This window comes from Xenopus laevis, chromosome 3S (assembly GCF_017654675.1).
Source record: "Xenopus laevis strain J_2021 chromosome 3S, Xenopus_laevis_v10.1, whole genome shotgun sequence".
NCBI classification, from domain to species: Eukaryota; Metazoa; Chordata; class Amphibia; order Anura; family Pipidae; genus Xenopus; species Xenopus laevis.
Window position 1 is genome coordinate 73,815,180 of NC_054376.1, and position 126,642 is coordinate 73,941,821.

General features: G+C 37.4%; 3 protein-coding genes across 6 annotated transcripts; 1 reads left to right on the top strand and 2 right to left on the bottom strand.

Annotated features, from left to right (window-relative positions):
- Window positions 1-7,504: 7,504 nt before the first annotated feature.
- On the top strand, window positions 7,505-16,782 carry cbll1.S (Cbl proto-oncogene-like 1, E3 ubiquitin protein ligase S homeolog). 4 transcript variants are annotated; one of them, XM_018254440.2, is made up of 7 exons: window positions 7,505-7,658; window positions 8,564-8,731; window positions 8,950-9,047; window positions 10,970-11,053; window positions 13,367-13,440; window positions 13,790-13,831; window positions 15,299-16,782. In XM_018254440.2, the coding sequence occupies exons 1-7, from the start codon at window positions 7,646-7,648 to the stop codon at window positions 16,320-16,322; spliced, it is 1,503 nt and encodes a 500-aa protein (XP_018109929.1). In that variant the 5' UTR covers window positions 7,505-7,645; the 3' UTR covers window positions 16,323-16,782.
- Window positions 16,783-23,968: 7,186 nt separating this feature from the next.
- On the bottom strand, window positions 23,969-47,356 carry slc26a3.3.S (solute carrier family 26 member 3 gene 3 S homeolog). Its single transcript, XM_041588499.1, has 21 exons — window positions 47,226-47,356; window positions 43,940-44,079; window positions 43,147-43,257; window positions 42,670-42,830; window positions 42,422-42,586; window positions 39,276-39,428; window positions 38,586-38,668; window positions 37,874-38,021; window positions 36,576-36,689; window positions 35,896-35,973; window positions 34,129-34,224; window positions 32,743-32,849; window positions 31,325-31,394; window positions 31,148-31,240; window positions 30,978-31,073; window positions 30,331-30,564; window positions 29,839-29,893; window positions 29,278-29,414; window positions 29,122-29,181; window positions 26,053-26,118; window positions 23,969-24,055 (listed from the first exon to the last, which is right to left on the bottom strand). The coding sequence occupies exons 1-21, from the start codon at window positions 47,354-47,356 to the stop codon at window positions 24,032-24,034; spliced, it is 2,322 nt and encodes a 773-aa protein (XP_041444433.1). The 3' UTR covers window positions 23,969-24,031.
- Window positions 47,357-69,113: 21,757 nt separating this feature from the next.
- Window positions 69,114-95,157, bottom strand: slc26a3.1.S (solute carrier family 26, member 3, gene 1 S homeolog). Its single transcript, XM_041588500.1, has 20 exons — window positions 94,964-95,157; window positions 90,614-90,753; window positions 89,665-89,775; window positions 88,504-88,661; window positions 87,866-88,030; window positions 86,375-86,527; window positions 85,611-85,693; window positions 83,908-84,055; window positions 82,663-82,776; window positions 81,469-81,546; window positions 80,879-80,974; window positions 79,161-79,267; window positions 76,949-77,018; window positions 76,781-76,873; window positions 76,604-76,699; window positions 74,843-75,076; window positions 72,170-72,224; window positions 71,376-71,521; window positions 71,220-71,285; window positions 69,114-70,034 (listed from the first exon to the last, which is right to left on the bottom strand). Exons 1-20 carry the CDS (start codon window positions 95,092-95,094, stop codon window positions 70,011-70,013), a joined length of 2,268 nt encoding a protein of 755 aa, XP_041444434.1. The 5' UTR covers window positions 95,095-95,157; the 3' UTR covers window positions 69,114-70,010.
- Window positions 95,158-126,642: the final 31,485 nt, after the last annotated feature.

The window sequence follows — 126,642 nt, forward strand, 5'->3', positions numbered from 1 at the left end:
GGATTAGAGGGCCCTACAAATTAGAGTTTACAAACTAAAGGTTAAAGCACAATTCAACCTTTTGGCAAAAAACCCTGTACCCCCCACCCCACGTAGACCCTTCCTTCCTCCTCCCCCCAGGCTAACTACCCCCCCAGGGTAATGCCGATACTCCATACTTACCTCTCGTCGCAGATTCTTCCAGCGAAGTTCCACGCATCCATCTTCTGCGCCCTCGGTAAGTTGACTGGGAGATCGGTATTTCTGCGCATGCACAACTGGAACAGTTTGCCGGTTTGCGACAACTGTGCATGCGCGGAATTACACGGAAATTTCCGATCTCCCAGTCAGCTTACCGAGGACGCAGAAGATGGATACGTGGAACTTTGATTGAAGAATCTGCGACGAAGGGTAAGTATGGAGTATGGGCCATTTCCCCCGTGGGGTAGTTAGCCTGGGGGGAGAAGGGACTATGTTGGGTGGGGGTACGGGTTTTTTTGCCCACAGGTTGAATATTCCTTTAAGGTACATTTGAGACATTAGGATTTTAGAAACAATTTTGTGATTTACGATACAGCAATGATTGATTAATTAAGGTACATTCAATAAGCTTCTTTAAACAGGTGGGTCTTTAAGGAGCATTTAAACGTTTGGAAAGAAGGAGAAAGTCTGACAGCTCGAGGCAGAGAGTTTCAGAGAAAATCAAAAGCCCGAGAGAAGTCTTGTAGACGAGAATGGGAGTGATGAGAGGAGAAGTGAGGCGAAGGTCAGAAGCATCAGAGATGAAATATAGGGAAAGGCTTCACTGTTAAGCCTTAAAGTGTGTGTAGTTTGGACTTGATTCTAGTGGAGATTGGGAGACAGTGAAGGGACATGCATATGGGAGCAGCTGATGTTGAGCGGTAAAATAGATGAATGAGTCTAGCAGCAGCATTTAAAACAGATTGGAGTTGTGAAAGGCGACTTGTTGGAATACCTGCAAGGAGTAGGTTGCAGTAATCAAGGTGGGAGATGATATGTTATCCTTCTTCACGTGGCTGCGCATGCGCAGTAGAGCAAAAAGCTGAACTTTAACTAAAAAGTCGGCTATTTCGTTCAACTTCGCATGCGTTTGCCCTGGGAAATTTGAGGACAGAAGACCGAAGTGGATCACTCCGTGGTGCTCACTGGTATAAACCCAGTTCAGTGCGTTTTTTTGCTGATAGGAGCACCGGCCCAGGGTTTTAGGTACAGTGTCGGACTGGGACACCAGGGGCCCAGCCAAAAACCTTAGACCAGGGGCCCACCATAAAACCTTAGACCAGGGCCCCACACTCAGTACAAATATTCTTCATCTCCTCAATCAACCTCTATTCTGCTAGTTCGTTTTCTTTACACACTGTAATCTATTATTCCATCTATTTAGCCTCTTTGTTCTCATATAATAGGGAATGGCCATGAAATAGGCCAAAAGTTTAGCAGCATGAGGGCCCACTGACACTTTGGCCCACTGGGAGTTTTCCTGGTATCCCGGTGGGCCAGTCCGACACTGTTTCGGTAAGTAAGTACAATCACTTAAGGTGCCTAACATTTAGGCACCCCCAAGTGCTGCAAGCGTTTCCTTTTTCTTTAACTTGCATATCTTACTGACACAAATTAGGGAGCAGGAGGGGGGACACTTGCCTTCCTCCTCCCGCACCTCACCATTACATTGCTGACTAATGCGGTCAGCTTTTTATTTGTGGCACAAGCGGTAGGTCTGTGTGCACACATTTCCTTGAACAATGGAATAACTGTAATACAGCAGGAGTAATTTACATGGTCACATACCCTTGTGAATATTGTGAAAACAAAAAGAACTTTAAAGAAAAGAATTTCTGAACATCCTATATAATAGAGTTGAAGTGTCTCTGCGTCCAGTCCCTGTGTCCGTGGGATTGCGCTACTGCGCATGTGCCCCCCTTATATAATCCTTTAAGGCCAAGAAACAGAACATACGTGAACTTATTTCCTTCCCTTTGAGTTTGAGTCAAATAATTGCCCCCAGACTCAGAGTCTGTACTGAGGAATCAGGTACAAAACACAGGGTTGAAGCAAAATGGTGTATTACTGGGCCGCACGGGGACACACCTGTACTACAGTCCCAAGGCAGGGTCGGCTAGAGCAGCGCAACCTTCCTGCAAGGGCTCAAGTCATAACCAGCAAAGATCCAAGCAAAATACTCTGAAACCAACAGTTCCCCCTTTACTACCCCCAATAAACCTATACCTTCTGCCCATATGCACCTCCTCCCCAAAACCCACGTGTCATGCTCTCTCGCCTTAATACACCTTCTGCACCTCAGGAGTAGCACTTTCTCCCAGACTCACCCGCACCGGAAGCTCAGAAGAAAGCGGCGCTGCTTCCCAGGCAACAGAAAGAATAAGCAGTGACACTCGCAGGGAAACCCGCTGGGACCTACTGGCCAATCAGAGCTAGGAACAGGCCTGCTGCTGTAACACTATTCGCTAATAAAAAAAAGATTGGTGGAATGTGGTCGCTGTTAGGTTGAGCGATAGGTTGCCATGGTGATCCTTGGCTTAATAGGTGGGACACTATTCAGGCATTGAAACACTCACACACACCGTTACCTGTTACCAATACCAACCGGGAATATTAAAAAAGTTAATGCAACTGTCTTTCTTTGCAGTTTATCATTTATTTAGCCTGTTTTGCCACAAGAACAACATTTGGGGGGAGTCTACACCTTCTAGGTTATCTAATAATTGGTCCCAGACCACCCTGCCCACATATCCTATCCTATCCTATATAATAAAGCTGAAGTGTCTCTGCGTCCAGTCCCTGTGTCCGTGGGATTGCGCTACTGCGCATGTGCCCCACGGATATAATTGCGCTACTGCGCATGTGCCCCACGGATATGAGTTGAAGCATACAGCTCCATGTTAACCTGCCGATTAATGGCAGCCTCGCACTCCTGGTGGAAGTTCTGTCGGATCTGGAATTCATGGTCAGTTCCGTTCAATCACTGTTGAAGCAGGAACCTTAAAATAACTCAAAGTTCTATCTCGAAGCGCTGCGTCTGTCTAATGCTAAAGCGCCGCTCCGCCTCTTATATACCAGCATAAACCACGCCCTACTACGCAATGACACGTGTAACGACAATAAGCAGCCTTTTATATTACGGGCAGCGACATCCGCTATCTGGGGAAAAAATCATTCAACAACTGTGGTAGCGAAAAAGTAATTATGTTTAATCCGACGGAGGTAGATGTGCAAACTGAAATTCTGGTTTCATCAGCCTTCCTGTCACTTGGCTTTGATTTAATTGCCAGAACAAAAGATGGCCGGCAGGCGGGCCTAGAACATGCGTGGGCGTGGTCAAATGAATATTGGGGAAAATGTGCTGTGTGGTTGTTTCATAAACATGTTTACGTAATAGTGTGTCTCCTGGATATTCCGTGTTTCTGTGCTGGCTTGCATAATTGTATCTGTGGGACGTTAGAGAAATAGGAATAACCTTATCCTATATAATCCTATCCTATATAATAAAGTTGAAGTGTCTCTGCGTCCAGTCCCTGTGTCCGTGGGATTGCGCTACTGCGCATGTGCCCCACGGATATAATTGCGCTACTGCACATGTGCCCCACGGATATAATAAAGTTGAAGTGTCTCTGCGTCCAGTCCCTGTGTCCGTGGGATTGCGCTACTGCGCATGTGCCCCACGGACCGTCTCTGGCGAATTTTTTTTATACTAGAACAATTCTGTTTTTATAAATGTTTGACTACATATGTTCTAGCGCCTGTTAATTTAAACGGGCTTAATGTCTAGTCTAACATAAAATCCACATACTATACCTTAAGTAAAATGCAATCTCAGTGACAATCCAATACTGGAATAGATCAAAAATAAATTGAAAAGAGTGACTCTTTTAGGGAAACATTTTTATTTACATCATGAAGGAAAACCTGATGGAATAACAGTGACAATCCTAGAACACATTTCCCTAAGTATTAGAAAAGGCAATTTAGATCGAACACTCTTGTCTAAGGAATGCCGATGGATCTATGAACTTAAAGGGGTGGTTCGCCTTCAGTTTAACTCTTAGTATGTTATAGAATGGCCAATTCTAAGCAACTTTTAAATTGGTCTTCGTTATTTTTTGTTCATAGTTTATGAATAATTTGCCTTCTTATCCTGACTCTTTCTAGCTTTCAAAAGGGGGTCACTGACCCCTCTAAAAACAAATGCCCTCTAAAACTACACATGTATTGCTATTGCTACTTTTTATTACTCATCTTTCTGTTTCGACCCTCCCCTATTAATATTTCATATTCTCATTCAAATCGATGTATGGTTGCTAGGGTAAATTTGACCCTAGCAACCAGATTGCTGACACTGTAAACTGGAAATAACTCAAAAACTACAAATAATAAAAAATGAAGACCAATTGCATATTTTCCCAGAATATCACTCTCTACATCATACTAAAAGTTAACTTAAAGGTGAACAACCCCTTTAATACTTTGACTCCAATTATATCAGAGTATGGGAATCACACGCTGTAGGCAGAATAACTGCATACAGTATTTATTGTGCATCCACAAAAAAATAGTGTGGATTTACAATAAATACTATTTGCAGTTATTCTGCCTACAGCGTGTGATTACCATACTCTGATATAATTGTGATTACTAAGAGGAGGCCAGGGACTGAGCTTCCAGGGAAACACAAAGTCTGACTATATCCAAAGTGCGGCTAATGAGCGCAAATCTATTATTGAGACAAATACTTTGACTCCATGTGGATTGAATGAAAGTTTATCATTACATACCTATATTGGTAGATAACAAAAGTTTTTCACCCAGATATGTAATAATAAATGTAATATGGTTATGGCTTTAGAGGTTTAATAATCTTCTGTTTATAGCTAAAGCCCCTTGATTAATGTGACTAATTCGCTCTAGGCATAGAGTAATGATTGTGCTTAATGTTGCTATAAAAATAAGGACACAGCAACAAAATCACGGCAGCACAACAGAAATCCGTGACGTTGGTAGGCTGGAAAGTCGTGATTCCCTGTAACCAATTGGCGTTAAGGCAACCACATGAAGATCATGAGATTTCGTCGCCATCTTGCCTTTGACAAAGCCCATGTTCTCTCTTTGACTTTTATCCAAGTTTATATATTTATAGAGGGTGTACAGGTCTGATGTAAGATCGCGGTGGGACCAGTGTGATATTTGTTTTTCACATTGAGTATCCTAATTACTTTTTATACCGGATCGCTATACATCAAATATTTTTAATTGTTTTTAACCTAATCAATTTTGCCCCCATGGTACATTTTTAACAGAGCTACTAAATGTTATGTGTTATTTAAGTCCAAATTTTTGGTATCAGTGGATTGAGAACTGCCTACCACATGCACTTTAATCACTCTAAGCACTTTATATTTATGAATTTTTTAATTAATTTGCACAGTTGATTCAATGATCACAAACACAAGTGTTTCTTATCACATGAACATGTGAATTAAATTGATTAATTTTCCAGTTCTGTTTTCTCCTTTTGTTCACACTAATTACTTTCGATTTACTAATATTGGATTGTGCGACTATAATAACTCTTCTGGTGGTTCCTTTCCTTTGGATTTTTGTAACAAATTATTATTTATAAAGTTGTCAGCACATCCATAATTATTGGGCTTACTAATGGCATTGGTGTTTTGTTAGGAGGTGCGGATGTGAAAAATAATATGTACTATAGTTGGGAAAGGTGGTAGTTAGGGAGGCTGGCAGCAGTCCCGGCCGCAGGGGGGAGCGTCTGCATCCGACAGTCATGTCGCATCGGATCAACGCTGCAACACCATCCGACATTTGTATATCTTACCTTACTTCCGTCGCAACTGACTTGACGCCTGCGTTTTTGCGCAGCGTGACGGATCGCACAGAAATGCCCGTGTAGTGCTACCCTAAAATATTGAGAAAACTGGAAAAGTGCTATTACCCCACACTGGTGTCATAGACTCATAACTCCACCAACATCACTGTGTCTCCTAGGGTTGCCACCTGTCCGGTTTTGAACCGGACAGCCCGGTATTTTGAAGGGCTGCCGGGTTCAATGCTTCCTGCCCGGTTTTCTAAATATGGAAAACCGGGCGGGATTAGCTTGATTGACGCCGCGATCGGCCAATCGGCGATCGCGACGTCATAGCTCCGCCCCGTGACGTCACGGGACCGCCCACTGACATCACGGGAACGCCCACTGACGTCACAGGAACGCCCACTGACGTCACGGGACCACCCCCTGTCCGGCTGGAGCCACAGGGAAAGGTGGCAACCCTAGTGTCTCCCTCTGATGTCATCATGCCTCCTGCAAAGGTGGCAATCCTAACTTGCCTCTATAGAATGAAGGGCTGCTTAATGCAGGCAGTATTCCATTCAGGGCACAGTCCACAAGGCCCACTTTACTCCACTGATGTCAGTGAAATGTTCTGCATATACACACACCGGATTCATGCAGCAAATCCTTAGAGATCGTCAGAAATTGGGGGAATGCACCAAAGTAATGGGAGATGGGGGGAACAAAGCTGAAAATCTGTTAAAGAAATTGTTCAGTGTAAAAATAAAAACTGGGTAAATAGATAGGCTGTGCAAAATAAAACATGTTTCTAATATAGTTAGTTAGCCAAAAATGTAATGTATAAAGGCTGGAGTGACTGGATGTCCAATATATCAGTCAGAACACTACTTCATGCTTTTCAGCTCTCTTGGTTACACCAACAGATATGCCCCATGTGCCCCCCTTCAAGTCGCTGACTAACTCAGAGTTATAGGACTGAAAAGCAGGAAGTAGTGTTCTGGCTATTCTGTTAGACATCCAGTCACTCCAGCCTTTATACATTACATTTTTGGCTAACTAACTATATTAGAAACATTTTTTATTTTGCACAGCCTATTTATCTAGTTTTTATTTTCACGCTGAACTGTTCCTTTAACTTCAGATGAAATTGGGGAAGTTGACAGCTATGCAAAGATGGTGTGTTTTTTCGCTGTGCAAAAACAAATGATAAACAGACCAGTACACTTGCCATTACTCAGATCTACGGATTTACATTTTACCTAAAAATTACACCAATTGAACCTAATTAGCGACTGGTTGCTACGTGCGGAGCAAGAGTGGGGCGGGGTCGGGGGTCGGTATTACAAATTTACCGGCAATGTAGCTGCAGGTAATTTGTAATATCATTTACAAAATCGCTTGCTTGCTGGTGAAAACTTACATTTTCTTCGGCTCCTGCCAATATGGCCCGCCCCTTTTTGCGACACTACCCATTGGTCCCGCCCCCTTTTGCGGCACGCTCCGCCCCTTTAGCTCCCGCCCCCACCACTGGCCAGCAATATTTTTTTAAAAAGGTGGCAGCCCCGCGCAATCCAAACTCTATTCTCTCATGTGGCCCTAATATCCTACATAGGATAGTAGTCTAAGAATGACTTTAAAACCGCGACTATTTAAACATTTACATAAATAAATAAAATCTCAGTCACGTGACCGAGCGAGACTTCATCACGAAAGCGCTCGGCAGTTGCGTCACACAGTACGCGCCCTATGCGTGATCACAATTTTACTTCCTGTTCCTGAGCTCCGCCTAATAATTTCCGTTCCCGGAGTGTCCCGCGTTGAATCATGGACCATAATGGTAAGGAGAAATGTTCTGTATTGGCGTTAGACCTGGTGTAGTTTTTTTTTTTAATGTCGGGCCGCGTAGTCAGTGCGCATATCTGAATACAGAGAGCGGCACTGCATCATCGACTTCGCGCTCATCTGAGCCTGGTGGGGCCTTCTTCCTGCCTTCCTACAGGGAAAGGAATTTCCTGTGAAGGGGAAGTTGTTAACAGCGCTGTCACCTGGAATGTGTGTGTGTTTTCGCTTGAATAAAAGCTTCTAAATTCCCTGATTTGTTATATGTAAAGTAATTGGGCTCTACTTGGCGTCTTCACTTTTTTACGGCAATTACGGTAATTTTACATGGAGTAGTGACAGAAAGTGGCGCCGAAAGTTTGGCCCTTGATTACACTGGGTGTATAAGCACTTGTTGGCCTCCTAAATATATACACACAGACACTGCCCTTTATATGTCCGCAACACTTGCCCATCTTCAAAATGTGACATATTTTCAATAAAAGTCGATATTGTTGAGTACAAGTATATGGTATGTATTACCCAGAATGCGCAAAACTTGGGATTTTATGGATACAAGGTCTTTCTGTTGTTTGGATCTCCTAAGAAAAATCATTTAAACCTTAAATATAACCAAAAGGAGTCTTTTACTACCTTTATGGATTCATGCAGATTAGTTACCATGAAGTGCAAAGTGAAAAAAGAAATAAAAAATAAAATTAAAATGGACTTTATGGGATTTGACTTTGCTATAGTTCTGAGGTTTCTGGACTAGTGGTTTCCATATTATGGATCCCATAACCTGTACTTAAATTTAAAATGATATTCAGAGGAGATGAATAAAATGCAGTCGATAGAATTATTCCATGCATAGCAGGGGCTTCTTTTCTGCTGTAATCTGTGAAATATCTGATTTTATTTTAGATAATGATCTACAAGGCACTAACAGTATGGGGTCCCTGAGTGGCCTGGATGTCCGTCGTCGAATACCTATAAAACTCATTTCAAAGCATCCAAACAAAATTAAACCCTCTCCTCGACCCCAAAGGAACATGAACCGAATCCCAACAAAGCCTCAGCCAGGTGAAGAAGGTATAGTGTATTGAAATGCAGAAGAGAGAAGTTGAATCAGGCTTTTGCCATTGAGCCACTCCTTGAGACCGTTAAAACATTTTGAAATCATTCATTTCTGTAAATAATTGAATGTTATATACTTCATTTATACATGATATTGCAGAGGTCATATGCAGCAATAACTGTGTCACTCCTTCAAATGCTTGTAACTGATACATGTGCATTTTCTTTCCAAGAAGGTTTTGATTATAATGAAGAAGAGAGGTATGAAAATAAAGGAGATGTTTTTAATAATCAGAGGAGATTTTCTGCTCACCTATTTTGGGACTTTAAGGTAGGATTGCAATTTGTAATTGCAGTGATTTGTTTTTGATTTCTGTGACTAAAATGTGTTTTTTTTAGCATTTATACACAGTGTATTTACAGTATTTTTTTTTATAATGATAGGCCTATCCTTCAGCATATATTATCACAGATATGAAATGGTGCACCATCACATAACCTGCGTGCAGTGAATTAGGAAAATTAGAAAACAGTTTACCTTTTAAATAAATGTTTAGTAGTTTATACGTTGACCTAACCTTTCACCTTTATTTTTTTATTCTTTTTAAATTATTTCTTTGCTATTTCTGCCTCTTTGCAGATTTCAGTTTTAAATGCTATGTAGTTGTCAGCTGCCACTGACCCTGGTTAACAATTACACTGATTCTTTCTCAGCCTATATTTTTATAGTTATTTTTCTTTTCTACAACGTCTTTGTATTATTGATGTTTCAGTCTAATGTCCAAATTGTTCCTAAAATAAGTAGATCACTAGCAACTATAGCATTTGAAATATGAAACTGGAGTACTGTACAACAAAAAGTTCAGGCACAAAAAAAATCAAATTCTATTGTCTTTATTATATGAAAGGTTAATTGTAAGGTGACTAGAATAGAGGAGGGTCCAAAAAGTATAAAAACTCAACACATGAAGGTCGAGGTCCAGCTACACCGCCCTGAGCCTTCAGCTAGGGGAGCAGTTTAAACCAACAATCTGTTGAGCAGGCACTAAAATAAGGCAAACCTTGCAGCAGGAAAAATCAAAATATAGTCTATATTAATGTCACAAATGAGCAGCCTTATGAATTTCGTGTTGCTTACACGTCGTCAATAAGGATTGCCTTATTTGAGTGCCTGCTCAATAGATTTTGTTTAATTTTAAGGTGTTCTTAATGTTATATATGTATGTATGAAAAAGCTTCTGTGATTTTAAGTCTTGTATGTATAATGGTTACTCACCACATCAAGGAAGTGGCCCAGGTGCACCGCCCTGAGCCCTCAGCACAGGGGGGCGGACAAACCTACGAACAAATGTGGAGCAGGCACTCAAAAAGGCAAGACTTCCACCAGGCAAATGTTCAAGTGAAGAATTTATTGTGTCAAACAGCCTGACGCGTTTCGTGTTCCAAACACTAATCATGGGCCTATGATTAAGTGTTTGGAACACAAAACGCGTCCGGCTGTTTGACAATAAATTCTTCACTTGAACATTTGCCTTTTTGAGTGCCTGCTCCATATATGTATGTATGTATGTATGTATGTTTGTAAAGAAATAAAATGTAAGGAAATAAAATGACAATAGAGGTACCATTTCTTTTTTCAAATTGCCCCAAAATTGTTATGAAATTTCACACAACAGATAAGCAGCTACAAAATCTTCGTATGTTTTTCTAGTTATAGTAAAGTTACTTTTCATTGCTTATCTGTTTTTTTTAAGTATTCATGTTAATGACAAATGTTTTTCCTTGTACACATGTTAAAGGAGAAGGAAAGCTACGGAGGCATTTTATTGCCAATAAATTAGCTGCAATAGTGCAAGCTAGAATGCTATATTTATTCTGTAGAATGTTTTACCAAACCTGAGTAAAAAGCTCTAGAAACTCTGTTTGTTTAGAATAGGAGCTGCAGTATTAATGTGGTGTGACATCACTTCCTGCCTGAGTCTCTCCCTGCTCTGGGCTCAGATTACAGTAGAGAAGGGAGGGGTGGGGGGAGAGGAGCAAACTGAGCATGCTCTTGCCCAGGGCAATGAGGTTTAAGCTGAAGGCAGGAAGTCTGATACAGAAGCCCATGTGTACACAATAGAAGGAAAGAAATGCAGTGTTTCTTTTGACAGAGGGCTCAGAGCAGCATTACTTTGGTGGTTTACTGGTATATTTAGATGGACCTTTCTGATAAGGCTTACTTAGTTTTAACCTTTCCTTCTCCTTTAACAGCTTAATCTCATTGGAGAAAAAGAAGACACCCCTGTTCATTTTTGTGACAAATGTGGCCTGCCTATCAAAATCTATGGGCGCATGGTAGGTAACTTGCCGTGTTAGTAAAGTGATAGATGCTTCATAAAATAATTGCACTTCTAAATTTTATGGCTATTGTTTCTAAACGAAACATTTTTTATGAACATATATTCATCTGCGTTTAAGGTACAAAGTTATCTTTGATTATACAACTTGTAGTAAATAGGGGTATATATGCATACAATATTGATCAGTTATCCCTCATGTAAAGGTGTTTAGATAACTCAAATATTGCAAATATTGATCTGAATAATCCAAAGTTTATAGGCTAAACAGTGTTGTAAATAATCAATGACATTCTAGTTTGAATATATAAACAGGAACTTTTAAAGGAATTTAACAGATTAAAAAAAATAAACATCAAAATGGTTGGAGAAAGAGATTGAAAGCAAAAAATATTTTTGCCCAAAGGTGCGGGCTAATAGAGCCTTGAGGGTAACAGCCAGCGCTAGGCCACCCGCACCGGGAGGGATCAACTTGTATGAGTAGCCATGTTAGGGAACACTCACGCATAATGAGACAATGCCACATCTTCATATGTGTGACTTCAGAAGCGCACTATGTGCATGCACAGTGCACGACATGGCCAGCGAGTGTCCTAGCACTGGCAGGGGGAAATTAAAAATGCTGCTACCCCCACCTTTGGATGTGGATAATATTTTTGGCCAACATGTGCCCTTTAAGTCCTCTGTTATGCAAGATGCTGTGAAAGCATTCTAAAGGTATTCATACGAGTGATTATAATGGATGGGTTATTTTTATTGGTTTTTTTTATACTCAAAGGATCATTGATTTCTTGTCAGACCGACACACCAAAAATTCATGGCCACCTTAAATTCACCAGAATAAGTAGCAAACTTCATCTAGTATTATAAACCAAACCATATAAACAAGCATTTTGTGGAGCATGTAAAAATTCTATATTCTATATAAAAGTCTATATTGAAACCAGTGATTCTATAATATGCAAATATCCTGTACCAATTGAATGTGTCTGCATCTTATGCAAACAATATATGTATGGAGAATTAGTGGAATTATGAAACTTGCTTTGCAGTGACAATTATTGGCCACTACTAATGAGTACCATGTATATATAAAATTGATTACTGGTGTCTTTATTACATGTAGCATCAAGTGACATTGTAAAGTTCATACATTACCGTCCCACCATAGATGGCACACTCCTCAAGTGTTTCTCTGTTTAACCTTCCAGCGCTTTCAAATTCTCATGAGCTGGACATAGTTTTACTTTACCTGGCTCCAAACAATTCCATTGACGCGTGATTCACTCGGCAATCCTGGAGCTCCTCTCCCACTCCACGCTTCAAACATCCGCATTGGAGTGGGTCAAAGGGTTGGGCCACATTGCTAGTGGATAGCGCTCTTTGCACTAGCTGAGCCGAATTTTCCGGTTAAAGTCTGGCTTTTTCCACCCCTTTTTACTGGATGCTTGCTGCCGTCTGATGCAGGGTTCTCGCCTTGCATGAGTGGCCCTGGTTTCACTGAATCATTGATACCTAAGTGTGTTCTTGTGTAAATTCTTAGTATCCTTTATACTACAAAAAAGGGGGGGGGGTTGTGGGTGCACTCCAAGGCTAAGCTAAAATGAGTTTAAATGCAATGGAATCGGTGCTACTCATTTGGCCGATTAATCAATGCACATTCCCTGGTCCCCTGTCTCATAAGTAATTCAGTATATATGCAAGTGCAGGTGTTTACAAAAACAGGGGTTTTTAGTTACAAAGTTATGATCATAAAGTTGATAAGCCACCATACCATGTCAAGGTAAACCCCGTACAGTGGTCCCTAACTTGTTTACCTCTGGTCATAGTATAAACACTTTTAAACATTGCAGTTGGTAAAAGGCAAACATTGTCACAGCAATGCTGTGAAACTTCAGTTGTAGATATATTGAAAATGCTTTGATTTAAGATTAGCTGTATAATGACAAAGGTTATTCATATCCAGCTGACAGAAGGTGAGTATCCCCATAAATACTAACCCTTATTACCCTCCATTTGATCATTGATCCAGACACACATTGGCAAAATGATTATTAATATATATGGCTTAAAGGCATAGTAAATGTGTTTCCACAGCATAGCAGTGACAACACTGTCCAGTTGGACAGCCCTGTCTTATATTTTAACTTCATTGTTTAATACTGTTTTTTTATGGAATAGTACTTTCTCTTTACATACATGGACAATTAGGGTGACTTTAACTTTTGCTCATAGAAGATGACACACCCACTATTGCTTTATAAAATGAATTTTATTGAACTATAAATGTAAAAGCATACTTCTTTTCCAGATTCCTTGTAAGCATGTTTTCTGCTATGACTGTGCTTTAATGCATGAGAAAAAGGCAGATAAACTGTGCCCAGGGTAAGTCTACATTTATTCTTTTTTACATACAGTAGAAAAAAATGTTTGAGGCCAAGTAGTATTGTACAATATATTCCTCAAAACAAGCTACTAGACAAGTACAATATATGTGTCAATATATTGCTTGTATTTATTTGATAGTTTATTAACAAGAAAAAAACAAGAATATTTATAAAGATGCATTAATCCAGGTTTTTGTTACTTAGGGTGGGTACAATTCTCTTTATGAATGCTTTGTTATACATATTGTTATTCTTATTCTAGTTGTGTTTATTCAATTCATAATAAATACCTTACAAGTTGGAACTTAATGAAATGTGTAATTTTTTTTTCTTCCCCCTCCCAAAAGAACACTTGTTGAAGATAGTACTGACACCTTTAAACGTATGAGGTAGGTAGCACAGCAATTTCTTAAGTAACTGCAAAGATATGGTGAGGAATGCTTTTCTGATGCTTATTTTTTTATCAGAACTCTTTAGATCAGAGGTGAATGTGTTTTAAAATCCACATGATTTTTTTATGCATAAGACATGTTTCATATTGGGAAAACATTTGAAATCATTAAAATATCTCGTACTACACATTTATTGAAATCTGATGTTCAAAGATAGCTTAAAGTACATCTTTTATTGTTGATTACACTTCTGTATATGAGTTGAGACTGTGAAACTGATATATTGTAAAAGTTTTGTTGAGCAAGAAATAGGTATAGGTATTGAACCTATTATCCAGAATGCTCAGAACTGCATCAGTACTGCAAGGAAATAATGTAAACATGGAGTGTAAATTGCTGAGGAAAATAACGTAATTTTCCCTTGCTGGAGGATTACTGTGTTTTACACTGCATTTTTAAGCAGCTGCTGCTTTTTACATGGAAATGTTGATGCTGAAAATTTTTACACATCCTGCTACCCTTACTGGCGCTCCTCATCTTCAAAAAATGCACCAGCCTTAGATATGGTTTAATAAGCACGAGTTGCCATTTTCTTTTCCCAGATGCTCCATTTGAAGGAGGAGGGACAAGTACTGTGCATGTTCTCTCCCAAGCTTAGTGAGGGACACTTTTAAGACCAGGAAAATAAAGCCCAGCATATCTTGTCGTCGCTATATAAATAAATGATAACGATGCACCGAATCCAGGATTCGGTTCTGGATTTGGCCTTTTTCAGTAGGATTCAGATTCGGCCGAATCCTCCTGCCCGGCCGAACCGAATCCTAATTTGCATTTGCATATTAGGGATGGGGAGGGAAATCGCGTGACTTTTCGTCACAAAACAAGGAAGTAAACAATTTTTTGCCCGAATCTTTCACAAAGGATTTAGGGGTTTGGCCGAATCCAAAATAGTGGATTCGGTGCATCCCTAATACATGATGGAGGTGTACACTAGGCAAGCCATGCTCTAGGTTGGTACATTTTTTTTGAAGGGAAGTGCTAGACAGATTTGAACTGCACAGAGCAGCTTAAAGGAAAACTATACCCCCGAACAATGTAGGTCTCTATAAAAAGATATAGCTTAAAACAGCTCACTTGTAAAACACTGCTTCATATAAATAAACCATTTTCAGAATAAATCTACTTTTTTGTATAAACTATCTGTTTCTTAAATATTTTTGGATAAAGTTTTCCTTTAAGAATTTGGTAACCTCTGTAATTTTAATGTTCCTTCTCTTTTAATTATACTGTCTTTTATTTAAAGTTCTGGTTAGTTTTTTTCAATAATTTGTATGAGATTCATTCATTAATTAAGAAAGTGTTCCTTATGATATCCATTTAATGATGTGTTGGTCCCCCACATTTTATGTGAATTTCAGCTTGTTTGCAAGAAGCATTAAGAAACTATTTTTTTTTCTCTTTTAGTTGCAATGATCCCGTTCAACGCATTGAGCAGTGTGCACGTGGCTCTCTCTTCATGTGTAGCATTGTGCAAGGTTGCAAGAGAACATATTTATCTCAAAGAGATCTACAGGCACACATTAACCACCGCCACATGAGAGCTAGCAAGCCGACTGCCCGACCTCAGCCCGAGCCAATCCATCCTCCCTTGGCCCCACCCCCAGCAGAAATCCCAGATCGCTTTATAATGCCCCCAGATAAGCACCATCTGAGTCATATGCCACCGAAACAACATATATTGATGCCCCCACCCCCAATGCAACACGTTCCTCATGAGCATTTCAGTCAACAACATGATGATATTCGGCCCTCTCCGGCAGATATTTCCTTAGCCCCGCCTCCACCTCGCTCTGTTAATCAGGATGCTTTCAGGATATCTACTAGACAACATAGCAACTTAATCACAGTCCCAATTCAGGATGATTCTAATTCGGGGGCCAGAGAAACTCCTCAGGCACCTGGTCCTACTCTACATCATCCAGAGTATCCAGGCCAACCAGTGGTGGCTCATCCCCATCATATAATGCCTCCACAGCAGCACTATGCACCACCCCCTCCACCACCACCACCAATCAGTCATCCAATGCAACACCCACCTCAGGCAGCTGGGACACCTCACATGGTTTACAGCCAAGGTCCTCCACCACCAATGACAACTGCTCCACCGCCAATCACACCCCCACCTGGACATATAATTGCTCAAATCCCACCATACATGAATCATCCTCCTCCAGGACCTCCACCACAACATGGTGGACCACCAGTTAATGCTCCTCCTCCCCATCATTATAATCCTAGCTCTATGCCACAGTTCAATGAAGATCAAGGAACTCTAAGCCCTCCCTTCACACAACCTGGGGGAATGAGCCCTGGGATGTGGCCTGCTCCAAGAGGGCCACCTCCTCGAATGCAAGGGCCTCCTTCTCAGGCCCCCATGCCAGGACCTCATCATCCAGATCAGGCCAGATACAGGCCATATTATCAATGATGTTTATATTCTGAACTTGCTAGATGTATTTTTTTGTTTCAGCTTGAAATTTACAGTAGTGTATACAGTATCTTTACAGTTGTGGCTTTCCCTTTTTGGTGGTGTTTTGAGCAAAAAACACAATTTCACCTGAAACTTTTACTTCTACTATCATACAGTCAGATTTGTATTTTTTAGATTCTGACAAACCATGAGTTTGAAATTAAAACTTTCGTCTTCTGCATTTTTTGGCAGTACCAAGTGTCTCGTCCTAAAGATATGTTGCACCTAATGGTGATCAGGGTAGTTTTATTTTGATATGTAATATAAATGTAAGTAGGTGTACAGTTGTAGTTGTATCCCTGAGTTGCAAAATATAACCATAACTGCGGTATCACATTCTGGAATTTTAACAGCCAGTAAAATATAATTTGTAAGATTAAATGTTTTGTCTTATTAATAAAACATTTTCATAGTCTGATTTATAAGCAAACATACTTTATAACTGACAATGGCACTTAAATTGATTAAAAAGTAGGCTTTCTGTCAACTGTTTTCTGCCTCCTTGAAAATGGACATTTTAGTGTGTAAATAGGGTTTTAGCAAATCAGTGCAATGGCTTTTCTCTTCATGTTTTATTGCTGTTAATACCAGTAGCTCTTAGGTTAATTGCAAAACAGCAGTATTTATCATTTTGCTCTGAATATGGATATTTGTACCATTTTTGCCTCAGGATGCTGATTTAAAGGACCAGTAACATAATTCTTTTTTTTTTTTGAAAATTCGTTAATATACAACAACAAAAAAAAACACCAACACAAATTAAATTAAAATAGCAAAGCCTTTATTAAAAAATAACTTACAGAAAGTCCACTTCCTGCCCTCTTCAGAAACGGCGAAAAGGCGACCATCCATCCTGCAGCAATCAATTTCTCCTCCCTGGCTTTTCTAGTGACAGCATGCAGCTTCTTCTCCTTGATTCGGGGCCCAGCAGATTCTCGATGAAGAAAGAAGACACCCTGGCTTCCATGGGTTTGCTGTTGTGCAGGAGCAAGGCTGTCTGCTCAGGGGCAGCCATATGCGGGAACGGAATCTCTGAAGACACAAGGGAAATCCCCAGCCCTCCCCTCTGTCCTCTTCCCCAGCTCTGACGAGGAGCCGCCGCTGGGGAAGACTCTGTTCCTGTTGGGTTTGAGACGTTTGTATATCCAATCTACCAAATTGTGCCTGGAATACCTGCCTAAGTTGGAAATATCTAAACTGCAATAAATTAGGTTCAGAAATTTTCTCTTTGAAGAATTCGTAAGATCCAAATGAGGTTCCATCGAGTACATCTTGTAATTGCCTGATCTTTTTTTTTTTTTTTTTTTTTGGGCCAGTATAGAAAATCAGGGAACTTCTGAAATTGGGAGAGGCAGGAATTTGCCCATAAGGGTGCGTTAGGAGATAGATTTGAAGTGTTGGAGGTAGAGCTTCAGTGCTAGGTTCCAGGCCTTTCTTGGAGTAGCCATAACTGCTGGTAGACTCTCGTAGTCTGCTGGTGCTCTATATGGGAGGTGTCTGAGGCCTTCTAGTGATCCCACAGCCAATGCTTGGAGATTTGTATTTGGGTTGTAAGGGTCTGAGTCGAACCACCATTTAACACAGTGCAGTTGACTGGCTAGGTAGTAGAGGTATAAATCTGGCAATCCCAAACCCCTGTCTTTAGTATTGGGGACTAGTTTCACGGTTTTAAAGAAACTTGGATATATTAATGGGTGAACTATAAAATATGTACAGAGATCGTGGGAGATGCACCATTTTGAATATGTTAATTTTCCCCCAGAGAGTTAGCGAAGTTTGGACCATACAGGAAGTGTAGTATTCAGGGCTGATAGCACTGGATCAAGGTTACGTGATGGAAAGGTGTGTAAGTTAGGGTGGATGTTAATTCCTAGGTATTTAAAGCTCTCCACTGTCAATAGGGGGATGTGGTAGCTCAGGGAGAGGTGCAGGGTCTATGCGTAATAAAGCAGATTTATCCCAATAAAGAAAGTCCAGAAAGTTTTCCAAAATGTGTTATAATTGTAGCTAATGTGTTTAGTGATGGTCCTGTGTCTGCTAAGTATACTAATAGGTCATCTGCGTATAAAGAGATTTTCCTCAACTGGTCCCAGGTGTCAACCCTCAAGTGAGGGAGCCTGTTGTATCATGATTGCAAGAGGCTCAATGGCTAGTGCAAACAGCAGGGGTGAGAGGGGGCATCCCTGCCTTGTGCCCCTAGCAAGTAAAAAAGTTTTTAGATGTTGTGCCATTTGCCCTAACTCATGCTGTGGGGGTAAAGTACAGAAATTGAGTCCAGTTTACAAAATTGGGCCCAAAGCCAAATTTAGAAAGTACTGTCCATAGATACCTCCACTCTGAGTCGAGTAATAACACTACACTGGCACCTGTATTGTCATGTACCTTTTGCAGGTTGAAGAATAGTCTCCTTAAATTAATATTTGTTGTTTTGCCAGCCATAAAACCAGTTTGGTCTGGGTGGATCAGGTCTGGCATGACCTTAACCAACTTGTTGGCTATAATCTTGGCCAATATCTTAGCATCTGTGTTGAGCAAAGATATTGGTCTGTAGGAGTTACAAGATTGGGGATTTTTTTGAGGTTTTAGTATCAAGACTGGCAGGCAGTAAGGCTAGGTTTTGAGTTGCCATTGAGAGGGTGTGTAGCAAGTGTGTGCTAGTTCCTCAGATAAATTCTTATATAGGTCTGCCGGTATCCCTTTAGGACCTGGGTTCTTACCGGGAGCCAGGGCATTAATAGACTTGCAGTTCTTGTTTAGTAATAAGTGAGTCTAGTATGTCTTTTTGGACTATTCTCAGTATGGGAGTATTGACTTGACTGAGGTGGTGTAGCTCTGTTTTTGTATAGGTGATTTAGGTGGCATATAACTCTCTGAAGTATTCTGCAAAGGTGTCTGTTCAGTTGTCTATTGTTATTATAGTTTCTGACATTTCAGGAAAAAGGAGTTAGCAACATGTGAAGAGATACAATACAACAGGTGTTTGTACTTTGCTGCCTTCATTTAAATGTGATGTGTAGTATTTCAGATTCAAATAACAAGAGAAGCTCCAGATGCATTCATACATAAATGAGTGCAGCTTACACACCAGTAACACTGATAATAAATTGTAGACACTGCACTCGCCTACAGATTTTTTTTTAAAGCATTTGTTATATACATTTGTGTTCAGAATAATAGCTGTCCTACATCACTAACCTCATCACTCACTGTTTTTGGTAGAAATTATATTTCAACATGGCAAGTAATGTACTAGTTGGTGTAGTAGAAACCCAACAGTCATGACATGCTGCTGCTTGTGTAACTGAATCATTAGTTGAGGCTTGATCAAAATAATAGCTTGTTCCAAATAACAGCAGTGTTGAAGTTCAATTAGTGGGGTTATTTATTCTGTAAAAAAGGGATTCATTATGGCCCTTTTTTAAGCAAGGAAGGCAGCAAATGTTTAGTGCATTTCTCTCTGAAAATCTGAATAAAATGGGTCATTCCAGACATAGTTCAGAAGAACAGTGTACTTTGATTAAAAAGTTGATTGGAGAGGGGAAAACGTATAAAGAAGTGCAGAAAATGATAGGCTGCTCAGCTAAAATGATCTGAAATGCTTTAAAATGGCAACCAAAACCTGAAAGAAAACTAAAACTAATTTTCGAATGGATAGAATAGCCAAAAGACCTGGCCAATGATCAACTCCATGAAGATCAGAGAAGGTCTAAAGTTACCTCTGAATAATAATACAATTGGAAGAAGCCTATTTGAAGCCAAGGCATTGGCAGAAAGCCCGTGAAAAGTCTCATTGTTGAAAAAAAAAAAAAATGTGCTGAAGAGGTTACAATTTGCACAACTTGAAAAATTGAGAAATGGCTCAACAATTTGTGGACTGATGAAAGCAAGATTTTTCTTTTTGGGTCTAGGGGCTACAGTCAGTTTGTCAGAGACCCCAAACATTGAATTCAAGCCACAGTACACTGTGGAGACAGTGAAGCATGGTGGCGCAAGCATTATATGGTGGTTTCTCATACTAACTCAAAACACTTGGATGTCATGTTGCCTTATGTTTAAGAGGAAATGCCTTTGAAATGGGTGTTTCAACAAGACAATGCCCCAAACACACCAGTAAATGAGCAACATCTTGGTTCCAGACCAACAAGATTGACATTATGGGTAGGACTACATGGACGTTTTCGGCGCGTTCCGACGCGCTGCGACAAAATGCAGACGAAAATAAGGTAAGAGATAGAAATGTCGGATGAAGTCGCATCGTTCATCCGACACGACGCTGCGTCTGCATCCGACAGTTGTGCCATGTCAGATCGAAAACGTCCGTGTAGTCCTACCCTATTGCGTGGCCAGCCCAATTCCCAGACCTTAATTCAATAGAAAAGTTGTGGTGTGACATCAAAAATGCTGTTTCTGAGGCAAAGATAAGAAATGCAGAAGAATTGTGGAATGTAACAGGTGGAGGAAGTTGGTGGACTCCATGCAACACAGATGTGCAGCAGTTATCAGAAATAGTGGTTATACAACTAAATATTTGTTTAGTGAATCAGTAAATATCAGTCACTTTACATCTTTAATCTTAAGCAACCATTATGTGCTGCTGTGTGTAGAGGTGGCTGCATCCCTAGTGCGAAGAGCGCACTAGCAAAGCTGAAATTTCGATTTAAAAATCTGAAATTTGGCTCTTTAAAGTTACAAGAAGCAGCTTTTTTTTGCAGCCCCTGGTAACTTATGGGTTGCTGCTGCCTGAGGAGAGTTTCTCAACTCGCCTCATGGCAGCAGTGCCCGTGCTTAGAGATCACCGGACCAGAAAAGCATTGAACCAAAAGACAGACCTTTGTCCATTAAAGTGGACCTGTCACCTAGACATAAAAAACTGTATAATAAAAGTCCTTTTCAAATTAAACATGAAATCCAAATTCTATTTTTTATTAACGTATACATAGCTGTTGTAAACACATTTAAAAATCTCAGCTGTCAATCAAATATTGCCTGTCCCTGCTTTATGCCTTAGACATAGAGGCAGGCAATTACTTTCACTTTCCATTCAGCACTTTCTAGATGTCATTGCTCTTCCCACGATCCCCTCAATCTCTTAACCATTTAATTGTGTAGCCAGGGCATGGGGTTGGGCATCAGCCCCCCATTCTGGTGCACAAACAAGTTTCTGAGATGATGCAAGGCTTGTCTTAATAACAGTGTGCACAAAATGGATGCTGCCTGCTTGCTATAATTTTGAAATCCAAGACTGAAGGAAACAGAATTCAAATATACAGAGTAATTAAAATTAATTTTGCTTGACTAATGTGATAAAATAGGATTTGAAATATTTTTTTCGGCAATGATTCAGAACTTCAAACATGTCACAGGGGGTCACCATCTTGGAAAGTGTCTGTGACACTCACATGTTCAGTGGGCTCTGAGCAGCTGTTGAGAAGCTAAGCTTAGGGGTCTTCGCAGAAAATGTCTGTAATATAAGCTGATGGAACAAGACTGATTATCACATTCTGATGCTAGTTGCACTGGTTTCTGTGCTGTCATGTAGTAATTATCTGTATTAATTACTAATCAGCCTTATCCTGTGACATTTATATTCTATGTGTACTGTATATTGAGTCAATCCCTAAACCCAGTAAGTGACAGTAGCGCAGAGCATGTGCAGTGAATCCGCAGAAAAGAAGATGGGGAGCTGTGGTTGCCTTGGGCTGGTACAGAAACCCACATGATGTGCAGCATTTCTAGGCTACTTCTTTACTTAAGTTTTAGTTTTCTTTTAATCCGGTCGTGTGATAGGTGCCCGCTTACTCTCTTAGCTTAACTACTGCTCAGTACCTGGTAGCTTTTGTTACACAATATTTCTGCAACCACTATCTCCTTGTTAATTATTATTTCGGAGAGGCTTAGATTTTTTAGTTTTATTTATTATTAAAGGGGAACTCCACACAAACATAACTTAAGTTTTTGAAAAGTAAACATAATTTCAAGCAACTTTGCTATATACATCAATTAAAAAATAATTGGTGGACATCAGGTCCCACATTCTGGTGCACAAACAAGATTCTGAGATGATGCAAGACTTGCCTTAATAACAGTGTCCACAAAATGGCTGCTGCCTGCTTGCTATAATTTTGAAATCCCAGACTGAAGGAAACAGGATTCAAATAATTTAAATAGTGTAATTAAAGTTCATTTTGCTTGACTGATGTGATAAAATAGGATTTTGAATAATTTTTTTGGGTGACGGGTCCCCTTTAAACCCTAATTTTCCTATCCCAAATTGCTCCTTGCTAAAGTAATCTAATTGTGTTCATAATACTTCTCAAGAAGCGTAGTGCATATGGCATTGTAGCCAATTGCATTGGACTTGGATGAAAAATAAAATTTGTAAAATCATTTCGATCAATTCCTAGGCAAATTCAAGCTGACCTTCAGCCACAAGGTTCAACCTGATTATCCATCACAAATGAATTGAATTATACTTTTGTTGGATTAAATATTGGGTTTTGACCACAGAGCCTCCATTTTCCAATTCTGAATTAAAAGGAAAATAAGACAATCAGATTTTCATGTATACATTTTATATAAAACTCTTTCTACATATCTACAATAGTTTTTTTTAAGTACAAAGCTTTTCCCAACATATTTACCTCATTCTATCTATAGAACAAAGCTAAGCTAAGATGTTGCATTTGTGAGGTACAGTAGGTACACGGGTTAAGTGTTGCAAAATTTGTTATTTTGTTCAATTAATGATTTTGCATTTTGTTATTATGTTACTCCCTTTATTCGTTTGATACTATTTCTGTATTTGATGGCATTATAATTGCAGCAGCAACCTCAAAAATGATTATAAAAGTCAATTTGAGTAACAATACACAACCACACATTAAAAAATGCGTGTGTGTGTATATATATATCTATATATAGATATATATAGATATATATAGATATAATGTCCATATAGTGAGTGCACTCTTTCTGGATTTAGGATATAGAGATGGGTGCGTTGCTCAAATCTTGTAATACATCGTAGTAAATGGACCCGCACTCCTTATATATATATATATATATATATATTTCTTTTTTAGACGCTGTATGAGTTAGGGCTCCATTTTCTATGCCAGAGGCAGTTATGGTATAGACAATTGTGGTGCACCCCTATAGGTTTGTATCTAGAAGGATATATGTTAAAAAAGTAATCATTTGTGTATAACCTATGATATGATAGAAGGTAACATAGCTTATGTAACATACACACATTCCTTGCATTCCTAACATCTTGGGGGGGGGGTGTAGCAAATTGCATAAGACACACTCCTAACAATTTCATGTAATGCGATTTACAACAGCAAATTAGAGTTTCTTACACCTGCAACAAAGTTGCTTTAACTACATCGTATTTTAATTAGTATAATGCCCAAGATGCCATAATATATGACACACAAGAGCATTTTACATAAAATTACGCATTAGTGGTCAGATTGTTTGAAATACAATCTGTCTACTATGTGCAAACATTTTAATGGTTAATAGTACTACAGCAGCATTGTAAATATCAACACCCTTCGGATTCAGTAGATTTACTTCATTACAGTTGTGGAAATACAGTAGGTGATTGCATATTGGCATATTTTTGGAAATCATCAGGCCAATTTATTCTTCAGTTCTTATGACTAAATTGCAGAGGTGACTGTTGCCTATAAGAAAAAAAAATCATGTTTAGCTTAATAAAATATGAACCAAAGTATATAGTATTGCAAACAATGATTAAAAATCAAGTTCTGTCCAACAGAAACTAAAATATTTGGAAAAATGCATGATGGCAAAACATCAATCACACAGTGCACTGCTCGAGTCATTGAGTGAGGTAGTGAGCAGAATGGATTAGCAAGAAAGTGGCTCAGTCAAAGCATGTTTGCACCTATTCATACCTGTGTTGATTTGAGTTCATCTGTAGGTATATTTTACTGATCTGATTTCCTAATGCAAATTTAACTTTAGATAAGTATACAGCAGAAATGGCAGGGATCACTTTCAAGTATTATAAGTGAGAAGTGAATTGGACATGTTCATCATATCTTCTCTGCACATGTGGCTGTTACATACAGTCCTCCTTTTGCTGTGTCCTCTTTCCTGTCTTACTTTGAAATCTAACAGAGTTAATCCTGCAGTTATCCAGATAATATCAACTGCCACATTAGGACCCTTTTAATCTTGGCCTTTTTTGTTTTCTACATCTAATCTCCTTTGTTAAACTCCAACAGTGGACTGACGCATCAACTCCTTGTTACCTTTTCTGTTTTGCATGGTTCTGCTTGCTAACCTTCAATTCCAGTGTCTCCTCCATTAGCCTTAGTTCTGCCCTCTCTAAGACCAAGCAGCCAAAAATAACAAATTCAATAATTTCTTTCTCCTTATTCATTCTAATCATATCAATACCAGCTTTTTCTACACAATACTGCCAAAGCTCTCAAAATTACCACCCGCTTCAACTGCAGTATACTGCCTTAAACCATCTCTTTGTCATGCTGCTCCTTTACTCTGGAACTCCATCCCTGAATTCCTCCAATGCAAATCTGCTCTCAAGCTCTTTAAATGGTTAATTGACCTAAAGTTCACTTTAAGTTAAAAAATTACTTTTCTTGGCAACTTTTCAACTGGTCTCCGTTACTTTATTTTTTATAGTTTTTGAATGATGTGCTTTTCTGACTCTATCCAGCTTTCAAATTTGGATTATTGACCCCAGCAGCCACAAATCTATTGCTCTGAGAGGCTACAATTTTATTGTTATTGTTTCTTTTTATTACTTCTGATTCTATTCAGGCTGTCTCCTATTCACCCACTGTCGGACTGGCCCGGCGGGACACCGGGAAAAAACCCGGTGGGCCCCGACCCTCGTGGGCCCCCGCCAGGCGCATGCTGCTCGCGCATGGCTGTGTTCGAGCGGCCAAACTCAGTGTGGCGCAGTTTGGGGGCGGGGGGCCCTGGACCAGCAGTCCCGGTGGGCCCTGGGCCCCCCAGTCCGACCCTGTATTCACCTCTCATTGAAATCACTGCCTGGTTGCTAGGGTAATTTGGACCCAGTAAACCAGATAGTTGCTTAAATTCCTACTGGATTGCTGCTGAACATAAAACTAAATATTTAAAGAAAACACAAATAAAAAAATTAAGAACAACTGCAAATTGTGTCAGAATTGCAGGCTTTACATCACACTATAGGTTAATTTAAAGGTGAACAACCCATTTAAACACCAAAACTACCACTTAACTTAAAGCACTAGTTAAATATCATATCTAAAGCAACAGTAACCCCAAAAAAAGAAATAGTTTGAAAGGATTGACAATATAATTTAGGGTTGCCCTGTAATGGTAAAACTGATGTGTTTGCTATAGAAACACAACTATAGTTTTAACAAACAAGTTGCTGTGTAGCCATGGGGGCAGCCATTCAAGCATAGGACACAATAGATAACAGATTGTCATTACTTTAAAAGACTTCCATTTTTTGGTGTTATTGTTCCTTTAATTTAGGCTTTTACAAGGCTATGCCAGCACTTACCACCTTTTTATTTATGCCTGTAACTTAGCATTTTACTTATATTTTAAGCTCTGTATGAGAGGGGGTCTCCATCTTGTATCTCTTAACAGTTAATTTTGAGTATATAAACAGATATACGTTTTAAATGTAACTCACAGAATTTGCTCTGTTTCGAAGACTTCCATTTTTATCTTCATTTACAAGTAGTTTTGTTTCTTTTTCCTGTTGTAGAGAAAAACAAAATCTAAATAAAATGTAGAGAAACAAATGAACTGCTTTTCTATAGTAAACGTTTTCTTAGTGAAAATTTTGCTTTAAATTCTGCTTTTCCAGTTCTGTTTTTGTATAGTTTGGCTAGAGTGATTTCAGGTACCGTATAAACTCGAGTATAACCCGAGTTTTTCAGCATCCAAAATGTGCTGAAAAAGTCTACCTCGGCTTATACTCGGGTCAGAGGGCAGTAGCTGAGGTTGCAGTCACTTTTAATCATTCCTATACCAACAGTTCACTTGGGTAGAGACTGCAATATCACACAGCGCCCTCTGTTGGTTATATGAAAGAATAACAGTGACTGCAATATCCCACAGCACCCCCTGTTGGTTAAATCAAAGAATAACAGTGCGCTCTCTGTTGGTTATACGAAAGAATAACAGTGACTGCAATATCACACAGCGCCCTCTGTTGGTTATATGAAAGAATAACAGTGCGCCCTCTGTTGGTTATATGAAAGAATAACAGTGACTGCAATATCACACAGCACCCTCTGTTGGTTATATGAAAGAATAACAGTGACTGCAATATCACACAGTGCCCTCTGTTGGTTATATGAAAGAATAACAGTGACTGCAATATCACACAGTGCCCTCTGTTGGTTGTATGAAGGATTAACAGTGATGGCAATATCACACAGCACCCTCTGTTGGTTATACGAAAGATTAACAGTGATGGCAATATCACACAGCACTCTCTGCACATGATAGTGGGACAGTGGGACAATGCACACAGTAATCCGTTTGGCAATTCTCTGTCACCATCAACTTTGCAAAGAAGTTGATCGCTGGGGGAGTCTCTTTGGCAGAATGTGCGCTGCTGGGAGACAGGGCTGTAGTTGTGTCTAGGCTTATACTAGAGTCAATAAGTTTTCCCAGTTTTCGTAGGTAAAATTAGGTACCTCGGCTTATACTCGGATCGGCTTATACTCGAGTATATACGGTAAGCAGAGAAGGGCCAGGAGAAAAGACCAAAGGACCACAAATTGCTGCTTAGTAATTATGGAAAAGATAATCTTTACTATTGCTTTGAAAACTTAAACATCAAGCTTCTTAATTTAATATTTGCTGCTGACACTCATTGTTTATAGTAGGCTGCTTAATAACTGCCTTCATTTTAGCAGGTCTATTATAGTGTAAAAGCCACCCAGAAATGCCCTGGCCTAAGAGTCAAAACTGACTTCAGAAAGTTTTTGACTTTCGAATTCAGTAATGTTGAATGGGACTGTACTGATCAGAGTACTCCAAATTTTACTAGTTACAACTGGCACAAAGTTAGTAGTGAGGGAAATAAAATGATTAAAGAATATATACCATATGTAATGCCATACATTAAAGGGATACTGTCATGGGAATTTAAAAAAACAAAAAAAAACATAGTTAATAGTGCTGCTCCAGCAGAATTCTGCACTGAAATCTGTTTCTGAAAAGACCAAACTGATTTTTTTATATTTAATTTTGAAATCTGACATGTAGCTAGACATGTTGTCAGTTTTCCAGCTGCCCCCAGTCATGCGACTTCACATTGAGTACGAGAAATAAAAGCCTGCCAGAAAGCAGTTCCATCCTAAAGTGCTGGCTCTTTCTGAAAGCACATGACCAGGCAAAATGACCTGAGATGGCTTCCTACGCACCAATATTACAACAAAAAAATACACTTGCTGGTTCAAGAATAAAATTTTATATGGTAGAGTAAATTATTCGCAGTGTAAACCGTAATTTAGAAATAAAAACAACATCATAAAAATCTTGATAGAATCCCTTTAAAGGGACAGTATGGGGTCTCTGTACAGACTATGGGAAACCTTAAGTAAGTTATGCCTGATCTGGAGTGTTACAGTTACTGAACATATAAAAATATAAGGCCAAGACCCGTTTATATAGTGAATAAAGTACCCTCTCTTGTAAAATTTAAGATATTATAAGTTAAGATACTGAGGAGTTTCATGACCATATAAAAGCACGAGACCGAAGGCAGAGTGTTTTTATACAGGTCATGGAACTCTGAGGTAACTTCTAATATCCTCATATTTTGCGACTGGGGGTACTTTATTTATTATAATACACAAGTTTCAGTGAGTCATGTGACAGAAATGACATCAGAACTCACCGTTTATAAATGATGACATCAGAACTCACTGTTTATAAGGATATAATTTACAAGATATTCATGGCTTTTGTGTATCATAAGGATATAAATATCCTGTCTATCTGTCACTCCTAGAGTGACCTATGAAGGTGATAACCTATGCTGACTAAACCCTATTCAGGTTTAGGTTCCACAGGGGTCCTGTCTGCCTGTTCAGACCAGGACTAATACAAAATGGACACTGAAAGCATGGCTTCAAAGGTTTTTATACTTTGCCACAATGCCATCTACTGATCACTGTGAGAAATAACAAGGGGCATAGCTTAAAGCAGGAATAGGAAACAGTTACCCCTCCTAACTGTATTTTAGGACCCAGTTAGGTGGCTATAACACTAGGGGACTGCCTGCTAAATAATACTGGGGAACTAATTTACCAGTCCCCTACACAAGTAATCAGGTAAGTGCCCTAATATTTGGCATCCTCCATCAATTGGACTTTTCCTTTAAAGAGAATTTGATGGACTTGGGTTATTGTATTTCTTCCAAAGTGGTTAAAAAAAATGTGTGATTGCTAAACGCCAACAATGCTCACTGCTTAACCTTGAATGACTGCAATTCAATTATAGCTCAAATTTTTTATTGCCTTTGTTCTGATTAGATAAAGAAGGCAGCCATCATATTAAAATAAATAACAGAAGATAGACTTTGTGAAACAGCTGTTAATGTGCATACTTAGAGTGATATGGTGTAATGTTAATAATCCGCAGTTTAAGAATACATTTAATTGATAGTTACCAAGGAATATGTAAGCTTGAGATCTCATGCAATCTTATCATAGATTAGAGTCTATAAGAAGGTGTAACTCACAGCCTTAGAACTGATGCCCAGATTTGTGTATTCATTTGCAAAAAATCGTGTTTCCTTCACCTGTTTTAATGAGAAATACAATGAGCAGCCATTTCCAACAACTTTATAGTATGAATTAATGTAAAATGTTTACATGTAAACATTTTGGGAGTTTACCTTTAAATTAAGGTTGGATATATTATCCTTTTTAGCAAGTATATGTAACAGAGCATCATGAATGCTGATGAAAATCATTGAAGTTGTAATTTCGTCATCAAAAAATCCACATCGATCAAGCTTTTCCAAAAGGTTATCTAAAAAGGTTATCATAAAAATAGGAAATTATAAAGTCTGTATCAGTACCACCCCCCCATTATTATTTAGTCTGTAAATTAGTAAAATGGATCATGCCATGCCTTGTAAACTGATGCAGCCATAGGTTAACATAGGGTGGGGGGGGGGCATTTACAATCCTGTGGTGAACTGTCCAATTAGGAAGACAAAATCCCTTATTTTGTCAGTAACTTCACATAAAATAGTTCATATAAGAATAAAATATTTTACTGCCTTATATTCGCATTGCTACATTGAAAAAATCCTTCCTTTCAAAGGGCATTCATTTTATTTAACAAGCAATTTTGGAAGCTTTATATAAACAGTCCAACAGAAAGTTGCTTCAGAATATGTAATGGTGAATTGATTACTGCATCAAAAAATAACAAAACAAAACCAACTCACCATCTATGCCAGCAATGTAAATATCAACTTCAATTTTCAGAAATTCTTTTAAAGCCTGTGAAGGGTAGAATAGAGGGTAGAAGTTTGACTTATAATAATAATTCTTGAAATACCCGCCACAAACAAAGGCATGCCTGGTGTTTATTAGTTATAAATACTGCAGATAAGTAGGCTGTGCCCCTGGCTTGGAAGGGAGGTTTATTCTACCTTTAAAATAACAGAATAAAAGAATATTGGGTTTAGGTTGATGAGGCATTGTGGCCTGTATAATCATTAACTTGCTACTGGAAATCCTTGATTATGTAAATGTATGCACTTGCAAAGAATTAAGTACTAATAAATCACAGGGCCCTGGAACTGTGCATTGATCTCTCCTTGCAACAAGTAATTGTCAACAGATCATTCTCATTCGCTCTAAAATTGAAACATTATTTTGTATAAGCATGCTGTGTGCTCACAGTATGTATTAGGGTTACTAGCCATATCACATACCCCTTTTAAGCCTTTCATTCCAGACATATCAAGGAAAGACACCGCTCCAAAATCAAGTATCAAGCTGTGAATGTCAATTTTTGGAACACTGATATTGTTTGGTAGATCTTCATTCCAGTTTATTATAATGGGAAGATCAGCAGTGTAGGTTGGTTGGTCGAGCTCTTCTATGTGATTATTATCTAGTTCTTCTTCAGAATCAATGTTGTAGCTTGAAGTATTGATCATACCTTTCTGGAGAGGCAATAAATATAAAAAATGTCATTTTACATTGCACTGAAATTGGCAATACATTGGGAGGCATGTTTTATGGAACATTATCGAAAGTGACTTCCTCTGTTCTCACCTTCTGTTTGAGTAATGCCTTAGCATCTACAATGGCATGTTTGTGCTCTATAGCCATTTGTTTTTGTGTCAGTGTTGAGATCCTTGATTTGCACCAGTTACAGAATGCTGTATAATTTGGAAAGGTGGAATCTAACAGCTCTTAAGTGTCCTGTCTATATCATATTTGTCTATTAAAATGACCAGAAGTGAAAGTGAGTTACTCCTTGTTGATGTTGCTTTGATAAAAAAAAAAGAACAAGTTCCGATGGAGTTGTTTGCTTGAATATGATATAGTTCATAACTAGTATTTGAAAACTTACTGGTGTCCACTGAAGTTCTCCTTTACTCAGGAGCTTCCTGATTTTTCTCAGTGCTTTGTTCCGCTTACGTAGGATTCTCAGTGGGTTAAAGCCAACCTGTCAAAATGTAATTTATTAGTATTTTGTCCTAAGCTTTTCAATTTGAATATCTAACAAAAGTTTGCACTTACAGCAGCTATGAGTTTGTCTTTAAAAAAATCTATATTGGCAAAGAATATTGGTGATGGGCATCTGAAAATCTTCACTCCCTGAGGCTCATATATCTGAGAAGGAAAAACACTGTTACAAGACCTGCTGTGAAGCTCTATTACAGCTGGTAAAGTATAATTAATGATTTTAATACTTACGTTTTTATAATCTTTCCTGTTCTTGTAAATGTTACTTCCTCCAACATTAGCAATCTGAGAGCATTTGGGGCTGCAAGTAAAATAATTTAGTGGTTACATTTCCCCCACCATGTAAGATTATCCCTTAAAATATTGTTTGTGCAATATTTTCACTGATAAATGTACAATAGGACGAAGAAAGTTTTTTGTGTAATCAGTCGCTTCGTCGCTGTTTGTTATAGTATCTATATATTTTTGGGTCATTGCTGCATTGTTTTGCACTGCATAATTTACATTCAGTATATTCTAGAATTTTTTTATCTTGCAATTTGCATGCTCTAAGGATAATTTTAGTTTTTCCCTCAGAGAAAGATAATAATATCATTGTTTGGTATGGAACACTAAAATCTAAGTTAGGGTGGATGGTGAATATTAGGGGCCTATTTATTAAACCTAAAATTTTTGCGGTCAAGTTTTTAAAGGAGAAAAACTTGAATTTTTAGAGGGGAAAACCCTCAAAATTTTGAGATTTATTGTGCTCCGGAGCTGCTAAGTATTTGAATTCAAAAATACACCATCTAAAACCTGTCAATCAAGTAGAAGTCAATGGCAGATGGTCCCTTTAACAATTGTTTGAAAATGTGAAATTAGCGTTCACAACAAAAAAACTAACCTTCTTTCTATTCATTCCTGTGGGAGTTTTAGAGGAGTATTTATCAATGGGTGAAAGTTAATGTCCACTATTTGATATATACGGTTCTAGAAATCCCATAGGCATTTATAGGAAGTAGATGAGCTCTCTATGCTGAGCTCTAATCTAACATTTTATAAATCTTGCCCTTAGTATGTTATAGAATTACCATTTATTTAGTAATTATTCATTTTTAATTTTTTTTATAATTTATGTAAATATTTGACGACTTCTGATTCTTTCCAGCTTTCAAATGTGGTTCGCTGACCCCACTATTGTTCTGTGAGGCTGCCTGGTTGCTAAGGTAATCTGGTCCCTAGCAACCAGATGAGCTGTTGAAATTGCAAACCAGAGAGCTGATGGAAAAAAAAGTTAAATAATTCAAAACCACAAATAAAAAAAAATGAAGACCGACTCATACTTCATATTAAATTTAACAATTCATCTTCCACACTGAAATGAGTGACTGAACAGAGTACTATCACCCCACTGAAAATAAATGTGTTTGGGTGTTTGGCTTTTTAGATCAGTTACATTAGGATATATAAATAAAATATATTTTCATAAATATCGGGAACATTTTTCTGTCAGTAAAGTGTTGGTAAAACTAGAATAAAGATCAAATTGCAGCTACAGTATGTTTTTGGGGAGGTAATGTGATAAAGCTGAACAATAATAACCATGTGTGATATTAACGCATGGTATCAGTCTTGGCAGAACAGTCAAACAAACTGAATACATTACTTACAACTGGGCACGGAATACAACAGTCAGCAACTCAAAGCCCACTCCTACTGCTAGTCCAAGGTCAAGTCCAAGTAGAACAGCAGCTAAGAAGGTCACAATCCATACTAACTGGGAATGGTCAAAAATAAATATTTAGTCATTATTGAATTGTAGTACTTAACCTCTATTCATTTGATTTATTGTATTTAATTTCTAATATTGCTAAGGCTGTGTAAACATTATTAATATTGTTTGCATATCTATAAACTAGGATGTGTACAACCACTTATAATCAATATGAACATCGATAAGTATTTCTAGACTACTTTTTAAATAAAACTGCTAGTGAACTGTTAATCTATGTTCTGAAAGAATGCAGTTTTTAGGGTGGGCCCAAAGAAGAGAATAGATAAGTGAAATGACAAGCCAAGTACATTAGGGGATCATATAGTAGACTGCATACTAGGGTTAAACATATAGCCTTTACAACTGGAGCCGTTTTGGTTGTGGCACCAGCCTTTCTCAAAGTTTTGAGAAAGGCTGGTGCCACAGCCAAAACATTAGTTTTTTGTGCCCACAATAAAAGATTCTTTGTTTTTTTGCAAGACCTGAGAGTGCTCCTTTCATGGACTATGAGGATTGCACCCAGGTGCCTGTTTATACTTTTTTCTCTGTAAATATATTTCTAATGAGGCTATTGAGATGAAATTTACAACAGATGTTGGTAACAACCCAAGTAATCCACACATACAAAGCACTCAAAGCAAATAAGTCCATAAATGAAGTTGTGTGTAATAAAGTGGAATGACACAAGGAATAAGTATTGAGCACTCTTACTGAAATGTATTTAATACTTGGTAGAAAAGCCTTTGTTGGTAATGACGCCTCCTGTATAGAGAAACTAGTCATATGCATTACTCAGCGGTGATTTTGGCCTATTCTTCCACACAAACTGTCTTTAAATATCAAAGGTTCTGGGGGCCACTTCTGTGAATTCTGGTCTTCAGTTCTTTCCATAGATTTTCAATTGGATTTAAGTCGGGTGATTGTCTGGGCCATTCTAGCAGCTTTATTTTCTTTCTATGAAACTAATTGAGAGTTTCCTTGGCTGTGTGTTTGAGATTGTTGTTTTGCTGAAATGTCCACCCTTGTTTCATCTTCAGCATCCTGGTAGATGGCAGCAGATTTCTTACTTGCTTTCTTACTACTGACAGATTTTAGCAGATTTGTTGGCTTTCCATGCCTTTTTTCACCTATTCTTCATGTGTTCAATAATAGTTATGAATCCAGATAAACTCATGAAGAGCATGTGCGTGATATAAATGATTTTGTGCTAATGCTTCCGATTTTGGAAAAAAGTTCCCAAACTGCATGTTGTTGAACATTTTTCTTCAGATGCTTTACTTACCGAATCATATTTATCTTTCCGGAACAAAACAGGAAGTTCATTAAATTGCATGAGCATTCCTTTCAGATTGATAATCACCAAGGCTCCAAGTACAGACTGAAAAATGAAGTATTAAATAATACATGCGTATCAATACAAGCTTTCATTTAATCTCTTTTAAACTTTAACAAAAAATTCTGCAAAACTTATACTTTTCTTATGAAGTACTGTTACTGCAATACTTCAGTACTTCTTTCTTTGGCCAGCATGTGCGCACTGTTTCCAAATCCAGTGTGCTAGGCCCTAGTATAAACACTAGTTTGAGTTACATGGATATATGTCAGTTGATTCAATTAATGGTTTTGAATTATATCCAATGAGATATATTTATGTAGGCCAAACCATCTAAAATAGTTTACTCCTGTGGATTCTAAGTACGCTGTTGCCAAGACCAATCTGAATTATGTTTACTTGTTTGACAGTTAGGAAGTGATTGGCAGCTACTGATGAGGGTACAATCTCATTTAAGTTGAGGCTTGTGTTTGCTGGACCTGAGAAGACACATGGTACTATGTTTCCTGGTTATTGCTAGATATACGGCATACCATGAGAAGGGATGCAATTGTTACTTTTATCCATGATAGATAGACAGGAGATTAAGGATTAAATAACATATGTTAAGATTAGGTCAGTGCTTTGACAAAACCTTCACTAGCGAGGGGCAAACACACGTTGCTGCACTAGCTGCATCTTTTAAATTTAAAGTATAGTATGGGGACTGTCTTCCAAGTGCCAAAGAAACGTAAAGAGTAGAAAGTTTTCTAATGGAAACACACGACATATAACCATAAGCAGCACCCTAAATGAGACCATATACCCCCTTTTTCAACACAAGTTCAACAAATTGTGCTTGTTTTGAATTAGCTTTTGAATTGTTTTTTTTTCTTTGTTATTTGGGCTAAATATATAACAGGGAGACTGAAGCTACTCAGTACACAGTGAATCAACTATATAATGGACTCCTGCTAACAAAACACAACAAATGACAAAGGGAGGGGGTTGTATACTTTGTAATTTAATTATCTTTCTTGCATGAACCAAACATGGAGCACCACCAATATCTCTGTTTGGCCTATATAGCTATAGAAATATTAATCATCATTGATTAAACCAACAGTCAAAAAGTATGTTCATCACAAGCCCTACTAACTGAATGAATGTTGAACAAGAGGTATACTGCACATTTAATGAATTATAGCTATCTAGGTAGTTATTTGTATGCTTTCTGCCCTATACACTTTGGAAACGATTTCATTCATTCATTTCTACTATTCATTTTCTATTAGTTATTACCGATTCTATGGTTGAGGCTAGATTTTATATGTGTGGGGTAACAACATTTCTGACCCGCTTGGTGCCTCCCTATACATGTTTCCCTCCAGGCAATTGTTTGAGCAATTAAGATTTCTCTAGATACCGTACAATGCAGCTATATCACAGCTATTTTTTAGGAGTTAGAGGATTGTTTATGGCATGGCACTGCACTTAATATTTCTTATACAAAATCTGCTGTAACCTGCACACTGTGGCCACTCAATATACTTTTCTTTGGATGCATTAAACTGCTACATTAGATAAAACTGCTTAACATTGGGTTGACAATTAACATTACCCCTTTGCTATTGGTTTATAGTAATAAGATCAGCATATTAAGCATATATCTAATTGTAATTTTTCCATCAACTGCAAAATGATTAAAATCACTTAAAAACATGAAAATGTCAGTACCGTCTGTAGTGGTTCAAAGAGAAATCCTATAGCCAAGATGACAATCATAACGATTATAGCTGATAATAATCCGGCAATCTAAAAACAAGTAAATACAATTATGCACAACTCATAAACCATATGAGAAAGTATTTCCAAGTATTTATTAATTAATAAAATTATGGAGTTTATCTGTTAACTAATATGTAATCAGTGAAAGATGGACTCACTATCTAGCACACCTTCTGCTACTAATGATGCACCTGAGAGTCATCACTTACTCTCTGTGCCATCCCTGCTGTTGAAGCGCCTTTAATAAGAAGCTTCATCTGATTACAATTCAGGCCTAAATTGCCTGGCAGTGGCGGAACTACCGGGGGAGCAGGGGGTGCGAGCGGGCCAGGGCCCGCACCCCCTCAGGGCCCCCCGGCAGTTTGCGCGCCGCTTTGCGCCGCTTATTCCCGGCCAGTTCCGGGTGTATGGAGGGGGGCGGGGGCCCGGCTGGGCGTCCTGCGCCAGGGCCCGCCCCCCTCTAGTTACGTTTCTGTTGCCTGGCCAGAGAAAACTTCAAGAGGAAAGTGCAATGCTATGAGGGATTTCTGTTAAAAACTAACATCACATTTCTTGAGGACGTCAAGGCAGACCATTAGTCATTAAAGTGCATTAAATGTATTTATTTTTGTTCTTTTTAAAGTTGTTACCTGAGTTTTGCCTCCTGTGCTTTCTTGCACAGCTGACCTTGATAGTGCAGTGCTTGCTGCAAATCCCTTGAAACAGCCACCAAATATGTTGCTTAATCCAAATGCCACTAATTCCTGCAAAAGACCAACAGAGAGAATTGTTAGCATAATATAATTTTCTTCTTGCTAGACAATGTCAAAGCAAGACACACAAATGTAGTTAAAATTAGATTATTTTTACATTTCAAAAGACTTACAAGCTAGTGGGAAAGGAAATGGATCTTGGTAACATTGAGGAATGATCGTTTACATTAAAATTGAAATGGAAGTAGAAAACTATAGTGAGAAAGAACACCCACAATGTGCCAATCTCTACCTAACTAGACTGTACCCAACACAGGGCTAGCAATTGTCATGTATAGTTGCCATCACTGATCTCATTTGCACTTTTAATGCAATTGATTAAAGGACAAGGAAAGTCTAAAATAGAATAAGGCTAGAAATACTGTATTTTGTATACTAAACATAAGCATGAACTTACTGCACCACAAAGCCTAATCAAACAAATGATTTATGCTTTCAAAGTTGGCCACAGGGGGCTGTCATCTTGTAACTTTGCTAAACATCTTTGCCTGACCCTGACCCTGCACATGCTCAGTGTGGTCTGGGTTGCTTAGGGATCGTCATAAACAAAGCTGCTTGAAATCTGCATGGCTGAGAAGTAAGGCGGGGGCTCCCCCTGCTGTTCATAAGTATAATTGTTTCCCTGCCCAGCAGTTAGGGACCGTCTGACAATTCCTATCCACAGCAGTAAATGAAGGGAGAATTTCACTGCATACAGTCAGGTTTCTTATAAAAATGGTACACATTTTTTAATTAAAGTATATTGGAGATAGGTTTATTTTTCATTAAAGAAAGTAAAAATAGGATTTTATTTTTTTGCCTTTCCTTGTCCTTTAACTAAATCAGCTAAACTTTTAACTTAATCAGTTAAATCCTAGAACAATGGTTGTCAAAAACTTTAAATTCAAGCCCCACTTGAATGTCCAACTTTTTGCCAGGGCTCCCCTGGAAGGCTGTCTTTGATCAGGCACATGTGAAATGTGTACAGAAATTGTAAATGATATAGTTTTGCACCCCTTAGCACTTGCGGCAGAGACAGTGATACCCTTATGAGACTCCTTATGTCACATCATTTTTGAAAGAACCTAATAAGTAGCAGAATTAGAATATGTGAGAAAGTAATAAACTACTATACATACATTTTATGTGTATTAAATGGGATACAGATGTTAGTTTAAAGGAGCTTGAAAGTGTACCTGATTTCCATTTATAATATAGTCATGCTTGATAGAATATACTTTTGCAACAGAAAAGGCAACAGCAAATCCAACAATTGCAATGGAGAAACCGTCTGCTATACAATCCTGAAAAACGGAGAGGCTTGGTGCTATTGGAGGCTGAAATCTAAGTAAAATATAAATAGCAGCATCAACATAAGTTTTATTGGAAAACATTTATACTAGTTAGATAAAACCTAGGAACCAAATGTTTTTGCTCATGTTCGTTAGGAGGTAAAATGAGCCCTCTATATAATGCCCTGTATAATATGACTTCACTTGATTCATTACCAAAAGGTCTCTGGTAATGTTGTACTCTATGTTTTATACAGCATTATTAATAGACCCCCAAAAGTTGGGAAAATACCACTGCATTGGCTGATTTGGGCAGACTAAACTCTCAAAATCTGGCAATGTTTGAACTATTCATATCTTATTAGCATTATTAGTCTCTCTGAAAGCAATATCCAGCAGTCCTTTCATTTTTAAATATCCCAAAGTTACCTCCCCTTTAAAAAAATAAAAGGAACACAACATGTATATTTAATTAGGGGTATATTTATCAGAATGTGAGAGAGAAAAAAACAACACATTTTTTTAAAATTTGAGGAAAAAATTGCCATTTGCACCTTCGTGGTCAGTCAATAAAGCTAGATTGCTTATCTTAGTATTAGCATAAATATTTACCTACCCTTTTTCTAACTTTCCAACAATATCCACTTTATATTTATCCTTGAAGTTAAATGCATAGGATACACCCGTAGCAATAATTGTCTGCAAATTGCAAAACGATCAGTTAGAAATAAAGGAAACTTTAAAAAATTCAAATATGAGATAGCGACCGTTTACAAGAAATCCCAGTCGGTTGCAGAATATATATACTGTATTGATTTGTACTTAAAAGGCTTAATTTATATTTTATTTCTCATAGTGTGCAACAGGGTTAATGCACTAACTACCTGTCTGTGGCATTCACATCACAGGGTAAAATATATGTTTCTTGAGTCCTAAAAGTACCCCTTCTTTGCTCTTACAAGTGACAATGGTGGGATTTCATAAATGCAGTAATCATTATCAGCAATATCAACAGGTTTGTCACACTCACTTTAACTAGTAAAGTAGATTTTGGACTGTTGTTTCTAATTAACTATGATTGTACAATATCTTTTTGATTCATTAAAATATACTAATTTGCATTCCTAATATTACCAAAAAAGCCTGCTGGCATTTTTGTGGCTTAAAAGCAGAGAAAGCTTAAAAGCTAAATACGTTATTTTTTATACATGAACATGTACTTATTACTCAACATCCCATCATTCTCTTCAGTGAGTGCCAACCCACCCTACATTATATGTTGACATAATGCAAGATCATTGCTTACCATAATAACTTCAATGGGGATCGGTACAGGAATCTTTGCTTTGAAACGGTCATTGATTTCTTTTACAACAAAGACTACAACCATTATGATTATGGAAGTTACAAGATCTGCAATGTTTGTGTCTGTAATCTGGATAAATATGCCTTTCAAAGTCTGTAAAACAAATCAATAGACATTTATGCCCACATGTAAAAGTATTCCTTTGTTTTCTAAGAAAGATATAAATGATCTGATTAAGTAGGATAACAAGTTCACATTAAGTTCAAGGCACACTTGAATCAGACTCCCTAAAGAAGCATGGTTTAATTAAATAAATGTGGTTAAAGGGCAGTTTTAGAATGCACGCTGCAAATTTCTGTGAATATAATTCCAATAAAGTATTCAAAAATCTATTTTCACATTAACAGAACAGCAAACAATATGTTGGATATGAATCAGTTCTGTACCACTTTCCTCTGAACCTACGATCAAAGATGATATATATATTTTAACAATCCTGTTTTTACTCCCCCTGTTTGATTTATGTGCCATTTTTCCAAATACAAATTATTACAAAATTTAATTTTTTACATCACACTGATCTATACCAACCTAGTGTAGGGACTCTGAAATAATGGACCACTTTCTGTACAATCAGGAAAATGTATGTTCGGGATTATAACATATTAATTAATTAATGTTTTTTTTGTATTTGCTTAAGGTATTCCATGGGGAGATATTGAAATTAATCTTTTTTTGCACTTGTTTTAGACAGTAATCCCCAACCAGTAGCTCGCGAGCAACATGTTGCTCCCAGTGGCCTCAAAGCAGATGCTTATTTTTGAATTCCTGCCTTGAAGGCAAGTTTTAGTTGCACAAAAACCAGGAGTACTGCTAAACAGAGCCTCAATGTAGGTTGACAATTCACATAGGGGCTTCTAAATGGCCAATCACAGCCCTTATTTGGCCCCCATGAATATTTTCCATGCTAGTGTTGCTCCCCAACTCCTTTTATTTCTGAATGTTGCTCACGGGTTGTAAAGGTTGGAGATCCTTGGCTTAAGGTATACTTAAAGGGAATATATGTATCTTAAATGTATATAATAATGAATAATTTGAGTTTAATTTTCATTTATCTATCTTTGCATGAATGCATGGATATATAAACCCATCATAGTAACATAGTAAGTAAGGTTGAAAAAAGACACACGTCCATCAAGTTCAACCTTTTACTTTTTTTTTTAATATGCCTAACTGCTAGTTGATCCAGAGGAAGGCAAAAAAAAACATCTGAAGCCTCTCCAATTTGCCTCAGAGGGGGAAAAAATTCATTCCTGACTCCAAAATGGCGGACTAGTCCCTGGATCAACTTGTACTATGAGCTATCTCCCATAACCATTTACCCCCTCCCATAACCCTGTATTCCCTCACTTGCTAAAAAGCAATCCAATCCCTTCTTAAAGCTATCTAATGTATCAGCCTGTATAACTTATTCAGGTAGAGAATTCCAAATCTTCACAACTCCCCCAAAAAACCCCTTCTGAATATTTAGGTGGAACCTCTTTTCTTCTAATCGGAATGGGTGACCTTGTGTCAGCTGGAAAGACCTACTGGTAAATAAAGCATTAGAGAGATTATTATATGATCCCCTTATATATTTATACATAGTTATCATATCTCCCCTTAAGCACCTCTTCTCCAGCGTGAACATCCCCAATTTGGCCAGTCTTTCCTCATAGCTAAGATTTTCCATACCTTTTACCAGCTTAGTTGCCCTTCTCTGTACCCTTTCTAATACAATAATGTCCTGTTTGAGTGATGGAGACCAAAACTGTATGCCATATTCTAGATGGGGCCTTACAAGTGCTCTATACAGTGGAAGAATGACCCCCTTCTCCTGTGACTCTATGCCCCTTTTAATACAGCTCAAGACCTTATTTGCCCTTGATGCTGCTGACTGACATTGCTTGCTACAGCCAAGTTTATCATCTACAAGGACTCCAAGGTCCTTTTGAATTTGCCTAGTGCAGTCCCATTAAGGGTATAAGTGGCTTGGATATTTTTACATCCCAGGTGCATGACTTTACATTTATCAACATTGAATCTCATTTGCCACTTAGCTGCCCAGATTGCCAGTTTGTCAAGATCCTGTTGCAAGGATGCCACATCCTGGATGGAATTAATTGGGCTGGATAGTTTTCTGTCATCTGCAAACACTGATACATTACTTACAACACCCTCCCCTAAGTCATTAATGAACAATTTAAATAAAAGTGGACCCAATACTGAGCCCTGGGGGACCCCACTAAGAACCTTACTCCAAGTAGAGAATGTACCATTAACAACCACCCTCTGTACCCGATCCTGTAGCCAGTTTCCTATCCACGTGCAAACGACTTCATTAAGCACCACAGACCTTAGTTTAGAAAGCAGTCATTTGGTATAATCCAAATACATCACATCTACTGCCCTCCCAATGTCCAGCATCTTACTTACCTCATCATAAAAAGCATCAAATTTTTCTGACATGACCTATCCTTCATAAAGCCATGCTGATTGCTGCTCATAACGCCATTCACTAGGACAACATTTTGAATGTGATCCCTTAACAAGCCTTCAAATAATTTGTTATTGGAATTAATTACTTCATTACATAATTTTTTGGTGTTTAAAGTTGAGGGTGTCTCCTTTCACTGAGGGCCCTTGTATAAGATTGATAACAAGCGGATTCTTAGACTTACAATCTATAGCATGCAAGTGGATACTATAACCAATTATTTCATATTGGTGATTTTTCTTGAACTAAATGCATTCCTTTTTCTTTGTCAATTATTTAAAATAAACAAGTAGTATACAATGGCTGAAGTGTTTCTCTTCAGTCCTAGAGCATCTGTAATCTATTTATCACATTACTCCCAAAATTGGATGTGCTGCTTAGTACTCTTCTATTAAAATCATTGATTTGCAATGTTTTCTACTGGGACCTTTTGTTTAATAAGCTCTAACTAGCTTATGTAATGCTATACTTTCCCAAAATGTGTTTACTTTCTTGTACCCTGAAATGGCGGTGGTTTGATATTGGTTACTTTTTGTTATAAGTAGTGCATTTATAACATACATTATGAACATGTAATTAAATATTTTACAAACATGGTACTTATACTTACATAAAACAAGGACAGTGGTCCACTAAATGGCTCTACTTTTAATCCAAAAACAAACTTTAGTTGTGACACCAAAACATGTATTGCAGCAGCAGTTGTAAAGCCACTTATAAGGGAGTCCGATAAATAAATCACTATGAATCCAATTTGCAGTAGTCCCATAGCCAACTAGAAGAAAAATAAATCAGTTGTTAATTCTATGTATTTCTGCTCAGTCATATCCAAAGCATGAATTATATGTCACAGCCAACCTGAAAGATGCCAGCAAGCACGGTTACAGATGCAGCCACAGCAACTCGTTTTTCATTCAGCAACGTTATTGCTTCTGTGTTATTAGCATTGATAGTTGGATCATCAGGAGCCAACCTGAGTACTGCTGTACCAATCATCAAACTCAGCACTGGAAAGGGACCTGTGTTGTAAAGGACAAAGACTAGATTTAATTTATTTATACCACTTAATTACTCTGCAGCACTATACTATACACTCATACACAAAATGTTTTACTAGTTCTTCAGGTGTTATGGTAGAGGTGTTTTCATAACATTAATAAAGATCTATTTTTTTTTAAAATTCATAGCCTTTTCTTGGCTGATACAACATTTGACTTTGGACTCTGTATTACTCAATATTACTTTTACAATTGTTTAATTGTATATTTATTCATGGCCTATAATTGGATCATGCGGTGCTCTCTAGTGAGTTATGATGCAACGTAGCAAACTTACCCACAGATATATGCTTGGAAGTGCCAAAGAAAAAATAGATGATGACTGGAAAAAAAGCTGCATACAGACCATACCCAGGAGAAACATTTACCAGGAGAGCATATGCCAGGCCTGAAAAAGTAAAATTATTTAATGATTATAATTAGAGATTTAAAATCTTACATCTCATATCTATTCTATTTGAAAGTTTCCCTAATCAGGGACAAATAACCTTCATCAGTTGTAAGATAACTAAAACTCTTGTCACTACAGCTAATGTATTTGTAAACTGTAGTTCTAAAACAGCAGTTATGCCAAACTATGGTTCATTAGGAAATAGATCTAGATATTGGCTAGATAAATAATAAATATTTTATGCATATATTAACTTAATTTCAGAATATGTATAAGATATAGGATCTATTAAATGGAATGCATTGGGCCTGTGGTTTTCTGGATAGGGATCTTTCTAGATTTTGGATCACCATACCTTAATATAAACCAAATATTTAGGGGCAGATTTACTAAGCTCGAGTGAATTTTTGAAGTTAAAAAAGTTTGAATTTCGAAGTAATTTTTTGAATACTTCGACCATCGAATAGGATACTACGACTTTGAATTTACTTCGATTCGAGGTAAAAATCGTTTGAATATTCGACCATTCGATAATCAAAGTACTATCTCGTTAAAAAAAACTTCGACTTCATACTTCGCCAAATTAAAGCTACCAAAGTACAATGTTAGCCTATGGGGACCTTCCACAGCACTTTTCTAAGTTTTTTTTGATCAAATATATATATAATGAGAGGTTTACCCTGTAGGACTGCTACCAGACCGGTACTGATCCCAGAAACAATATCACCTAGAATCCACTCTTTAACTCGATATATTGGAAGCCAGGAAGCAATTGGGAAGAATGTGTAGGCAATTCTCTTGGCTTTCTCTCCAGAACATCTGAAATTAGATTACATTTTCATTGTTACATAAAATATTTGAATTTAGTCCTTTATAGCTAAGATTATATAAATCATGCACAACAGTTTTAAAACCTCATTCCTTTTAATGTTATAAGTAGTGCAGTTTAAACAGATGTGTTTGTGGGAAGTTTTTCTTTATGCTAACTTTTAATTGTAAACACAGCAATTCTCAATTTTCAATTGGTTTGTATTTCTTCTTTTGTTTAGATCTTGAATTATTAGCATAATTTATTCTGCTTTCCAACCTGCAATTGATAATCATGTCTAGTTGTCAGGGTTACACACTGAATGTAGGATTTAGGGGGTGATTTACTAATTTTTCGAGATTTATTAAACCTCGATGCTGCTAAAAGTCAGAATTAAAAAATACTCCATCACAAATCTGCCGCGGTCAGGTAGAAGTCAATGGCAGATGACCCTTTTACAATTGGAAGATGATCTAATCTGCGCTGGGTTTCCTAGGATAATCTGAAAAATGTGTATGTTTTCACAATTTTATCGAGAGTTTATAGGGGCAAATTTACTTACCTCTGTAGATCCGTCAGTGTTGTCTTCGCCAAACTTCGCCAGGCGTAGATTCATCAGGACATCGCAAATTCACGAAGATCCGAAGTTCCGCACAAGTTACCGATCATATACGAAGTTGCGCTAGCGAAGTTAAAATGAGCGGTCCGAAGTTGCGCTAGCGAAGGCTAATTTGCATACGGCGTCAAATTTGAATTTCAATGGACGTTTATGCAGCAGCGCATACAGAACACTACACAAGCGCAGGGAAACTTAGTAAAAGTTTATTTAGGTGTTGTAATGCCCTACACATGTGCCCACAGTATAGTTAAGGTGCCACAAATGTAGGGGGGAAGGTGGGCACCCTAAAAAAAATTTTCGATCTTTTTCAGCCTATCACTCAAAAAACGCCAGCGTTTTTTGGGACATTAAAAATGTGCAGGAGGTCATGTTCAGAAAAAGACCAATGTTAGTAAATTTGCGTTTTTTCACCCCCTTCACCAGAGTGCAACTTTGCCAGCGTTAGGGTGCGAAGTTGCGCTAGGCTATCAGTATCGCTGGCAAATTTTTGTCAGGGTGACTAATGGTAAATTTGCGAAATGACTTCAAGCTGGCGAATTTTCGCCAGCGTTAGTCACTTTGCCCTTTAGTAAATTTGGCCCATAGAGTCTTTTCCCACACAAAAACTTTCAAATTATTTTATTGATAAACAAGGTAAAATTGTGGATCGGAGTTTAGTCTAAGTTGTTTTAATAAAACAATGAGAAAAATTCGGAATTTAGTAAATAACCCATCTAATGTCAGTGGTACTTAAATTTTTTTTTCCATTGCTTATCTTTCTCTCTTAATAACCTTAATGGGCAGATTTATCAATGGTTACATTTTGAATTCATGTGAATTTTTTTGACATTAAGAAATCTGAATATACTCAAACTGGAATGGGAGGTTATTTAAAGGAAATCTATACCCCCCAAAATGAACACATAAGCAACAGGTAGTTTACATCATATTAAGTGGCATATTAAAGAATCTTACCAAACAGGTCTATATATTTAAGTAAATATTGCCCTTTTACATCTCTTGCCTTGAGCCACCATTTCGTGATGGTCTGTGTGCTGTCTCAGAGATCACCTGACCAGAAATACTACACCTCTAACTGTAACAGGAAGAAGTGTTGAAGCAAAAGACAGAACTCTGTCTGTTAATTGGCTCATGTGACATAACAAGTATGGTTTGTTAGTATGTTTGTGTGAACAGATCCCAGGGGGCAGCCCTTATTTTTTAAAATGGCAATTTTCTATTTATGATTACCCAATGGCACATACTACTAGAAAATTATATTATTATGAAAATGGTTTATTTACATGAAGCAGGGTTTTACATATGAGCTGTTTTATGCAATATCTTTTTATAGAGACCTACATTGTTTGGGGGGTATAGTTTTCCTTTAAGAAAAAATTTGAATGTCTAATATTCAATCAAATAATCCCGACCTGAAAATTCGAATCAAATTCGGATCTTACAAATCGAGTTTTCCTCCGAAAAAAAACGCCAAATGTCAGGAAGGCAAATAACATATTCAAATGGCTCAACTAATTTCTGCCATTGACTTGTAAATGAACTCGGCAGGTTTTAGGTGGTGAATATTCCAATTAGAACTGTTTCCATGGTTGAGGTAGATTTGGGGGATTAAAATTCGAATGTGTGAATTTTCACACCAAAAAACAATTAGAGAATTCGAATTTACTATTTGACCCATAATTTATCTGCCCCTATGGTAAGTAAGGCCAAAATATATGGAGAATGCTTGTGTCCTGGAAGCATAGCTTGAAGTTTAGTTACACCAAGATGGGGGTAAACACTTGGGGGCAGATTTATCAAGGGTTTAATTTCAAGTTGAAAAATTTCAAATATTCGAATTTTCAATTTTTTTTCAAATCAAATTTGGACTATTCCCTAGTCGAAGTACACAAAAATTATCTTGAAATTCTAATTTTTTTTAATTCTAATTTTGACTTCGACCTTTGATAAATTTGCCCCTTACTTGCAGCCCTAGATTTTCTTGCAACTATGGCTAAATGGATAATGGAACAATATTTACAATAATCTGTAAACATGTTATGAGTAAGCTAAGGGGGTTTACTTATCAAATGTTAGACTTTAAAGGGGGGGCATGAACCTAAAATATTTAAAACCAAATGCCATTCAGGCTGCCTGCCTTTTTTGCAGGGCTTTAGAGTGCATCTATTCACTTGCATATACCTTGAGATTACATTTTTGAATGGCATTTTTGACAACAGGCATAAAGGTAAAATATAGTATAGCATGAAATATAAATTGTACTTTTTAAAATATGTTGAATAGCCCAGGAGATATTACATTAATGCAGATGTTTAATCATTTATAATCCTGAAGAATTTGGCTAAATTTTTTTTGTGAAACATATATTTGTGACTAAATGTTCAAAGGTTGATAATATGCATTGAGAATAAAGGTAATGCCCTGCAAATCCAAGTAGTTATCTATACTAAAATAAGATAATTGTGCTCTATCCCCTGCACTTTATCACCTTGGTATTTAGTATTCAATTTCATACTTGCTTGTAGAAGATTGACTTACCCAAAGAAAACTCGAAGATGGTCCAGAAATGTTTTATGATATCTGTGCAATTTTTCATGCTCATTATGGAAGGCATTTTCTGAATATATTGGCCTGGATACCACATACTGATTTCCCACAGTCTCTATCATTGCTTCCAACACTTTTTTTAAAAAAAATAAGTATATTTAATGTAGAACCAACCTATAACAGAAAAGTCAACTTTAGTTTTATGATTAAGGTTACAGTTTTCAGGTTAGTGTGACAAATGTTGTGGCTTAAAGGGGAACTATTGCAAAAATGAAAACTTAGTATAAGCTTCATCATACTAAAATAAGAAACTTTCTAAATATAATAAATTATAATAAATTTCTGTGCCATTTCTGAAATAATCAAGTTTATCTTCACTATCCCTCTCTCAGCATCTGTTTCTCTTCATTCTCTCTTCATGCAGCAGTTGGGTGTCAGATATTCATTGACAGTTAGATCCAATATATCTTATAGGGGGGCTACTTTTTAGAAGATGTAGTAGAGCTCATTCTATTAAAATCACCAGACATCATGTCTCTCTACATGCAGGATTTATACAAAAGGCAGTTATTTTGTTAGATTTTGTTTGTCCTGGAATCTGTTATTTGAGTGAGCTCTAATACATCTGCTAGGAAAGGAAGCCCCCCTATAAGATATATTGGATCTAACTTTCAATGAATATCTGACACCCAACTGCTGCATGAAGACAGAATGAAGAGAAACAGATGCTGAACATAAACTTGATTATTTCAGAAACAATGCATAACTTTTAATTGATTGTATTCTTTCGTGATAGTTCCCCTTTATGGTCTTATGGATATCAAGTTAAAGGTGTAAGCAAGTAATTCAGACAGAGAATATGAATATTGTGCAGCACTGCAGAATATATTTTGGTATTGTATATATATAGTAATAATAATAATTTCAAGTAAGTGCAAAACTTCTTAGAAAAAATCACAGAATCATTCATTTGGAGCAACTACCCTTAGACAATGCCACTTCTGCATAGAGCCACCTTTGGTCATATTAAGATATAAACAAGGTAGCTCTACAAATATTTATTTTTATTAATGAGGTGGTTCACATACTACAAGCCAACTTGTAGCGTGTTATAGAATGGCTAAGCATTTTTTCAATTGGTCTTATTATTATTTATTATTATTAAAAAACCCATTTAAAACAAATGCTATGTAAGGCTACACATGTTCCTTATTCCTACTTTTTATTACTCATCTTTCTAATCAGGCCAATCATGCACTCTCTTATTCGTATCCTATCCTCTTATTCAAAACAATGCATGGTTGCTAGGGTAACATGGAGGCTGGCAACCATATTGCTGAAATTGCAAACTGGAGAGCTGTTGAATGCTCTATATATGCTATTGGAGTCTCTTTGAAATACTCTGTGGTAATGGGGTACATACCCCCAGGAAATGTTTAATGCAAAGATTTACATGGTTATAGACCACCTGTAAATGTTCTGTGTACAGGTTACATGCGCATCATACATACTATGTATAATAAAAAATAATTAAAGAACATTTCTTCAGAATTTTGAAATTGTAATTGCTTGGACACTATAAGGAGCATATTTATCAAGGGTCGAATTTAGAGTTTATGGGAGTTTATAAAAACTCCCATAAACTCGAAATTTGAAAAAAAAATGACCAATCGAAATCTATTAAAAAATTCTAATTTTTTAAATTCGGGTGACTAGGATCGACCTGCAAACTCGAATCTAATTTGATTCGAGTTTTTTCACCAAAAAAATTTAGATTTTCACAAGTCCACCAAACGAGTCCAAATTGATTGTAGGAGGTCCCCCATAGGCTAAAACACCAATTAGAAAGGTCTTAGATGGTTCAGCAGACTTTTACTTTTTACTTTACTATTGCTATTATGCAGAGAGACACAGGATCCTCAATACTATGACTGGTAGGTAAACAAGTTAGGGACCGCCATATGGGGTTTACCTTGACGTGGTATGGTGGCTTTTCAACTTTATGATCATAACTTTGCAACTAAAAACCCCTGTCTTTGTTAACACATGCATTTGCATATCTACTGAATTACTTAGACAGGGGCCCAGGGAATGTGCACTGACCCATTTGGATATGCCAGTAGCACTTTCCCTTATACTTATATATATTTTTACTTAGCAATGCGGGTGCTCCCACAACCCCCCCTTGTGTATTTGCTTAGATGGCGAATAGTCAAATTTGAATTCTTATAGATAGTACATGATAAATTTAAAATTTTTCATTTTTTTAAACTTGACTCAAATTTGGAATATTTCCTAGTCGAATTACACTAAAATAAACTTGAAATTCAAATTTAAAAATGGGTAAACATTGCCTAGATCTCCCAAATAAAAGCAAGGGTTAGAAAGAAATAATTATACAACTAAATTAACTAAATTTTTAATTAAAAACAATTAAAAATATCTTTTTGATGCATTGTTTCTTTTTATATTTTAAGAGCATTTACTGCTGACATACTAAAAAAATAATAATAAAGAGAAGATATTATGGGATTCTGGAAACCTGTTATCCAGAAGCCCCTATTTAAATAAACATTTATTTATTTGTGACTGATTTTCTTTTTCTCTATTATATTAACACTTGTGATTGATGCTGAAGTAATATGAATGCAAGTTTATGGCAACATAATCCTGTTTTTTTTTTTTAATTTAAACGTTATTAACAAATTGCTGTAAGGAATAGGTTTCTAAATAACGCACAGATCTGCATAATAGATCACAAACCTTTTATAATTGCTGCAACACCTACATTATATGAAGGCAAGATGGTATATCTTTAGAATAATAATACCAGTTTAAGAATAACCTTGTTTATATACAAAACGTAAACAGCTTCAGTAAACCTTGTGTGCTTAAAACAAACATTAGATCTGATCTGAATCAGAGAGAAGACCAATAACAACCACAGGTGTAGTGCAGTAAATTATTTTTTTAATAAGGTTGTGGATATTTGAAAATGCAATACTTATAATTTTTATAATTTTTACCATCACTAATAATCCTTCTGTATGCTAATCACAGCAATATCTATCTATCTAATTAAAATTACTGAAAAAATATATTAATTAACATTATAAACATTTCTCAAGTTAAATTTCTCATTTTAAAGTTTAAAGAATATTGATGAATAGTAAATCATAAGCAAAGGATAATACCTTTTTCTACTATAAAGCGATGTCTGGAATGAAGCAAGTACCTTCCTGTGTCTTGAGGAACCTTTTTGTGTTTAAAGAGTAAGACAAGAAATGTTTGCCCTTTATTCACTACCATTGTGTCAGTCGAAATTGTTATCATTATGCCCATTGTAATAATTAACCCGGATTAACTTTTACAAGGTCATTGACCATTGACACTCGATCAATATAAAACAGTACAGTGACTTCTTTAAGAGAGAATTATTCATGTCATTATTCTCCTACTGCCAACAGAACAGGACAGATACTTAAGGCATATCTTAAGCACATGGATTGGTTAACAACTGGTGATGATGTGAATGAAGGTAACTGAGCCAGAAATGATCTGGGAACTTAAGAGATTGTACATAAAAACATTATATCTTGAAAGCAGCATATCAATGGAAGAACACACTGAACTTGGCTTGCCAAGAAACACTTTGGAAAAGCAAGGAACCTTACAGTATAAGACTTTGGTTAAACTGATGAAAAGTTCTGTGGACTTATTTAGTAAGGCATGTAGTATACTTACAGAAAAGGAAAGCTAAAGGCACATTTTCAATACTATACAAATAAGATAATGATTAATTTTGGTCTATTACTAAACCATAAATTCATGTAAAATTTATTTAGCAATTTTTTTGTCACTATTAATAAACTTTTATTGCTGGTTATATGGAAATATTCTCATTTGCTAACATATAACTATAACCCTACAATTTGTTATTGAATGTGTGTGTTAATGTGTGTAGCTAATAGCACCCTAGTCGCCCAGTCTGTAAAATATAAATTCTTCAATTCATTTTATATATGATCTGTGAGTTCTCTCTACATAGAGGCACAAATGATAGTATATATTTTTTTAAATTGCAAGCACAAATCAATGGAAACAGATTGAACAAAAGCTCTTTTAATCAAATATTTTAGATCACTTTTTATTGTAATTCATTGTAATTTTTTTCATAACAGGTGTATATGTATGAAAAAGAATCAGTGGTTTGGTGGAAGTTTGTTTGCCATTCAGCAGAAATGTTAGGCGTGCTAATTTACATTTTTTGTGCTACAGCATTTTGTTATAACACAAAGAACCTTGTGCATGTTTTCGAAAAGTTATGGCCATGGGGACAGATAACGACTCCATTCCATAAGCCACATGCCATAAATTTAGTTGGTTCTGTGCTTGGGCAGGAGACTTCCCAAAAATAAATGTTTCTTAACCCAAGTCATGGTTGCCTCTGAACTGGTTTTTCTTTTTCTCCATTCTGTTTTTACATATTGGTTTCTATAAAAATCTGATTGTGCTAGACCACTGTACAACATACAGCCAGTGTCAGGCCAAGCAAGGGTACCTGGCCAGTTCCCTCGCCCCCTGCAGCACACATGAGCAATGATAAATTGAAAATGTGCAGAAGTGACAAGAGAAGTAGACGGCATCGGGTAGCATGTGCAGGACTTGAGAACCCAGACTAGGGGTAGGCAGACAGAAGATGTACATGTTTAGCACTCCCTACAGTTGCACCTTAGGCCCATGCTTCTTCTGCCTACCCCTAGTTCTGGTCCCGCATAAAGTTACTGCTGCTATTTAGCAGAGACCCAACCCTGAGCAAGGGCAATAAACCAGGCTAATATGTATTTAGTTTTGGCTCTGTGGCTGTATACCAGCTTAGAATGACTGAACTTTGGCTGGTCTCAGCACACTTACAGGCTAACCAGATAAATTGTAGTAGGCAGGATGGATTATTGTCTTCCAAACTGCTACCTGGTCGGTAGGGTAATACAGCTATACTGATCAGACAGGAGTTGAAATTCCAAGTAAATATTTCAAAAGCCATAAAAAATAACACTGATTTCGGATTGTCTTAAAATACTGGGGCTCATTTATCAACACTTGGCAAATTTGCCCATGAGCAGTTACCTATAGCAACCCCCAGTTGTGTCATGCTAAAATGTATTTTTAAGGTGAACTACCTGTTAAATTGTATGCTTGGAGGACTGTTCAGCATAACTTCTAGTCTGTAAATTGTTTGGAGGGCTAGACAGTGAGTTAGGACTCTGAGCAATCATAATTTAGCCATTTTAAAGCCAAAACATTGAGAAATAGGTCACTATTATACAAAAAACAAATAGGTAGAGACTTGTAAAGACTATATTAATTATGAAACCATAACAATTCAAAAATAAATGAATTTCCTTATTCAAAAAATGAATGGCCAACCTATTAAAAATATTTTTGAAAGTTTTACAATGATGGGATTATTTATCACACATAATTTTCTCACTTTTTTCTAAAAACCACGCTGATCAACTCTGCCTCAAATCCCCCCCTATTCATGAATACATTTTCACCATTTTTCTTGTGCGGAAATAGTCACAATAAAATTGTAAAAAAAAAATCTGAATCCTGCAAATTGTCTAAATCACCCTCCTGTTTCATGTTTTTCATTCAGATTTTTATTACACACAGGGGCAGATTTATCAAGGGTTGAAGTGAATTCGAGGGAATTTTCGAAGTAGAAAGATTCGAATTCAATTCGAAGTAAAATTGTTCAAATATACAACCATTCCATTGCCTGGGCTGTAAGAGATTTGTGTTATACAATGTAGGATTTTGTTAGGCAAGTATATGCTGGGAAGGCTCAAAAATTCAACTGAGTAGGGTGAAACAACCTAAAATATTTCCAAGCGATCAGGAATGACAAGGTAACTTTATAAGCACTTCAAGAACTGTGATCATAATGTTGCAGAAAAAATGGTAATACAAAGGGGCTGATTTATCTAAACTCTATTTTTTTTTTTTTACGATTTGGGAAAAGCCCACACAGTTGTAGAGAATATCCTTCAGAACCTCGAATAGCTCTGGTACTTATTAAAGAAAACAAAATCTGCAGAAAGTTACCAAAAAATCTCTGCACGTAAAATCTGGCGAGATTCAATAGAAGTCAACGGGTATTGTCTCTAACAAAATTTTCCCATTTCATTAAAACATTCAAATTCTTATTAACCAAGGATGGAATGCTTTAATTCTTGATTTTTTCTGCAAAAAAGTGTGTGACAATAGTATGTCGCTTTTTTTTCTTACATAAACTAAGGGGCACATTTACAAAGCTCGAGTGAAGGATTCGAATTAAAAAAACTTCGAATTTCGAAGTGTTTTTTGGGCTACTTCGACCATCGAATGGGCTAGTTCGACCTTCGACTACTGCTTCGACTTCGAATCGAACGATTCGAACTAAAAATCGTTCGACTATTCGACCATTCGATAATCGAAGTACTGTCTCTTTAAGAAAAACTTCTACCGAACTCAATGTTAGCCTATGGGGAAGGTCCCCATAGGCTTGCCTGCGTTTTTTTGATCGAAGGATATTCCTTCGATCGTTGGATTAAAATCCTTCGAATCGTTCGATTCGAAGGATTTAATTGTTCGATCGAACGAATAATCCTTCGATCGTTCGATCGCAGGATTTGCGCTAAATCGTTCGACTTCGATATTCGAAGTCGAACGATTTTAGTTCCTGGTCGAATATCGAGGGTTAATTAACCCTCGATATTCGACCCTTAGTAAATCTGCCCCTAAGGGTCCAGAAAAAAAGTTGCTTCATGGCACACAGTTTTTTCCCCCTTAGCACTAAAAATTAGGTGTCTTATACAATGTACAAGAATCCTTTCACTGGTTTTAGTAAGTTTGCAATTATGGTGGCAGAGAATTCAGTTTGGTGTCTAATGATTAATAAGCTCATTGTTTTATAATAAAAATGTGTAACTGTAAACATGCACAGTTTTTTTGGTTGTCTTTATAATGTGGTGTCACAGTATGAATGGACATTTTATATTGGAGATTATTCTCTGATATAGGCATGTGCCCTGATATCAGGAATTTTTTGAATGAACAGAACAATGGAAGGCGGCTGTTCAGATACACGTACAGTATCCGTTCTGGCCCATATATGTCATTGTTTCAATCAAATTAATTGTAGGGCACTCTGGGTGCATCACTGTTATGTTATAGTAAAAACAGTTTCTAGTGAGATGGCTTTTACAATCCTTTTTAGCTCTTTGAAATTCCTGACTTTTACTTTTCTATGATTTTTGTGGCTTTACCTTCTGCTTTTTAAGGATCCCAGAATGAACTGCACAATGGTCATGTTATCTCCCAAGGCGTCTATTTTCCCTATACTTTATATAACAAACGCATTAATCACAACTCAGGTTCGTAGATTATGTTCTTCTTAAATTAATCAGATTATCTGTAGTTCTTAGAATGGGGCAATTAGCAGCTTTTCATTAAAGCCACTGTTCTTATCTTTTCATGTCTGCTTGACTGTTATTCATAAATGATACTGTATCAAAATGATAATACATTGAGCATATTGTGGCTCACATTGCCCTTGGTAGTCAAATACCACTTTTTTGTCTGCATTTCTGTTGGTGACAGGCCTTAACATATTACAGTTCACAGCATTATCTTGGAAACTGGTAACACTATGTTCAAAATAGTAGGTCAAAGATTATCAATGAGTGTGCATATTTTGCTTATGTCATGCTAGAACATTATAGACTCTGTAACATGTTGTAAGCCCTGGTATCATCACAGATAATGTTTGCAACTTTCTTTTTATTTTTTTCGAATGTACATATGCAAACTCTATTTATAATATTTATTGCTTTATTGATTTTCATTAATTTCTTTATAAAGGTGGCTTTTTACTGCTGGTATTGCTTGTGAAATAAAAGCAATGGATTAAAATATTTTTAAGTGAATTTAAAATTGGTAAGTAGCAACACCTGATACAACCAATTGGAAAAAGCATGGCCTAACACGTTTTAGGCTCAGGCCTCTTTATCAAAAGTCGAATTTTGAATTCATGTGAATTTTTCTTAACTTTATTAAATTTGAATATACTCGAAATTCAATTGGGGCGGGTTATTTCATAAAAAAATTATTTAATAAAAAACGCAAACGTATATTACCGACCTGAAAACTCAAATCAAATTCGACCCAACTCAAAAAAGTTTTTTCTCTGCAGGAAACTCGAATATCAGGAAGGCTAGTAACATCTTCATATTGGTAACTGGACCTCTCCCATTGACTTATACATGAACTCAGCAGGTTTTAGGTGGCGAATAATCAAATTTTATTTTTTTAAAGGGCAAGGTTTGATAAATCTCGGAATTGGAATTAAAATTCGAATTGAGTTTAGATTATTCACAATTTGAATTTGAGAGTTTTGAACATAAAAAAAAACGAAAATTCCAATTGGAATTTTTCAATTAAATCCTTAATAAATCTACCCCAATTCACCTTTAAATGAACAGTAACACCAAAAAAAATTATGGTGTAACAAAGTAATTAAAATATAGTTTACTGCTGCCCTACACTGAAGCGATGTATTTGCTTCAAAAGTTCTACTATAGTTTATATAAATAAGCTGCTATGTAGTCATGGGGCAGTCATTCTAGCTGGAAAAAAATAGAAAAGGCACAGGTTACATAGCACACACCAGATAAGCCCTGTGCAATACAATAATGTTTTATCTATTATCTAATAAGTAACCTGTGCCTTTTCTACTTTAATCGACCTGGAATGGATGTCCCCAGGATTACACAGCACCTTGTTTATATAAACTATAGTAGCCTTTCTGAAGCAAACACACAACTTTTACCACTGTAGAACAGTACATTATAGTTGAATTACTTTGATACACTTTCAGTTTTTGGTGTTACTGTTCCATTAAGCTTATTTTTAATATGTTATAAAATGGGCAATTCTCAACAACTTTTCAATTAGTCTACTTTTTAAATAGTTTTGAAATTTTCTACTTCTTCTGCCTCTTTCCATCTTTCAAATGGGGGCAGCCAAAATACTATCAGGCTCCAGTTGTATTATCATTGTTACTTTTTATTCCTCATCTTTATATTCGCCCATTCACACTACTACCTGGTAGCTAGAGTAAATTGGATGCTAGCAACCAGATAGCTGTTGAAATTCCAAACTGGAGAGCTGCTGCCCAAAAAGATAAATAGTTTAAAAACCACACATAATAAAATATAAAGACCAATGTAAATTGTTTCACGATATCACTCTCTACATCATACCAAAAGTTAATTTAGTGGAACAACCTGTTTAAGTTACTAAGCCCTAAAGTAGTGAAGTCACAGCACCAACCTTTATTGGAATCCTGGCTCAGATCTCAGATAAAACAAAGTTTCAGTCCTGCATGGCCTTTTTTAAGTTACTAAGGCCAAAATGTGTGAAGCATGCTTTTCCCAGCTTGATGCACCTCAGTTTTTATTTCCATCTCACAAAAAAGCTTTTTTTTAAAAAATACATGTGGATTTGGTTTTGCTGCTGCTTAATCCACAGACGCAAATACTTTCTGAATGAGTGCTAAGGGCTGCAATTTTGTCATCATAGCCCTTAAGAAGCAAGATCTATGTCTATGAACATACCCCTAGTTGCTCCCCATCTCTATTCTGCTGATTCACAGAACATGGTTTGTGCTGCTGTCAGGCACATTGGCATAGTGACTGACTCACAATTTTCTTTATACAGATAATACAATATAAACATCACACCATAAGGCTGATAACTAATTAATTCAGGTGTTCCTCCTCCTGCCCCTAACTTGTGAATCATTCTGACAGATTAGTTAGGGAGCAGCAACTGGCACAGGCCTCAAATAGACCCTGTAACAGATTTGTTTATCTGACATAAGGTGCAGATAGGGTTGCCACCTTTTCATAAAATTTCCACTGGTCGGTGGTGGGCGGAAACAAAAGGGGCTGGACCATGATTAAAAAGGGGCTGGTCTTGACATAAAAGGGGTGGGGCCAAGGCGATAGATGGCCAGAATGCAGAGAAAAGGTACGTTTTGAGTGGATTGGGGGCAGGCCAAGGGCTTTTGTTAGGGGTATTACAAATTTACCGGCAGCTACATTACCAGTAAATTTGTAATACTGGCCCCGGCCTTGGCAGGCTTTTTTATCGGCTAGGCCGGTAAAATACCAGCCGGATGGCAACCCTTGGTGCAGAGTGCAGCATTGCCCTACCACAAGTCAGATGGGAAGGTGCAGTGAAGGGAGCACCCCTTAATGTTCCTGCATTTGCAGCAGTCATAAATGAGGCCCAGGATCAGTGTTTTTTTCTAGAAATTAGTGGGCCCTACAGCAATATTATTTTAGGACCTTTCTAAACTGTGGTGATATGAAATTTTTTAATACAGTTACATATCAATCGGTGCCTCACACAAAAGGTGATAAAAAATTTGTGAAATGTTGACTATACAAGACCCTAAAATGCTTGTTGACTTGGCCACTCCTTAAAGTCAGCAGCTTTTTGACCTGTGTAGAGTTCTAATCTTGGAACCTGAGTATTGAATTCCTCCAGGAGATCAAGGAATTGAAGGTGATGAAAGTGTTCCATGTTATCATATTGAAGCTTATCTGCTCTTGGATATGTACTTGCAGCCTCTGTGATCGTTAATGCTTCCAGGTAGTTAAAGCTATTAGCTCAATTTTTATTTCATTTCTGGTTTTCTTGGGACATACTGTATTATCATGTCTCTGGACTGGATTAAAGTAATAGACACATTTTGCCTTCCATTTACAAATGTTCAAAAAAATTGGCTACAGCCCATCACCCATTAGTGTTATTTGTGGCTTACTATCAGGCAGGTAACTGTTTTAAGCAATTGGAGCAAACACATCAATATAAAAGAATACGTATTTTTAACTATTGTGGTTTAACTTTTTTTTTAAAAAAGATTCAGTCACTCTTTACTGCTGCACTGCAAGTTGGAGGGATATCACCCCCAGCAGCCCATCAGCAGAACAATGGGAATATAGCCAGATAACAGCTCCCTGGTAGATTCAAGAACAACAATCAATAGTAAAAATCCATGTCCCACTGCGACTCCAGTTGAGTATGAAGAACAATGGCCTGCCTGAAAACAGTTACATCCTGTGCTGGCTCTTTCTGAAAGCACATGACCAGGCAAAATGACCTGAGATGGTGCCTACACACCAATATTACAAGTAAAAAAATACACTTGTTGGTTTAGGAATTACATTTTACATGGTGGAGTGAATCATTTGCAGTGTAAATAGTGTAATTTAGAAATAACACCACCATAAAAATCATGACAGAATCTCTTTTAACTATAAAAATGTGGCAGTTATTTATTACTCATTGCAGGTTTTTTTTGCACTCATTTAGGTTAACTGCATAATCTGATAAAAATCCTAAAGCCCCAATTTCATTGGCCACAATAATGAATAGTTTATATAAAAGAGTATTTGTAATCCATTTTTATAGCATTATTAAATATAATTACAGTCAATAAATTAACATCAGTAATCTGTGCGTAAGCAAATGTTTCCGTAACTTGGCAGTGTAGCAGATAAATGAAAGAGCAGGTATTTGGGAAGAAGGGCTTAAAAAAGGAGAAATTAAAATATAGCTCAGTGTAAAGTGTTTTTTTTTTTTTTTGTAATATCTTCTGTTCATATGCTTTTATCAAGAATTGGTGCTACTATGTCATAAAAAAACCCATACAGAGAAATAGCCTCTTCATTCTCCAGTTCAGTTCAATGGCCCTGATTGATTGCACTTAAGGGTTCAGCACAATACCAATTACACTTTATAATTCAACCCTTTACAGGATAAAAACAATTGTAGATAAATATAATCTTCACATTCTATGTTATTATCAAAGGTCACAATTGATTCAAAGATATTTCATTGTAATGGAAAATATATTTCTATTCTTAGCTAAAGGAAGGTCTCAAACAGAGCTCAGTAGAATTGAATCTAAAATCTAAAAACACTGCTTTTGTAAATGTTACTATTATTCTGTAACTTTGATCTTTGTGTGTGTGAATGCACAGTGATCCGCAGTAAGCACATCTTTAGGGACAATAGAATGTTGAAACCAGTGGCGAAACATTTTTTGGAAATGGGTCATAATTTACCCACTTTCAAATATATAGGCATTGACCATGTAACGCACGAGAGGCGGGGACAGGTCTAAAATGCTTTTACAAAAGGAATGTTTTTGGATTAAAAAATTGAATACGCTAGCGCCACATGGTCTCCATGAACAAATGTCCCTAACATGCTTTTTAAATCAGAGATGATAAGATTGTTTTTTGGTAGATTTTGATTTTATGTCATGTTCTATATACTATCCCCACGCGGAAATACAACTGATACAAAATAGTTTAATTAAGTTTGTGTGTATCAACTTTAATACTTCCTGACTGTGCAACATTGTTGTGTACATGTATTTAATGAAATGTTCCGTTCTTTGTATTGTGTTAGTCTCATATTCTGACGTGTTAGTGTGGGGGTGTCTCCATTTCCGGCTGTTTGTATGGGGGATTATAAATTGCTAATTTACATGGTATGCGGGATCTTGATAATGGTCTAAGACCAGGACTGAAAGTCAATCCACACAGTATGTTTTCAATTTTTTATTTTATAAAATTTTATATATATATATATATATATATATATATATATATATATATATATATATATATATATATATATATATATATATATATATATATATATATATATATATATATATATATACACTATCTGTTTGAAATGCCTTGAGAAAGGCCCAGAACAAACAAAATGTATTTTATTTTTTAATGTATTTAGTTAAAAAAGAAACTCAGTGTTTTGCCACCAATATGGATTTATGCAGCCAGTTAGGATCAATAACTGTGTTAAATAGAGCAAAAGGACATCGTTTAAAAAAAAATAATTGATTAAAATGGAATTTATGGGAGATGGCCTTTCTGTAATTTGTAGCTTTCTATATAATAGGTTACTGGATAAGGGACCCCTTGTTTTAAAGGAAAAAAACCTGTCGAAATCATGTAAAAGTCAATGGCAGATGGTCCCTTTTACCTTTGGAACATGATGATTTGTATTGCCTCATGAATATACAGTGATATTATTCAAAATATGTTGCAGAGGCCAGTCCTGGGCAATGCATCTATCAAGTATTCAAGTATTCAAGTATTATTGACTATATTTAATAGAGTTTGTAGAGAAAGATTAATGTTTTTAAGATCCAAATAGTAAAAATGTGCTCTTAGAATAAGAGTATATTGATCATGTCTAAAATCAGTCTTACAGCATAAATAAAGACAGCACCATGGCACATATACCACTGCAAGTGCAGTGAACAAAGTGCAATTTTTAGAGCAACTGCCATCTTTTTTCCAATGCAATGTTTAAATTGTAGCGACCATATGGAACAGAGGTGGCGGTAGTTCCAGGGTTCCCCTAGAAGAGCAGCACTCAGTTTGGAATGGAAGGCAGGAACGACTAAGTGACACCAAGTGCAACTATACAATAGTACAAAGAACGCCCTTAGATACAACTACCTTTAATGAAGGTGGCTCTGCGTGCAACTGACTTTAGAGAAATTGCAGGGACTGAAACTGCACTTTAGAAGTACATGAGCCATATCGACTTTCCACATAGCTTTCATTATTGGTTCATACTAGTTTTATTATGTGTTTATAGATTTCATAACAGAACACAATATTTTGGGCGCACTGCTCTTTATTTCCCTTTTAAAGCATTTAATATTGCCCTGGGTGGAAGTTCAAGGGCACTAAAGGATACACATTTGTGCCCCATTGGGTCCATGCACCGAACACATGGGTCTGTGAAAATAGCCTGTGCTTTTAGGCATCTAAATGGTATGCAGAATAGGATGTATTCCAGTGTGTTACAACCCACTGGAATGTATGCATAACTGATTAATGCAGACTTCATTCTAAGAGGTAAAAGAGCTGTGCCTCTGGATTTCCCTGCCCTCTGTTTTTGCTATTAAGTTACATTTAAACTGTAAATTCTATAAGGTGCAAACTGAGAGAATTGGTGGTCAAAATAAATGCAGAGTATTGAATGTATGATAGACAGGTGTATAAAACATCATAGAACAGTATAGGATATAAAACGCTCTCCCTGTTGAGACCTTCTGATAAAAAAAAAATTAAAACATGAGACTGTAAAGCCACTCATTTGTCTCCAGGAGGTCAGCAATGTGATTAGAGGGCTCTGATTGAGTCAACTTAAACATGTACATTTTCTTTGATGGCGTTACCATTAAACACAACTCTTATGTTGTATATGAACTTTTGTAGCACTAAAGTAATATATTTTACATCACACCCATATGGCCTTGTTGAGCATTCATCGATTCTGGCCTTTAACCTAATGAGGTTTGTACTATTTCTATGCCCACATAGATGTTCTTTCTGTATAGGTGTGAAATGTTCTTTTTTAAAAACATTGATAAATCTCACATTCCAATTTACATATGAGTTGATGCTTTTAAATTCAAATTTGCCATTCGAACCTTAATAAATCTGCCCCCTAGTGTTCCCAGTAATTGTGCTATCTGTCTTTTGACTGCATCAGTGGGCAATTAAAACTGCCATACACACAGTGCTGCTTATACGTGTATTCTATTACATTTTTAACAAGCAGTCTGATGATCTGACAACCAGGGTTCGCGTTTAACCAACTTTTTGCTCCACATCATGTTTTTGGTCGTACATGCTGCATATTTGGGATTATGCACCCCTTCCCCCCAGAAATATACTACATCAATTTTTTTTGTATTGTTATACCAATGGTGCTGAGAGGTATAGATCAACCAAGCAATTGTTGTGGTGTGTGTATAATAATCCTGACCTCTAGTGGCTACAATGTTTTTTTTTTTTTTAACAGATTTTCTTTATTGCATTTTAAATATCCAGTTACATAGAAAAAGAAAGAGAAAGAGTCAAGAGAGAACCTCGGGTAAGTGGCCACAATGTTTAAGTAGTTTCCTGTTATGGGTTTCTCACACTGTCTGCAGCTATAAGTAATAAGGGGCCTCTTATCTCAGATCTTTACAAAGCTATATCTTTTATAGGCTCGTTAGACTTGCCTTATAAGCTTTTAATAGTCTAGTGGTTATTTACGTTGACCTCGTTCAAGAGGCACGTGTGTCCGGGATCATACTGCGCTGTGCACCTGCATTTTTTCACACTGTGGCCATTTTATGCTACAACTTCACTTATGGGTCATATATGACCCCATATGTTTTGAGATTCTGTACCAGCCCAAGACAACAACAGAAGTGCAGTTAATATCTTTATACGTTAAATCTGATAAAAATTATTGAAACATGAACAAAAGACTCAATAGGACTGTTTTGCCACCAATATGGATTCATGCAGCTTAGTTAGGATCAAGTACCAGGTACTGATTTTACAGAGAGGAACAAAATTTAAAATGAGAATTATTTGCTTGAAATGAAGTTTATGGGAGATGGCCTTCCCATAATTCCAAGCTTTCTGGATAATGGGTTTCCAGATGAGGGATCTCAGATCTTTATTTTCTTTTTTCAGATTTTTATGGCAATGTTTAGATTAATGAAATATGAAGCTTGGGTTTAGACTTTTGCTAAAAAGGATTGTTGAAAAAGACAGAAAGAGCTGAAACTATTTGTTTACCATGTGAGTTTATTTAAGCATTTGAAGTAGAGAGAATCTTTTTCTGCAGTTAAGTCTCCTTTGAGGGGAAAACAGTATGGCATAGCTGAAGCGAAAGTAGCAGAAAAGTTAACCTGTATGCAAAAGCATGAAGAAAAACATTTCCAGAATACTGATGTGTTTCACCTGGCAGCACTGACATAATAATACATGACATTATCACTGTTCCATAGGAGCGGGTCCACCTTAAAACTTATAGTGGGAAATGTAATAAAATTCCAGAAAGAGAACAAATTTGCACACCAATAAGAATAACAATTCACATGATGCAATGTGATGTTCTTCATTAGGCTTTTATTGCTTCGCAAATCTTAATTGCACATTGTGAACTTTTAAGAAGTGCCTAAAGTTGGTGTAAACTTTTGAAACAAACATAACAACTTTTTCATTAAGAAGTTTTACTACATACACTGCACACTATCGCAAAATATAAAATTTGCAATTGCTATCCTGCTGCTGTGTGAGGACCAAAGGGTTTGCAAAGGCAAAATAGAGAAATGAGAAAAAATAAAGGAAGAAGGTGGTTACTTTCCTTAGAAAACTGTGCCAAAAGGAATGCCAACACCAACTAGGGTTGCCACCTGTCTGGATTTCACCCGAACAGCCTGGTATTTGGAAGGGCTGTCCGGATGAAACCTTGCTGCCTGAGAAATACTGCTATAGTTTATATACAGTAAATAAGCTGCTATATAGCCAAGGAAGCAGTGATTCAGTTTGAAAAAGGAAAACATTTGCAAGTTACATAGCAGATAAACTCTGTAATAGAATACAATGCGTTTAGGATCCTGTATAACAGGACTGTCCAACTGGCAGCCTGCTAATTGGACAGCCCCCCCCCCCCTTGTATGGTCCCCACATTAAAGTCTGCCTGATGTGATTCCTTATGATGTGTAAACTAGAAAAGGTATTAGAACTAAGATTAACTGACCCCTGCATTGTTTACACCTGAAATTCAGACTGTAATCCCCTGCATTTTTAACACATGTAATCCCCCCCTGCATTGTTCACACCTGTAACACCTCTATTGTTCACACCCCTAAAGCCCTGTACTGTTCACACCTCAGACCCAGACTGAAACTGCCCATATTGTTCAACTGTTCACACCTCATTTTAGAATCCTGATAGGTTTCCCTGTTTTCCTGCTCTCTTCTGCCTGCCCTATGTTTTGTGCCTGACATTCCCTGCCTGTGCTATTCGTCCTTGTGAGTGCCCTACTCTGCCTGCCCTATGCTCCATGTGTGTGCCATACTCTTCCTTCCCTAATCTGTACTTTGTGGGACATGAGCCTGGTAGGGTTTGTTCTGGGGGTTTGTTTAATCTTGTCCTGGGGGGGGGTGCTGGTTTTTCCACAGGGGAGGAGGCGGCATATGGATTTAACAATATGTTTATGCTATATATAAGATTATGACTTACTACATTCTTCACAGATGAGTGATATCCCTGCAGTGCAGTGAGCATCAACCATTTGATTTTTTTCGGTGTTACCACCATTAATTTGGACATGGTTATAAACATTCATGAAATAACATGGCTGTGGTTTAAATGGGTGTGGGGAGTGGTCAACACTGGCTTCCATTATAAGCCCCCATCATTTAGGCAGAACAATTCTGTCCCACTGGTGTATAAGGACTAAACCCAAGCTTGCTTGTTATCTGCTATTTAACCTGGCTAAAGCATTGTGAAAAGCAGGTTGTTGAAGTAAACAGCATGCCAGCTAAACCAGTCAGTTCTGCTCTGTTATGGGTTTCTCACGCTGTCTGCAGCTATAAGTAATAAGGGGCCTCTTATCTCAGATCTTTACACAGCTATATCTTTTATAGGCTTGATAGACTTGCCTTGCAAGCTTTTAATAGTCTAGTGGTTATTTACATTGACCTCGTTCAAGAGGGATCAACGTAAATACTGCGCCATGCACCTGCATTCACACTGTGACCATTTTATGCTAAAACTTCCCTTATGGGTCATATATGACCCCATGTGTTTTGAGATTCTGTACCAGCCCAAGACAACAAAAGAAGTGCAGTTAATATCTTTATACACTAAATCTGATAAAAATTATTGAAACATGAACAAAAGACTCAATAGGACAGTTTTGCCACCAATATGGATTCATCCAGCTTAGTTAGGATCAAGTTCCAGGTACTGATTTTACAGAGAGGAACAAAATAAATTTAAAATGACAATTATTTGCTTGAAATGAAGTTCTGCTCTCAGAAGAATGAACTTTGATTTTGTTGCATATGTTATGTTCCAATAAATTGTTATTTTTTTAACCCTGGTGTGAATAAGCATAGCAATAAATGCTAAAGTTTGCCTGGGGGTTGCTGTCTTTCACTTTGAACAATGTATTACAATGTATCTAAGCCATTTGAGTAAATAGAAGGGTAAAGGTTTTGCCAACCTTTATTCAGGTCTGTCCCTGTGAGAGGTTAAGACCGCTAAGGGCTGGTCCTGATTTACAGTTGGGAGGGGGAGATCTTTCCATATTCCTGGGTAAAAGTATATTTGTGGCATTTCAGTAACTGGCCAGAGGGTGTCAGTGTTCCATAGTTAGGCTCAGGGATAGGAGGTTTTTGGAGCATGGGACCACTGAGCTTCGCCTAGCCCTGGGGGTTGTTTGGCTAAGGCAGTGAGTATTCCTCCGGGGTGTTGCGAATGGCAACTAATGTGAGAAGTACTGGAAGCATTTACTAATCTGTGATCTTGTACATCTATATAACTATTTGGGAATAAATACAATGAGCTACTCAAGGGCAATTATAATAAAGTCTATCCCATGAGGCTGTTATTGCACTGGGTTCCATGTGCAATGATAACATCTATACAGAATTTTTTTAAGAGATTACATGACAAATGTTTTATTAAAACAGAATGAGATCTAGCCTCTATGGCTAATAACAAATTGAAAACTTAAATTGGCTGTTGGATGAGTATAAGAAAACCATCCACAAACTGTTGTGGCCAGGTGGGCAACATGGAATTCATGGGAATTCTGGTGAGACCAGGCCAGAAGTGTATGAAAATGAGAGAGACTTCTAATGACTTAAAACAAAACCATTTGATTTCATAATTTTTCTAAATCAATGTTTTCAGGCACAATTCTAAAAATTATTTTCAGATGAAATGTCTGAGGAATGTCTGTGTTGAGTTCCTATACTTATAGAATTTGCTGAGGGGCTTTGCTGGAAGCCTGAGTAGGTTGAGATTAAAAATGTTTTGTTATTTGAATTTCCTTTTCTAGACAGTATTGCTGAAATCATTTAGAAGAGCCTGAGATGTTATTGCTATTTGGTCTGGTTAAACATTTAACAATAATTAGACTGCTTACACACACAATAAAAGGTCACAGTGTTCATAGTGTCAGACAGCATATAAAAGGTATTTAGAGCAAAGTAATGTTTTAGCACATTTAGGAAAATACAGACTGCGCAAATTACAGTTGGCAATACAGGGCCTGATATATCTTGCTAGTTGTGACAGAGTTGGCAGCCTTTTTCCATGTAAAAGACTAAAATGACAGCCTCTGCAGCCAATATTTGATCACTGCTTGGTTAGCTACATGGATATGGCTCTCCCTCCCTATAGTTCTGCAAAGACCCCCTATGTGGCCAATCCAGGAAAAGGCCTTAGTAATATACAGGGCAGGGTGCAAAGCACAGAAAACAGGCACAAAGCCACACACTTTACACCACAGGTGCACCACTTGCACTTCTTGACAAATACACGACTGCCAGCAATTGACAGTGATGTATTCATGAGCAGGCAGTAAGTACAGGGCAGCCATGTGCCCACCAGCGCTGATGTCTGAATCTTGCACCTGAGGTATAGAGCACAGCAATGCCCCAGATGTAAGTGCTGGTTCAATGAGCACAAAGAGGAGTGACTTGGCACACTTAGTGCTAAAGCAGTTGTGTCTGTGGCCTTACCAGTTACGGCCCGCTTAATTATGAGCAGACTCTTCACTTAAATGGGTATATTTTCTTGTGTATAATATGAAAACTTTTACATTAAGATTTTGCATTTTTATGCTCATCTTTTTTATTTGCTAATTGCTGTTTGGCACTGAGTATTTCTATGAATTTCACCCAGTACTGAGTATATAGATTGCTGGATGGATAACATCTTCTTATTCTACTGGGCCTACGCTATTTCAAGTAAATGAGGCTCCTTTATTAAAATGATACTGTCACAAAAAATGTTTTGCTTTTAACTGAAATATTATGGGGCACATTTACTTAGCTCGAGTGAAGGATTAGAATGAATTTTTTTTTTGGCTACTTTGACCTTTGACTACGACTTCGACTCGAACGATTCGAACTAAAAATCGTTCGACTAATCGACCATTCGATAGTCGAAGTACTGTCTCTTTAAAAAAACTTCGACCACCTACAGTACTTTGCCACCTAAAATCTGCCGAGCACCAATGTTAGCCTATGGGGAAGGTCCCCATAGGCTTTCTAAGTAATTTCTGATCGAAGGAAAATCTTCGATCGATGGATTAAAATCCTTCAAATCATTCGATCAAACGAAATGTGGTAAATCCTTCAACTTCGATATTCGAAGTCGAAGGATTTTACTTTGATGGTCGAATATCGAGGGTTAAGTAAATGTGCCCCTAAGTATGTGCTTTAGGGAAGGAGAAAATCATTTCCAGTCCTGTGTTTCTAGCTAAGCCTTACCTGAGAAAGAGTTAATGGTCTTTTGTTTCTTTAGGGTAGCCAGAAGTGTTCCATCAACAAAGTTTAATCTTAACCACTACAACTCATATGACAGGAATCATTACCACATATCTACATAGTCCTCATGATCCCTGCTTCCTTTTAAAAAAATTTAAACGCACAGACAATTTAAGGGTGATTTGATGCAATCCATTTGCACCTTCCATATAATGAAAGGCATACAATTTGAATCTGGTTTACTGATCCATAGCATAGATTACACAATGAAAATTACTGGTCACTCCTTTGAAATGCAGAAATCTGATTATTAGGGAATAATAAATAAATAATAGATTTGACCTAAATGTTGCAACTTTCATTACAGCATTCTGGCCCCTTCCAGGACACTAACATAACAACACAGTGGACCTGTTTCCTTCTGTTGCCTACCTTTCTCATTGTTTTGCTAAATAATTCTGCATTTTGTTGCTAACTCTTGTCTGCTTGCTGGTTCCCCTGCTCCTAGGTCTCTACTGAAAACACAACACTCAGTGATCCTTGAGTCTTCATTGTGGCCCACTTTTGTTGTGGCAGTACAAGTGGGTCATGAGCCCCACTGAGGAGGCATACTCTAAGCTGTGCAGTATGCTACAAAGTTTGGTAGAATGCATGGATGCATATGAGATGCATAACCCCTTTTGAGAAATTCATTGGTCGTGACACTATTGGGGCTAACTCGTGCATTTTGATGTCATGTTGTGGGCTATTATTCATGGTACATAGACCCAAGAATATTTGATTATTCCCCAACCACTAGCAAGGACAGGGCTACCAAAGAGGGAAAATTGTTTGGAATCCAGGTTTCCAGGAGGGATAAACAGAAGGAGACAACATGAGGAGTTAGCCAGTAGGTTCAGGAGGTGGTGGGAGTTGACAAGGTTTATGGGGGGGTGGCTTGGGGAGAGAGGACAGAGAAAGGTCATAGGAGCCATGGAGCTGTGGCCATTTTTATTTTGTAGCTGATCTGAACGGATCTCCCTCACTACGGTAGGTTACAGCTCAGAGGAGGATAAGAGTTGGGGTATGGGGTTGTCACAGCATCTCGATTGGCGGTTGCTCATGAGAAGAGTTGGTGATAAAAAGCAGGTTTTTCTCAGTTCGGGAACTCCAACAGGTACTGGTGCATCCCTCCTGGGTGGCGGTGTCTGGTTGGGCAGAGATGAGAGAGAAAGGTTGGCAGGGCACTTGTCAAGTTGGTGTGGTGGCAGTTGACAAGTTGCATTTGAGCTGGTGCTTTTCATGGGCCATCCTCCAGAGGATAAAACTGAGTTGTTAGTTCAGAACTGAGAAAAGTCTCAGTTAGTTAACGAAAGTTGTACCTGTTAGTATAACAACACATACGTTTAAATAAACACTCTAGCCTTTTATATCCAAGTCATGTGTTGTGTCTTTTATTACGCAATTGTGGTACAGAGGTAAGTATTAGTATGTGAGGCAAGCAGAAAGGGTGAGCATTGACACTTGTTGCCATGGAGCCAGTTGACTGATTTAAGCAGGGAGACAGTACTGTTTATACTATTAATACTTCAAAAAAAGAATTTTAATAGAAATAATAGGAAATAACAATTTAGAAGAAAATACTATAATTTTACTTAAATAATATATGTACACCTAATATAATTTAATAAAATGTGTCCCGTCACTGTTAACATTATAGAGCGCAATCATTTAATTTACCCCTCGAAAAAGCACAATAAAGAATGTAATAACTGTCATACAAGCATATAGTATAGAAAATACAGGTACATAATTATGGTAGAAATAATCAGTAACAGCAAATATATATACATATATAACAGTGGAGTGGAGCCATATCATTTACAAGTGATCTGAAGAAATATTGGCAGGAAAAAACAGATTCAGGGTATTTTTCTAATATAACATTACATTATTACTTGTCCTTTATATTATCTGCTAAAGACTGGTGCACTTTTGTAAGTTGGACTGCAGCGAAACCTTGCAAGTTGGACATCTTTGGGCTGTATCCTTTCCTGTGATGCTCTTAAGGTAGCAGCAATACAAAAAAAAACCACTAACATTTTGCTTACATTTATCTAGAATTTGTTTGTGTTCAAATAACTTTTTAAAATTAATATTCCAGTGTAGCTACAATATACAGAGTGTCATAAAATTAAGTGTGTAGTAATCTTTACAGGAAGTCCTATTTTTAAGCTTACTTCTTGAGCCCTAGTATTTGCTAGTATTTAGTAATCTTTTGTTCCAATAATTTGGTTTTAATCCAGTCTGCCAATGAGAACAGGCTGTATTATTCCATTTGTAAGCTAAAACTTGGTTTCACTTGGCATCTAAAAAAGAGAATTAGACTTCATTAATTTGTTATAGTGTTATAGACAAGCAAGGAATGAATGTATTACTTGTATACTAATATTTCTTTACTAAGCTTCATTAAAGGGGAACTAGCGTGAAAGTGAAAATTTAATATAAGCTTCCTCATACAGAAGTAAGAAACTTTCTAAATACAATCAATTCAAAATTCTGCATTGTTTCTGAAATAATCAAGTATACTGTATATTCACTATCCATCTCTCAGCATCTGTTTTTCTTCATTCTGTCTTCTTGCAGCAGTTGGGTGTCAGGTGAATGATCCAATATATCTTATAGGGGGGGGCTCACTTTCCTAGCAGATGAATTAGAGCTCACTCAAATAACTGAATACACAAAATACATAAGAAATAACTGCCTTTTGCACAAATTCTGCATGTAGAGAGAGAGGATTTCTGGTTATTTTAATAGAGTGACCTCTAATACATCTTCTAGGCAAAAGGAGACCCCCTATAAGATATATTGGATCATTCATCTGACACCCAACTCCTGAATGAAGACAGAATGAGGAGAAACAGAAAAAGAACCTTTAACCATTGTTTAACATTTAATACCAATTATAAATATTTTGTTTACAGTCTTAGCAATACAACAATAACAATATTTAACAAAATTAAAGAGGGTACATGGGACATACAGTACAAAGAACACTTGACCCTTGAGGAGGAGTCAAGCATTAGTGTTAATAGGAACTATCAGTCAGCTGACTGATAGTTCCTATTAACACTAATGCTTGACTTGTGGTTGCTGCATTTTGGCCAGAAAACTTCTTATGCCTAGGGCCAGAACTAGGGGTAATCATAAAATGCATCTGCCTACGGTGCAATAATGGGGGTGGGCGCTGGTGTTAGTGCTGGACAGGTACCTCTTAAAGAGTCTTCAGCATATATCTAATCTGGAGTGCTTGTCCCCACTTCTCCCTGTAGCTCCACAAGGTGGAGAGCTGCGTTGCCTTGGGCACCCAATTGGCTTGGTTCACCTCTGCATGTGGCATGAGCTTAAAAACTAAACAGAACCTGACAAAACTGTGCTTTCCAGTTCCTAATCAGACAGGTAGCCAAGGCTAATTTTGACTGAAATATAAATATAATTATGGAATGTATTCTAGAATATTCTTCCTAAACTTACAGTAAGGCAAGACTACTTACAGTGATTGCTCGGTTGCGCAGAGTCTCATCTGTATATCCCTTTATGCATGTGTAATATTCTGCCTCCTGTTAAGGAAAGTAAGGTTTTTAATTCAAAAATAAACTTCCAAAACACATGTAGATCAGCAAAACATTGGTACAAACACACTTAGTTACCTTGGCAGACTGTACACTATAAGGATATTTCATGCCTTTTTTTGCTACACTGTGTAACATAGCATCATGGACAGTGAGAAAGAACATCGATTTCTGAATTTCATCACCAAGAAATCCACAGTTTTCTAGTTTATCCAGGAGGTCACCTAAAGTAAGACAAGGTAAATAAACCTTAGGTTCTTTGCATCTTGTAATCCATCCCATCCCTTCCCATTCTCAATCCCATCCCATCTCAATCCCATCCCAACCCAATCCCATCCATGTCTCAATTGGGATGACATTTGTACTGTTGGGTATATGTATGCTAATATATTTAGACACCAGGCAGAAAACAAATGTATAATGTGAATGTTATGACTACTTGGATATCAGGATAGCTAATATCGTTGCTGTTTAATCCAGAAGTAGCCTTGGGTGAATTTGACCAGTTTTGTCAAAAATTCACCACCAGCGAAATGTCGCCGACGCCCATTTAAGTCTATGGGCGTTAAAAAATCCATGATTTTTTTTGTTGACGCCATACAAGTCTATAGGCATCATTTCCGAGGCAAAACAAGGCAATAAAATTCGCCCATCCCTATCCAGAAGTCATGTTATAGTTAACAAAAGGTTAGATTGAAATTGATAGGAATCTGAAGGAACATTAAAATATATCAATCAAGAAAGTGTAAATGATGGCACTATGAAGCATAGGGCATATTGCATTTAGGACAATATATTGAATGATGATTATTCCCTGAAGTGTCGAATTAGATAACACAAAAATATCAAGAATGTGTAAAAATGTAGCTTACTGTCTATATTGGCTATGTACACATCAACATCAATCCTGATATATTCTTTCAATGTCTAAAAACAACAAAAGAGTAGATTAATATAAAAAAGGTTAAATGTTTTATGTAATACTACAGAACTAGTAAAGTACATTTTTGAATTATCAACTCTTAAATATTTTCTATTGTATTTGTAAATGTATTTATCCCTTCATTATAATCATCAAAAGAAAACACAGAAGAGTTGCTAATCTTGCAAAGAGATTTTTTTTTTTCACATGCTGGATTATCTTTCCACAATGATATTTTTTTAAATTAAAAATATGTACCAGGTATTAGGTGGAACACTTTTTAATTTTGGGGGGGAAATCCTGCTTCGAATAATGATGTGAACAGGCATTGGTATAATTGTTCTGAGCTAATTCTTTGTTTCTAAATATCATTAAGATATTCATATTTGCCCTATCTGGTCTGTTGGCCAAATAAATTTGATCTTATTGTGATCATTTTGCTGTCTTGGCCAATGATCACATTAAATAGGTGCCTGTTCAAGCCCATCATTAGATTCTCCTAATTGATTAGCTCTCAATAAGGGGAGTGGCTGGAGTGGGGAGATATCCACATAACTTTAGAAGAAGCAGACCCAGGGGTCCAGGCTCCCTGCAGTTATGCCACTGGTTATTAATGTAAATAACATGCACAATGTTGATCTAGAGTGAAATTAATTTTATGAGACAATCTTAAAGTCTTAACAAGCCACCTACAGGGATATTGCTTTAGTCAGCTACTCAGACAGGATCCATTCACTGCTTATAGTAACTGACCTACTTGTCAGGGGACCGAATATTACATTGTTGTGTATTTACCTTTATGAGCAAAATAAGAATTCCAATTGCTTGTCCTTACATAATAATTGTATAATTTACTTTGCTCATTTACATGTATACATATGAGTATTCCTTTCTGTTAACATAAGCTGATTTACTGTACACAAATAGCACTGCTGTGTTTATTTCCAATCTTATTTTAACTAGTACAAATAGTACATACAAAGCATGTCTTTGCAAAAACTAGCTTTGTTCTTTACATACTTTCTGCAATAAAAGATGTATTCAACTTCACTGGTTTATGGGATGTGCAAGATAGGGATTGCCCCTTAGGGCAGGTATTAAGAAAAGGGCTAGCTCTGCACTGGGCACTGCATTTTTTATTCAGAACTTGATGCGATGAGCAACAGTTCCTGGGAAGCAAGTTCTCTGTGAGCACTAAGGGACCTACTCTTATACTTGTGTCCGGGGATTGGTAAATAAACCCCTATAGATTTTTCTCCATGAATAGACTATGAGCAGTGTAAGATAATACAAAGGGGGTTGTGGGACAACCCCAAGGCTTAATAAAATACAAGTATAATATAGTATAGTATAAAAGTGTGACTAATCTAACCTACAAACAGTAAGGGGGTCATATACTAAAACTAGACTTTTTCTCACTTTATTAAAAAAAAATCAGACTAAACTCCCAAACCTGAATCCCCTTTATTTATCTTTAATTGTTGCGATAAGATCAGGCGTCAATTTGAATCATGCAACTTTTTCGAGTTGTCACCCATACAACTCAAATAATTCAGATTATTTTATAAAATCCAGCATAAACAGCCCAACACTTTAGAGAACAATGAAGGCATAAAACATGTTCAAAAGCTAAAACGGACCATCTGCCCATGGACTTTTACATGATTTTGACAGGTTTTAGCTGGAATATTTTTGGATTCGAATTGTTAGCAGCTTCAGGGTAGAATAAATCACCAGTTTTTTTTTTTTAAAAAAAAATTCTCTACAAATTTGAGTTTTTCCCCCTTTGAAAATTGACTAGAAAAATTTGAGTTTTAGTATATACCCCCTAGAGATCGACCAATCCACTTTTTTGTACAAGTTTATGAGCGTTCTCCTGCCTTTATACTGTTAACAGGACACCAATGACCTAGACTAATGGTGGAATTCAATGAGAACAATAGCTTTTCTAAGTCAAAGGAAAATCCTTTAAAAAATATATATAATAATAATGAAGAAAATACAGCTATGGAAAATAATTATACATCTGTTTAATGGAGAAATCGAATGGGAAATAATGATTTTTGCTGTGGCTTTGAGCTTTGTAGCTTCTCTGGTGACCACTGACTAAACCCTTACTTTTGAACTACTAGCACAATCTACAGTAAATTAGAAGGCTAATGCCAGAATAGGGAATGATTCTCAGCCTGTGTATTTCAGCAGGTCGATTTCAGCCCAGTCTAGCATTAGGCTTAGAGTGGCAAATACAACAGAAAATATATGTACAGTATATAGAATGAAATTTTATGTAGAAATTTGTGAAATTAAACACACCCTATAAAAATGTTTGAGACAAGTTTCAGATGTACAATTATATCCATACGTTCCAATCTGGTGCAGAAAATAATTGGATTTTAATGGGTGATAGTACTCCGCACTGCAGAGCTACCAAACCATAGAGCAAGTTGGCATTTGACTGCTCAAATTAACAAAAGTATCAGCTTTGATTAATGTTAAACAGAACAGAAATGTTTTTTTATAAATCTTAGAATCAGTCCACAGCCTAATTTTTGATATATAGACACATCTCTCAGATGTTTCCTTGTTCTGATTCTCTATTTGTTCATAAATTGCGTGAACTTACTGATTTCAAGCTTTTCATCCCAGACACATCAATAAATGACACTGCTCCAAAGTCAAGAATTAAACTGTGAATGTCAACCTTTGGGACCACAATATCATTTGGGAGATCAGCATTCCAGTCTATGTGAAAGGGAAGGTCATTAGGATGAATAGGATTGTATAGCTCTTCAACTCTGTTGTTATCGAATTCCTCATCGGAGGCAATGTATTCATATGAGGTACAGATTAAACCTTTCTGTTAAAAGGAAAGAACATTTTAATATGCCATTATAATGATACACTATCCTCATTTTTTTGGGGTTTTGAAAAATGTTCATTTTAAGTTGTGCAGCTCTCAAGCTCTGAATCTCAATAGCTATCCTGTTGCTACAGGATAATTAACCAGGCAACAAGGTAGCAGTGTTTAGTTAGAAATAAAGATCAAGGAGAGGGACAGAAATAAAAGATAAGGAGTTAAAAATAAAAATTACAATGATATCCACCCCTCAGAGGCAATCTGTGTTTTGGTTGCAGGGTTTAGTAGCCTCAATATTTACACTGATAAGTTGGAAATAGAATAAAGCTGTTCATACATGGCCAATATGTTCCTTTCGAACTGAGTGGGCAGCTTTTGTGACTATGTATGGGCTTATACTATCTATAGCCATGTTTACAAATCCCCTTGGGAGAGCATCACATTTGCATGTTGATCAAGAAAAACTCAAATAGGCTTGACATTACAGATTTTAAGGGGCAGATTTACATATGGTCAAATATCGAGGGTTAATTAACCCTCGATATTCGACTGCCGAATGTAAATCTTTCGACTTCAAATATCGAAGTCGAAGGATTTACCGCAAATACTTTGATCGAACGATTTTTCTTCAACCAAAAAATTGCTAGGAAACCTATGGGCTTCGATTCAAAGCCACATGCTGATTTTAAGGGGCAAATTCATCAAGGGTCGAATATCGAGGGTTAATTAACCCTCGATATTCGACTGGGGAATGAAAATCCTTCGACATCGAAGTCGAAGGATTTTGCACAAATACTTCGATTGAACGATCAAAGGAATAATCGTTCGATTCGAAGGATTTTAATCCAACGATCGAAGGATTATCCTTCGACCAAAAAAAGTTAGGCAAGCCTATGGGGGACCTTCCCCATAGGCTAACATTGAGCTCGGTAGCTTTTAGGTGGCGAACTAGGGGGTCGAAGTTTTTTCTTAAAGAGACAGTACTTCGACTATCGAATGGTCGAATATTCGAACGATTTGTAGTTCGAATCCTTCGATTCGAAGTCGAAGTCGTAGTCGTAGTCGAAGGTCGAAGTAGCAAAAAAAACACTTCGAATTTCAAAGTTTTTTTTCTTCTATTCCTTCACTCGAACTTAATGAATGGGCCCCTAATTGTTTGAAGAAAACACCATTTTGCCTTGCTTTCATTCATTCTACCTTCTGAAAAAAAGCTCCACGGGATTTAATTATAATTTTATTCTGGTGATAGCACTTTGTAAAAATCACTATAGCACTGCAGAACACACAAGAAAAATCTGCATAGACACACACAGATTTGTGTTGTAACTGATTGTTAACAATTTTAGGCTAGGTTCTGTTTTTTTTCCAAAGCCTGTGGCATTGATCTACAATTTTATCTTGATTCTGTGTTCTACAACTGGTGATCTGCAGGGGAGCCATGGCATTATTTCAATGAATTCCCTCTCTGTCCCTGTGTTATTTGCTATATAATCAAAGGCAACTTAACCAATATCAAGAGAAGCTTACCGGTGTGACATGCAGAACTCCTTGTTTTAGTAATGCAGTGATTTTTCGCAGGGCCTTATTTCTCTTGCGTAAAATTCTCAGTGGATTAAATCCAACCTGACAATAGGAGATTGTAATGAGTACAAGTTCACATTGTATTTATGTATTTCAGACTTCTTTGCAATCCATCATACTTACAGCAGCAGAGACCTTCTCTTTAAAGAACCCAGCATTAGCAAAAAAGATTGGAGAAGGACATCTGAAGATTACTATGCCCTCTGGTTCACAGATCTAAAGACAGATGGGAAAAAATTATGCATATAGCATCCCACCATAATACTGTAAAATGAAGAACCAGAAACTCACATCTACATAGTCCTTTCTGTTTCTGTAAATGTTGCTTTTTCCAATATTGGCGATGACTGTGCATTTTGGGCTGTAAAAAATTAACATGAAATTTTCATAAGCCACAACCACACTGAAATATTTTTCCATATGAGTGTTTGATTCAACCAAGATAAATATCGAACGTTATAACTTTACTGTTGCATATGGCAGTATAGCTATGGATATGTCCTCTTTTAAGAGTTGTATAGGAGTTGTGTAGGTTGCAACTGATTGCTATATGTAGCATCTCTTTATACATACTTAGGGGCAGATTTATCAAGGGTCGAATTTAAAAGTAAAAAATACTTCGAAATCTGACCATCAAATTGAAATACCTGTACTTCGAATTCAAATATCGAATTCAAACCTTTTTCATCGAATTTGGGTATTCTGTGGTCAAAGTAAAATCGTTCGATCGAACGATTAAAATCGTTCGTATCGAACAATTTAACTTCGACTTCAAAAAACTTTGACAAATGCTGTAGAAGGTCCCCATAGGCTAACATAGCACTTCGGCAGGTTTAATTTGGCGAAGTATTGAAGTCGAAGTTTTTTTAAAGAGACAGTACTTCGATTATCGAATGGTCAAATATTCGAAGTATTTTACTTCAAATCGAATTGGAAGTAAATTCAAAGTCGTAGTATCCTATTCGATGGTTGAAGTATCCAAAAAATTACTTCGAATTTCGAATTTTTTTACTTAGAAAATTCCCTCGAATTCACTTTGACCCTTGATAAATCTGCCCCATAATATTCCAAAGTGCAAAAATGTATGACATAGCTAATATCAGGACCATGAGGATTTCAGAGATACCAGGAGCGAGGTTTAATCCACACTTTTTTTCGCGACCACGTGGATCTCTAATTACCATATTATCTGTTATTCTAAATAATGCTATAGCAGGGAGCTCTTTATTTCTTCTGCATCTAAAAATTAACTCCTTTTTATCTTGTCAGCTGTATATATGTAGTAAAAGTATTAGTTTATTTAAAATTGCCGTTTATGTCCGAAATGAAGGACGACCGTGAGTTTCAGAATAAGAAAAATAATGAACAGTTTAGTTTAGTCATTTGTAGATGAAGTTTGTGGCTATATTTTATTACAAAAACACATATTGCTTTGCTCTGAATGTGCAAATTAACTATTTGCCATTTCTGAAGTATTTTATAAGGTTTGCAGGGGGGGGGGGGTTTACAGTGCAACCATAGAAGCAGTTTAATCCAGTCAACAGGCAAAGTATTTATAAACTCAAACAGTCACTATAACTGAGATAAAATAGCTAATTCGTCTAGTAGCCAAACAATACTATTGTTACAAATACAAGATGTAAAATTATGTTGTAGACACACTTTATAGATATATCTATAAATGTTTTACTGCCACAGGAATGTGATTTGGTTGTGGTGTAATATACTGGCCCAGAATACGGTCTGTGTAAAAATGTTCAGTCAAAAAATAAACAGCAGTGTGAAAATAAAATCTATAAAATTTGCTGAAGTGTAACTTAATAAAACAAACCCTTGGTTACATGAGTTTCCAGGTACAACATAACAGTTGTTTATCAAGGACAATTAACACCAACATTCCCTATATTTCCTTCTTGCCTATGTGTGTAAAAAATTATTTTGTGCTCACATCTTACAGTGTGATATGCATTTTTAAAAAACTGTGTGCTCAGGTGAGCACAAAATTCTCTATGCACACCACAATTTGTTGTGTGTGCTGGTCTCAAAATTTGTGTGCACATAACTTAAAGGGAACATTGCTTAACACTGCTTAGAACACTGGAGATATAGGTTTTATCCTTGCAAGTTAGAGATGTTGTATGAAATAAGAAACAACATGAAATGTATGCCTCCCCCCTGGTTCTATTCAGTGCTCAGTCCCTCCCTTAGAGGGAGGTGTTGCTGAAATTACAAGAGGTGTAGCTGAAAGTAGGGCTTCAATAGCTCACAATCTTTCCATATATTTTTAAATCAACCAGGGGCCTACAGAAATGCCAAATTTTAGTTATGCATTTTAACATGCAATTTGCCTATTAGGGATCATACCTATGAATGTAAGGGCAGCATGTACACAAAAGAACATAGCATTAACAAAAACAGACAATGGTTTCTATCTTACTATTTTACACATATGACAAACTCAAGGTTAACATGATGGTACTGAAAAGTCTTTAAAGACACTTACAATTGTGTGCGGAATACTACAGTTAACAACTCATATGCTACTCCAGCTGCTAGTCCATAGTCAAGCCCAAGAAGAATTGCAGCTATAAAGGTCGAAATCCACACTGACTGCCAAACATAAACAAATAATGTCATATTAGTATGCTTTATTTATAAAGCATCAATATATTTTACACAACACTTTATGGCAATTATTCATCATTCACACCAGTCCCTGCCTTTGTGGAGCTTACAATTCAAGGGGCAGATTTATCAAGGGTCGAATTTGGAAAACTTCGAAATTCTAATTCAAAAAGACCAACCGAAACTATGTTTTGGCCGAATAGGTAAATCTGTCCCTAAGTGTTGGTAGAAGTTAGATATTGCTTAATAAAACATTAACCAATACTGTTGATTTTCACAATCTATTTTCCACATTATATGATAATTAAATTAAGATAATTGAATGGTTTTTCCTCACATTCATTTGGGAGTTGGGTGGGTGATAGCAGTCTGAGCTGCTGAGCTTTCTTGATAACTACCACCCTAAAGAGCACAATGTTGTATGTTGAATGCTGCTCAATGCAGACAAATTGATACAGGTAGTTCTTCTTCAAAAACTTCTTGACAAATTTTACTGTCAGGAAACTTTTCATATTTAGGGGAAATGTTGAACTGAAAAAAATTAAATGGCACACTGCCTCATAAAGTAAAAAACTTATGTTTATTAAGTTTAATAATTACACTACAGCCACCAGGCTTTTTAATAACTTAATAAACAGCAGTTTTTACTTTATGAGGCTGCATGCCATTTCATTTTTTCCGTTTTGGATTATTGTAGTTGAGGAGCCCTGCATGATTTTCGGCACACCAAACCTTTTTGCAGTCCCTCCAAGACAATCTGTGAAGGAAGCCTGGGTGGGTCTGTACTCAGTTGTTGTGAACAAATGTTGAACTGTTGGCAATCCTTCAGGATTCTCTATGTTCTCTAAATTCTATGTTTTATAAATCTGCCCCTTAGTTTCCAATAGCATTCGCACAAGACACACCTTAGGGCTAATTGTTTCAGGAGAAAATTAACCTGATTGAATCCTTGTGGAGTGTCGGAGGAAACAGGAGTACCCATAGAAAACGCTGATATGATAACAACATACAAACTCCTTGTAGATAATGCACTGGTCGGGATGGAATTTAGGACCCTAATACTGCAAGGATTAAGTGCACTGCTTCGGTTACATTTGCAATTACTTACTTGCTTTTCAATTTGTCTGAAAAATAAACTCCGACACACAATACTAAAATACTGTATACAAAAATACTGTAAATAAATGCAGTTCATGTGGGATTTACTGTTTGCATAAAAATAAAGTTGTTTGGCTAACTAAGGGAGAATGTTTGTATTAGTTTTATACCAACAATTTGCACATGACTTTGGTCATAGACTTGGGGGTATAAAAAATAGATGTGTTATTGATACTGAATGGTGATTAAAATGCAAAATATTCTATTCTGTATTGTTTCCATAAATTCTTTGTAAAGGAAGGAGCTTACAGAAGGGATCTTTGTAGTCCAGAGACCTTGGACATTGCTCAGTTCTGCTGAGCACATAAGGAATGCACTGATAAAGACTCTTATGAAATGTTGGTGAGGGATCAAGTCACATGATGGCAATTTCTGCCACTTGTTACCTTTACATAGAATATCCATATCCAACTGTATTCTTTTTATTTGTTCACTTACACAATCATACTTATCCTTCCGCCACAAATTGGGAATTTCGGAAAACTGCATCAGCATTCCCTTCAAATTAATTAGCACCAGAGCTCCAAGCACAGACTGAAATAGAAGTGAATACAAAATGCTGTAAATAATTCTTAAACTTAATATTACTTAAAGGATCAGTAGCATCAATTTTTTTTATTTAAAAAATCGTTACTGTTGAATGAAAAAAAAAACCACAAAGACATATTAAACTTTAAAATTGCTAAGTCTTTATTAAGAAATAACTTACCAAAACTCCGCTTGTGCTCCTCTTCAGAAAAGGCAACGATCCATCATGCGGTGCTCGATTTCTCCTCCCTGGCTATCTCCTATAAGTAAAGCAGGGAGGAGAAATCGAGTGCCGCACAATGGATTGCCTTTTCTGAAGAGTAGCACAACGGGAATTTTTGTAACTTGTCCTTTAATCATCTCTAATTTATAACATCACAAGGGTTAGTTATTAACCTCTCCTCACAACATGTCAAGTTAGGGAGAAATGAATGCCTGGGGTTCTATATTAGATTCAAAAAATATTCTGTAACTAGAACCTATATGTGATGTTACAATACCTTTGGTAAAGTTCTCAAGAGAAATCCAATAAATAAAGTTACAATCATAGCAATCAGAGCTGACAGAACACCAGCAATCTGTAAATACAATAAAAACAAAAAAAAATAAAACATATATTATGTAGAGTCGAACCTCAATTTTACATCTCCTGATTTAAAGTTTTCCTTCATTTTACATTGTTGTTTTTTGGTCCCACCTACATATTATGCATAATAAATTTCCCTGATTTTACAATTTCCTGGATTTTACACCATTTTTTTCTGGTCCCCTGAAAAACATAAACTTGGGGTTCTACTGTATTTTAAATATACAGGTAATAGTTGTTGGGGATGATTGAGAGTTTTTTTGCTAAAGTCTAAAAAGCTCTTGTTAAATTGTCCTTAGCACAGAGAAAAGCCTTGGCTGGTGGAGCTATTATTTTTACATAAGCGGGCAAAGATTAAGGGTACAAAAACTGACGTTTCTAAAGTTGATGCCTTTGCTGAAGTTTCCCCTTGTTGTAAATTATATAAACAAAACCTTAGGTTTACTTATTTATACGTGTCTGCAACACAGTTAGGGTAGGGCTACATGGACGTTTTCGGGGGGATCCGACGCTCTCCGACAAAACGTCTGCGACAGAAATAAGGTAAGAGATAGAAATGTCGGATGAAGTTGCAGTGTTGATCCGACGCGACACGACTGTCGGATGCAGACGCTGCACGCTGCATCTGCATCCGATAGTCATGTCACGTCGGATCAACGATGCGTCTGTTGGATGCAGACGCTGCATGCTGCATCTGCATCCGACAGTCGTGTCGAGTCAGATCAATGCTGCGACTTCATCCGACATTTCTATCTCTTACCTTATTTCTGTCGCAGACGTTTTGTCTGTGTGACTTGTTGCAGGCATTTTGTCGCAGCGCGTCGGATCGTGCCAAAAATGTCCATGTAGTCCTACCCTTACTTGGAAGTTACAACAAAATAGTACACCTCTACAAACTTGTCTAATCAGAGTAAACTGGAACAAAAACAAACTACAGAACCACAAAACCATATAAGTGTAGTAAACTGTTCCAAATTTTTACTAGTGGTTTCACAGCTTTATAAATTACATATTGGTTGATGGTGTATGGTAGAAACTGTATTTCTGTGCCACTTTTTTAAATATTCCACTTTATGTTTTAGACAAAATTTTAATTTTGATTTATTACCTGGGATTTGCCACCTGTGCTCTCCTGTACAGCTGAGCGTGATAAGGATGTACTAACAGCAAAGCCTCGGAAACCCCCACAAAATATGTTACTAATTCCAAATGCTACCAGTTCCTGCAATGCACAAATGTTTATATTTTAGCAGTAATGTATTACAAAAACACTGCTTGCAATTGAGTTATGCAATACAAATCAATGAAGAATTATTTATTCAGTGTTCAGTGTTTACCTGTTTAAAGGGGCTGTTCATCATTAAATTAAATTAACTTAAATTATGATGTAGCAAGTGATATTCTGAAAAATTTGCAATTGGTTTTCATTTCTTATTGTTTGTGTTTTATAAGTTATTTAGCTTTTTATTCAGCAGCTCTACAGTTTGCAATTTCAGCCATCTTGTTGCTAGTGTCCAGATTACCCTAGCAACCATGCATTGATTTGAATAACAATATGGAATATGAATAGGAGAGGCCTGAATAAAAAGATAAGTAATAAAAAGTAGCCATAACAACACATTTGTAGCCTTACAGAGCATTTGTTTTTAGATGGGATCAGTGACTCCAATTTGAAAGCTGGAGTCAGAAGAAGAAGGCAAATAATTAAAACTATAAAAAAGAAACAATGAAGACCAACTGAAAAGATGCTTAGAATTGGCCATTTTAAAACATACTAAAAGTTAACTTTAAGGTGAACCACCCATTTAAACATAATTTTATCCGATTTGGTAAAATAGACCCAAATACAGGTCTTTGCCTTTATGAATGAGACTGATGTGTTAAAAACTTGGATTGGACAGAATGTGTGCATAGTGCAGTTCTTCTACAACCTAAACAGGTGGACCAACAGTTACACTACAATTCACCTCAATGGAGTCACATGGAAACGAGATAATTAAATATGTGAGGGTAAGACTTGTAATTCATGAATCATTTGATGAATGCAGAATGTATTGTCTTTGTCTGTAAATGTAAATTCTTTTTCATAGTTTTCATAACCTTTTATCAGCTATTATGTCATTCTATTATTTTAGTTTCTAGTTTTTTGTAGTTTTAAAGAACTAAAGAACTCCCAGATCATGTAATGTAGAAAAAAAGTGTTTATCTTCTAAATATGTAATTCATGTTCTGATATAAACTGTAAAACAAAGTCTTAAATTAAGTTGAGTACACAGTAAAGTAATTTCTCTAATAGCAAAAGTAACTACTGTTAAGGTCCATGTCATAGACATTAATAAGACCAATAATGTACCTGGTTGCCATTAATGGGGTAGTCATGTTTGATTGAATAAACTTTGGCCACAGAAAACCCTACAGCAAATGCTACAATTCCTATTGCAAACCCATCAGCTACACATTCTTGAAATACTTCGATACTTGGTGTTATTGGAGGTTCATACCTGCGTGTTAGTAAAAATATAAAATAGTTATCTTTAATCTTAATTATTGACCATATTGATCATTTTATTGTTACATTTTCATGCAGAAATAATGAATCGATAAGCAATAACAACAGTAATGAGCTCTTTTATAAATCACTTATATACAGTTTAGAAAGAGATTCTCTTGTTATAGAAAAAATTTGAATATAACAATATTAACTATCCAAACTTCTGCAATAAGACTATGCTATTAATTAAACTAGCCATGAATGCTAAGATTGCTAATATATGCCCCCCCAGTCTAATATTCCCACTATAAGGTCTGTACAGACTATTGGTAAAAGACTACGGTACATCCGTAGCCTAATGCAGGCTATGTCTGACATCACTGTTCATCCAGGATGAATAACAGCTATAATTTCAGCTATAATGACAGCTATAATTTCAGATCAATACATAGGCCATTTAGCCTTAAAACATGAATGTAGGTTTTCAAATTTGGATTTTCCATCAATTGTTTCCTGCAAATTTTTTTTAACATATAACGTTTGTGTATAGCTACAGACATATAAATGTAGGACAAATTTAATTGTATATGGCATGAATGCATTGAAAAGGCAAGTAATGTGACAAATATTTAGATATTTGGATGGTATAAAGTAGGATAAACACAATTGTGTTGTGCCCATAAAAACTGTGTATATATATAAGAGATTTTATTCGACATTTCGGTCCTAAACCAGGACCTTCTTCAGGAACAGGTTTGCTCAGGCTTGCTGTTCCTGACCAAGGTCCTGGTTTAGGACTGAAATGTTGAATAAACTCTCCTTTTTTGCATAGTATACAAACCCTGAGTGTGCCAGTCTTTACCTTTTGCTTTTTATATATATATATATATATCTGGAAACAGGCGAGCACACACAGGTCTTAATTGAAAAACAAAAGGTGTTTATTAAACAAAAAACTGACGTTTCGGCTAGCACTCTAGCCTTTCTCAAAGTGACTTTGAGAAAGGCTAGAGTGCTAGCCGAAACGTCAGTTTTTTGTTTAATAAACACCTTTTGTTTTTCAATTAAGACCTGTGTGTGCTCGCCTGTTTCCAGATATACATCACTATTTTGCTGTTAGCACCCAGGCAACAAGACTTTTTAAACGAGCTGTGCTGGCTTTTTTTGCTCTTTATATATATATATATATATATATATATATATATATATATATATATATATATATATATATATATATATATATATATATATTTATATATATATACACAAATACATACATACATACATATATATTGGTAAGTGCGGGAAATTTGCTGGTGTCATTGGTATAACTCTAGTCTCCTTGGGCCTAAAGGATGATGGATGCTGGCCCCTTTGGGGTAAAGGTTTTTTTTTTTGGTTTGGTTCATTTACAGAGCATATTTAATAATCTACACATATTGTTACAATTGGATGTCACATTACATATGGAGAAAAAAAATTCTTGATGTATTTGCAAAATCATTTTTACAGTATTTAAAATATGTGCATGTTCATATGGCCAGTTGTACTCGTGATTCACTTACCCCTTCTTTAATTCTCCAATAATCTGTATTCCATATCTTCCACTGAAGTCACAGCCATATGAAACCCCTGTTGCTATTACTGTCTGAAAGCCGAAATAGACAAATTTCACTACATGGCTAACTTTGAATAATGCGATAAGGAGTGAATGCCCATAAATCATAATAACTGTGGTTATAAAAGCAATATGACAATGCAAACTTGGTGATCTACAACTTCTTCCATTTAAAGGACAAGGAATGTGGGATGGGTTCCAATTGGTTAGGCACCCCCAGTGAATACATTTCTTCCATTCACTCTTTTGTAAAAACAAAAGGGGACTTTATCCATAAGTGCCACGTTGCCTTCCTTTTTCTTTATTTTTTGCTCAAAGACTGAAACATTGGCTTAATAAATATTTCATTTTATCTCACTATTCTGACTTTATTTTTTTTACTATGGTGTCAACAGGCAAGTCATGTGCATTAAGGGGTATTTATAGATGCTGTGATGATATGTTCTACTATACTGTATGTTCTAAGTCTTGATAAAGGTCCCAAATAAAACTGAATATTGCTTCTTAATAAAAAAAGAGAGAGTGTGTGTATACTGAAGCTGGATACAGGCAAGTATCATACAAATACCTGTGCCATAAGCTTTTATGATATTTATTAAACCGGTACAGGCATTAAGGAGTCCACCTCTGCCCCAGAGCATCACTAATAGAAAAACGAAAATATTTCATTTTATTCCCTTATCCCACAAATGTTTTCCATATGTTTCTTACCATTACAAGTTCAATTGGGATTGGAATTGGTATCTTGGCCTTGAAACGATCATTTATTTCTTTTACAACGAAAACAACGGTCATTATAATAATTGATGTCACCAAATCACATATGTTTGTCAAAGTAATTTTTTTAAAGAGGTCTTCCAGAGTCTGTAATATATAAGCAATTACACCAAAATCCACTGTGAGGGTTGCAAAAATTAATTTTTTTTAGCTGGCATATAATAAATATACATATAAAATACAGTATTTGCTAGTTAAACTGGTTCATTTCTGATTTGTGGTCAAAAACATATTTTAATGTAAGTTTCAAGAAGCAGTGCTGCAAAGTATTATGGTATAAACAATTAGGGGGGGTATTTATTAAAACGCAATTATTTACTCATTATTTTAAAAATAAAAACTCGACTTCTCCCAACCACAATTTGACTCAATTAACAAAAAAAAACTTCAAACAAAATTTGTACATTTAAAAGGTCTTGACAAAATCATGCAACAATTCCAGCAGCGCGACTTTTTCTAAATGTTGGCCGAAAACCTCTAATTTTTTGAGCCAAAAACCCTCAAAAATCATTGAGGCAAAAAACATTGTCCAATTGTTAAAAGGGCATCTGCCTTTGATTTTTACATGACTTCAACAGGTTTTAGCTGGAGTATTTTCGGATTTTTAGCAGCTGTTGGAGCATAATAAATCTCGAAAAATTTTATTTTTTTGTTCCTCTAAAAATGTGGATATTTCCCCTTAACAACTTAGAAAAATGTATTTTATACATAATTAAATGCACAAGCAGTTCATAAAACTAGTATGTGAATGAATCTAAATTGAAATGCCAGTCAGGGCTATAAATACTGTATAGGTCAGTAGACTTGGCTTTTTTGGAGTCCAGTAATGTAAACTCGCACCCTCTACTTGCTCTCCTATAATTTTGACCCAAATTTTGTTACCTCATCATTTTGAAAAGGCCTAAACCCCACCTGAAATTTCCTCTGTTGGGCAGAGCTCAAAGTTTTTTAAGATGTTGACATCTCTGGTAGAGTAGACTGAATTTTACTGTTGCGTAATATTTTCAAGCATTGAGTGAGCAAACTAAGATTGATGCAAAACATGTTAACAATAAATGTATCTTGCCTTTATTTTTATGTGTATAGGTTTTATGCAATTCAAAGAATGTAGACTTGGATTGACTTCCTCAGTCACATAGATTGGCAGGTCTTAGTCACACTGCACAATTTCCAACTGGATTTTGGTCTTGTACAGTACACTGTTGTGTACAAACTGCTACTGATAGTAAGCTAATGTACATTTTGTAAAAAAAAAAAAATGTGTAAAAAAACAGAACTTATAACACATTGAAATATTTTCTATAAAGTCTCACTACAGTGTTCTTGGAAATGTTAATCTTTTGTTTGGGTTGAAAGACCAGATACATTTATATTGCATATAATATATAATAGTCCGTTAAATCAAAACGTTATTCGGATACTTACATAAAACATTGCCAGGGGACCACTGAAATTAGTGATTTTAAGTCCGAGTATGAATTTGATCTGAGAGATACCCACTTGGACAGCAGCAGCAGTGGTAAAGCCACTTATAAGTGGATCTGATAAATATATCACAATGAAGCCAACTTTCAGCAATCCTAGAGCCAACTAAAAGAAAATAACTGATGTAATAGGTGACATCACCACACGCTCCTAAGCATTGATGCCCAACCTGCCCTCACCAGCTCCACCCCTCCAGACCAAGCTAGAAAAAGTGTCAACCCTCAAGCTACTGCCACCTCCGACCCAAGTGGTAAATTCAGGTTTCCGACAGTGGCCTGTGTCTTCACAGTGTAGTTATGCCAAATGAATTAGACGCACATGTTACTTTCACACTGAATGTTGAAAATTATGCCAACCAGATATGGAAATTCGTCCTCACATTTGCAACTGATTCCTGTCTAAATGCAAGTGAGGCTGTGTCAATTTTAACACATTGGCCACAATTGTATCAGGTACAAATCTCCCTGGTGACCGCAATGACATGGGATGTGGGTAAAAATATGGCTATTGAATCTAAACACTGTGGTGCAGTAAATAAATGACTCCTGATATCTAATTGTAAGAAAGTAAACACGTACCTGAAAAATACCTGCAAGTACCGTGACTGAACCAGCAACAAAAACTCTTTGTTCTTCAACTGTCATGTTATTAGAAAAGAGTGTAGTGCCATTTGTACCTTCGGGCACTATTCTCATAACAGCTGTTCCTACCATGAGGCTCAGAACAGGAAAGGGACCTAGAAGTTATCACAGAAAAATTCATGAGTTTCATCAATGAAGGAGTTCTATTCAAATGATATAGTAAATGTAAACTGTACGTTTTAGCCATGCTTAAAGGGAAAGGAAAACAAAAATCACTGGGTGGTGCTATATCTTAGGCACCCACTAATTATAATATTTTACCTGATACCCCTGTTGTGAAAAGTGCACCGGCCTGAGGAATATCTGTACTCCGTCTTCTACTTTTGTCTTCTTTTCTTCAGGCATGGGCAGGCACATGTGCAAAAGCGTGTATAAACTGACTTTTTGCATCTAAGTTTGGCTCCTCTCTCTACTGTGCATGCACCTGGACCATAACACAGCTGAACAAAATGGCAATGGTGAGCTTCTAATGAAATATGCAAGGAAATGAACGGTGCACACATTCTTGATCAGATTAGCCTGGTGCACAATATTAGAGGATCCGGCAACCACACAATCAGAGTTGGAAGAAGATACTGTATCGGCACACAAGGCATACATGTTGCAGGGAGTACCCTGCTTGTTTTATTGTGCGGAATGCAATGTCATACTTGACAAAGGGGCGTGTCCCTGAAATGTTGCATTTCGCACAATAAAACAAGCAGGGTACTCCCTACAACATGTATGCCTTGTGTGCTGATATCTTCTTCCTACTTCTAATGCAATACCCATGCTGGTGTCTAGTGAATAGAGGCACTGGCCTAGAGTATCAAATAAGCAATTATAACATTTTGGCACTCCCCAGTGATTATACCTTTAGTTCTCCTTAACAATAAAAATACACAGTATCCTATTTAGTGGTGCATAATTGAGCTCAGAATTTTATATGAAAGAATTTGAAAGCCTAGGAAAATATTATGTTAGAAATCAAAAGTGCCCTGGTTTCATAAGTAATTCCCCTCTAGGGCAGGATGACCAGTCATAAAAAAAGATTGATAATATTATTTGATTGATATTTTGCAGAGTATAAATAAGAATTAAATTGGATCATTTACTTACCAACTGATATATGCTTTGAAGTTCCCAATATGAAGTAAGTTAGAATTGGGAAAAAAGCAGAGAAAAGTCCATATGAAGGCGAAATATTCACCAGAAGAGCAAATGCCAATCCTGGTTACCACACAAAAGCAAACATTAGCTTCTTCATTAGCTGTGAATGTTTTCCTATCTATTTGCATTCTGACAATACAGGATTCATTTATACCGGTTATGTGATTGCATTGTAGTGACATACAATATTGCACTGTGACAATTCTGCCCAATAATATTAATTAATCCTTATAGACCGTAATAGATAACCTGGATGAAAATTCTCATTCATCCAAGTCATGGTATATCTGTAGAAATAAGTCAAAATAAGTCAAATCAACTGGACTTGCTGTGTTTTTCCTGAAGATGTTTCACCAGTCATCCAACTGGCTTTCTGAATTCTTTGCAAAATCTGACAATTCTCTGACTTGAGATAGCCAGTCAGATGGCTGATGAAACATTTTCAAGAAAAACACAGCAAGTCCAGTTGATTTGACTTATTTCTACAGATATACCATAATAGATACATCTCCTAGCAATATATAGTGTATAAGGTTATAGAAGGATGCAGTTTGTATATTTTGTTCTCTGACTCTTGTGAGTAGGGAATGTAGTACAAAAACCTTAGGTATAGGATTTTGGTTGACATGGTGCTAAAGTATGGCTGAGGTGCCAGAGGGCTTTTAGTATAGGCAGGTTTACAATACAAACAGCCTAAGCTACAGAGATGTTATGTAGGTTGGTGCAAGTACTGTATGTGGTCTTGATAAGAAACATGCATTACTTTGTGAAATATTGAGATTTTACCTTCAAATGTAATGTAAATTTTGCCAGAAAAACATAGATTGTGAAAGGATGTTCAAATTATTATCTGCAACATATATATTATTTTATCTCCCCAAAATGTTCCAATATTTACCTTGTAAAACTGCCACTGTCCCAGTACTTATACCAGAAATGAGGTCACTTATAAGCCATTGTCTGAAGTTATATGCTGGTAGCCATGATAAAATGGGAAAGAAAGTAAAAAGGATTTGTTTGGCTTTTTCAGGGGAGCATCTGGCAAAAATGAGAAATCATAAAAAGAAAAAACGATGATTCACACATACCAGTACTAATCATATACACGGCAATGTAATTAAAAATCGCTAGTGTTATTTAAAATAGCGTTTTTGTGAATGTTTCCACTTTGCGCTTTGCGATTGCAAAATTTTATTACATACACTGCGAATGTTTGCAAAAGCCATTTGGTCGCAAACATTGTGAGGAATTTGTGGTCTTTACAAATTAAACATATTACATTCCCCCAATATTTTAGATACAGCTTATATGGTGAACAAGTGCATAGACTGGGGAGTACTGGTAATTGTTGGGTAAAAGAAAACTGGTAGAATTAGGTGAGATGAGAAAGGGCAGAACACAAGCAGGGCATGGATGTGCATGTAATCATCCTTCCACTGTGCGAGTCTCATCTGGTGCAACATTGACATTGAGGGGTTTATGTGCATAAAATCCAAAACGCTCTCATTATTTTATTAAAACGACTTGATTCAAACTCCCGTGTACATTTTTACCTTATTTATCAATAAATTAACCTGAAAAATGTGGTGCGGGAAAAGACTTGATAAAATTGTGAAAAAATACAAATCGCGTAACTTTTTTTTTCATCACCTGAAAACCACCAATTATTCGGATTATTGCACGAAACCCAATGCAGACCATGATATCTTCCAGTTATAAAAGGGACACCTGCCATTGACTGCTACATGACCTTGGTAGGTTTAAGATGGAGTATTTTTTTATTATGACTTTTAATAAATCATGAAAAATGTAAGTGTTTTCCCCTTTAAAACTCCGACCACAAAAAAGCAGTCTTTTAATATATAACCCCCTGAGTGTATGTAGGAGCTGTGAACAAAGGGAACACTGTACTTACCTCCAGATCAAGGTGCTGATCTCCATTTTGCCAGAACGTGCACCAAAGTATGCACAACTGACAAAATTGTACATTACATTAGTATAGAGTGGAACAGCATCTCATTTTATGTTGTTCATATTTATTTATTTGCATCTAACAATGCAACTCACTATTGTAAATGAGCCCTTACATATTGTATTAATTACATATTATTATTTATCACTCTGGGTCAGTCTAAATCAGTCTCAATGTGCTTTCTACTTGCCAGCAATGGTGTATAGAGTTTAGCCAAATAGTAAAAATGTTCCAGCACTGAACATGATGGCATTTCATTTAAATTTCCCAGGGTGCACTGTATGCAGTAGGACCCCCATGTTAAGTTTTTCAGGGGAATAAAAAAAAAGGATGGAAATGCCAATCAGGCAAATGCATTATGTATTGGTGGGACCACAAAAAATTGTGTAAAATGAGACAAAACTTAACATCAGGGTATGCAAAATGTAGCTTTCACCGTAACAGGTTCTTCTCATCCTTTTCCTTAATGTGTTTTTCTGCATTGCAATAACAAATCTTTATTGCCGACTACTACACAACATGTTTCGGGCCCACCTATCAAGTGATAAAGTGCACTCCTCTTAATTTGAATTGAACAGCAAGGCTAAGCGGTAAGTTGTGGAGGATTGATGCATCATGCCTGGCTGTGACAAGGATGATAAGCTAAAGCTATAGGGGGTTATTTATCAAAGTCCGAAGTTATCTCAATATTTTCTGCTACAAACTCCAATCAAATCCACTTGGGTTTTTTTGTGCTGATTTATTATTACATTTTCCCAAAAATTTGCTTTGCAGGAAAAAAAATCAGATTTTCACAATTGTTTCCGATTTTTCATCTGGTTTTCACGTTTTTTTTGGATTTTTCACCCGAAAACTCAGATTTTTGCCCAAAACGGGTATTGCACAAAACCCAGCGCACATTATTATTATTTATTATTATTATTAACATGTATTTATATAGCGCCAACATATTGCGTAGCACTGTAAAGTAACTGTGATTATACAACTACATCACATGAATTACATACATAGAATATATGGAGTAACAAACATCACAATCAATACAGGTACAAAGAGGTGAGGAAGGCCCTATGCATAGGCATACAGTCTAAAGGGAAGGGAGTAATACACAAGGTGTGGGAGTGGGCAAGATCGAAGTAAGTGGGTGAGAAATGTGGTGTTGTATGTGGTGTTGCGTTTGGTAGTTAAGCAGAGTGAGGGTAGGCTTCTCGAAAGAAGTGCGTTTTCAGAGATTTTTTGAAAGCAGAAAGGTTGGGAGAAAGTCGGACAGATCGTGGGAGAGCGTTCCAGAGGAGGGGTGCAGCCCTTCCAAAGTCTTGAATGCGAGCATGTGAGGAGGTAATGAGAGAAGAGTTGAGTAGCAGGTCAGTAGAGGAGCGAAGTAAGCGAGTGGGTGAGTATATAGAGATGAGTTCAGAGATGTAGGGTGGAGCAGAGTTGTGAAGTGCTTTGAAAGTCAGTGTCATTAATTTGAATTTGATTCTGAAAGGTAACGGAAGCCAGTGCAGGGATTGACAGAATGGCGAGGCAGAGGATGAGCGGTTGCTGAGGTGTATGAGCCTCGCAGCAGTGTTCATTATAGACTGGAGAGGTGACAGTCTCTGGAGGGGGAGGCCAATTAAAAGAGAGTTACAGTAGTCTAGACGCGATATGATGAGAGAGTGAATAAGAATTTTGGCAGCGTCTTGGGTGATAAATGATCGTATTTTGGATATGTTCCTTAGGTGGAAGTGACATGATTTAATAAGTGACTGAATATGAGGAGTGAATGACAGGGCAGAATCTAGGATAACCCCAAGGCACCGGGCCTGGGGAGAGGGGGTGATAGTGGAATTGTTAACTATGATGGATACTTCGGGGATGCTACTGGTGTTTCTTGGAGGAAAGAGAACCATTTCAGTTTTAGAGAGGTTTAATTTAAGGTAGCGTTGCGACATCCAGGTAGAGATAGCGGACAGGCAGGAGGAGACGCGAGTTAGGAGTTCTGGGTTGAGATCAGGAGATGAGAGATAGATTTGAGTATCGTCAGCATAGAGGTGGTAGTGGAAACCATACGAATTTATTAATTTGCCAAGGGAGGAAGTATAGAGGGAGAATAGTAATGGTCCCAGGACCACATGAAAAAATCATTGGGACTTCTCCCATTGATTTATATGCAACCTCGACAGGTCTGAGATGCCGGATTTTCTGATTCGTTTCCATCCTCAAGGTTTAATAAATTCCGAAAAATTTGTGATTTTTTTAAAAGTCTGATTTTAAGAAAAAAATACTTGAATACGCAAATTTTTCGTGTTTTTGAATTCTGGGTTTAGTAAATAACCCCCATAGTGTTTTTCTGCATTGTTACATGGCCAGTTCTGTGATATACAGTAGTGCTTGGTAACATTAAGCCTAATAATAATAATAAGAGTAAATGTAAACTGCATTTATATATGTTGCCCTAGGCTTGAAGGCACAAAAAGTTACAATAACCTCTCATAGCATTTGGGTACGTGTCAGAATGGTTTGTATAGGTTATTGTAAAACTGTATAACATCCATTAGTAGGTCCATATGGAAAATGTGATATACTTTACACATCACTTGCTTACAACTTGCAAACAAGAGTTTGTTTTCTGTACTTAAGCTTATGTGCTGCTTGCAATTTGCCTCTATGTAGTTAAAATGAACTACTTGACTTCAAAATGGTAAAGTATACCCTCTATCTTTGCATATAAGGTGGTAATAGAGCTACAGGTATATGTATTTTGCTTCTCCCTCTAAGTCTGACAAAGACATAACTCACTTGTAGTTTTAGTTTTGCCTAAGTCCCTTAAAAGATAAATACTGTGAAAAGGAAACTTGTATTAATCTTCATCTGATGGAAATAAACTTTCCAAAGGCAATCAATCAAAACATGCTGCACCTTTTCTGAAATAATCAAATTACTATTCACATGCTTCTCTAAGCAAACTGTCTCTACAAATACAGTTATGTGATGGAATCAGTTATTTGTAAGGACAGTTCTAATATAGTGTCTATGAAAATTGAGCACACACCAATGAATTTAAAGGGGTTGCTTGAGTTGTTTTCAGATTGTTAACTAGAAGTAAAGACTTTTTTCAATTACTTTCTATTGTTTACTCCATCAGCTACTTCTTATTAGCCCAGTGTTCTCTATATGCTTTCTTCTTCTACTCTACTAATCTATTGCTTCTTAAATGTCTTCATTTTTATATAGTATGAAAGATACCACTATCACTCTAAACACATATGAATATAAAGAAAATCAACTTACCTAACATATTCCTTAAGGTGATCCAAAAATGTTTTGTGATTTCTGGAGAGTTTAGGGTGATGTGTAGCAAACGTTTTTTCTGAAAATATTGGTCTGTCCGCAAGGTAATTACTTCCACTGTGCTCAATCATCGCTTCCAAATATTTAATGGTCGAGTGGAATTTTCACTTTTCAAAAGTTAATATACCTATGAAGCAATGTCCTGGTAATAAATAGTATGTCATGGTCACATAGGGAATAAATTAAAAAGATACAACAGAGATTGAACAAAGGCTGGTAAAAATAAAATATATATGCCTTGGCTATGATTATAAAGCATTTTTAACATGTGCAGTACTTTTAACAGTCACTGGAATATATGGGATTGTTTTATAAATGCACATTTATTATATGCCTATTTGATGCTTTGCAGCATTATAGTCATTGCTATTTAGCTTCCCTATGTTACCTACCCCTTGAGGAATCTTTGATTGCTGCTTTAAGGTTCCTGTAAGAATGCCCCGAAAGCAGCAAATAGTTCACCTTTAAAGCATCTTACATAATGAGGCAAAATCTTTATTATGGTGTCTACTGTAATAATTAACTTAGATTCAATTTTACAAGAACATTTAAATTTCATATGTGACCTTGACCACAGTATTTGAAAGTATATTTGTGTCTTTTTAAGGAAATTGATTTTTCTCACTCCAAACCCTTAAACAATTTATTGTAATGTTTTCTTTTTCTTGAAAAGGTGCAAGGAAGAAAGAAATGCTGTGACAAAGGGGAATGTATCATTTAAATGGTTGCTAGAGTTATCTAATTTAATATGAAATATTGTAGGTATGTGCTACTGATTCTCATAAAAATGACAACATAAAAAAATACATTTCTGCTTGCATTACATAATATTTATGGGTTTATATGTAATCCTTTTCTGGCACTATGTTTTAAAGTTATATTACACTCTCCTAACCATTTGGGTAGGACTATTTACCAAATGATTTTTCTTACAGTAATGGGCTCCTTTAACTGGAAACCTATTATGCAGAAAGTGCCAATTTATGGGAAGGTCATCTTCCATAAAGTCCATTATAAGCAAGTCAATTTAACATTTACAAATTATTTTGTGTAATTAAAAAAAAGTAACTTTTACTTGATCTTAAATAAGCTGCATGAATCCATATAGATTGTGATATCATCTTATTGAGTTTATTTAATGTTTAAATTGTTTTTAGACTTAAGGTATGGTAAACTAAATTACAGAAAGATCACTTATCAGAAAATTCTCACGCATTCCTAATAATATATATCATATACCTGTATACACCTACTGTATACATACATATTTTTATTTTTTTATGAAGCAGTAACAGAGCATTGTTTTGCTTTCACATTTGCTAACTTCACTGTAATTAGCTGATTTAATTTAATTAGAGATAATATCTTGTAACTCCATACCTTCAGCCATTTATTGTGATCATTTTGACACAGAGTCAAGCAAAGCGAAGATCAGCTTGAAAATTTCAGCTTTCACATTTTTCAAGACAGTCTCTGCTCTGTGTAGCTGCACACAGGCAGAAACTGTACAGTTAAGGGCAGAAATTAGAAGCTGCTGATTTCAGTGAATCCGCTTCTCTCCTCATTAATATTCCTCAGGCAGAAAGAAGAGGAGAGAACACTAGTGTGCCATTGCCCTTTGCTCAAGAAATAACAAAGCCTACAGTAGCACAAATGCACTATTCAGTGAACTTGTTCTTAACTGCTGCCCCTTTTTATTGACATCTGCTGCAATGCAATATAGTTGCAGATTAAGAGCTTATAATTTTGCCTAAACATTTTCAATGTCCGCTTACAAAAAGGACTGTCAATCAGAAGATTACAGCTCACTTTCAGCAGAGCATTGACTTTAGGTAGTGTGTCAAATGGATGATCATTCCCTCAGGCCTATGAATGAGCTCCAGTCTTTTTCTTCAGCATCTTGCATAACCTTATAAAACTCTACAGTGACTGTTTGGCTGTACCCTGGGACTGCCCATCAATGCTTCCTAAAATGTTTAAATTGAATGAAAGGGGCTTTTAGCTCTTTTCTCATTCCATGCTTGCAGGCAAATCAAATGACTTGGGGTGCTATCATTAGAACTCTGTTTTAAGTTAGGCAATGTAAAAAAAACTCTCTTTCGTCGGATCTGACGTGCCGCTCCAAAACGCAGGCGTCAAATAAGATAAGCAATAGCAATGTCGGATGGTGTCACAGCGTTCATCCGACACGACTGTCGGATGCAGACGCTGCATGCCTGCAGACGCCCAAGCCATTATGTGGACACCTGCCTGTTTTACATCTCATTCCAAAACTAAAAGTAGAGTATTAATATGAGTTTGGTTCTCTCTTTGATTATAAAACTGCCAATACCCTAATAGTTTTCCACTACATGTTGGAAGAATATTGCTAGGCTATGCATCCATGAAAGTAATTGAACTCCTGGGTAATAGTTACCATAATGTGATATCATTTAATGTTTGGTGCAAAAACAAATATATACTGGGTCAACAAAAACCCTGAAATTCAGACAAGCTATTTTTAGTGTCATGAGGGCTGCCCTTTAGAGCATAGATTGGGGCAGTATGTTTTCATCTAAAAACACAGAACAGAAGTGGTTGTCATTCAAAATTATATTAAATTATTGCAGTTCTCAATTTATTCCCTTAAGAAGTAAATGTAGAAGCACCAGAAATCACCCTATGTGGATTAATATAGAAGTAAAGTAGTTAATAGAAAAGAAGAGAAAGGCATTTAAAAAAAAATACAAGTCTGTAGGGATAGAAGCAGCATTTAATGAAAATAAACACTATAATAAATGTTGTAAAACCTCCGTCCAACAGGCAAAGATAGGAAATGAGGAGCGAATTGTGGCAGAGGCTAAGACTTACCCTAAAAAGTTTTTAAAGTATATTAATAGTAAAAAGATGCAGGTAGAGACTGTTGCTCTGTTAAACACACCTCCCAACTGTCCTGTTTTTAGAGGGACAGTCCCTCTTTTGACAGCTCAACCTGCAGTCCCTCATTTGTACTGGAAAGTCCCGTTTTTTCTCTGCACTGAACAGCCAGAAAAAGAAACAATGTTTCTAACTTAATTGGCTTTTGGTAGAGAGCCCAGAACAGCTACCAGGTGCACTTGGAAACTTTTGTAACAATTTCAGATAAGCAAATAAGTAATTGAAACAACATAAGATAACAGTTCACTTGGGAAAAGTTAGACTGACAGCTTAAAGGGCAATTCACCTTCATTAGCAAAACTGTAATAACTAAAAAAAACACAGAAATGTGTTCAAATTTTCATAACCTGCCAAATTTTGTAAAATGAACATGGTAATTAGGGGGTGTGGCCAAAAAATGGACGTGGTCAAAAATTTTGCGTTCCAACGTTTTTGTCCCTTTTTTTATTTACAAAATGTTGGGAGGTATGCTTTAAAAAATGGTACCAGTATGGTTGTAGCATATACAGAAAAGGCAAATGTGCTTAATAAGTTATTTTCTTCTGTGTACACAATAGAGGAGTCAAAGTTAGCAGGGCCACCTCATAGCTGCACTGTTGGCTCAGCTCAATTTAGTCACTGGTTGACTCAGGATATGCTTCTTCATGCCTTAGTGAAAATTAATGTGAATAAGGTGCAAGGGCTGGATGGCATACACCCTTGGGTTCTAAGAGAGCTTAGGTCAGTTTTAGAACGGCCTCTATTTCTGATTTTCTCTGATTCGGTTTCATCTGGTATCTATGGATTGGAGGAAAGATTATGTCATTCCAATATTTAAAAAGGGATTAAGATTTCAGACTGGGAATTATAGGCCAGTAAATCTGACATCTGTGGTGGCCATATTATTTGAAGGCTTGTTAAGGGATCACATTCAAAATGTTGTCCCAGTGAATGGCATTATGAGTAGAAATCTGCATGGCTTTATGAAGGAGAGGTCATGTCAAATATGATTGTTTTTTATAAAGAGGTAAGTAAGATGCTGGACAATTGGGGGGGCAGTAGATGTGATCTATTTGGATTTTGCCAAAGCGTTTGACACAGTGCCCCCACAAACGACTGCTTTCTAAACTAAGGTCTGTTGGGCTTAATGAAGTCTTTTGCACATGGATAAGAAACTGGCTACAGGATCGGGTACAGAGGGTGGTTGTTAATGGTACATTTTCTACTTGGAGTAAGGTTCTTAGTGGAGGTCCACTCTACAGAATGCTGGTAAGGCCCTATCTAGAATATGCCGTACAGTTTTGGTCTCCATCGTTCAAACAGAACATTATTGGATTAGACAGGGTGCTGAGAAGGGCAACTAAGCTAGTACTGTAAATGGTATGGAAAATCTTAGCTATGAAGACTGGCCATCTTTCTAATGATTTATTTACCAGTAGGTCTTTCCAACTGACACAAGGTCACCCATTCCGATTAGAAGAAAATAGGTTCCAGATAAATATTCAGAAGGGGTTTTTTACAGTGAGAACTGTGAAGATGTGGAATTCTCTCTCTGAATCAGTCGTACAGGCTGATACATTAGATAGCTTTAAGAAGGGGTTAGATGGCTATTTAGCAAGTGAGGTTATGAAATACAAGGTTATGAAAGATAGAACATAGTACAAGTTGATCCAGGGACTAGTTTGGTTGCCATCTTGGAGTCAGAAAGAAAATGCTTTCCCCCTCTGAGGCATATTGGCTTCAAATGTGTTTTGCTTTTCTCTGGATCAACTAGCAGTTATGCAGGTTATATAAAGTCTAAAAATGTTGACCTTGACATGTCTTTTTTCAACCTAACTTACTATGTTACTATATGCAAGAGGTTGAACACGATGCTGGATGACCAGGATTGATTCGCTTTTGTATTCCAATTCTCCCACAGGTGTTCATCTGGGTTGAAGGTAGGACTTGAAGGTATCCAGTGAAGTTCTTCTGTTCTCATCTCTGCAAACCAATTCAGCATGTACCTTACTTTTTGCATATGGTTATTATACTGTTGAAACGGGTAAGGACCTGTTGATATAAAAAAAGGGTTATAGTTAGGATACAGTACTTCAGTGATACTAAATTGGGTTTACAATAAACCTAAAACACTAGTAATCAATCTAGAATAATTAAAGCAATTGTTTAATTAGCTTTGGTGAGTACATTTTTGCTCATGACTAAAGGGCTCCAAGTGACACACACATGCACACAAGCACGCATATACACACACACAAAAGTCTTATCTTAACAGTATTGGCTAGATAAACAAATCCACATTTATTAAACTGTCATATGACTGTTTTATTGTAAATATAAAGTGAAACTGCTGTACAATCTTCTGAAAGAAATAAGTGTATTTTTAGCTGTCCAATAAAAAAGATAGAACACTGCAGTTTTAAACTGTCGTTGCCCTCAGGGGCGATCATGGCCCCTCCGCCGCCTGAGACAGCAGCAGTTGCTGCTGCCGCCCCTCCATCGGAAGTTCGCTCTTAAAGTACCAGGAGCAGCATTTTTGCTGCCCCTGGTACCTAGTTTGTTTTCCCCTGGTACCTAGTTTGTTTTTCAATACATTGATCTGAATTATAAGTGAGGCGTTTCACTCATGTTGTTATTTTAGGGTGATGAAACCTTGGGGGGGGAGCTTGTGTACTGATAATAGAATGCTAATTGTCATTGCTAAACTAATGATGTATCCATACTGGAAATGGAAAAGATGTGAAGTAAAGATTTGCAACACAATGTAAGTTAGAAACCCCAAATATTGCTATTTGGCAATTACAACTCATATTTTTCTTTTCTTTTATTTGTAAAAGTCACTCATTTGAATTCAATTCAAATGCTGGTTTGATTACAGTATTATGCATGTGGAGGATGAGCTGTCCTACAGGTTAAAGGAAAACTATACCCCCCAAACAATGTAGGTCTCTATTAAAAGATACTGAGTAAAACAGCTCATGTAAATGAACCATTATCATAATAATTTACTTTTTTAGTAGTATGTGCCATTGGGTAATCATAAATAGAAAATTGCCATTTTAAAAAATAAGGGCCGCCCCCTGAGATCGTAAGATTCACTGTGCACACATACAAACCACATGTAAGGTCACATGAGCCAATTAACAGATAGAGTTCTGCCTTTTGCTTCCTCACTTCTTCCTGTTACAGTTATTGTTGTAGTATTTCTGGTCAGGTGATCTCTGAGGCAGCACAGATAGAGTCACTAAATGGTGGTTCAAGGCAAGAGATGTAAAAGGGCAATATTTATGTAAATATATATTCCAGTTTGGTAAGATTCTTTAATATGTCATTCAATTTGATATAAACTAACTGTTGCTTAAGTATTCATTTTGGGGGTATAGTTTTCCTTTAAGTAATCAGCATTTGATATGGGATCTCATGCAAGAGACAGGTCACTTTTTTTCTCCCACTGTTACAGCATATAATGGCTGCCTTGGTTGCAGTAAAAGCCCCTTGAGTCCCATGGGATGAAAGTGTTAAATACATTATTCCCTTTCTTATTTGAGAGTTTGGAGAGCACAGTGAATTGTTTTATTTATACTTGATCTGCCATGGACAGAACCTTAAATAAACAAGGTGAAACCTGCCAACTTGCCAATAAAGCACCAAGGAGCAAATTCACTAAGGCATAACTTCGCCGCACTTCGCCACACTTCGCCAGGCGTAGTTTCGCCAGCGCTTCGCAAATTCACTAAAATCCAAAGTTGCGCTCAGGGGTAGCGTAAGGTTGCGAAGTTGCGCTAGCGTTGATTCGCTAAGCGAAGCGAAGTTACGCTAGCGATGGTTAATTTGCATACGGCGCCAAATTCAAATTTCAATGGAGGAATACGTATCAGCACTACAAATGCCTAGAAAACCTTCAAAACATCAAATAAAATTTTTATTTTGCCCTACACATGTGCCCACTGTATAGGCAAGTTGCCATGAGTCAGGAAATGTAGGGGGGAAGGAGGGGAGCCCCAAAAAAAATTGCGATCTTTTTCAAACTATCACCCATAATGTAGAAAACACGCCAGCGTTTTTTGGGACTTAGAAAAAATTTTGACTTTTTTTGAAGCAATCCCTATCTACTCTATTGCGCTTCGCCTGGTCTGAGGTGGCGAAGGAAGTCTAGCGTAAAAGGTAGCGTTCAGTACACTGCGCGCGTTAGTGAATTTGCGTAGTTACGTCCGTAGCGATAATTCGCCAGGCGTAAGGGTGCGAAGTAACACTAGCGAATCTACGCCAACGTTCGTTAGTAAATTTGCGCAGTAAGAAAATGCCAAACGCTAGCGAAGTAACGCTAGCGTTTGGCGCTTCGGCGCTTAGTGAATTTGCCCCCAAGAGTGCCAAAAGGAACTCTGTAATAGAGATGTCGCAAACTGTTCGCCGGCGAACTTGTTCGCGCGAACATCGGGTGTTCGCGCTCGCCGGAAGTTCGCGAACGTCGCGCGACGTTCGCCATTTTGGGTTCGCCATTGTTGGCGCTTTTTTTTGCCCTCTCACCCCAGACCAGCAGGTACATGGCAGCCAATCAGGAAGCTCTCCCCTGGACCACTCCCCTTCCCTATAAAAACCGAAGCCCTGCAGCGTTTTTTCACTCTGCCTGTGTGTGCTGAAGAGATAGTGTAGGGAGAGAGCTGCTGCCTGTTAGTGATTTCAGGGACAGTTGAAAGTTTGCTGGCTAGTAATCGTTTTGATACTGCTCTGTTATTGGAGGGACAGAAGTCTGCAGGGGTTTGAGGGACATTTAAGCTTAGGTAGCTTTGCTGGCTAGTAATCTACCTTCTACTGCAGTGCTCTGTATGTAGCTGCTGTGGGCAGCTGTCCTGCTTCTGATCTCATCTGCTGACTGCTGCAATAACAGTAGTCCTTGTAAGGACTGCTTTTATTTATTTTTTGTTGTTTTACTACTACTACTACTACTACTATAAGAGCCCAGTGCTATTAGTCTAGCAGTGTTGGGGAGTGGGACTGGTGTGCTAATCTGCTGCTCCTAGTAGTTCAGCAGCACCAACTTTAATTTTTTTTTTTAATATTCATTTTTTTTATTTTACTTTTTTTTATTTTACTACCGCTGTAGTAGTGTATAAGTTGACCTTTTAGGCATTATTTGCCCTGTAGGCATTATTTGCACACTGTTTTCTTCAACCCGCCATCTAGCTGTGTGACCTTGTTCACATTCTGTCTAAATATCCATAATATTACCGTCTCCAGAAAAAACACCGGAGTGACTTTTTTCAAGCAGCCATAATATATTTTACGTAATCCGTATCCACCGCTGTAGTAGTGTATACGTTGACCTTGTAGGCATTATTTGCACAGTGTTTTCTTCAACCCGCCATCTAGCTGTGTGAGCTTGTTCACATTTTGTCTAAATATTGATAATATTATCGTCTCTAGAAAAACCACTTGAGTTACTTTTTTTCAAGCAGCATTCATATATTTTACGTAATCCGTATCCACCGCTGTAGTAGTGTATACGTTGACCTTGTAGGCATTATTTGCACACTGTTTTCTTCAACCCGCCATCTAGCTGTGTGACCTTGTTCACATTCTGTCTAAATATCCATAATATTACCGTCTCCAGAAAAAACACCGGAGTGACTTTTTTCAAGCAGCCATAATATATTTTACGTAATCCGTATCCACCGCTGTAGTAGTGTATACGTTGACCTTGTAGGCATTGTTTGCCCAGTTTTTTTGGCCGCAGCCACTGAAGCACAGAGGCCAGAAAAAATATGCCATATAAATGCTGAAAATAGTCATTTTTTGCCATACGTTGACTCAACGTATATGGCAAAAAATGACTATTTTCAGCATTTATATGGCATATTTTTTCTGGCAACTGTGCTTCAGTGGCTGCGACCAAAAAAACTGGGCAAACAATGCCTACAAGGTCAACGTATGGCAAAAAATGACTATTTTCAGCATTTATATGGCATATTTTTTCTGGCAACTGTGCTTCAGTGGCTGCAACCAAAAAAACTGGGCAAACAATGTCTACAAGGTCAACGTATGGCGAAAAATTACTATTTTCAGCATTTATATGGCATATTTTTTCTGGCAACTGTGCTTCAGTGGCTGCGTCCAAAAAAACTGGGCAAACAATGCCTACAAGGTCAACGTATGGCAGTTGTTTAAAGAGAACAGTAGATTACTAGCCAGCAAAGCTACCTAAGCTAAAATGTCCCTCAAATCCCTGCAGACTTCTGTCCCTCCAATACAGAGCAGTATCAAGCAAATTACTAGCCAGCAAACTTACTATCATCTGTCCCTGAAATCACTAACAGCTCTCCCCCTACACTATCTCTTCCAAGCACACACAGGCAGATTTTTCAGATACATTTTTGCCCTTGATCCCCCTCTGGCATGCCACTGTCCAGGTCGTTGCACCCTTTAAACAACTTTAAAATCATTTTTCTGGCCAGAAATTTTTTTTTTAGATGTTAAAGTTCGCCTTCCCATTGAAGTCTATGGGGTTCGCGAACCGTTCGCGAACCGCTCGCATTTTTGCGCAAGTTCGCGAATATGTTCGCGAACTTTTTTTCCGACGTTCGCTACATCCCTACTCTGTAATACTGCTTGTTTTGACAAGATGCAGGGTCTGCTTTGTGTACTATAATGCCCCTGCTGTGTCTCTACTTGCAGGATATTCATAAACTGAATGCTTGTGGGTGAGAATTTATGGTGGTATTTATCAGCGTCTGCTTCATTGATTTTTTCTATATTGTATTGTGTTCTAGCAAAGGGAAAGGTACCAGTATACAAAAGGTGTGCCTTACTGTCTGAGTTATTATAGTTTTGCATTACAACTTATGTCTCTTTGCACTTATTTGACCACTTTGTAGAATCTCTGCATCTAGGCCTGGTGGGATTGCTAAACCGAGTTCTCTGTCACTTAAAGAGGTAGATTTTATGCTTTAAATGTGAGCACTCAATAGTAGTATTTGAGGGCAAGGGAGATGGAACGTAAGATTAGTGATGTTTACAGTTGGTGGCCTGACTATCATACCTAGAGACTAAAGGGCGAAGTGACTAACGCTGGCGACTATTCATCAGCGTTACCGATTTTAGGCACTTCGCCGATTTACTATTGGGCGCAGGCGTAACTTTGTTATCGAAAGAGACAGACGCTAGCGCTCATTCGCACTCTATTGCCAGACGAATTTTTGCTCTGGTGAATGGACGTTACTCCACAAATTCACTAAGATGCGGATTTTACTAAACATTACCTCTTTCGCCAGACTTGCCTTCCCAGCTCAGACTAGGCTAAGTGCATTGGAGTGCAGTGTGATGTGTCATGTGAGTGTCATGTGTAGGGCATTATAACAACTCTTTTTTCTTTATTAAGGTTCCCTGGACTTGTTTAATGTAATGTAATTTGCTGCAACATATACGTCCATTTAACTTTATAATTTCCTGCCGTATACAAATTAGCATGAAGACCTCTAACAAAATTGTGCTAGGCATTATTAAACGCTAGCACATCTTTGCTTTGGTTGCCAAAATAACGCTAGCAAAAATTCATGATCGTTGGCGCCCTGGATGGCTGCGAAGCGGTCGCTGGCGAATTTTCGCCGCTTAGTAAATTTACCTCCTAGTAAGGTAGGGATAGAAGTATGACTGAGCCCACCTGAATCTATGCTGCCCCATTTTAGAACTATGACTTACAATAACTGATCATTTCATGCTGCTTAATATGCAAGAGACATTTTTTTGACTGTAACAACTACCACATGGGGCCTTGCCTTGTTTTTAAATTATACTGTTTGGACCAGTATAGTTTAAAATAAACAGGTATGGGATCCGTTATCCGAAAACTTGTTATCATGAAAGTTCTGAATTATGGAAAGGCTGTCTCCCATAGACTCAATTTTGTCCAAATAATCAACATTTTTAAAAATGTTTTCTTTTATCTCTGTAATAATAAAACAGTACCTTGTGCTTGATCCCAACTTAGGTATAATTCATTCTTATTGGGAGCAAACCCAGCCTATTGGGTTTATTTAATGTTTACATGATTTTTAAGTAGACTTCATGTTTGAAGATCCAAATTACGAAAACATCCATTATCCAGAAAACCCCAGGTTCCAAGCATTCTGGATATCATGTCCCATACCTGTATTATAAAACAGTAATCACACTCTGTGTTTGTAATAAAGATTTCTAATTACCCTGCACACCTGTAATGTTGAACTACAACTCACAGTGTACGTGGAAGATGCATACTTCTTTTTGGTTTCAAACCTAAACATATGCCTGGTAGATTCTCCGGGAAGAGTTGTAGAAGTGCTATTTGGGGTTATGGGGATACGTCACATTTGAGCCTCATCTGGATTAGATTGAAAACTTCAGTCCAAAAAGGTTGTTCTGAGGGGCACTGCCACCACATGTGTAGCAGTGTCCCATGTTTTCCACATTGTATCCAGCATTGGGTCGGGTACTGGGGTTAATGGAGACTATTAATTTTTGGGGTGAGGTAACATCTGTGGGTCAATTTAGTATGTGTCTCTATATGATTTGTGCAACTGGCGGCTCCTTTAGCTGCCATTGTTGTAGTGTGACCTGTGATTGTAGATTTTCCTTTCATTTATGCATCTAGGAAAGGTTTTGACTGTGATCATAACACAGTAGGGATCATTTACAATGCAAAGTGTGGGGAAGAATGCCTGCAGCCTTTACAGAGTGCAGTAGGCCCTGTCCTTCCCACCCTAAGGATAGGACTGCTATGCCTCTTGATGCTGCTCTCTGCCAGATTATTAAACCATAGCTCGGTGCAGAGATCAGCAGATCATGTACGCAAGTACTTCCTACATGAGAACAAATGAGCATGCTCTTTTCCCCCTTACTGCACTTGCACACACACCCCGGGCATGCAAAATAACCCTTTGTACAGGTACTCCTTTTGGCACTTGGGAACTTTGCGCAATTCGTTCGATCGAACGATCAAAGGAATAATCGTTCGATCGAACGATTAAATCCTTCGAATCGAACGATTCGAAGCATTTTAATCCATTGATCGAAGGATTATCCTTCGATCAGAAAATTGTTAGCAAGTCTATGGGGACCTTCCCCATAGGCTAACATTGGCCTCAGTAGGTTTTAGGTGGCAAACTAGGGGGTCGAAGAAATTTTTAAAGAGACAGTACTTTGACTATCCAATAGTCGAATAGTCAAACGATTTTTAGTTGGAATCATTTGATTCGAAGTCGAAGGTCGTAGTCGGAGGTCGAAGTAGCCAATTCGATGGTCGAAGTAGCCAAAAAAACAATTCGAAATTCGAACTATTTTTCCTCTATTCCTTCCTTCGAACTTAGTGAATGGGCCCCAAACTGTTTTTTAACACTGAGAGGCAGAAGTGAAGCAATCCCGGCTTGTCGTTACCCTCAAATTGCATTTGTTTCATACCACATGCACATGTATTTGCATTTGTTGATGCATCAGTTGCAATTTTAGCAGCTGCAAATCCCAGCACTAGGCATAGGTCTTTATTCTAAACATGGTTCTAAGTTGAATTTTGCACAATTTACTTGCAGTTGTAAATAACCTTTATAGTGTAACAAATCACATAATTAACCCTTAAGCACTTTAGTTTACTCAGTTTTCACGTGGCCTTGAATGTACAAGTTATTCATTGAATAGCTTTTGGCTAAGGTACAGGTGGTTGCACAAATACTTATAAAAGAAATGAAGGCATGTACTTACCAGAAAGTGTGTCTGTCTATTGTCTTGTAAATATTGCAGATAGATCAGTTTTATATATTTCATTGCACATTTTATAATGGTATTACGTTTGCAGAATTTGTGCTAGAAAAACATAGAGTGGGAATTAACACAGGAAAATATACAATACAACTCCATACTTTGCACAAGTAAAATCTGGCAGATAATACGATTCAAATGTTATTGAGCTGAACATATTGATCCTAATTTAGCTTAATGGAATATTAAATGATGCAGTATATACTATATAAACATTTGAGCTCACGCGAAATGCACATATGCAAGGTGGGGTCGTAATTAAGTAGATAATTCAAACATTCTCAAACTTGACCTTGACAACAATTTACCTTTAGATTCAGTTCCCAATCTAGTCTGTGTCTAAACCCTCCCCGCTTTCGTTTTAAAGCATTCATCCATAGGGAGCGCAGGTTATAGAATGGTCAATTCTAAACAACTTTTAAATAGGTCTTAATTTTTTCTTTTTTATAGTTTTTAAATTATTTGCCTTTGTCTTCTGACTCATCCCAGCTTGCAAATGGGGGCCACTGACCACATCTAAAAAACAAATGCTCTGTAAGGCTACAAATTTGTTAGTTCTACTTTTTATTACTCAACTTTCTGTTCAGGCCCTCTCCTATTCCTATTCAAGTCTCTTATTCAAAGCAATGCATGGCTGCTATGGTAATTTGGAGCCTAGCAACCAGATTGCTAAAACTGCAAACTGGAGAGCCGATGAATAAAAAGCTAAATAGATTAAAAAAAAAACACACACAAATCATAAAAAATGAAAACCAATTGCAAATTGTCTTGTAGAAGTCAATGGCAGATGGTCCCTTTAACATTAGGAACATGTTTTGTACCTTCAGGATTCTTCATAGTTTTGGGCTGTTTGACACTGACTTTCATTCAATAATCTGATAAATTAGAGTTGTCGAGGCGTCAATTCGAAACAGTCGAGTTTTTGGAGTGTCAATTCGGAAAAGTTGCACAATTCAAATTGATGTACAATTTTGTAGAGATTTTTACCGTAATGATTTTTTTAAGGAGATGTATTGGCAAATTAAGGGGATTCAGCTTTGCGAGTTTGGTCAATTTTTTTTTATTTATACTGAGAAAAAGTCGAGATTTTGTAAATACCTCCTTGGGAAGCGTATTTATCAAATGGTGAGTTCCAATTTTCACCTATTGATAAATATCCATCTAAAAATCCCATAGGAATGAATAAAATGTGGATGAGTTTTTATATATTCAAATCTAAACTCATTTTGATAAATCTGCCCCTAAGTTGAAACTAAGTAGATTTTCCTTGCTGAGTCTTTTTTCTGATGACTTTTTTTTTTCTTTAATAAATCATCACTATTAGAAGTTTCAGAAAATACAATTGTGGAAAAAAACTCATTAATTGTGGTTTACTCATCATTCCAACATTTAGAAAAACTCAAACAACATGAATAAATATCTAATTATTTGGCTAGTACAGCTCCTATTGACTTCTACATAACCTTGCAAGATTTAGATGCCAAAGTTTTATGTCAAATTTATTTGATATTTAAAAATAATCAAAAATGTGTTTATTCATATTAATGATTTTTAGAGCAAAAAAATTGAATACCAATGTTAATAAATAACAGCAGATTTATTAAGGGTTTAATTGAAAGTTAAATTTTTGAGATTTATCATACTCTGGTCCTTTAAGAACTCAAATTTGACTATGTCCCACCTAAAACCTGCTGAGTTCATGTATAAGTCAATGGGAGAGGTCCAGGGACCAATTTGGAAATGTTAGTAGCCTTCCTGACATTCGAGATTTTTTCGGCCAAAAAACTTGAATCGGGTTTAGTCGAATTTGATTTAAGTTTTTTGAGTCGATAAAATTCATCCGAGTTTTAGATATTCGATTATTTTATTAAATAACCCCCCAATTGAATTTCAAGTATATTCGAATTTAAAGGAGTTTAAAAAAACACATGAATTAGAAATTCGAACTTTGATAAATGTGCCTGTTGAAATGAGTTTTTCCAGTATTATATTATCAACATACCCCATAATGAAACATGCATTTCTGAATTCTGTGTTCCATGAATGGCTGTAACTATTACACCAAAAAATTGTAAAATTGGCCTGTTAATCTCATAGAAAATTAAATCTACATCACTCTTGCTATTTGATCCTAGGCAGATGGCCATCCCCAAGATAACATCTTTAAAATACTTCTGCAGGTAATACGTTTCCTCGCAACGCAACTTTGGGCAGCTTCAGAAAGCCAAAGCCACAAATATGGAGGAGATTAGTCACTCCAGAAGAGGAGATTTGTTACGGGGAACTAATCCCTTGTCTACCATTGCCCAAAAGGTGCTATGGACTTAATAGCAGTATACATAAATCCAGCGGTGAAAGCAACAGTCTGCATATCCTCCCAACACTTTGGCATAAAGCTGCATAAAGCTGCAGGATTTCTTGTTTTTAAATTTTACTCAAGAAGTTTCCAGCATCCTGGGATGTCAGTTTTCCTGTTCATGGGCTTTGGGCTATTACTGGGAAAATAATTCTATGATTTCTTAGGACACAAAGGTAGATTGTAAGCCTAGCATACATAAATACTGACACAGGGCTCCATGTAATTAACTTATATAATGGCTGCATTGTATTCCACATAGTTCTGGCACTGGGGAACTGGAGCAGTCAATACCTTTATATTTATACAGTACATTGCTCATGGACAGTTTCTGACACCTACTGGTTATTTTTGCTTATTACAGTAGTAATGTTACATTTGCACTAAAGCAATTTATTTTCAAGGCCTACGAGTACAGTATTTAGTGTACATAAGGCTGTTGTTATCACTGACAGATTGCATTGCATTGACCCAACTCGAGTGAGTGTAGGTCTCCAGGTAGCAAGTCCCCTCGGGAGACAATCAACTACTATAAGGTTGCTAAATGAATGAATGAAATGAGTAAATGAATGAATGAAATGAGTGAGTGAATGAATGAAATTAGTGAATGAATTAATGAATGAAATGAGTGAAATCTAGGGACACGTTCTAAAATGGTGGCATGCACAGAACTACATTGGAAAGTAACATGTCTATGCCCACTTTTTTTGTTTATGCCCCAATAAGTCACTCCCGATTTCCAGATACGCTCTCATTAATCATTAGTGAAAGCTAATGTAGGAAAGTATAACTTGCATTATTCTCCACTGTAGGACTTTAACTATGTAGGGAAGCAGAGAGCTGTAGTCAAACAACAGTTTGGGGCCACAGATGATTCCTTGTCATAGAAAGTGAAATCAGTTAGAAATAGAATCTCCAGTGACTCACAATCTAAAGGTATTTTGGGAGCTTTGTCACCAGCATGGAGCGCAGATTTCCCTCTGGCGACAAACCCTGTAAAGCTCTAAAATTTGTTAATAGAGGAAAGCTAATAAAGCTTCCTTCCCTTTCCCTCTCTTCCTTACTATACCCATTCTATCTCTTTATTATATGTTCTCTTCCCTGCTATGCTTTCTTAATTCTGTATGCCCATACATTCTCTCCTCATCTCTGCTTTACCCCTTCTCTATTATGTTTTTTATTCTAGTTTCCCCCCACATTCTCACATTTTCCAACCATTTTCTCAACCTTTCTCTTTTATCTGTTTCCATTCAACCATTTGGTTTTCTCCTGAACCTTCCCTGCCTACACCTATTAATTATACAGTCCACATCCATTATAGCTTGTTGTTCTGCTCTAGTCTACATAATTATAGGAAATTACTGTATACAAGAAAATATTACCAACCATAAACTACTGATAGGCAGCATTTTGAATTCAACATATTTCCAAATAACAATAATACCAAGCTGAAAGGCCCATGCCACCACTGACTGGACTGATAAAATAACCCCCCCCCCCACGCGCGCTAATGACATATGCCCTGCTCCTACTTGTGCAGAACTTCAGATGCAAAGACCAGTGCAGGCTTCTGTGGGACTTGGGGTGGCCAGGTCCACTATGGACCAGAATTTGTCAGTTTATCCCAGTGGGCCAGACTGACCCTGTGTAGAGGGGCCATGAGCATGTGCTATGGCAACAGCTAGCAATACAATCTGTTCTGTCTTTGACACAACAAGTCCTGTGTTTTTTCTGCATGTGACTTTTTTGTGCACCCAGGCATTTGTCCTATTATACTGACTGTGTGCTACTTTATTTTATATAAATATCCTCATAAGCTATTGGACCTCTGAGTGCTGATTAGAGGTGGATATGGAGTGGATTGTGGTGTGTTTAGGCAGCCCTGGGGATGGCAAGAATAAACTGGGCTTGGTCAAGAAGCACTAGCATCTGAAAAGAACAGATTTTTTTTATATTTAATTTTGAAATCTGACATGGGGCTAGACATATTATCAGTTTCCCAGCTGCCCCCAGTCATGTGATTTTTGCTCTGATAAACTTCAGTCACTCTTTACTGCTGTACTGCAAGCTGCAGTGAAATCATCCCCCAAGCAGCCTAACAACAGAACAATGGGAAGATAACCAGATAACAGCTCCCTAACACAAGATAACAGCTGCCTGTTAGATCTAAGAACAGCACTCTCAATAGTAAAGTTCAGGTCCCACTGCAACACTTTCAGTTACATTGAGTAGGAGGAATAACAGCCTGCCAGAAAGCAGTTCCATCTGAGATGGCTGGCTACACATCAATATTACAACTAAAAAAAATACACTTGCTGGTTCAGGAATGACATTTTATATGGTAGAGTGAATTGTATGCAGTGAAAACAGTGTGATTAAGAAATAAAAATCATGACAGAATCCCTTTAAAATTCGATTCAAGTTTTTTTAAAAAAAAATGTAATTCAATATTTGAAATTTATGTACTGGCCCTTTGAGAATTTGAATTTGATTATTTGCCACCTTAAACCTGTTGAATTGCTGAAAATTGAGTTTTTTTCCCAGAAAAAACTCGAAGGAATACATTTTTGAATTGCAAATATTTTTTTCCATAATGACTTTTTTATGTTACCCCTAAAACAAATGTTAAAATCAAAGTTTAATTTGTAAATCAAAAGCTACAATAACAAGCAAATAAACCATGAGATGTTAAATTAGTGTGAATATTTACAACCCTGCTAAGCTTATAATTTCTGTGCAAGGAGGAGCCCCACCCTCTGTGAGCTGACAGGAAGGAAGAGGGAGAGAGAAAGTGTTGCTGGGAGAGAGGAGCAGCAGAGTACAAGCAAAGTGTGTATGCTCCTAGAGTTTCTGTGTGGGAAAGTTAGTAGGGAACCCCAGTGGCATAAAAGCACGCTCTCTTTAGGGTGCGGAAGGAAAGGGGGTCCTTGTCAGGGATCTGAAGAGCAAAGTGTGTTCTTTTCAGGGCACGGAAAGCCAAAGGGAGTCCATCTCAGGACCTTGAAGCCAGGGCCGGACTGGGAGTAAAAATCAGCCCTGTCAAAAAAATCAAAGCAGCCCACATATAAATGCGTACTGGTCTTTTACTTATACACATGCATATTATATATATATATATATATATATATATATATATATATATATATATATATATATATATATATATATATATATATATATATATATATATATATATATACACACACCATCTATCTCTCTCTCTCTCTATATATATATATATATAATATGCAGGAAATTATGGCAAAAAGAAAAATGTTCTTTATTCAGCTCAACGTTTTGAGCCCTCACAGGGCTCTTCATTAGGAGTATATAACAAAATATTATGTACTCCTGATAAAGAGCCCTGTGCGGGCTCAAAACGTTGAGCTGAATAGAGAACATTTTTGTATTTGCTAAACAAATCATATGAGTGCTGTAATTTCCTGCATACCTTATACAATTTTCTTACGAGCACCGGGGTATCCAGTATATCTATCTAGCTAGTATATCTATACATATATATAGATAGCTAGAGGCTCCATGCGAGGGACGAAATGTTGATGTAATAAATGCTTTATCTTTTTGAAGAAAATCCTGGTGTACATCAGCTTTTTCTGCCTTTATATATATATATATAAAATTATGAAAAGGACCAGAACTCCGTTTTCAAAAATCACGATAAAACTGATAATTTTCATAATTATCTACATATTATTTGACCAAGCACCCGGAAAATGGAAATATTGTGACAGAGTCGGGTATCACCCAAGCCATAATTTATATATATATATATATATATCTATATCTATATCTATATATATATATATATATATATATATATATATATATATATATATATATAAATCCGACCTGCACTCCAATTTTGTGATTAATTAAATTGGTTCTATTGTGTGTATATATATATATATATATATATATATATATATATATATATATATATATATATATATATATATATATATATATATATATATAAAAGAAATTAGTTTGATTCACAAAGAATTGGAGTGCGGGTCTTTTCAACTAAATTGTATATATTAAGTTTGACCCTGCACCTGTTCACATCAATGAAAGACTGGTTTTCGAGTGCGGCTGCTTACTAATGAGTAGATAGACAGACAAACAGACAATAAAAAGATAGATAGACGGACGGACAGAGACAATTATGAAAAGGACCAGCACTCCATTTTTAAAAATCACAATAATTTATTGTAGTGTATATATAAATACTTGGTAAAAGTGGGAGAGTAAATTAACAGTGGCAGATAGTTATAGTTTGAGGGGGAAAAAAGCTTTAGTCTTTTGCACTATTCTCCAGGCACACTGTTTGGCTGGGGGGGGGGGAGTTTGAGAGCAGAGGGGGAATCTGGAAAACAGCCAGCCACAAACTTACCCAGTTTTTTCAGAGCCCAGATCAGTATGAGGCTGTCTGCAGCTGTTTGGTTGTTCTGGCGCTCCTTTGCTCTTCCCTGACAGAGGAACAGGCAGGAGGCGGGGCCTCACACTGAACTCGATCCCGGCAAACTTCAGTCACAGTGAGCAGGAAGAAAAAGCTGCTCCTGGGTCCTAATGGTGAGCGATCTGCTGCCCCCACACCCTCCCTCAGTCTGAGCAGCAGTCAGCAGGGCAGTCCTACACATTACAAAACTTGCGCAATGTTTACTAAGTGCTGCATCTGTTCAGGGAGCCGGCAGCCCACTTAAACAGAGCCTAGAGCAGCCCTTCGGGCAAATGCCTGAACTGATACATTACCAGTCCGGGCCTGCTTGAAGCGACTGCCACATAAGTGGGGATTCCCCTCAGCAATTCAGGGATCATCATTTATTCAGTGAAGTTGCTCCTGGCTGGCAGGCTACTTGTATCACTGTAATTTAAAGCTATAGTGTCCTGCCAAATAAACACATCAACCATTCCCCTGTGTATATATATTGCGGATCAGAGAAGTTCCCAGGGAGGCGTATTACAGTTCAGCCTGTCCTGACCTTGGGTAGAGGCACGCCATATTAAAGTGTATCTGCTCTCCCATATAGCGGAGGCACAGGACTCCTGTAGCGTCACACGCAACTAAATGCGTGCTAGATCTCATGCAGTAGCAGAAGAGGGCTATAATAGTTAGTTAGGCATAAATGTATATTGCTATATTTAACAAACAACTATTCCTTATGTAATCTTAACTTAATAAATATCTAAATGAAAGAGGAGGGTGATTTAAACAAGCTGTTTATTGACAGTGTCTTCAAATCCACTGATCACCAGCTAAAGGTCTACTAGTAGATCCTGATCTATCTTTTGGGCACCCCTGCTTTATACATTACATTTTTGGCTAACTAAATATATTAGAAACATTTTTTATTTTGCACAGCCTATCTATTTACCCAGTTTTTATTTTTATACTGAACTGTTCCTTTAAGACCTGGTGGCATCTGAGTAAGATGTTATAGGAGTTAAGGTATTCTCCTTAAATTATCAATATCAAGGACTCCATAATATGTTATGTTCTGCCAACATAAAAGGCAATACTGATGACTATGAGGGAAGTGAGAGGTATTACGTCATTTTTATCAGGTAATTACTAAAATTAATGCTAGTACCAATCAAATATCATTTTTAAAATAATTAATATGATAAGAATAACCAATATAGTTGGGATGCAAGTTATTTCCTCTTGCATAAATAGTTATGTAACCTACCTTACAGCTCTGAACTTTTATCTGGCAAGCAAAATATGCAGTTCTGTACTATACAGTGCACTGAATTTATTTTATCCTTTTCTGATTTATATTTGGACTCCAAATCCCTAATAGAGGACATATGGGTACTGTATGTCAACTGAAGAAAGCAATGCCAGTCAAAAGCTGCAAGGGCAAAAAGGTTTTCAGCTGTTCATAGAGTAATAGATTCTTCCACTTTTGCAAAGCGCTGGGAAGGCCCCATCTATAATATCCTGTGCACTTTTGCTCTCCAGTGCTCAAACTTTTGAGAGTCCACTCACTCAATGAACAGTTTATTTGGAAAACAGGTTGCAAACAAAGCCGTGTAATAAACACAGCCACTTCTGCAGGGGTCTAAATAGGACAGAAAAATGGGACCCTCACTCCTGTGGAGTGTACATTAGGGTCTCCTTCAACCCAAACAAGGTAAAGCACAGTGCCTTAGAGCGCCTAGCTCCTTTTGCCATTGCTGCAGCTCTTCAGAGAGACTCCTCTCTTACCAGACTGAGGCACCAGACTTCCCTCATCATGAGTCAGCTGAGAATAATTAAACTTAGCCTGGAGCTTACCTTACTAAAAAAAATCTAATTGCAATTTTTTTCACAAATCTCACAAAACCTTTTGTGCCTTTCCTGTTTCTTAAAAGCCAAAGTGTAAAAACCAAAGAAACCTCTACTGCAAAACAACACCAAGTAAAAGTTGTTGAGGTGCTATAGAAGTCAATGGGAGCTGCGCTGATCTTATTGGACCACTTCTACTCAATTCATTTAGAGGTTTTTGGATTTTTTGCTAGGAACTGCCCAAAAAAACTTGAATATTTAGAGGTATTTGTGTTTTTTTAGGGCATTGTTCATCAATTTTTTTCATTTCTACTTTTTATATTCGGATCATTTAATAAATTCCATGACATTTGTGGTGTTAGAGGAAGTAGGGCTCATTTATAATGTCTTTTTATAGTACAGAAGCATGTGCAAAAGGCATTAATGTGGACATTGTCATTATTATATCAGTAAAACATATATGATTTTAGTATAAATACATATATATATATATAGATTCTTGTTGTATCTAACGTATGCATAAAAGGACAGATCTTCTTAATTTTTTTTTATTAAAGATTCTTTCTCATCCTCTTTTGCTTACAAAGGCAATTAATAACCAGTACAAATAATTAATCTGTAATATTGTAACAATCTATTCTGCTAAATTAGAAACATCAGCAGTTAATTGGGATCGGACTACAGTCCTATCCCAACAGGATGAACAAAAGAAAGAAAAGGAATGTTTGCTACAATTGGAGACACACACACATCAGACTTTATTCGAGTTACACTGATTGATGGAGTGTACTCTGAGATTAAAATCTTGAAAATCTGCCAGTAGGGATGTAGCGAACGTCGGAAAAAAAGTTCGCGAACTTGCGCAAAAACGCGAGCGGTTCGCGAACGGTTCGCGAACCCCATAGACTTCAATGGGAAGGCGAACTTTAACATCTAGAAAAGACATTTCTGGCCAGAAAAATGATTTTAAAGTTGTTTAAAGGGTGCAACGACCTGGACAGTGGCATGCCAGAGGGGGATCAAGGGCAAAAATGTATCTGAAAAATCTGCCTGTGTGTGCTTGGAAGAGATAGTGTAGGGGGAGAGCTGTTAGTGATTTCAGGGACAGATGATAGTAAGTTTGCTGGCTAGTAATCTGCTTGATACTGCTCTGTATTGGAGGGACAGAAGTCTGCAGGGATTTGAGGGACATTTTAGCTTAGGTAGCTTTGCTGGCTAGTAATCTACTGTTCTCTTTAAACAACTGCCATACGTTGACCTTGTAGGCATTGTTTGCCCAGTTTTTTTGGACGCAGCCACTGAAGCACAGTTGCCATAAAAAATATGCCATATAAATGCTGAAAATAGTCATTTTTCGCCATACGTTGACCTTGTAGACATTGTTTGCCCAGTTTTTTTGGACGCAGCCACTGAAGCACAGTTGCCAGAAAAAATATGCCATATAAATGCTGAAAATAGTAATTTTTCGCCATACGTTGACCTTGTAGACATTGTTTGCCCAGTTTTTTTTGGTTGCAGCCACTGAAGCACAGTTGCCAGAAAAAATATGCCACATAAATGCTGAAAATAGTCATTTTTTGCAATATACGTTGAGTCAACGTATGGCAAAAAATGACTATTTTCAGCATTTATATGGCATATTTTTTCTGGCCTCTGTGCTTCAGTGGCTGTGGCCAAAAAAACTGGGCAAACAATGCCTACAAGGTCAACGTCGTTGACCTTGTAGGCATTGTTTGCCCAGTTTTTTGGCCACAGCCACTGAAGCACAGAGGCCAGAAAAAATATGCCATATAAATGCTGAAAATAGTCATTTTTTTGGTCGCAGCCACTGAAGCACAGTTGCCAGAAAAATTATGCCATATAAATGCTGAAAATATAAATTTTTTTGGTTGCAGCCACTGAAGCACAGAGGCCAGAAAAATTATGCCATATAAATGCAGAAAATATGCATTTTTTTGGTCGCAGCCACTGAAGCACAGTTGACAGAAAAATTATGCCATATAAATGCTGAAAATATAAATTTTTTTGGTTGCAGCCACTGAAGCACAGAGGCCAGAAAAATTATGCCATATAAATGCAGAAAATATGCATTTTTTTGGTCGCAGCCACTGAAGCACAGTTGCCAGAAAAATTATGCCATATAAATGCTGAAAATAGTAATTTTTTTGGTTGCAGCCACTGAAGCACAGAGGCCAGAAAAATTATGCCATATAAATGCAGAAAATATGCATTTTTTTGGTCGCAGCCACTGAAGCACAGTTGACAGAAAAATTAAGCCATATAAATGCTGAAAATATAAATTTTTTTGGTTGCAGCCACTGAAGCACAGAGGCCAGAAAAATTATGTCATATAAATGCAGAAAATAGGCATTTTTTTGGTCGCAGCCACTGAAGCACAGAGGCCAGAAAAAATTAAACCAGTAGGGTTTGCACCCTAGTTTGTAACGGTGGCGGAGGGAGGAGGAGGACGCTAAAGGACAGCTGTGTGTGGAGTCATGAGGCTTGAAGAGAAGGACAGCTGCATAGAAGTCAGAACAAGTCTTCCGGCGTGCAGTAACCCTCCGAGATCCACCCCTCATTCATTTTAATAAAGGTCAGGTAATCGACACTTTTGTGACCTAGGCGAGTTCTCTTCTCAGTTACAATCCCTCCTGCTGCACTGAAGGTCCTTTCTGAGAGCACACTTGAGGCTGGGCAAGACAAGAGGTTCATGGCAAATTGTGACAGCTCTGGCCACAGATCAAGCCTGCGCACCCAGTAGTCCAGGGGTTCATCGCTCCTCAGAGTGTCGATATCTGCAGTTAATGCCAGGTAGTCCGCTACCTGCCGGTCGAGGCGTTCTTTGAGGGTGGATCCAGAAGGGTTGTGGCGCTGCCTTGGACAGAAAAACATTTGCATGTCTGACGTTACAGACTGGCCAAAGGGCTTTGTCCTTGCAGGTGTGCTCGTGGCAGGATTACTGGCACCTCTGCCCCTGGAATGTTGATGAGTTCCTGAAGTGACATCACCCTTAAAAGCATTGTACAACATGTTTTGCAGGCTGGTTTGTAAATGCCGCATCTTTTCGGACTTGTGGTATGTTGGTAACATTTCTGACACTTTATGCTTGTACCGAGGGTCTAGTAGCGTTGCGACCCAGTACAGGTCCTTCTCCTTAAGCCTCTTGATACGGGGGTCCTTCAACAGGCATGACAGCATGAAAGACCCCATTCTCACAAGGTTGGATGCAGAGCTATCCATCTCCGCTTCCTCATTATCAAGGACTGCATCATCCACGGTCTCCTCCCCCCAGCCACGTACAAGACCAGGGGTCCCCAAAAGGTCACCACTAGCCCCCTGGGAAGCCTGCTCCTGTTGGTCCTCCTCCTCCTCCTCCACAAAGCCACCTTCCTCCTCTGACTCCACTTCTGGCACCTCTCCCTGCGTTGCAGCATGTGCCTGGGTTCGTTCTGGTGATTCCGACCAGAAATCGTGCGCTTCCAGCTCCTCGTCACGCTGGTCTACAGCCTCATCTGTCACTCGTCGCACGGCACGCTCCAGGAAGAAAGCGAAGGGTATTAGGTCGCTGATGGTGCCTTCGGTGCGACTGACCATATTTGTCACCTCTTCAAAAGGTCGCATGAGCCTGCAGGCATCGCGCATAAGCACCCAGTAACGGGGGAAAAAAATCCCCAGCTGTGCAGATCCAGTCCTACCACCCAGTTCAAAAAGGTACTCGTTGACGGCTCTTTGTTGTTGCAGCAGACGTTCCAACATAAGGAGCGTTGAATTCCAGCGAGTCTGGCTGTCAGAAATCAAACGCCTGACTGGCATGTTGTAGCGCTGCTGAATGTCAGCAAGGCGTGCCATGGCTGTGTAGGAACGTCTGAAATGGGCCGACACCTTTCTGGACTGGGTGAGAACGTCCTGGAATCCTGGGTACTTGGAGACAAAACGTTGGACTATTAAATTTAACACATGTGCCATGCAGGGCACATGTGTTAAATTGCCTAGTCTCAACGCTGCCAACAGATTGCTTCCATTGTCACACACCACTTTTCCGATCTGCAGTTGGTGTGGGGTCAGCCACCGATCGGCCTGTGACTGCAGAGATGACAGGAGTACAGATCCGGTATGGTTTTTGCTTTCCAGGCACGTCATCCCCAAGACAGCGTGACAACGGCGTACCTGGCACGTCGAATAGCCTAGGGGGAGCTGGGGGTGCACAGGTGTGGAGGAGGAGAAGGAGGACCCAGCAGCAGAGTAAGAAGAAGAAGAAGACGAGGTAGAGAGCGATGGAGGAGTAGAGGTGGTGGCAGAACCGCGTGCAATCCGTGGCGGTGACACCAACTCCACTGTTGTTGTTGAGCTACCCATTCCCTGCTTCCCAGCCATTACCAAGTTCACCCAGTGGGCAGTGTAGGTGACATACCTGCCCTGACCATGCTTGGAGGACCATGCGTCAGTAGTCATATGGACCTTTGGCCCAACACTAAGTGACAGAGATGCGGTAACTTGGCTCTGCACATGTTGGTACAGGTGTGGTATTCCCTTTTTAGAAAAAAAATTGCGGCTGGGTACCTTCCACTGCGGTGTCCCAATTGCTACAAATTTGCGGAAGGCCTCAGAGTCCACCAGCTGGTATGGTAAAAGCTGGCGGGCTAAGAGTGCAGACAAGCCAGCTGTCAGACGCCGGGCAAGGGGGTGACAGTCAGACATTGGCTTCTTACGCTCAAACATGGCCTTCACAGAAACTTGGCTGGTGGCAGATGACTGGGAATGGGAACAGGTGGTCAAGGTGGAAGGCGGAGTGGAGGGTGGTTCAGACGGGTCAAGGAGAGCAGAGGTAGAGCAGTAAGATGCTGGACCAGAAGGAGTGTGGCTTTTAGTTTGCCTGTTGCCTTTGAGGTGTTGCTCCCAAAGTGCTTTGTGCTTGCCGCTCATGTGCCTTCGCATAGAAGTTGTACCTATGTGGCTGTTGGGCTTACCAAGGCTCAGTTTCTGACTGCACTCATTGCAAATTACAATGCTTTTGTCAGAGGCACACACATTAAAAAAATCCCACACTGCTGACTTTTTGGAAGTGTGCGATCTGGCGGTAACAGTAGAAGTTGGCGGAGTTGGCGGTATTGGCGGCAATGGCGGGTGCGTTGGCCGGCTGAACACAGGTGCCGATACATGTTGTTGCCCTACTGATCCCTGCGGGCTGTCCTCCCTGCTTCTTCTAAGTCTTATTCTCCTACTGCCTCTCTGACTCTCCGTCTCTCCATCTGAACTACCCTCCTCTTGCTCTCTTCTACTAGGCACCCACAAAACATCAATCTCCTCATCATCATTCTCCTCAGATGCATCAATTTCTTCTGACACATCACAGAAGGAAGCAGCAGCGGGGACCTCCTCCTCATCACTCATTATGTCCATCTCTATCGTGTTCTCTGCCAGAATTAAATCTGGTGTAAGGTCCTCATCTCCTTCATCTTCTTCTGGCAATAATGGTTGCGCATTACTCAGTTCAAGAAACTCATGGGAAAATAACTCCTCTGACCCCAGTGAAGAAGGGGCACCGGTGGTGGAGGAAGTGTTACGTGGGGTGGCCATAGCAGTGGAGGATGAGGAGGATGTTGTGGTAAAGTTAGAAACGGTAGAGGATGGGGTGTGCTGTGTAAGCCAGTCAACTACCTCTTCAGCATTTTGGGAGTTCAGGGTCATTGGCTTTTTAAAACTGGGCAATTTGCTAGGGCCACAGGATTGCATAGCAGCACGGCCCCTAGCACGGCCTCTGCGTGGCGGCCTGCCTTTGCCTGGCATTATTTTTAAAAAAACAACAACAACAACAAAAACTCAGTTGGTTTTTCTGGAAACGATAATACACACAGCTAGATGGCGGGTTGAAGAAAACACTGTGCAAATAATGCCTACAAAGTCAACGTATACACTACTACAGCGGTGGATACGGATTACGTAAAATATATGAATGCTGCTTGAAAAAAAGTAACTCAAGTGGTTTTTCTAGAGACGATAATATTATCAATATTTAGACAAAATGTGAACAAGGTCACACAGCTCGATGGCGGGTTGAAGAAAACAGTGTGCAAATAATGCCTACAAGGTCAACGTATACACTACTACAGCGGTGGATACGGATTACGTAAAATATATGAATGCTGCTTGAAAAAAAGTAACTCAAGTGGTTTTTCTAGAGACGATAATATTATCAATATTTAGACAAAATGTGAACAAGCTCACACAGCTCGATGGCGGGTTGAAGAAAACACTGTGCAAATAATGCCTACAAGGTCAACGTATACACTACTACAGCGGTGGATACGGATTACGTAAAATATATGAATGCTGCTTGAAAAAAAGTAACTCAAGTGGTTTTTCTAGAGACGATAATATTATCAATATTTAGACAAAATGTGAACAAGCTCACACAGCTCGATGGCGGGTTGAAGAAAACACTGTGCAAATAATGCCTACAAGGTCAACGTATACACTACTACAGCGGTGGATACGGATTACGTAAAATATATGAATGCTGCTTGAAAAAAAGTAACTCAAGTGGTTTTTCTAGAGACGATAATATTATCAATATTTAGACAAAATGTGAACAAGGTCACACAGCTCGATGGCGGGTTGAAGAAAACAGTGTGCAAATAATGCCTACAAGGTCAACGTATACACTACTACAGCGGTGGATACGGATTACGTAAAATATATGAATGCTGCTTGAAAAAAGTGACTCCGGTGTTTTTTCTGGAGACGGTAATATTATGGATATTTAGACAGAATGGGAACAAGGTCACACAGCTCGATGGCGGGTTGAAGAAAACAGTGTGCAAATAATGCCTACAAGGCCAACGTATACACTACTACAGCGGTGGATACGGATTACGTAAAATATATTATGGCTGCTTGAAAAAAAGTGACTCCGGTGTTTTTTCTGGAGACGGTAATATTATGGATATTTAGACAGAATGTGAACAAGGTCACACAGCTCGATGGCGGGTTGAAGAAAACAGTGTGCAAATAATGCCTACAAGGCCAACGTATACACTACTACAGCGGTGGATACGGATTACGTAAATATATGAATGCTGCTTGAAAAAAGTGACTCCGGTGTTTTTTCTGGAGACGGTAATATTATGGATATTTAGACAGAATGGGAACAAGGTCACACAGCTCGATGGCGGGTTGAAGAAAACAGTGTGCAAATAATGCCTACAAGGCCAACGTATACACTACTACAGCGGTGGATACGGATTACGTAAAATATATTATGGCTGCTTGAAAAAAGTGACTCCGGTGTTTTTTCTGGAGACGGTAATATTATGGATATTTAGACAGAATGTGAACAAGGTCACACAGCTCGATGGCGGGTTGAAGAAAACAGTGTGCAAATAATGCCTACAAGGCCAACGTATACACTACTACAGCGGTGGATACGGATTACGTAAAATATATGAATGCTGCTTGAAAAAAGTGACTCCGGTGTTTTTTCTGGAGACGGTAATATTATGGATATTTAGACAGAATGGGAACAAGGTCACACAGCTCGATGGCGGGTTGAAGAAAACAGTGTGCAAATAATGCCTACAAGGCCAACGTATACACTACTACAGCGGTGGATACGGATTACGTAAAATATATTATGGCTGCTTGAAAAAAGTGACTCCGATGTTTTTTCTGGAGACGGTAATATTATGGATATTTAGACAGAATGTGAACAAGGTCACACAGCTCGATGGCGGGTTGAAGAAAACAGTGTGCAAATAATGCCTACAGGGCAAATAATGCCTAAAAGGTCAACTTATACACTACTACAGCGGTAGTAAAATAAAAAAAAGTAAAATAAAAAAAAATGAATATTAAAAAAAAAAAATTAAAGTTGGTGCTGCTGAACTACTAGGAGCAGCAGATTAGCACACCAGTCCCACTCCCCAACACTGCTAGACTAATAGCACTGGGCTCTTATAGTAGTAGTAGTAGTAGTAGTAAAACAACAAAAAAATAAATAAAAGCAGTCCTTACAAGGACTACTGTTATTGCAGCAGTCAGCAGATGAGATCAGAAGCAGGACAGCTGCCCACTGCAGCTACATACAGAGCACTGCAGTAGAAGGTAGATTACTAGCCAGCAAAGCTACCTAAGCTTAAATGTCCCTCAAACCCCTGCAGACTTCTGTCCCTCCAATAACAGAGCAGTATCAAAACGATTACTAGCCAGCAAACTTTCAACTGTCCCTGAAATCACTAACAGGCAGCAGCTCTCTCCCTACACTATCTCTTCAGCACACACAGGCAGAGTGAAAAAACGCTGCAGGGCTTCGGTTTTTATAGGGAAGGGGAGTGGTCCAGGGGAGAGCTTCCTGATTGGCTGCCATGTACCTGCTGGTCTGGGGTGAGAGGGCAAAAAAAAGCGCCAACAATGGCGAACCCAAAATGGCGAACGTCGCGCGACGTTCGCGAACTTCCGGCGAGCGCGAACACCCGATGTTCGCGCGAACAAGTTCGCCGGCGAACAGTTCGCGACATCTCTATCTGCCAGCAAAGAAATCACTATGTTGATGAAACACATTGGGGCAAATTCACTAAGATTTGTAGTTGCGCCAGCGTCCGCTTCGCCGCACTTCGCCAGGCGTATTTTCGCCAACGCTATGCAAATTCACTAAAATCCGAAGTTGCGCTCAGGGGAAGCATAAGGTTGCGAAGTTGCGCTGGCATTAGGAGGGTAGCCCCAAAAAAATGTTCGATCTTTTTCAGCCTATCACCCATAAAAAAAGAAAAAAAGCCAGCGTTTTTTGGGACTTAGAAAATTTTTTAACTTTTTTTGGAAGCAATCCCTATCTACTCTATTGCACTTCGCCTGGTCTGAGGTGGCGAAGGAAGTCTGGTGTAAAAGGTAGCGTTCAGAAAAATGCGCACTTTAGTGAATTTGTGTAGTTACGTCCGTTGCGCAAATTCGCCAGGCGTAAGGGTGCAAAGTAACACTAGCGAATTTACGACAGCGTCTGTTAGTGAATTGTCGAATTAACGGAAATGTGCTACGCTAGCGAATTAACGCTAGCGTTAGGCGATTCGTCCTTTAGTGAATTTGCCCCAATGTATTACTTGATGGGTGAGTTAACCATTTCGACTGTATGTGCAATTTGATTTGTGGAACAAATAGTACTACATCAGGGAGCATGCACTTCTTTTTTTATTTATTTTGTAGCTACTGTTTGGTTCTGCCAGGTACAATGCTGTACAGAAAGCTGTGCCTTCAAGTCATGCATTATATGAACTAAATGATCTCATCAGAATACTGGTTTCAAAACTGAGGATCTGGTCTTACTGGGTACACTTAATAATGGATAGGGAGGTCCTCTCTAAAAGCTTAATAGCATTACATTTTGGATGAATGCTTATTTACTGTCTCGATTTTTTTTAATAAATAAGGTAACCTTCTTATTTTTTTTTATTAAATTGTGAGTTTATTTAAAGTAGAAAAAAGTTTAAAAAGTTTTTTTAAAATTCAAATAAACGTGAAAATTTAACAAACTCAAACATGCGCTTATTTATTAAAACATTTTAATCGAAAAAACGGTGAAAAAACCTAATACAGAAAATTTGACTTATTTTTCAATGGGTCTACAAATTCTCTTACTCAAATTGAAAAAAATCACTAAATTTTGCTAGTACTACTACTAGTACTTTTACATGAACTTGCAAGCTTTACGATGATGACGTTTGACATTTATTTTAAAAAAAATTCTGATTAATAAATGTAGAGCATTCGCTCTATAGCTGTTATACTGCCTTAAAATTTGTGAGCCTGCTGCAAACAATCTGCTACAAAATTTTTATGTATGGGAGGCACCGCCGAATTGTTATGTTGCTGTAGCACTCATTTACAAATATGGGACAAATTGCAATGTATAAAAATGGGTGTAAAGTGCTTTTTTGTTTTGCATTTTTGCACCTTCACCCATGAATTTGCATCCAGTGTCCATAAGCATAACTCTCTCCTTGAATGAAGAGTTGTGCTCTTCTTAGTATGTAGCTGAACCGTAGCCATAGTCAAGCCTATTCCACCACCACATTTTCTATTTAATAAATGGGCTTTAAATGCAGTGAAAAGATTGTTGTTGTTATGGAATATGATGTGACTGCTGCTTGAAGCCTGGCATAAATATTATAGATATTATGTGCTTCAACAATCTAAATTTATTCTAAAGAAGTATTGCAGAGAGGAAAATTCAAATGCTTTGGCACTAAATTGTCCTCCACTACTGTCCTCTATTGAAACCACTGTGGGACTGCCATCCACTTT

Coding starts and splice junctions, on each gene's coding strand:
- cbll1.S (XM_018254440.2), top strand. Junction 9,048..10,969: donor ACCTATTTTGGGACTTTAAG/GTAGGATTGCAA, acceptor CTCCTTTAACAG/CTTAATCTCATTGGAGAAAA. Junction 11,054..13,366: donor TCAAAATCTATGGGCGCATG/GTAGGTAACTTG, acceptor CTTCTTTTCCAG/ATTCCTTGTAAGCATGTTTT.
- slc26a3.3.S (XM_041588499.1), bottom strand. CDS start 47,356: ATGATAGAGACTGTGGGAAATCAGTATGTGGTATCCAGGCCAATATAT. Junction 44,080..47,225: donor CATCTTCGAGTTTTCTTTGG/GTAAGTCAATCT, acceptor ATCTAATTTCAG/ATGTTCTGGAGAGAAAGCCA. Junction 39,429..42,421: donor GACCACTGTCCTTGTTTTAT/GTAAGTATAAGT, acceptor TTTGTTTTACAG/ACTTTGAAAGGCATATTTAT.
- slc26a3.1.S (XM_041588500.1), bottom strand. CDS start 95,094: ATGATTGAGCACAGTGGAAGTAATTACCTTGCGGACAGACCAATATTT. Junction 72,225..74,842: donor GGATGAAAAGCTTGAAATCA/GTAAGTTCACGC, acceptor TGTTGTTTTTAG/ACATTGAAAGAATATATCAG. Junction 71,286..71,375: donor ATAGTGTACAGTCTGCCAAG/GTAACTAAGTGT, acceptor TTTCCTTAACAG/GAGGCAGAATATTACACATG.